Source organism: Acomys russatus, chromosome 32 (assembly GCF_903995435.1).
Source record: "Acomys russatus chromosome 32, mAcoRus1.1, whole genome shotgun sequence".
Lineage (NCBI taxonomy): Eukaryota > Metazoa > Chordata > Mammalia > Rodentia > Muridae > Acomys > Acomys russatus.
Genome location: NC_067168.1, coordinates 44,776,284 through 44,916,352, shown reverse-complemented (window position 1 = coordinate 44,916,352; position 140,069 = coordinate 44,776,284). Strand labels below are relative to the sequence as shown.

The 140,069-nt window shown below is 50.1% G+C and overlaps 6 protein-coding genes across 12 annotated transcripts in view; 2 read left to right on the top strand and 4 right to left on the bottom strand.

Annotated features, from left to right (window-relative positions):
* Exog (exo/endonuclease G) overlaps nt 1-13,583 on the bottom strand; it is a 22,135-nt gene extending 8,552 nt beyond the window's left edge. Inside the window, exons 1-5 of one of the 2 annotated variants that reach the window (XM_051140518.1) lie at nt 13,421-13,583; nt 11,398-11,547; nt 8,137-8,276; nt 6,935-7,011; nt 4,568-4,682 (exon numbers count right to left, since the gene is read on the bottom strand). In XM_051140518.1, coding sequence (XP_050996475.1) covers nt 4,568-4,682; nt 6,935-7,011; nt 8,137-8,276; nt 11,398-11,547; nt 13,421-13,583 — 645 coding nt within the window. Of the gene's footprint in view, nt 1-4,567; nt 4,683-6,934; nt 7,012-8,081; nt 8,277-11,397; nt 11,548-13,420 lie in introns of those variants that run through there. The other variant, XM_051140519.1, reaches the window with a different exon arrangement.
* An 11,536-nt stretch (nt 13,584-25,119) lies between these two features.
* Acvr2b (activin A receptor type 2B) lies at nt 25,120-52,086 on the bottom strand. 3 transcript variants are annotated; one of them, XM_051140303.1, is made up of 11 exons: nt 51,989-52,086; nt 31,085-31,292; nt 30,687-30,796; nt 30,412-30,563; nt 30,178-30,321; nt 28,859-29,002; nt 28,483-28,631; nt 27,619-27,733; nt 26,240-26,378; nt 26,027-26,157; nt 25,120-25,625 (listed from the first exon to the last, which is right to left on the bottom strand). In XM_051140303.1, the coding sequence occupies exons 1-11, from the start codon at nt 52,038-52,040 to the stop codon at nt 25,431-25,433; spliced, it is 1,539 nt and encodes a 512-aa protein (XP_050996260.1). In that variant the 5' UTR covers nt 52,041-52,086; the 3' UTR covers nt 25,120-25,430. The 3 variants fall into 3 exon arrangements, with proteins under 3 accessions (XP_050996260.1, XP_050996259.1, XP_050996258.1); XM_051140302.1 differs by lacking the exon at nt 51,989-52,086 and adding an exon at nt 45,966-46,571 and having other exon boundaries at nt 30,412-30,539; XM_051140301.1 differs by lacking the exon at nt 51,989-52,086 and adding an exon at nt 45,966-46,570.
* Nucleotides 52,087-60,980: 8,894 nt separating this feature from the next.
* Nucleotides 60,981-94,851, bottom strand: Xylb (xylulokinase). Of its 3 annotated transcripts, XM_051140522.1 has the most exons (19): nt 94,724-94,851; nt 93,368-93,450; nt 90,750-90,819; nt 87,703-87,783; nt 85,946-86,032; nt 85,310-85,438; nt 84,316-84,381; nt 82,610-82,682; nt 80,379-80,497; nt 77,441-77,522; nt 74,848-74,888; nt 74,225-74,340; nt 73,311-73,426; nt 72,640-72,713; nt 70,307-70,403; nt 66,870-66,928; nt 64,514-64,601; nt 62,054-62,148; nt 60,981-61,149 (listed from the first exon to the last, which is right to left on the bottom strand). In XM_051140522.1, the coding sequence occupies exons 1-19, from the start codon at nt 94,823-94,825 to the stop codon at nt 61,072-61,074; spliced, it is 1,656 nt and encodes a 551-aa protein (XP_050996479.1). In that variant the 5' UTR covers nt 94,826-94,851; the 3' UTR covers nt 60,981-61,071. The 3 variants fall into 3 exon arrangements, with proteins under 3 accessions (XP_050996479.1, XP_050996480.1, XP_050996481.1); XM_051140523.1 differs by lacking the exon at nt 87,703-87,783; XM_051140524.1 differs by lacking the exon at nt 90,750-90,819 and having other exon boundaries at nt 94,724-94,755.
* A 7,812-nt stretch (nt 94,852-102,663) lies between these two features.
* Nucleotides 102,664-112,645, bottom strand: LOC127183926 (3-ketoacyl-CoA thiolase B, peroxisomal). Its single transcript, XM_051140056.1, has 12 exons — nt 112,448-112,645; nt 112,215-112,308; nt 110,785-110,842; nt 108,924-109,003; nt 108,451-108,493; nt 106,200-106,298; nt 105,251-105,331; nt 104,192-104,382; nt 103,870-104,049; nt 103,546-103,601; nt 103,289-103,434; nt 102,664-102,998 (listed from the first exon to the last, which is right to left on the bottom strand). Exons 1-12 carry the CDS (start codon nt 112,616-112,618, stop codon nt 102,923-102,925), a joined length of 1,275 nt encoding a protein of 424 aa, XP_050996013.1. The 5' UTR covers nt 112,619-112,645; the 3' UTR covers nt 102,664-102,922.
* A 373-nt stretch (nt 112,646-113,018) lies between these two features.
* On the top strand, nt 113,019-117,065 carry Myd88 (MYD88 innate immune signal transduction adaptor). Of its 2 annotated transcripts, XM_051140058.1 has the most exons (6): nt 113,019-113,287; nt 114,167-114,424; nt 115,100-115,234; nt 115,624-115,804; nt 115,970-116,061; nt 116,308-117,065. In XM_051140058.1, exons 2-6 carry the CDS (start codon nt 114,256-114,258, stop codon nt 116,460-116,462), a joined length of 732 nt encoding a protein of 243 aa, XP_050996015.1. In that variant the 5' UTR covers nt 113,019-113,287; nt 114,167-114,255; the 3' UTR covers nt 116,463-117,065. The 2 variants fall into 2 exon arrangements, with proteins under 2 accessions (XP_050996015.1, XP_050996014.1); XM_051140057.1 differs by lacking the exon at nt 113,019-113,287 and having other exon boundaries at nt 113,696-114,424.
* Nucleotides 117,066-131,270: 14,205 nt separating this feature from the next.
* The window catches only part of Oxsr1 (oxidative stress responsive kinase 1), an 81,805-nt gene continuing 73,006 nt past the window's right edge, over nt 131,271-140,069 (top strand). Inside the window, exon 1 of the mRNA XM_051140771.1 lies at nt 131,271-131,650. Coding sequence (XP_050996728.1) covers nt 131,581-131,650 — 70 coding nt within the window. The 5' untranslated portion in view covers nt 131,271-131,580. The remainder of the gene's footprint in view (nt 131,651-140,069) is intronic.

Here is a 140,069-nt window from a genome sequence, read left to right as displayed (position 1 = left end):
TTACTAATATCACCAACTAAAATACAAGTGACAGACATACTGTCATATGGAGCCTTTGCTCACACCTCTGCTGTAGACGAAACAAAGTCCATGACGGACAGAAACCGGAGTTGTGCAAAGGTACAAGTTATATATGAACAGGCATTTCCTAGATAAAATAACAGTTAGTAATGACAAGTCAAAGTTTTAAAATGTGGCACAGCCCTCTTTAATGAGACGAAATGATCAGTAGAAAGCAGGGGTGACACCTGTCATCCCAGCACTGAGGGGCTAGAGCAGAGGGCATGCTATGTGAGGCCAGCCTGGGCTACATGCTGAGGCTATGATGTCTGCGGCCAGCCTGGGCTACATGCTGAGGCTATGATGTCTGCGGCCAGCCTGGGCTACATGCTGAGGCTATGATGTTTGCGGCCAGCCTGGGCTACATGCTGAGGCTATGATGTTTGCGGCCAGCCTGGGCTACATGCTGAGGCTTTGATGTTTGAGGCAAGCCTGGGCTACATGCTGAGGTTCTACCTCAAAAACAAAAAGGCCCCTGAGATGACTTGTTGACATAAAGGTGACTGCCATGCTAGCCTGCTGACTCAAGCTCATTGCCAGGACCCATATAAAGGTGGAAGGCCTGGGTCCACATGCACACGCGCTAGGCACTTCACCATGTACACACAGGGCACACACAAAAGGAGGAACGCAGCAGAGAATATTGTTTGGGAAATGGCACTCACAGGTGCACACCTCCCTCCCACATGGCAGGCCTTTGTGGAAAACTGAACTAAAGCTCTGCTGCTGTAAACATCAGTAGGCCCTATAAATCAAGATGCAAGGGATATGCGCTCAGAAGCCCAGAAAGGACAAGTAAGGCTTTTAGGATAAAACAAAAGTCAGCACCATCACTCAAAGCACACCCTCTGAAAGCTAACCTTGACTGACATGATCACTGTGAGGAGAGCTGACGGGTCTCTAGAAACTCTTCCTCATCACCGTGAGGAGAGCTGACAGGTCTCTAGAAACTCTTCCTCATCACCGTGAGGAGAGCTGACGGGTCTCTAGAAACTCTTCCTCATCAGCGTGAGGAGAGCTGATGGGTCTCTAGAAACTCTTCCTCATCAGCGTGAGGAGAGGTGACGGGTCTCTAGAAACTCTTCCTTATCAGCGTGAGGAGAGCTGACGGGTCTCTAGAAACTCTTCCTCATCAGCGTGAGGAGAGCTGACGGGTCTCTAGAAACTCCTCATCAGCGTGAGGAGAGCTGACGGGTCTCTAGAAACTCTTCGGCTGCCTCAACACCTAGAACATCATCCGTGTTGTGTCACTGAGATCATCACATGCTCCAGTTAATGAACACTGAGACCAGAGACACAGCATCTTTATGTTTTTTTTTCCTCAATTCTGAACTTAGAACAGACTTGGTGAGTACTTCAAGAACTCCATCACTCAGCTACTCCAGCAATCGTTAACACTTTGCCTAATTTCTTTATCATTCTCTTTCCTGTGTCCCTAAACTTACTTAAGTCACAGGCCCATCGCTTGATCCCACAGGCCGTACTGAGAACAGAGACACTCACTCACACAGTCACAGGCCAATTACTAAAAATCAGGAAACTGAGTCAATCATCTGGTCTCCAGACTGCGGCTGTAGCCAAGGTCCCCACACTGCTCTCAGCATCCTTGCTCTCTGCCTTGAAGGTTTTGTTTTCCTGTGTTTTAGTACACTCTCCCCTGGGCTCTGCCACACAGTGCAATTGCATGTTATGCACTTTTGCAGAAGGGGCAGAAATGCCGACTATCAGTAATTGCCATCACTAAGGATATGGACACTGGTCATCTGGTTGGGAAGGTAAAGTTTTTTGATCATTAAATGGCTTACGGGGGTAAGTGGCACCCTGTTCCTCAGAGAACTTTGCCCGCCTACACTTGGGCGTCCACTGGCAGTATCTGCTTAAATCGCTGTGACTGTGACGGCCACAGACTGACTCTTCAGGCTGCCACCCCGACAGCTCCCAGCCGACACCTGTGCGGAATGTGCTGGTAACCAGTATAGTCGCACACCCACGGCGCTCTGACTTAGCCCGCAGGCTTACATACTTAGTCACAGACACAGTGAGTGGGTGCTCCGTCCAGCTCATGCCTTGGGGCGATGTCCATCTCTGAGCTTCCCTCCTGGACTCTGAGGGGAGCCAGGCCCTTCTCTGCAGTGCTGGGGCCATTTTACAAGAGGTGATTTTCAGAAAAAAGAACTTCCTGGGGCTTAAAGCATGTATCATTGCTTCTAAGCCCTCTCTGCACAAAGAAGCAGGACACACATTTTTATAAATTGTAGTTTGGAAAAAGCATATCCAGTAAGAAAAAGAATACATACATTTTCTATGACCAAATTTGACCAACACAGGTAAAAAATAAAACAAAACAAATAAATAAATGAATATGAATAAATAAATGTTTTGTTTACCTTTTATGGTACTGCCTTATGTCTTCTTGATAGGGGTGTTATTGTATTAAGTTTTTGTTTGTTTTTTAAGAAATAATTTAAAGTTGGGAAGGGAGGGACAGGGAGATAGTCCAGAAGGACTTGGGGAAGAATATGATCAAAATATATTTAATTTTAAATTTTTATTTATATAATAAAAAAGAAAAAACTGAGGTGAAAGATTCTGAATTAAGAGTTAAGTTTTCCTTTTATACTGTATGAAATTTTATTACATAGCAAGCTATTTCTATAAATCTCTCAAATTCATAAACACAAGGCAAGTAAAGCTGTAAACCATTTTAGGTTTATGAGTCACCAGTCTTTTTTGGTGGTAAAAGCAAGAGGATTTAGACAAAGCAAAGAATAATTATATTCCCAAATTAAAATAACCAACAGCTTTAAGCACTTTGGTCTGAAGATTACTTTAAAAAAAAAAAAACAAAACAACAACTAAAATTAAATTGAGTTGGTCAGAAAAGAAAACTGAAAACGAATTAGTCTTAAAACTCAAATTCTTCTGCCTTCCTTCACTACGGTTAAGAATGACTGGATTCCCAAGGGTTCTGCTCAAACGACTGCACCAACCAAGGACAATACATGCAGTAAACATCGAACCCCTTCTCAGGTCCAGCCAATGGATGAGACATTCTCCACAGTTGAGTGGAGAGCGGGGACTGACTCGGACATGAACTCTGGTGCCTCATATTTGACCACATCCCCTTGGTGGGGAGGCCTGGTGGCACTCAGAGGAAGGATAAGCAGGCTACCTGGATGAGACTTGACAGCCTATGACCATGTAGAGGGGGAGGGGAATAGGGTGAAAGCGGGAAGGAGGGAGGAACAGGAGGATACAAGGGATGGGATAACAATTTAGTTGTAATCTGAATAGATTAATTAAAAATTTTTAAATGCTAAAAAAAAAAAAAAAAAAAAAAAAGAATGACTGGCTTCCACGAGCCAGGGAACCTGGGAATGCATTAGGCGCCCACCCTGCACGGCACACCCTGTCCAGACCGCAACCAGCGGCATTGCTCTCCAGCTGCTTCCTCAGCCTGCGACCATAGACTCTGGTGGTCTAACCTAACCTGCATTTACTAAACACCTGCTCTATTCCCAAAATTAGTGTCCCTCCGCAGCACGGGCCCCACGGTGCCACTCGTGGCATGATCCTCAGGGTGCCTCTCCACGGAGAGATCCCGACACACTGTTAGAAGAACACTCAACTTTGCTAGTGCACCACTCAGTGGATGCCCAAGAACCCCCCACTAGAGCCTCCCACAGACCCCCACACATACTGGGGCTCCCACAGACCCCCACACATACTGGGGCTCCCACAGACCCCCACACATACTGGGGCTCCCACAGACCCCCCACTAGAGCCTCCCACAGACCCCCCACTAGAGCCTCCCACAGACCCCCCACTAGAGCCTCCCACAGACCCCCCACACATACTGGGGGCTCCCACGGACCCCCCACTAGAGCCTCCCACAGACCCCCCACACACACTGGGGCTCCCATGGACCCCCCACTAGAGCCTCCCACAGACCCCCCACACACACTGGGGCTCCCATGGACCCCCCACACACACTGGGGCTCCCACAGACCCCCCACTAGAGCCTCCCACAGACCCCCCCACACACACTGGGGCTCCCACAGACCCCCCACACTGAAGTCTCCCACAGACCCCCTACACACTGGGGCTCCCACAGAACCCCCCACTGGAGCCTCCCACAGACCCCCCACTGAAGGCCCCCCCACAGACCCCCACACAGAAGCCCCACCCCCACATACCCCAACACTGGAGCCTTCCCTCCCCCTCCACCCCTGTAGCAACTGCAGCCTTCCGAGCCTTCTACATCACTAAAAGCTCCCATACAGTCAGCCCGTTTCCTGCAGTCCAGTGTCTTGAATGTGAAAAAAAGACAGAAAAACTCCTCCTCATAGTTGGATGCTGAGAATCCGAAGTCAACAGCTGTTCTCACTCTTCACTCCGTCCTCTACTCCTACAGTCCTAACAGGCACCCAGGAACCAACGCCGAGGAGATGAAATCAAAAGCAGAGCACGGAATAAGGCCATAAGCGTGAATGTTACAAGCCCCTACCTGGTAACTAACTGTTTTCGTTCCGTCACTTCCAGTGTGAGGTAAGGTTAAAGGTCCTGATACTATCCAAACATCTTCAAACCTCTCCGTCAGCTCACGACAATACATCTCTATTCTGAAAAACAAACCATGTAGGAAACATGTAAGAAAGCAGCAAGCCGCCCAGTCCCTAAGAAAGACACCAAGACATCTCATTTAAGAAGTTAACTTTGGGGCTGGAGAGGCGGCTCAGCAGTTAAGAGCACTGAGTGTTCTTCCAGAGGACCCGGGTTCAACTCCCAGCACCTACATGGTGGCTCACAATTGTTTCTAACTCCAAGATCTGACACCCTTGCATGCATGCAGGAAAAACACCAATGCTCATAAAATAAAATTTTAAAAAAGAAGTTAACTTGGGGCTAGCCACGTGGCACACACCTTTAGTCCTGGCACTGAGACAGAGACAGGAGGATCTGTCTATATTAGAGACCAGTCTTGCCTACACAGAGTTCCAGCAATCTAAGGCTATACAGTGAGACCATGCATCAAAAATCAAACGAACAAGTGAAAATTCCTAAAAATTTCAAACAGTATCAAGACTGTAGCTCTGAACCCTACCCTATGCAGGCTCATCCCATCTGAAGTGCAGCTAAGACTGATCCTGAGACGTTTCTCAGACCACGTCTCCTGCACTTGCCTGTAAAAGTAAAAGCTAAATTGCCATCCCCTAAGTCCAGGCCACTTCTAGAGCGCAGTGTCCTGAAAGGCCTGCTGGGCTCTTGTCGCCAAAGGCTAACAAGACTGGGGTGGTGAAGCCCCTTACTGAGCGTTAACACAATGAACGCATAGGTTGCAGCCATCCCAAGCAGGAACTGTCTCAGGTCTGAGTCATCTACACAGCACAATGGAGGGACAGAGGTGGAGGTTCATGACAGGACTGTCCACTCTTTATACTGCGCCTGGACGCAGCCTACAGCGATGGCCACCACTCCTCTCAGCTTCTCTCCCAGTGCAGATGCCTGTTAGAAGGTGAAGTGTTTCTCCCTACCAGCATCTCCGAGGGGTATACAGTCAGCAAACACATGACGAGGAATGAAAAACCAGCCAGAACCTCAACAAGTTGAAAGGGGAAAGAGCAAGGGGGCCTTTACAAGGCCTGCAGAGGTCTTCGAGTTCAACCTGAACCTTAATTGACCCCAACAGCACAAGACACTCAGGGAATTTGAACACTGTAAAACTGGCACTAAGGAGTCACTGTTAACTTTTTAAGGGCAGTAGTACTACATTTTAAGACAATTCATGTCTCCTAAATTACACATTTATAGAGTCATGTCTTATCATCTGAGCAGGTGGTGGGGCCAGAGATACAGATGAAACAGAGTACAGGCTCACTTCGCGGCTTTTTGTGTGTCTGTACGAGCACATGCGCACACAGATGCAGGTGCCACAGAAGAGGGCGTGGGGTCGCTGGAGCTAGATTTACAGGCAGCTGTGGGCTACCTGGGACAGGTGCTAGGAACCAAACTCCTATCTCCCGGAAAAGCAAGGTGAGCTGCCTCTCCAGCCCCAGAGTCTTTAAAGTACAGGGCCATTTTTTAAATAATTTTTTCTTTAGATTTATCTTTTTATTTTGTGTGTGCGTGTGTTGCCTGAGTGTAAATGCACTACATGAGGGCCTGTAAAGGACCCTGGACCCCCCGGAACTAGCATTACAAACAGCTGTGAGGCACCACATTGGCGCTACAAACTGACCCTGATGCCCGGAGGGGCAGCCAGTGCTCTCCAGGGCTGAAGCCTCTCCAGCTCATTTTTTCTTTCTGGTCTTTTGTTTGGTTGGTTAGGTTTGGGTTTTTTGGTGGTAGGGATGGAAGCCAGGACCTCTGCGCACCTGAAACAAACATCTATCAATGAACTATACCACTAGTTCTACTCTGAACCAAAAATATTATATAGGAAAAGCACATCTGCCTGAAACCACCTCAGTCCGGGCTAGCCTCAGGTGCTTGGTAAGACCACCTGGCGGAAGTGAGCACCGTCAGAAGCAGCAGAAGGCTGAGGTGTCTTCCAGCTTCTACATTACAATGTCGAGCTGTACCACAGCAAAGCTTTCCTCCTGCAGAGCGCAGAAGCACGCCAAGGGATGGTGCGTGCCTGTCACCTCAGAACTCAGGAGGCTGAGGAAGGACAGTCACAGCTGGAGGAGCCTGGGCAGCTGCCTGAGCCTTCCCCACAAAGCTTAGAAACAAAGTGCCTTTCCTGGGCGCACTAGCAGGAATATCAGAGAGGCAGGCTGTCTCCCAAGCACGGCAAGGAGAGCGGCATGGGAAGAGCAGACACTGAAATGGCACCGGCACTCCAGCACTCCCGTCACCCTCCATGCACACCTACCTATTCCAATAGCCAGAATTATTATCAAAATTCTGAGGCACAATATTAGAAAGGTAAAAGGTTTCTGCCATGGCTTCCTGTGAAGGAAAAGGAAACAGTTTGTTATTCTAGAATGTCTTCCCTCTGCAGTTCCACAAGCAGATGAGAGTTAACACAACAGCTCTAACCGACAGACGGTGACTACACTCCACTCACCAGGGCGAGGACCCAACCGCAGCCCAGCCCGTGCCAGGCAACATGCTACCCCCATCTACACCCCCAACCCACTAACATTCATTTAGATAAAAAGAGACAGAAATAAACTATGGCTATGCAAAATAACCACTCCAGGGCCAGTGAGATGGCTCAGCAGGTAAAGTGTTTACCCACGGAAACACATGAAGGTGGCAGGAAAGACCTCTACAAAGGTGTCCTCTGGCTTCCACATATAATCCATGCATGCACACACACAAGATAATCTTAATTTTAAAAAAGGACTACAAGCTGGGTTCAGTGGTACGTGCCTATCATCCCAGCACGTCAGAGATAAAGCAGGGGCATCCTAAGCTACATAACGGGTTTTAGGCCAGCCTGGGCTACATAAGTCTGTCTCCAATAGTAATAATAACAACAGCCGGGCGGTGGCGGCGCACACCTGTAATCCCAGCACTCAGGAGGCAGGTGGGTCACTGAGGCCAGCCTGATCTACAAAAGCGAGTCCAGGACAGTCAAGGCTACACAGAGAAACCCTGTCTCAAAAAAAAGTAAAGTCCAAGATCTGACACTCTCACCCAGATACACATGCAGGAAAAACAGAAATGCATATAAAATAAAATAAATTTGAAAAACCACAAGGCACCAAAAAAAAAAAAAAAATTTTTTTTTTTTTTGGTTTTTCGAGACAGGGTTTCTCTGTGTAGCCTCCTTAGCTGTCCTCGACTCACTTTGTAGACCAGGTTGGCCTTGAACTCATAGAGATCTGCCTGCCTCTGCCTCCCAAGTGCTGGGATTAAAAGTGAAAAAAAAAAAAAGGTGTTTTTTTTTTTTTTAAGTAAAAAGAAGGGAAAAAATGAGTAGCTTGAGCTCCTAGTGGCTTTTCAGCTCCCTTTACATTTAGAATTTAGCTTTCAGAGACAAGCAGACAGACAAGGACATCCTGGAGCCTTACAGTTTGGTCCCAGAACATCAGCCACATAACCCTGTCCTCTCAAAGGTATGCCTACACTGGAAAACTTGTTATTCCCTGCCGGGGCCATGTGTCCTCGTGACCAGCCACTTCCAACATAGTCCTCATTGAGAGCACTGAAGGCTGGAGGGACGCTGGGGTCAGGCTTGAATTTACAGTGTTGTCTGTCCGCATCACCTGAAGAAAAACAGAAAATGATCATCCGTGGGTCCTCTAAGGCAGGCAGTTAGCTAGTGTGGGGAGGTACAGAGTCCAGCAGCTGGTATTCAGGGCCACACATATGGCCTAAACCAGTTCAGAGTTTCACCTGAGGTTGGTAAGGGTTGGTCTAGGACAGGATGCCCCCATACAGTGAAGCCACCTCACATTCGGATTCTGCCCTTTCCAGTTAAAAGAAAACTGCCCTGGACAGAACTCAAGTGAAAGCAGTGAGTAGCAAGGGGCATAGAAAACCTCACTACTGCTGGGCATGGTGGTGCACACCTTTAATCCCAGCACTCGGGAGGCAGAGGCAGGTGGATCGCTGTGAGTTTGAGGCCAGCCTGGTCTACAAAGCAAGTCTAGGACAGCCAAGGCTACACAGAGACACCCTGTCTCAGGGAAGAAGAAGAAGTGGAGGAGGAGGAAGCAGAAAGAAGGGAGGAGGAGGAGAAGAAAGAAGAAGAAAAAGAAGAAAGAAAGAAAGAAAGAAAGAAAGAAAGAAAGAAAGAAAGAAAGAAAACCTCAGTACCAAATAAACCTGTGCTATGAAAGTACCATGGTGTGACTAACTCATAGTGCTCCCACAGCATGCCCAAGATAAAACCAACAAATGGGGCGGGGAGGGAGGCAGCACTTGTCGCCAAGGCCCACTTCTCTCTGAGGAGCCACTGGTGACTGATGGCTGCTAGGAGAAGGAGAGCCAGTTTCTTCAAGAATGCTGCCCCTAGAAGCCACCCACACTCCAGACTGCGCAGGCAGCACTAAGGGGTGGGGCGGGGTAGGGGATAGGGGAGGAACTGAAGGGAAGGGAATGGGGTGAACTTGATCAAAACTCATTATATGCATAATGAAATCATCCAACAATTAAAATATAGACCCTGTGTATTGTGTTTCACAGTTATATTCTGGCAAGTACTGTGCGGAGAAATTTTAATCCAGCAACCAAGTGGAGACAGGAGAATTCCCAGAAGCTTGGAGACAAGCTAACCTGGAGAACAGGGGACCTTGTCTCAGACAAGGCGGGAAAAAAAGGAAACCAACCTCTGCGGCTGTCCTCTGACCTGCACACACACACAGGCCAGTGCAGGTCCACACTCGAGATGCACATGCACATATGCACAAACTCACAAAAAATTATGACCAACTTCCGACTTTCAACTTCCACAATTGTTTTCTCATGAACAAGGACATTCTAAGGTCCCTACTCTGTCGCATTTTGATGTGGTTATTCTTTTCGTATGTATGTTTTTTCAAGACAGGGTATCTCTGTGTGGCTCTGGCTGTCCTGGAACTTGCTCTGTAGACCAGGCTGGCCTTGAACTCAGAGAGTTAGGATTAAAGGTGTGGGCCACTACATCCGGCTTTGCTGATGGGTTTTCTTATGTCTTGGAAAGGTATATGCTCTTCCTAATATCAGCATTTGTTTTGTTTTTTGAGACAGGTTTTCTCTGTCTAGCAGTCCTGACTATCCTGGACTTGCTTTTGTAGACCAGGCTGGCCCTGCCTGCCTCTGCTGGGATCAAAGGCGTGCACCACCACACCGGGCTTAATATCGGCATTTTATTCCTCACAGACAACGTATGTTCTTGATCTTTTTTGGTTTTTTGTTTTTTTGAGACAGGGTTTCTCTGAGTAGCCTTGGCTGTCCTGGACTCACTTTGTAGACCAGGCTGGCCTCGAACTCACAGCCATCCGCCTGCCTCTGCCTCTGCCTCCCGAGTGCTGGGATTAAAGGCATGCGCCACCACTGCCCTGGCTACGTATTTAGCTTCTGAGGCAGGGTCTCACTGTGTAGCCCTGGCTGGCTGAGAACTCCGTTTATAGAGGTGGCTGACCTTGAATTCGCAGACATTCCTGCCTCTTCTAAGATTGAAGCTGGGCATCACCACATCCAGCAGCATGGCTTTTAAAAGACTACCCCACGTACCTTTAATCCTAGAATTCAGGAGGCAGAGGGCAAGCAGATCTCTGGGAGTTCAAGGCCAGCCAGGGCTACATAGTGAGACCTTAAAAACAAAACAAAACTATTCCAATTTACACAAAAAGAACAATTCCCAGAATACCACCTTTCGGTGACAATAAATGCAATAAAATCAGCTATCAGACTGGTAAAGGCTACCAATGCTCATCACAGGGGGAAAGCTAGGAGGCAAGACACCCAATAATGGCAGCGTAAAACTGAGAAAACCTCCTTAGAAACCAATTTGACATTCCCTATCAAGGTCTGGTGATTTAGTCAGAGAATCTTCCGAGTGACGAGGACACACAGAGGGACTTCACAGGCGGCAGGCTCCAGCCTCACTGCACATCACGTTCTCCCCGCTGCTGCTGCTGTACTCTGGCCTTCCAGGGCCCATCCCACCCAAGCCTGGGCAATGCTCATCCACTCTTCAGTCTACTTTTTCAGAGAAGCAAAACCTTCTCTGTGCTGTTCCTAAATTATACTGCCCTTCCCAGCAATCTGTTCTTTCAGAAAGGTTACCAGACATCCTTATCATATGCTCATAATTATTTGGCATGTCAACCTGAGTCCCTAGTTCAAAATGTCACAGGACTAGAGACTATCTATTCTAGTCACAGTTATATCCACCACAGCTTTGTGCCACCAGGCAAACACACTTAGTGTCTTTTTTTTTTTTAATCTGTTAGCTTGGTGTGGTGGCACAAGCCTTTAATCCCAGCACTCAGGAGGTAGAGGCAGGCAGATCTTTGTGAGTTCAAGGTCATCCTGGTCTATAAAGCCGGTCCAGGCCAGCCAGAGCTATTACACAGGGAAAGTCTGTCTCGAAAAACCAAAAAAACAAAACAAAACAAACAAAACAAAACTCAATCTGTTGAGGTGAAGAGGATGCTCACTGCATCAATGTCTGCGATAAAGCCTTGAAGTGTTGACATACAGATGTTCTCAGCCCCTGAAACAGCTGGGTAGGATCTTGGGGCTCCCTGGATACTAGCTGGATCCGTTTAATCAAAGAGCAAACAAACATCATTTTCAATGTGTGCTATGAGGAACAAAAGTCGAAAATATTATCAACAGGCCCTTATTCTAAACTTGGAAACCCTTCCATCAGTATCTGTACTTTCCCCAACCACCTACCTATGATTTTGTCCTTGGATATGTGTTCAAGAACCCATCTGGGCACCCGTTTTGCCTGATCATAAGACAAGGCATGGTTAGTGTAACGCCTCGTCTCTGTGCCAGTCAAAGGGACTCCAAACTGCTCCAAGACAACTTTTTCTGCAGATTCTAAGGAAGAAAGAAAAAAATAAACAACAAAAAAAAAACATTATGAACAAAAACAAGTAATTAGTGACTCATTAAGAACAAAAGATTATAAAGACTACAGTGATCTCTGAAAACATCATGGCTCATAAACTGTCACTACGGGGTCTGTTCCCCAATACTGCATCAAGAAGGGCCTAATCAAATAGACCTCATCTTTGCGGTTACTTTTTAAGTTCAAACAGTTTAGCAAAAGCCCTCCCTTGCTCATGACCCATGGGGTATTCATAACACGTTCAGCTCTAAGGGGGCATGTTTGGTTTGGTGCTGGGGAGTGGGCACAGGGTCTCATTCACAACTGTGAACTCACTGCGGCCTACGCAGGCCTTGAACTTTAGTTCCTCCTGCCGTAGTCTACCACATGCTGAGATTACAGGGACGTGCTACCACACTTGGGCTTAGCTTCTAAAGGCCTGGCTGCAAGTATGCAGGGCGGAGGCACAGTGACAGAGCTATGAATGCACCAGAGGCTGTAGCTTCAATTCCTGGTACCAAAAACAAAAACAAAAAAAAAACCAAGGACCCATTCTTACTAGTTTTCCAGATCTGCCTGCACCACAAACGATATATAAGAAGACTTCAGAAGAAAATCATCATTTTCCTTTTTTTTCTTTTCTTTCTTTCTTTTTTCTCCCCCCCCCCCCTCCCCTTTTGGGTTTTTTGAGACGGAGTTTCTCTGTGTAGCCTTGGCTGTCCTGGACTCACTCTGTAGACGAGGCTGGCCTCGAACTCACAGCGATCCACCTGCCTCTGCCTCCCTGAGTGCTGGGATTAAAGGTGTGCGCCACCACCGCCATCATCATGGTATCTCAAGCTGCAGGTTAAGTATTCATTTTAGTTTTTCAAGAGACCATAACCCCATGAGTGGGTACACCCACCTATTACTCCGACAAGTTTGCTGCCTGGTGGGTCATAGTGAGCACTGGCTCAAAACAAACAAAAACAAACAAACAAAAAAACCCCAACCCACCCAAGCTGTCCCTCACTGACACCTCCCCAGTGTTCTAATACAAGGAAAAGCTGACACCTACAGCGCGGGAAGGCTGGGAAACGGACAGAAACCATGCACGCACTCAACGGTGAGCTGCTTGCAAGCTCCATGCCTTCCCAGAGGCCAAGCGCCTGAGTAGTTCCCTGGCAGGCACAATGGCAAGTATCAAAGAAACAGGGCCTGCTTTCACTCCTCTGACTGAAGACGGGTGCCTTGTTAACTGAAGGATCTACACACTACGAAAACCGGGTGGACAGATAAGTCTTCATGGAGACGCCTTCAAACACACTTGCTGTGGTGGTGGTTAGTGGCGTCAATTTGACGGAATCTAGAAACACCTGAGACAGGCCTTTGGGTTTGCCTGTTGGGGGGCAGGGGTAGTAATCTCGATCGTATTAATTGATGTGGGAACCCCACGCTTAATTGTAGGCGGGGCCATTCCCTGCCTGGGATCCCGCGCTATATATATTGGAGAAAAGGGGGTCGAACAGCAAGCAGCATGCATATCGTCTCTGTTTCCTGATTGTGGAAGCGACGTGGCCAAGCTGCTTCGAGCTCCTTCCCCCCAGCCCGATGGGCTGCACCTCGAACTGGGAGCTAAAAAGGAAGCCCTTCCCTTAAAGTTGCTTTTGTCCGGTTTATCTTGTCACAGCAACAGGAAAAGAAACTAAGACACTTACTGAAGGCCAGTTCTGCACCAGGCACTGTGCTGCACCTAAGGTGGAGAACAAACAAGTCTCAGCTCGACGTGAGCTAAGGATGGAGGGGCGGTGACGTGTGAACCCGCAGAGCGAGGTGAAGAATTTGGGGGAGACCCGGGGCTGGAGGCCGGCCCCGCAGACTCACCGTGCGGCTGCCTCGCCGGCCACGCAGATCCCGCGTCCCGGCGCTGGAGGAACTGCAGCGCCGTCAGCCCTGCTCCCGCGGCGCCCACTACAGCCCCGGCCAAGAAGCCATTCAGAAACTGCCGCGAGCCCCTGAGCCGCGAGGAGAAGCTCTTAGCAGCCATAGCCGCACCCGCCAGCACTTCGCCTCTGCCGCGCTTGCGCACGCCGGGGCTCCCGAGCCAGGCTGGCCCAATCCCGAGCTCGGGAACGAAGCACGCATGCGCGTCTGGAGCCGCCTCCCGGAGGCCTTCGCTGCTCAGGACCTCCTGCGCCCCCTAGTGACCAGCAGGGACAGGCGCCCCTGCGTCCATCCCTGGTCAGACCAGGGCCAGTGACGGATGAGTTGAGGGTTTAATGGTGTGTGTGTGTCCTGTCCTCAGAAGAAAAATGCCTTTAGTCGCCTCTAATAGTGAGTAAACGCGTGCTCGTGATCCACCAAGGGTCTTCTAAGCAGGGATCCAACTCGGTGTGATTCCAAAACCTCTGCTACATTCGATCTGTTTGCGACATCTGGGTTCAACGTCAAAACGTACGCATAACTCTACGTGTTTGTACCTCCTATCGAGTTTCTTGGCAAAACAGTGCTCCACGGTATCCAGGACTCTGGACCAGAGCTCAGAAGTGCAAACCCTGCCAGGGTACACGAGTATGTCAGTCCATCCTGTCTCCTCTTGTCTGTGCGTGTGCCTGGGCCAGCAAGACGCCTCAGCCTGTAAGAGTGTTTGCCACCAAAACGGACAGCCTGAGTTCATCCCTGGATCTCACTCGGCGTAAGGAGAGCGGTGTGACTCTTGAAAGCTCTGCTCTGACCTCCACAGGCATGCACAGCCAGACATAAATACGTCCTGCATAAATAAACAAATCCTTCATAAATTGCAGGATATTTGACCTCATTGTGACCCCAAAGATCGTGAACTGTAAAGACCTGTTTGTAGTTGTGGAGTGGCTCAGCCCTAGCACACACCTTTCATACAAGAGCTAAATAAAGTCAGCCCTAGGTCAAGAGGCGGAGCAAGAAACCAGCTGAGAGGCGTTAAACAGAAAGGAGGGACATTGAGAGAGGGTTATGTAAGACAGCACAGAGAAGAGCTTTTTTGGCTTTCGGCCTTCTTTTGGGATGTAAGCTGAATAGAAAAGTCAGCTGGGTGTTTCTCTGCCTCTCTGAGCTAGCAGGCTTTTACCCCAAAACTGGCTCATGAGTCTTCATTGGTAAAATGGAACGATTGGGCATTTTTAAAAAAAAACAACAAATAAGTAAATGTAATAAAGTTATAAAAGGGTTTGGCAGAGCATCCAAGCACTATGAAAGCTAGCTGAGAAAGGAGTATCTGAGTTTAAGAACAGTCTAGACTACATAGTGATTTCCAAATGAGTCTCAGCTACATAGCAAGACCCTATCTTTTAAAAAGATGCTAAAATCATCATCTTAGACAACAGAACAGAGGCTCATCTCAGGACTAAGGGGACCTAATGCATGCCCTTAGGTACACTGTAAATAGCAGCCACTTTTATGGCACCACTGTATTTGGTCTTAGAACCTAAGACTGGTTGGTGAATTCCACTGATTTTTAAAAAAATATCTATTTTTATTTATTTATTATGTATAGTGTTCTGCCTGCATGCCAGAAGAGGGCACCAGATCACAGTATAGATGGTTGTAAGCCATCATGTGGTTGCTGGGAATTGAACTCAGGACCTTTGGAAGGGCAGCCAGCACCAAGTTCCATGGAAGAACATGTGCAGCGTGGTGGTGGCGCACACCTTTAATTCCAGCACTTGGGAGGCAGAGGCAAGGGATCTCCGTGAGTTCAAGGCCAGCCTGGACTACAGAGGGAATTCCAGGACAGCCAGAGCTGTTATACAGAGAAACCCTGTCTCGAAAAGCAAAAAAAAAAGGAAGAACATGTGTGTTTAATAGATTCCCACTCAAATAAATGGGTCCTCACCTTGCGGCAGGCTCCGGCTTCCAGTTGTTTTTTCTTGTTTGTTTGTTTTGTTTTGTTTTGTTTTTTTACCCACTTGGTTTTTCGAGGCAGGGTTTCCTCTATATAGTCTTGGCTATCTCAGGCTGGCCTTGAACTCAAGAGATCTGCCTGCCTCTGCCTCCCAAGTGCTGGGATCAAAGGCATGCACCAGCCCGGCAAACGCACCTTTTTTTTTTTTTTTTTTTTTTGCAAATGAAAAAGAGAAACCTTATGGTGTTAGACGGTTTCTTTGCTGGGCTGAAAAATAGATCTGGGGGTGAAGCTCATGAAGTCTCAGAATGGAAAACCATACAAGGCACCAACTTAACAGAGCTGGGTGGTGGTGCAGCCTTTAATCCCAACACTTAGGAGGCAGAGGCAGCTGGATCTCTGAGTTCAAGGCCAGCCTGGTCTACCAAGAGAATTCCAGAATAGCCAGGGCTGTTACGCAGAGAACCATGTCTCAAAAAAGCAACCCCCACCCAAAAAAAAAAAAAAAAAAAGTTACAGTACACTGCTATTTTTCCCCTTGAGACAGACACTCACATAGCCCAGGATAGTCTTAAACTTTTAAAGATTTATTTATTATGTATACAGTGCTCTGCCTACTTGTACCCCTGCAGGGCAGAAGAGGGCATCAGATCACATTAAAGATTGTTGTGAGCCATCATGTGGTTGCTGAGAATTGAACTCAGGATCTGTGGAAGTACAGTCAGTGCTCTTAACTGCTGAGCCATCTCTCCAGCCCTTTATGTAGCTGATGGACTTGAATGCATGATCCTTCTGCCTTCACCTCCAGAATGCAGATTACAGGTGAGCACCACTATGCCCAATTTAGTCAATGCTGGGGGTTCTAACCCAGAGCATTCATGCTAGGTAAGCATGCTACTAACTGACCCACAACCGTAGGCAAATCCCATTTCTTAACTGGAAACAATACCTTTCATCTGACCTCAAGGTGCAATTACTCAAGCAGGAGGCCATTTCTAATGACCACCTAAGGAGATTCAGGTATTAAAAGCCTCAGAGAAAGCTGCTTGCTTGAGCTAGGTCAGCTGCCTTTTCTGTTATAGGTCTGATAGACTCTCTAGGAAGTAAACCTGTGATTTGCCAAACTATCGTTTCCAGCCAGGTAAACGACTGAGCAAATTACAGAGCAAATCCCCACCAAGTACAAGTCTGAAGGACTTGCATCCCTATGATTTGAGTTCTCAAGGCTCCGGAAGCCCACCCTCCATACCTTGTCCCAAGACAGGTGGCCACCTCACCCAGCGTCCTCCCACCACAGCCCCTGATAGCCTGATCACCAGTGTTGGCCTCTCTAGGCATCCACACAGACGGCATACAAATACACAGATAAAGATAAAATACAAGTTTTTAAAAAGACAGACAAGGTTATTTTATTTATTATTTTTTATTTTCATATACAAAAAGATAAAACTTGAAATAGTTCTAGACTTTTCCTCCTATTCTGTTGGGGGTGTGGCTGCTCCTTCACATGGGGGGGGGGGGGGGGAGAGGCTACATTCACATCGGTTTGTTTGAGGACCCAGTGCAGAATTCAGCAGCAAAACCCCAACTTAGCAGATCTAACTTCAAACTTGACACTCGTTTCTAAAATTACCACAGAAAAAAGGAGCAAAGATCCACTGCAAATGAATGAGCTATGATACAACGTTCTTCCTAAAATGTTTGCATTTTGCAACTGTAGTTACACGGATGTCTGCTTCAGGCCATTGAAGAAGGTGTGTGTGTGTGTATGTGCGTGTGTGTGCGTGTGTGTGTGTGTAATATATATAAATCAGCACACTTTTCAAATCCAGACAGGGCAACGGCAACAAGCTTAACTCTGTGTGTGTGTGTATATATATATATATATATATATTTTTTTTTTAAAGACATGATACTTTAGTATAACTTTTGTTAATTCAGTAGTACAAGCTATTTTCTGTTCTACAAAATGTTTATTTTATAGCTACGCGGGTGAAAAAGTGTTCTACTACATTTACACCTCACATACTCTGGCGTACAAACAGTACTTAATCGAATCTGAGCCCAAAACTAGAAAGTCTTTCATCTTAGCCCTTCGGAGAGCTCCCTCACTTCTACAGCTGGAAAGCATAGACTTTGCAATGACTCGTCATTTTAAACTGTGAGAAACAGATGAACCCAAACTTTTAATTACAATTCATATATACAAGTTAGATAACACAGCTCAGTGACTCTTAGCTGCGCATCCTAGGGGGCAGCACACATGTCTCCACTATCTTAGACAAGTCTTAAGGTTTTTCTTCCAAATAATGTACAAATTTAGAAGTAGCTGGTAAAACTGATATAGAAGATGGTAAATAAAAAGCGACATTTTCTGTTGGTTCCAAAATCGTCCCTGCAAAATTCCGTGCTCTGCTGTTCAACTCACTGGCTACCATGCGCCCGAAGCTCTTCTTCCCAGGAATCGACATCAAATTCGATGCAAGTTAATTTTACAGTACTGCATAACATCATACTCAGATTCAGTGACAAATGTGGAAGATATTAACAGGTGAAAAGTTTGGCCTTTGACGTCACCACCGGGGTCGTGTGAGGTTCATAAGCAGGTTCTCTTGTACAGTTGAAAAAATGGCATCGTGTGGATTTGTAGCATGGAACTGAAGTCTAGAGGTAAGTTTCTAATCTGTAGTAACCCTCTCCTTTCACTCTCGAGTACCATTCAACTTTCTTTGCATTTTTACAGAATTCTGGGGGGAAAAAATAAGGGGGAGCAATTGTACCCTTGCTGGTGGGCCTAGTATTTCAAATGAGATCTCCCGCCCACATCACAACTGCCTGCTCCCACACAGCCTCCAGCAACTACTCTTTCCTACTCCAGGCTCTGCAGAAGTAGACAAACTTTCAGTGGTCGTGCTTTTTCCTTATAGAGAAATTATTTGGCTAAACTCATACATTTACTCATGGCAGTGCTCTGGGAAAACCCCACTTGGGCTAAAGCACGCACCAGAGCCGAGGTCAATGGTCCTCTAAGCCAGGCAGACACCAAACACCCAGAGGGCTGAGTTGAACAAAACCCACCAGGAACACGCTGACCTTGGTGTCCCATGGTCAGCGGGACTGCACGAGAGCTCAGAGCAGGCAACTCACAGCTGAGTTATCGCTTTTCATCTCAGCCTGCCACTGATGCCCCAGAGACAAAAATTCAGATGTGGTGACAGCTGGTTAGTTAAGCTTTTTGAACTGGTAAAAAAAGGCTCTTTAAAAATATATATATATATTTATTTAAAATACATCAAAATGACAAGCAGCCATATCCCACAAGGCCTAACTCCACAGCAATGTATACTATAGACATCTTCCCAGAATGCACTGTGGCAGTGGATGGGGGCTTCTATCCTGCTGTTTGAAGGAATGTTCTATGTCTGAGCTCCGGCAACTGGAAATGTATTATGAAGAGCTCATCTTTGGAGCTGATTTGTGAGACCAGCCATTTAGGTGTCTTTGCCTATTCAGACACGTGAGAATACTGAATAAGACAGAATGCACAGGACACAGGAAGCACCTTTCGGATGACACTCCCAACCAGTCCCACCACAGTGCCAGGACAGGCCTGCCAGAGCCCCTGGTTCCATCCTCGGGAAGAGTTTGCCCGCACTCAGCAGGCCTCCTGCATGTGTGGTAGGATTTCGCAGGATCAAGAGGGCCCGGATAGTGACACTGTCCAACATGAGGTAACTGGATCACACAAGCGCATCCAGAAATTGGGGCTGGAAAAAGGGAGACAGGGAAGGGGTGAAGTCTAGAAAAGACAAGTAGAAAAAAAGCTTACAGCAGTTGCTTTTGAGGAGTGGGTGACAAAAACAAAGGCACAACAGAATTACATTCCAAGACAGGCGGCTGGAGAGCACAGAAGTAAGTGTTCTTTTACGGGAAACAGAAGTTGGGGGCAGCTGGATGTGGAACTACGCAGCATTCTGAGCCAGGATGAACAGAGACAGCTGGTTTGAGATGACACACTAAGAAGCCCTTAGCAGAACTGCCCCGCCCAGTGTAGTTCCTATAAGCAGCAGGCTAGAGCCAGCAGGCAGGGCGCAGGGACCAGGCCTTCAGCTGGACCCCAGAACTGGCCATCGTGGGCTACAAGATTGACCTGAATTCTCCCCCAGCCCACCCCAGGCAAGGTCCCACCCACGCAGCCTTACACTCACTCCCCAAAATCAATTGGTGAGAGAAGGGTGCTGTGGCCTTTACAGAAACCCCTTACAGGCATTTGAAGGAATCCCTGCTGTGGGGCTCGGGTCCTGAACTTCCTCCCTTGGTTCCTGATTGACTCAACAGAGCAGAAAGCAGCCTCCAAGAGGGCCTGGACCAAACACGCCCAACAACTCTCCACTCAGTTCCACCGATGGCCCTGGTGGCCCCACTTCCAAAGAATCACTCAGTTTGGTCCTAGATAGTTCTAGTTAGAGGAACTCAAAGCCACCAATCCCCGTTTCAGTATTTTCTGTACCCAAATCTTTCTCTAGACACGACTTCTGTCCTACCGCTTCCTAACCCACTCACGTGACAACCTCCTATGGAAGGAGCTGACAAACTTTCAACCTCAGAAGCCTTTGCTCAGCAGAAATCAAACCCACTATGGAACTGCCTCCCCTCGCCCAGCCACTGTCTTCACCACAGGCAGGGAGCAGGACAGAGATGTCACTGCCCTGTGAGTGGAGCTGGAGCCAAAGGGGACCCACAAACCAACTCCAGGTTGCCAGTGTATTCAGGAAGCCATGCAAGCCCTAAGCTAAACTCCCAGCACTCGCCTCCAGTGTGCACACAATCCTGAAAGTAAAGCTCATTGGCTTGGATCACAGAAGCATCGTCACTCCACCTAACTAGTTTATAAAAATAATCTGTGGTATAAAACAATCTCCACACAGTGTGGAGGCAATCTGTCAAGAGATATAACTAAATATATGTGTAAGCTATAGACTTCTTAAAGTAAAATTTCAAGTGGCGTCTGCTACGTAACCTCCTCTTTATTTACAACGCTATCTAACAACGCTGATGCAAAGTGATCAGGATCAGGGAACGGCCCGTGCAGCGAGGATGGCTGCTCCCAGACTGGAGGCAGCATTTGTTTATTCACAAAAAAACTCACCTTCACTTGCCCAAAAAACTAATGGGTCACACTTTTCCCAACTATAAACTCAAAAACACAAAGTCTACAAATGAACCCAGGAACTGTCATCTGCCGGTGTCCAGAGCACCCCGTTTATATGGTACCACATATGTCCACGTGGCTGCATACACTAACCCAGCCTAGACAGCTTGCAGACACTGGCCTGGAGAACGAGAGGCCAGTAAGGGCACAATGGACCACACTGGCATTTTGGGGATCGTGTATTGTAATTCTTGAGGAAAATCATCACCAGGGGCCACTGTGAATCGGGAGAAACAGCACTGGTTTGGGCACTAACTGAGCACCACAAATTCAATCTTGCTTTCTTCACACCTGGAAGATGCTGGCATGAAAATGCTACAATTTGGTTGCAGGGTGAGGGGTGGGAGGGCACGCCAACATTCCTGATCTCAATTCAAATTGTCAGCCCAACAATAATTTATAGTAACCACAGCTAAGTCCAAGTAGCAATACCCCACAGCCCACCTAAGAACTTGGGTATATTTATTGACAGTTTATGGACCTTTTGCACCTTTTTTTTTTTTTTTTTTTAAACGTAATCAACTAGTTGACTCCCAAAGGAGTATTTTAAACACCATTTTCCTTTTTCTATAAAACTAAGTATCTCCAAACATTTTCCTAAACCTCTTAAAGGTCCGGGGTACATTCACAGGAGGACTGCTGGCTACAAACCAACTACCCAGACCCACGCATGAAGAAGTAGGCACCTGATCTTGAATGCGTGGAAGGCTGAGCATCCAGACTGTAAAGCACTCATCAGATGACTCACTGGGCCTACCATGCTGGCTGCAATTTAACATCACCACCAGGCCAAGCAAGGAAGCTGCTTCGTACTTCTCAATTTAGCCTTTACAGACAGCCAAGGACGGAGGAGGAGAATTCATGTCACACAAGCGGAGAGAAAGGGACACCGTGACACCATCCCTTTCTGGCTGTTTCCCCAGTTAGTGAGTGGATGGGTAGAGGGCACGCTGCACTTCTGGGACAGGCGTCATCTACAGTCCTGAAATGAGGACCAGGCTGTCACCAAAAGCCAAAAAGATGACGTAGCCGATGCTACAGCTCAAGGTGGGAGAAGTGGAAAAGTGCTCTCTGATCTGGGTATAGAGAGTGACCCGAGTCCTCAAGAACAATGGCAGGAATCCAACTTACAGTGCAGTGTGCTTTTACTGTGTTACTTATTTAGGGGAAACAAACAGGGCCTTCTCCTATCCACCAGTACACACCAGGAGCGTCACACACCGTGTGTGTGAGTGAGAGAGCCATGCAGCCCTCCAGCTCTTGATGGGACAGTCACTTCTTTACCTCAGTGGCTGAGCATAGGAACCACACCATGACACTGTGTTTCTGGCTTTCCGAGCCAGAAGGCCCATGGCCACCTTTAAACATATATTAGGCCAGCTACCAAGAAAAACCCTTCACACAAGCCCTAGGGCAGAGTAGCAAGTCAAGGTGAGGGTGTCGTCCAGGGAGGACAGGGCAGAGTGAAAGGATCACACACTGTCCTAGAAGCTCAAGCCTTGTCAGGAAGGTCAGTCCAGCAAGCCTCATAGCCCAGTGATGAGAACAAGAGCTGCCCTTCGCTGTGGGTGTGTGAGCAGAAGGCTCAGCACTCCCTTGCATCTGGTGGCCATGGTACCAGGCCAGCCCATGCTCGCCCAGATGCTAATGACTGTTCACAGCCTTCCTTGCCATCCCAAACCATGACTCATCAACTCTGTCTTCACTTGCTTAGTCCCTTCTCTGACTTATTCACAGAAATCTCCCAGCAACAGATGACTGCCTGCTATTGCGGGTATTTTCAACCAGAACCTTCCTCTGCCAAGGCCCATTGCCACAGGAGCCTGTTTGGACCACAACACGCAGTGGAGGAAGGAGAAAGCACCTCTAGCTATTTCTCTGCCCTGACTTGTCTCATCCTTTCCATACACAGGGACTTCCTAGTCTTCCAAAAAGCTTAGGGGAGAGGGGACTAGAAAGAAAATGACAAGAAATCTGAGGGAAAGTGCAAGGCAAAGGTCCCAGGACTCAACTGGGCACAAGAAGAAAAAAGAACAAGGTCCACCCAAATTTCCAGGCCACACCCTAGGATATCACCCACCTTGCAGCTATAAGCAACTGGGTGTGTTACCTGAAGGCAAGAAGCAGTCCATGGCCCCTGTTCACAGACAGCGCCTCCCAGCGTTTCCCTTGTCCTGGTCACAGCAAACAGGAACCACTTCTTGAGACTCCATTCTGACCAGAAGGTCTGACAAGGACACTGCTGTGGCTGGACACAGGTCAGCAAAGAGGAAGGCCGCCTCAGAAAAGGTGTCAGGCCTGCCCCACTGCATTTGTGTCCTGCCTGGGACGTCCCACACCAGAGCTTAGCCAGGCCAGGATGCTTCCTACAACCAAGCCAGCACACAAGAGAAAAGCCACCCAAGGTCCGAAAGACCACATGGAAAAGCTAGGTTTATGTTTGGCACAGCATGTGACTGGTGACTGGGTCACCCCTACATCAAAGTAGCTACATTTCTTAGTGGTTGGTTTGTTAAGGGTCAAAAATAGAGGTGTCCCCACTGCCTGAGGAGAAAGCTAAAGAAGTAGATATGGCACTTCTCAATAAATATTTAAAGCTTCTTAAAGAAATAAGTGGAGAAGAAAAGCAACTGCTGTAAGACTTCTTTTGCCAGTGAAAAGCATTCTGAGAGGAAAAAAAAAAAAAAAACCACAGCACAAAAATCAAATGGGGGAAAAAGGGACACACATAGCTTACAGAGACAGAGTATATGTCCCCCTAACTACTTAGCCAACCCACACTGACCCATGGAAATAGCGACTACAGTCTAAGAGGGAAGCCAGCTGGCCTTCCTCAGCACCCTGTGCACAAACACCCACGATGAAGAACAAGCCCAGGGCTGCCCCAGGCACCACACATAACATGCTGAGGGGAGCAGCTGCACAGCTGTGAGCTGTACCCTCCCAAATTTCACAGCACGGTTACAGAATCCACCTGCTGCCGCAGGAATTAAATCAAGTAAAGTTACCTAGCATGGGTCTGAGGGCTGTGGCATTGCCAGGTTAAAGTGGGGTGTTATTCTGAGTTCTACCCAGTGGCCTTGTGGAACAACGCCTGACCTCTAAGCAATCTGGGAGGAAGCGGCCTACCCTCACGATCAAGAGATGTGCTGTTTAAATAATACAGTCTAAACCAGAGTGATGAACGGCCAGATTCGGCCCAGACAGCCGGCCTACAGCTGACGACAAGTATTTACAAGGGAGCTTTTATCAAACAAAAATGGTAGGACTGACTAGAAGACACAACCTTTTTTTCTTTTTCTCTATTTCTTTTAAACTTCCTTGTCATAAAAGCCAACTTACATTAAAATATACTTCCTACAAGACAACACAACTAACAAAATATATAATTAATAAAACATACACAAGTAGAAAATTCTGAGGTATTTCTGGTCTGAGGTGGTCTGTGGTCGTGAAGTTACTTCTTTTACTTTTTAAAATTTAAACCTCGGAAGCCACACAGCAAAGCATGTGTATGTATGTGGATGTGTGTGTTCTGTCTGAAAAAAAAAAATTTAGCATGTTTCATAAATTAAAAACAAAAAAATCCAATGTCGAAACAGCAGCATTAGGAACATTCACCGCCTGGAGCAAGGTTACGGCGTAATAGAAACAGTTTTAGAATATGCACCACTTTAAAGGGTCTGGAGAAAGCCGTGTCCATGAGCCTCAGAAAGAAGTTGGTAATGCCACTGCACAGGGCCAAGTCAGAACTGCAGATGGGCAAGACCCCCACCCAGGGATCCTCTGGCCCGCCCACGCTGTGTAGGGGGTGCCCTGGGGTTTCCCCCAAACTGCTAAGAGGAGGTTCAGAATCTTCCCCATGAGAGATCTGCAGCAGCACACCTCATGAGGAGTGTCTACTAAACCACCACGCCCTCACCACGCCCTCACACAGGAGCAAAGCAGTGTTTCCTCCTGCGGCCAAGCCCAAGTTACTGGGAAGAGACTGGGCAGGAGGGGCAAGCTGGCCCCTGCTCTTGGACTTTCTCCAGACCCTGTGCTTGCTAATATTACTGCTCGGCCCCCACAAGGTCCTTGCCCTCAATCCCTTGTTACCTGAGAAAGTAGCCTCCATAGCCAAGGGTGTTGCTCCAAATGTGCCCAAGTCCAGTGTAGCTCTGTTCCTACCCAGAACCATTCCCCCCCCTCCCAACTTCAGTCTAAACCGTCCTCCTCATCTCAGTCCCCTCGGCTGGGTCAGGATGGCACCCGTTAGATCCATGAAGACACATCTGCCGTTCCTTAAGCTCACTGCCTGAAAAGGGAGAAACACAAAACGCAGGGGTGGGGGAGCCCTCTCCTGAGGGAGGCTATGTCCACATAACAGTCTTCAGAGGCTCCTCAAGTAGAGAATTGCAGCATTGAGTTTCCTAAGACAGGAGACGGGTTTCTTTGTGGTACAGATTCTGAGACGACAAAGAATGCGCGGGGGAGGGGGGGGGGGAGTCCCAAAGGGCAGGAGTGGCTGAGGCTCTTCAGCAGGGCGCTGGCTCTGCGTTTACAGCTCAGCACCTCAACGCCTGCTGACATGTCCGCTGTTTGCGATACAGTAGAACAATATGCTGGTAAAAACTCATCCGATCCAAAAATAATATTATTAATAATAATTATAATAATTATAATAATAATAAAAGTCACGGTAAAATAGCAGCTGCATTTTATGTGTTTGTTGGTTTTATGGGATTTCCAAAACAAAACACAACTTCTTTCCTTTTTTTCTTCAGATCCACTGAGTCTGAAGAGACGCTTGTGTCCTGGGCTTAGATGCTGGACTCTTTAGGGAGCAGGTCCACATTGGTGACAGAGGTCACCAGAGAGACTAGACAGTCCGAGGTAGTGCCGTTGACCGACCTCCTGATCAGGGACACCCGCTCCTCCACGCATCCTGCGGAAAGGCGAGCCTCTGCATCGTGGTCCCAGCACTCCTCAATGGTCACACAGAGCTGCGCCAGGCCCTGCAGAGCAGTGGGAGGGAGGGAAGGACCCTGTGAGGGCTACTCAGCGAGGGCAGCAAGGGATGCTGTGTCAGAGGCCCAGGCAGAGCCTATGGCCCATCACAGCCATGGCAGGTAACCGCAGGCCCTGACTCCCTGCCCTCTATTGGTCACCCACTGAGTCAGCCTCCCTCACAACCCCAGGGACTCAGAGCACTGGGACTGAAGTCAAATTACACACAAAGCCCAAACACAAAGCTTTGAGCCACAGCGGGGACAAGGAGGAGGACAGGGCCTCCCTTACTCCCCACAACCTCTGGGATAGCTCCCTGGAGTTCAGGGACAGGGCAGCCTTCCCTCCTTGTCCGTCGGCTTCTGCCAACAAGGCAGGTCCCTTCACACAGCCCTGTAGTCTCCCTCACCGGATGCTTCAGCCAGTGATCCTTAATGGTGGGCCTCATCTTCTTGTGGACAACCACCTCCTGCAACTCCTCCAGGGAAGGGTGTTGGCCAATCTCCTCCTCAAAGGGCAGCATGTACTCGTCGACAGGCCCTGAGAAGTGAGGGCTGACAGGTCACCCAAGGCCCTGCTCCCAGCCCCAACCCAGGGCACCCAGGGCCGCCACCTGACTCACCATCTGCAGCCTTGCAACGGGACACAAGCTCCCACAGCACCAGCCCCATAGCATACATGTCGATGCGCAGGAAGGCGTCTCTCTGGAAGTTGATGGCTCCCTCCAGCACCTCAGGGGCCATGTACCGTCTGGTGCCAACCTACATGAAGACAAAGGAGGCCAGGATCTGTAGAGACCAGCCATACTTCACACACTCAGCCGGGAGGCGCGACCGCACGTGTGGCAGACCAGGTAAGACGAGCCTCTGAGGCAAAGCTCGGCTCCAGCACATCTGAAGCAGAGTTAAGAGTGTATCTGGTGAAAACTGTGAAAGTACCACAAACTGGAGACAACGCTGACAAAACAGCTAGGCAGGTCCCAGACCATCCCAGCAAGCTACTGAGGCTTTGTACTCGGCTGAGATGAATAGCTAAAGCAAAGCTGGGCACTAAGAAGGCTGAGGCAGGAAAAGCAAGAGTTCCAGATCAGCCTGAACTACACAGGGAGGGACCCTCTAACAGACAAGGGGGAGACAAGGAGGTGACTTAGCTACCAAGGTCCCTGTCACCCACATAAATGCACCTGCATGCAACACCAGCACATGGGAGACAGACATGAGGTCCCCAGAGCACGCTGGCTAGACTAGTGAGATCTAGGTTCAAGTGAAAGGCCCAGCCAGCATTAACGAACAAGGTGGTAGGTGATCAAAGAAGATGCCCAGGGGCTTCCTCAGGCGTCCACACACAGACATGCTGCTCACATGGAAACAGGAATACGCATGCCAAATAAACAAGTAAATAAAGCAAAAATCAAAAGGCCAAAACAAAATGGCAAGAAAACATTTAAAAATCCCAAGTGACTCTCCCAGGATGATTTGCTGGCTTAATTTTCACTGCTTTTTCTAGGCATTTGGCTGGAACTCTCTTTGTTTTTATTTTAATCTCACTTAATAATTACAACTGAGGGCAAGCAGTTGTCAAGCGGTAAGGGTGCTTGTGGCCAAGCCAGACAGCCTGAGCTAACACAAGGAACCCACATGCTAGAAAAACAACACTGACTCACTAAAGTTGTCCCTTGACTTAAAATTGAATGCATACACGCGTGCGCGCGCGCGTGTGCACACACATACACACACACACACACAGACAGACACACACACACACAGAGATGCAGACATACTAAATGTATCTTGGAAAAATAAATAATTACAACAGAAAGAGAAAGACTGAAATGCAAGGAAGAGGGGCTAGATTGCTCAGCTGGCTGGAGGAAGCCTCAGCAACCTCCAGGCCTTGGTTTCTCTGCTGGTGAGACAAGAGCCTGGTTCTCTAAGTCGCTGGGTAGTCTGCAGTCACTCCAGCTAAGCCCCAGACCCTCCTCTCACTGCCCAGGCTCCCTACCTGCCCATGGGTGTCCCCTGGAGGCTTCCCTGGCTCAAACCGAACAGCCAGGCCAAAGTCGGCCAGCACAGCAGTGAGATCACTCTTCAGCAGTACATTCTTGCTTTTGAAATCCCTGTGGAAACAAGAGAGTAGCTGGCACACAGCATTAAGACCCGGCCCGCAGGTCGTACCCTGGTGTTGGGCAGACCTTACACCACACCACGTACTAAAGCCAGCCCACAGATCCTCAGAAGGCATGGCACAGTCTTCCTGAGCAGTTTTCAATGTTTGGAATGTGAACAAGAATTCAGAATCAGCTTGCTACAGCTGCAGCGCAGGGCAGCGCAGGAACCAGTGCAGCCAGTCAACTCTACCCGAACTAGAAAAACCAAAACCAAACCAAACAAATGAACAAAAGTATGGTTCAGAGATCCTAAGAGGTCCTAAGACAGTTTCCTGAGCTCTGTGAGGTCAAAACACTTTTGTAAAAATCTATCATTTACCTTTTTTAAGCTCATTGGGGAAGTATAGAGGGGCATTCCCCAGGGAATAGTGGCCAGCTAATGTCATCGTGATGACACATAAAAACACATGTGCCCTGTGCCAGCAAGCACCCAGCAAATATAACTTACAAGGATTGGATTAACAGAGCCCTTCTAAAGATACAAAACGGTCTTGACCAAAATCTGAAAACCTGAAGAGATGGAGCCAGTGCTTCCTCATATGCCCAGGAGAGGGCGCAAGAGCACTGACCTGGGAAGGCCAGGTTTGCTCTCACACCCCACAAGCACCTCCAAGGAAGCAGAGGAACCTTTGGTTTCCAACACCAGCCCTCTGTGCAACTGCAGCCCGTGTGCAGGGAGGGCTCCTGAACCCAAGTACCTGTGGGCAATAGAAGGCTTGTGGCCCTCGCCACGGCACCAGGGCACATCCTCATGCAGGTAGGAGAGGCCTCGTGACATCGTCTCCGCCACATGACACAGTTCATTCCACGTGATGATGTTCCCTTTGAGGTAATCCGTGAGGGAGCCCTAAGAGAAGGAGGCTATGTGCAAAGGCTTCAAATGCAGGACAAAATGCAAGCCAGCCCAGGCCCAGGAGGAGCATCTCACTGCAAGCACACAGTGGGCAGAATGGCAATCCTTGCCAGGGAAGTGACAGCCAGCGGGAGAGGTGCACCTGACACAGGGGCCGTCGCGTCACAAACCTGCTGGGACCTATCTGTCTCATCTTGGGGTCTTCCTGGGGAGCCGCTCACCTTGTCGTGGAAGGCTGTGATGAGCCAGAGCTCCACCTCCAGGTTGGAGCCGCGCTTCTCAGCAGCAATGAACTGCAACAGGTTCTCATGCTTCATGCCCGGCGTGCTGAAGATCTCCCGTTCGCTCTGCCACGACTGCTTGTCCTGAGGCAGGGACGCAGCTCAGCCCGCCACAGCCTGAGCCGCCCCCCCCCACACACACCCACGCACTCTACTCCACCCTCAAGCCCCGGCTTCCCAGGCCAGCAGCAATCTGTCCCTGAGAAGGCTACTGAGCCAGGTGCCCAATATCAGCTTCATCTGCTGAGTATCTGGGGCCACTAACTGCGAGGTGCCGAAAGCCTCTGAGTAGATCATGAAAACCCAGGCACTGAGGAGACGCATGCTCAGTAGGTACAGTGCATGCCAGGCGAGCACACGGACGCAAGTTCAGTTCCCAGCACCTATACAAAAAGTGCTGGAAGCAGGAGGGGCAGAGACAGAGGATCCCTGGGACCTTGCGTGCCAACTAGTCTACCCAATCAGTGAGTTCCAGGATCAGTGAGAGACCTTGTCTCAAAAAACTTTAAAAAGCAGAAGGCTGGAGAGGTGGCTCTGGCTTCTCTTCCTGGGCACCTGGGTTCAATTCCCAACACACACATTGCGGCTCACAACTGTCGGTAACTCCAGCCTCGGGGATCCGACAGTGCCTTGCGGCCTCCACAGGCACCAGGCACGCATGCAGTACACACAGGTGCATACAGGCAAAACACCCATACACGTTTAAAAAAAAAATTTTTTTTTCCAAGATAGGGTTTCTCTGTGTAGACTTGGCTATCCTGAACTCACATTGTGGACGAGGCTGGCCTCAAACTCACAGAAATCCGCTTGCCTCTACCTCCCAGAGTACTGGGATTACAGGCGTGCATCTCTGCGCCCAGCTAAAAATAAATATTTCATTAAAAACAAAAAAAAATTGTCAAAAGTGGAGAGCCAGGCAAGGTGGTACACATCTTTAATTCCAGCGGTTGGGAAGTGGTGGCAGGTGGACCTCCGTGGGTTCAATGCTGAAATCCTGTCTCCAATCAATCAATCAATCAATGAAAACACTCCGTGTCAATCTCTGGCCCCCACACAAAGACTTGTGCATACACAAACCATGTAAACTGCATACACAACACTGAAGTTAACAGCAAAACCCAAACCCAACTTGGGTCACAGTCCGGCACAGCCTGACCCTGACCCTTCTGGTGGACAGACTCTCACTGCTGAGTCAGGAGCCTGAATTGTGCTGTGGGACCACAAGGAGAGAACACGGCCGCGGACCCCCAGGGGCTCACCTGGAGTGGGAAGATCTTCACGGCTACGACGTCATTCATGAGCTGAGCCTTCCAAACGCAGCCAAAGCGACCCCGAGCTTTGATCTCCAGCAACTGTAGCGGCTTCAGGCCCACCAGAGGGGATGGAGGTGGAGGCCCAGGGTCCTGGGAAAGCCAGGGCTTAAAGAAGTCAGCCCAGCCATCCTTCCTTCCTTCCTTCCTGCCCTGCCCTACCCCATGTTGTCACTGTCTTACCTCCTGGATGTCCACATGGCCGTAGGGAGGCTTACGATGTCGATACATCCAGAAGGCCAGCAGGACGATGAGGGAGAGGCCCCCAATGGGCAGCAGCGAGTAGGCCAGCACCGTGAGCAGGGTGGGGGCTGTCGGGGGTGGCTCGTACGTGACTGGGGGACACATGGAGCCCTGTGTCACACAGCCCGCCCACTCCAACACTCCAGCAGGCTCTGCACCCACCCCTCACTGGCTCCCCTGTGCCACATTAGGCCCCTCTTCCCTCTGCCCCTCACCTTCTGGGCCCCCAGGCTCTGGCAAGTGAGTGAAGCGCTCGTTGCAGAAGTTGCCTTCACAGCAGCAGAAGTACACTTGGGGGTTCTCCTCAGTGGCCACACACTCCTGCCTGAAGGCCCAGAGTCCCTGTTACAAACTCCAGGGCAGGGACAGCAAAATTTTCCCAGGCCCCTCCCCACAGACAAAGCAGCTCCAAGAACAACAGCAGGTAGGGTGAACCCACTTCCCCCGAAAAGTGACCCAAGGCTGAGAGGGACGGCTAGGCACAGAGGTGCTGCCTGAGCTAAGGCGAGCAAACACCCCAACAGGGATCCTGGGCACTGCCTAAGAAGATACCCTGAGCTCAGTGGGTGGCGCAAGCTCAGCTGGGACTCAGGCGCGGGATGCCCCAGGGTACCTGTCGTAGCAATTGAAGTCATCTAGCCAGCAGCCCTTCTTCACCAGCTCGATGGTGCCGGAGCTGTTGCGCCAGGAGGCGTAGCAGTGCAGCCGCTTGTCCTGCTCGCCCTCGCAGCGCTCCAGGCCGCTCTGGTTGGTGCGCTCCAACTCCCAGTTGGCGTTGTAGTAGATGCACTCCCGGGTCTCCGCCTCCCCACGCCCAGAACCTGTACCCCGGAGAGGAGAGAGGCTCAGTGCAGCCCAATGACCAGCAAGGAAGGCGCCTGGAGATGACACCAACCACTCTTCTGCCCGACACTGGGCTCCTTGCCACCCACACATCCAACACCTCTTCGGAAGACCAGGCTAGTGTACCTCCATTGCCTGCCCACACCTGCGAAAGCAGGGACTATCCTGTGCTCACTCATTCTCACCGGGAAAACCTACAGGAAAAGGTCACCAAGGCTCACTTTTCTCAGACAGAAGGGCTAAGCTGCGATCACAGATCAACCTTGCAGCAGGTTTTGGCTGCACAACCACAGGCACACCCCAACCTCTCTTACACACTTCTTCTTTCCCATCCCAATGGCCGAACACTCCCATCCACACTCCTTATCGTGGCCTCAGTCACCTACTGGTCTCTCCCATTAACCCTACCAAGAAAGCACGATCCCAACCATTTTACCCACAGAGACCCCATGAACCTTTGGATGTAGGGTGGGAAAGAGTACACAAATGCCAAAGGTGGCCCTGCCCTGTCCCCTCATGGGACAGCCCCACGAGGGGCATGGCATCTACTACCTCCCTGCCGGAGAGAGGTCAGCACAGACTCATCCTTACTGCTCCTCAGTCTGCCGGCACCCACCGGAAAGGTCAGTGGGGACCCAGGGAGGGGGCTTCCACCTGACCTGAGGCTGGCAGGCTGCTGGGTACTGGAGCCACCCTGGGAACACCACCCCACCATGGTAGGAGTCCCAGCCTTAGGCAAGCAGCCAATCTCAAGGCTCCAGGTAGAACCCACAAGTTCAAACTGTTTAAACAATCAGAATGGCAGAACCCAGCCTCAGCTCTGGCCATCCAGGGCCATGACACTTGGCTAGGTGGCTAGGGCTCAAACAGAAGTGTTTACTGTCTTCTCCCAACCAGGACCTCACAGAAATGCACACGTGTGGCCCTGTCAGGACCTTATTCAAGCATAGGGCTTAAGTTTGTAGGCGACAAAGCCTGAGCAAGAGCCAGGATCCAGGGTGGCACCTACAGCGCCCACACGCCCCTGGCTACGTGTGGCAGTAGCTGGTACTTGAGCTAAGTGAAGCGCCCCGTCCCAGAGTACACAGCCGCTTTGTACCCTTCGCCCCACCCCAAGTCCCATGCATTGCAGCAGCCATGTTAGAAGGGAGCACCAGAGACATCCAAAGGTGTAGGAGAACTCGACAACCCCCACCAGTGAAAGCATGGGCACCTAGAACAGGTGTATGACACGCACAAGGTTTCGTGGCCTCAGCCATTGCTTCCTAGATGCCCAGCTCGCTCCACAAGCCTGGAGAGCCGTGCCCCCCCCCCACACACACACACCAGCTGCCAAGTGCTGGGATAGGTTCGCAGAGGGCTGTGGGTAAAGTGTTTAGAGAGTTCAAAAGGAGGGGCAGGAAGGGGACGGGCTTCCATACGAAGCTGCTCTAGAGCTGAGGGTGGCGCCTACAGCTTCCTAGGCTTGCCTCTGCCTCAGGCCTACAGCTCCAGCTCAGACTCAACCCTTGTTCAGGGTCAGAAGTCACAAGGGGAACAGCAAACCGAGCATGGGCCTGAGGCTGGCCCAGTGCCGCTCCAGGCCACTGTGATGCAGAAGCCCCTCCAGCTCTGCCACGGAGACCCTAGGTGAGAAGCCTAGAAGTCCACAAGAAAGCTCCACATGGAAGACCCAGGGTGTCAACTAAGCAACTGACCAGACCTGCCCCCCAGCGAACCCTGCTGAGCAGCTTTGAGCTGGCCAGACTCCAACTCCTGCTGCTGCCTCACAGCTGTGTGCCTGGGGCAAGTCACCTAACCACTCTCTTGAGACGTGATTGACAGCACCTGCCTCCCAGGGCCACGCCATCCTTCCAGGCCAGGTCTCACACCAAGCTGGCCTGTAAGCTTCGAATCCCTGTGATGTTCTACCCCTCCCACACCACACCCAGGCTCCTGCCAGCTGGAGACCCAGGGGGCCTCCTGTTTCTTCTCCCCTCCCTGGCTCCGTTTCTTCACACTCTCACACAGGCTATTTATAGTCCATGGCAAACCTCCAACCACAAGGCCACCTAGCCTTTTAATAGATGAGGGCCTTCCGCCCACAGCCCATGAACCAGGTCAGGAGTCTCCCCAACTAGTCTGCTCGTCCATCCCAACAAGAGCCCTAACCAAAGCTGTATGCCCACCCACGCCCAGCCATGGCCAAGGGTGGCGAGGGACGGGGAACCTAAAGAAGAGAAAGGTGGGCAAGGCTAGAGCATCACACACACGCACACGCATGGTACATGCGCATGAACCCAGCAATAGCACAGTGGAGAGGGAAGAACCCTCCAGTACCTACAGCGTATCTGGCATCCTTCATGCCGGGGCTGGAGATTTGACTCAATGGTTCCTGCAGACAAAAGACTTTGGTTGCCAGCATCCACATGGTGTCTCACCTGTAACTCTAGTTCCAGGGGACACAATGCCCTCTTCCATGGGCACTGTATACACAGGGTGCACGTGCACATGCATTCAAAATACCAATACCCATAAAATAAAAATAAATCAGTTTTTTTTTTTTTCAAATCCTTACTCTAAAGAAGCAAACCGTTTAAATTTTGCTTTTTGACCTCATCTGTATTTATTTGTCATCCAGGCTGACACCCGCGCGGCACACCCCTTGCACCACTGAACAAGACACGGGAGCCCTGAGAGAGCCACCTCACAGATGACAGAGTGAAGCACGGAGGTGCACGCTCTCTGCAGGCCGCTCCCTGAAATTCCACGCTGCGGAGCCGTGGGCCTGCCCAGTGTGACGTCACCCAGGCTGGGCATGACAGTTATGTACAGCTGGGATGTAAGCAAAGCCATCGTGAACCCTCTTTAACTTTTGTGGTATTTCCTCTGCAAATACCTGGTCCTGGAACCAGCGGGTCAAAGCAACTTTGAGTCAGTATCTACCGCCAAACCCTTCTCCAATATAGCTGAACCAGCTTCTCAGAGCAGCCCAGAGTCACGACCTCATCCATGCTGCCCAGGGAACATCTATCCCTCTCCCTCTCCCTCTCCCAGGTCCTGAACCCCTGAAGCAGTGTGACCAGTGGGTTACACTGAGAGTGCTTACTCTGTGGGAACTCAGATGCCACAAATGTTTTGTTTGGGCTTTGCTTCTTTGTTTTTTTAGGAGACAATCTTGTTCCATAGCCCTGGCCAGCCTCAAGTTTGTGATGCCCTGATCTCAGCCTCCTTGGTTTAGTTCTGTGTCACCACACCCAGACTTGTGTTGGAAATTTAACCGTGGATGCAGCCAGGTTGGGTGGGTGGGGATGGGGGGCTCGCTTTAAGGGATGAACGGGTCATGAGGGCCCTTACTTCATGAAAGGCTCCATATCACATCAGAGACTTGTTTTGCTATCATGGAAGTGAGTTATACACAGCCCCTCCTCTCACCCAGCCTGCCTCCATGTGATTCCGTCCACTGAGTGAAACTAAGGCGCCTCCCTCAATGTTAGAGCCACTCCCGGATTTACCAGCCTCCTTACTCCTTAACTGCTCATCATGCAGCCTGTGGGACCCTTTACAGCAGCAGCAGTAATGGACTAAAACCCCTGCCTTAGCTACTTCTCTCATCACTGTGGCCAAACACCTGACCACACCTAACTTAGAAGAGAAGGGCGTTGTTTGGTCTCACAGGTCCTCACAGCAGGGAGACAGTGGCGAAACAGGAAGCCAATCCTCACCTGTTGGTCATCCCTCCTCGGTCCAACCTCTCTGGAAATACCCAGACACATCCCGATGTGTTTCTTTTGGGGAGGCAGGGGCATGGGGGTTCGAGTCAGGATTTCTCTGTGTAGCCTTGGCTGTCCTGGACTTGCTTTGTAGACCAGGCTGGCCTAGAACTCACAGTAATCCATCTGCCTCTGCCTCCTGAGTGCTGGGATTAAAGGCATGCGCCACCACGCCCATCCCTAGGTTGTTTCTTGACCCAGTCTAGCTAACAGGGGACATTAGCTATCAGCTACCCGCCCCTTTCATGTTCTCCAAGTTTGTGTCACTTGCTAATTCCTTCTGATCTCATCTCCACCTCACCATCTCTTCCTTTCACTAGGTCTAATCTGTGTCTCTTCTATTCATTCATTTACTCTCACTCACTCACTCACTCATTTGACAGGGTGTCTCTGTGTAATCGCGCTGGTTGTCCTCGAACTCATAGAGATCTACCTGCCTCTGCCTCCCGAGTACTGGAATTAAAGGCGTGCGCCACCACGCCTGGCTGTTTTTCTTTTTTAAGACAGGGTTTCCTCTCTGCAGACTTGGCTGTTCTGGTACTCCCTATGCAGTCCAGGCTGTCCTGGAACTCACGGAGATCCCTTTGCCTCTGCCTGTCAAGAACAGTACCAGGCTTGCAAAGTACTTAAGAAACCCAGGGTCTGAAGTCCAGCACTGAGAAAAGAAAAAGGGAAATAACACCACCACCACCCCTAAAGACAGACAGACAGACACAGACACACACACAGTGCCAGGAATGGAACCAGGTCCTCTGGAAGAGACAGACATGCCCCTACCCGCCAATCCCACGGCCATCACCATCCTGGGTCAATTCTGAGCTTCTGTTCTTTGGATAGCTCCAAATCCCCCTCTAACTTTTTTTTTTTAATTCTCTTTTATTATTATTTTTGTTGTGGTTTTGGTTTTGGTTTTTCAAGACAGGGTTTCAGGTCCTGGAATTTGCTCTGTAGACCAGGCTGACCTCGAACTCTGCCCGAGTACAGGAATTAAAGGCCTGTGAGTTGTGTGCGTGAGCGCAGGTGAGTACGTGTAGTGACCTTCAAGGCCACAGGCACTGGACGCTCCAGAGCTGGGTCACAGGTGATTATGAGCCGTGGTGCTGGGAGCGCACGTCTGCCGTCCACAAGGGCAGAGTGTGTGGTGCTGGGAGCGCACGTCCGCCGTTGACAAGGGCTGAGTGTGTGGTGCTGGGAGCGCACGTCTGCCGCCCACAAGGGCTGAGTGAGCTCTTAGCTAGAGCTGTCTCTCCAACACTGACTTCATGTTGTTTGTTTCTGATGACTTTCACTCATGGCAGATTTCTTTTTTTTCCTCAGATTTTGAGTTTTCGGTGTTGAGCTTATGTCCTGAGGGGCCTTTCCTGTGAAAATACCACCTTCCAGAGAGAAATGACCATTTTGGTTCTGCCAAGCCCCACACCAATATGGAACAGCTTTACTTTCTTGACTTGAGTTTCTCAGAGCAGGATGATGTGAGCTTCTAGCTTCCAGATGGTGCCTGTAGTTACAAATCCTGCCTGCTCCTCCCTCTCTTCATCCTAGGCTGACACAATTCCACCATCTAGTTGACTTCCTTGCCAGCCATAGGCTGCATGTTTTGACTAAAGGCAGGATGCCAAGGAAGCCTTAGGACAGACAGGAGGGCCTAAGCTCAACTCCATCTACTGAAGCTGCCTGTATCTCTAAATTATGGAAATGGTCAAGAACGAGCAGTGTGTGTGTGTGTGTGTGTGTGTGTGTGTGTGTAACAGTATATACCCTATGTATAGGTCCCATGGAGGTCAGCAGTGGTATCAGATCTCCACACGAGTTTAAAGCCACCAGATGTGGGTGCTGGGGACAGAACTCAGGTCCTCTGGAAAAGCCAGAAGCTGCCAACCCCTGGACCATGTCTGCAGCTGTGACTGGTAGAGGCCCGCCTCTGGTTGGTTTCTAGTATCTTCCTGCTTTTCCCCCTCTGTCCCTGCACACACAGCTATCTGGCTGCACTGTGAAAGTTAGCTCACTACACTTTTCTTAGCATTTCGTGGGGTCTTTCAGCTCATTTGTCCACTATAAATGCCACAGAGAGTCCAAGAGCACTTTCCAAAGTGACAGGAGGAAGCCAGGGCATCTCATGTCACCTCTAGACCAGAGTATAAACAAGTCCCTGGCACCACCAGTCCACGATCCAGGGTGTGGCCCAGGACCTCCTGCCGGCCCTGTGATTCCTAAAGAAGACTGGAGAGTGTCCTGATTCCTCTGCACAAGGAAGTTGTCTACAGCCTAAAGGAATAAAAGAGCCTAACAGAAAGGAAGATCCAGAGGTGGAGAGCAGACAGCGAAGCAAAGCAGGAACTGAGCACACAGCAGCCCTCACCTGGCCATGAACAGCTGGGCAGCATGACCCATACACAGAAGCACCCAAGACTTGGCACTCTACGGCACCACATGTCACAGTAACAATGGAGTTAAAAGACAGAAGGTAGGCTGGCTGGCGCAGTCAGGCCTCAGATACTCTCATCACCTGTGGCTGGAGGCTGCTTTGCCCCAACCCCACAGAGCCAAGCTGATTCCTGGAGGTATGAAACAGACTCTGGGCAGAAGGAGCAGGCCACCTCAGGCCTGAGTCACACTGAAAACGAAGGAGGAGGGGCATAGCGAACACAGGCTCTCTCCTCTCAGAAGCTTGCAGGACCCAGCCTACCTTCCATCCCCAACCCCACCCCACCTCACCCCACCCCAGACTGTGAAGACCCTCCTCAGCAGAATCTAATTGGCTCCAAAACTCCCTAACCAGGTCTCCCTACCTGGCCAGCTCCACCTACAGGCTCAGAGTGGTCAATGAGCATTCAAACCCATCTTTAACATGACAGGCTAAAGACGGGCAGGAGAAGACGATGGGCAGCAACAGTTTAAGAACATTTACCCCCAGAGAGAAAGCAAACACCAATATACCCATAAAAAGTAGAACAGACAGCTGTGTGTGTGTGTGTGTGTGTGTGTGTGTGTGCGCGCACACACACACACACACACACACACACAACTATCTAGTAAGAAAGAAACTGATTAAAAAGCTAACTGGCTGGTGCACCCCCCAGCACTCAGGAGGCAGAGGCAGGTGGATCTTTGTGAGTTCAAGGGTAGCCAAGGCTACAAGGAGAACTGTCTTGAAAACACAAACCAAAATAAAACAAAAAAGCTGCCTGGCTTTTACCTCCCAACAAACAGTACTTGCAAGCTAGACTACAATGGGACAGTGCTTTCCACTCACAAGTCCATGTCCAGTTAACCGTCAATGAACAGGCTACAGGAGAGGAAAACAAGGTTACAAGGTTCTACCTCCCAGGCCTAGGGAGATGGCTCAATGGTTACATCACCCACGTGGTGACTCACAACCATCTGGAAACATAAAATAAATATCTTTTTTTTAAAAACCATAATCTACCTTTATCTTCCCTTTATCAAAATGTACTGGCACCTGGGGTGCAGTGGCACACACCTTTATTCCTGAAGCAGACTCAGCCAGATCTCTATGAGTTCTAGGCCAGCCTGGTCTACAGAATGAATCCCAGGACAAGCAGGGCTACACAGGAACCCTCTGTATATCCCCGTCTCTAAACAAACAAATACTACAAAGAGCTGGAGAGAGGGCTTGGACTTTAAGAGCATGTAGTGCTCTTAGAAAGGACTCAAGCATGCATGCGCATGCATACATACACATACACACAATTTAACATAAAATGTATTTTTAAAAATGTACTAGGGGGTAGATGCCACCAAAATCAGAAATTAAAAAAAAAAAAAACTTCACGTTCCAAACAGAGTCATGATGCATGGCATGCTCTGGGTTGGGTAACAAGTCAGGCTAGGATGAAAATCAGCCAACTGGTCAACCCTCTAGCTGACCCTGGAACTACACAGGAATGGGAGACTCCACAACCCAACAAGCCCCAAGGAACTGGGCAGGGATTTTAGCAGCTACTCACCACAGAATTCAACCAATAGAATCAGCTGTTGCAGCAAACACTACCACCAGCAGCAGCAGCAGCAAAATCAGTGTCTTTGAGAATCTATATTCTCTGTAGCTGTCACTCACAATACTCTGACACAGGCCAACAAATTTTAAAATAAGTATAGCATCCCTGTTTTTAAGAGAAAGCACAATAAATGTAGACCAGCCCTAAGACAAATATATGCTGGAATTAGCAGAGTTTAAGGCACAAAGGAAACTATATCTGGGACCGGGAATAACAAGGCTCAGCTAGGAGAGAACGGGCTAGCCCTGGTCTGCAAATCTTGACTCTTCTTAGCTTGATGCCTTCAACCAGAGATGCTGTGTTTTCTCTGGCCAGTTCCAGGTGCCTTCAGCAAAAGGATTGGCACTAGTTTGCAGAAGAAGAAAGCTGTGTATCGACTTTTTACCCAGCTCTAGACATTTCTTCAGGACCACAATGTACCCCAAAGCAAGGTCATGCCTATACAGGTAGAAAACAGCCTGGATTCCAAGCTTTTTCTTCCCTCTCTGAGTGTTTCAGACACTTATCAATGTCTGGGTATGCTTTCCCAGCCCTCGGGCCTCGGAAGCTCTACCCTACCTTCCACCACGCCAGTGCTTGCCAGCTCCGCCCTGAACACGTGGCTTTCTCTCTTCCTCTCGTCACTGGTCCCAGCAGTTGCGGAGATTTATAGCTTGCATTCCCTCAAACAGTAGTAAAACTGCCTTAGGACTTCATGTGGGAGGGAGGGTGAGTGGGAGGGAGAAGGCAGAGAGGAGACAGAAAGTCATAGAGTCCACCAACTTACACAAAACAGCCCATGCTCTACAAGAGCAGAGACCAGCTGGATGGTGGTAGTGCACACCTTTAGTCCCAGCACTTAGGAGGCACAGGCAGGTAGATCTCTGTGAGGCCAGCCTGGTCTATAGAGAGTCCAGGATAGCCAAGGCTACACAGAGAAACCCTGTCTTGGGGGGGGGGGGAGGACAGAGACCATAAGACAAAGCCCCCAAAAAGTAGCTTCCAGCTGAGCTTAGCAGCTCCAGCCTTTACTTCCAAGCACAAAGCAGAGGCAGGGAAATTTCTGGGAGTTCAAGGCCAGGCTGCTCTATATAGAGTTCCAGGCCAGCCAGGGATAGAGCTACTCTGTCTCAAACAACAACAAAACAAATAGGTAAGTAGAAGAGGTCAGGAAGGATCTTTTTATGAGGAAACTCTGAGTGTGCTCACAGAGAAAAGGCCACAGTGGCAGACAGGCATCTGTAAGCAAGAGGGAACATCTCTCCCATCAAGCCTGTCCTCATCTTACTTGAGTGAGTGTACAGTGCTGTGTGATTTTCTACTACGTTCCCTGTGCAGACAAAGGCACAAATAGCGTCATGTCATCAGGTGGATGTGAGAGAGCCAACTGGGTCATTAGCAATGCATACTAGAAACACTGCCACAAGTCCAGTGTCATCAAGTACAAGAGCAGGGCCTCACAGCTGGGCTTAAGTCAGGACGGCTGAATAAAAGCACCAGGGAGGACCAAGGCTTTGGAAATCACAACATCCCAGACTGCCTTCCCCTCCGTTACAGGTAGTCACGGCAGAGGGCTATATAAGGGAACCAGACACAGACAGAAATTCCTGAGCGCCACCACCACCCCATCATGAGGTCTTTATTACCATGTTGTAATCAGAACCCTGCAGCATTTTGTCAACACACTGTGCTCCGAGGCAGTGCCACAGTCCCTAAAGAGGGCAGAAGTGGCACATAGCATATTAAGTGGCATACACATGCACACATGGCTGTCACAAACTCATGTCCACACATCCCAGCTAGACTACTGTCATGTCCTCTGTTAGCACTGTGACCGTGGCACCAAACAGGAAGCAGCCTAGGTGCTGGCATCCTCACCAGGTATGGCTACTTCAACCTCTGTGGCCAAGCTCTTCCCAGGGTTGAGGCTAAAGTCTAGAACGCCAGAAACCCAAACACTACCACAGAGGGTCAACTGCTACTTTACCTATCTTCTGCCACCACCTGCCATTCTCAGTACTTGTTAAAATGCAAAATATGTACTTCCTGTGTCCCAGGGTTATTCTTTTTTTTTTTTTTTTATTTTTTTTAATTTTAATTTATGTGCATTGCTGTGAGGGTGTCAGATCTTGGAGTTACAGACAGTTGGGAGCTGCCATGTGGGTGCTGGGAATTGAACCCAGGTCCTTTGGAAGAGCAGGCAGTGAGTGCTCTTAACCACTGAGCCATCTCTCCAGCCCCCCCAGGGTTATTCTTGTCCTCGTCTACATATGTGACATACAAGCAGAAAGCCCAGCAATAGGAGGCCAGATAAACATAGTCTGTACCTACACTTGAAAATTTTGCATGGCAATTAAAAAGAGTAAACCAGGCATGATGGTGCACGACTCTAATCCCAGCACTAGGGAGGCAGAGGCAGGTGGATCTCTGTGAGTTCCAGGCCAGCCTGGTCTACAGAGTGAGTTCCAGGACAGCCAAGGTTACATAGAGAAATCCCGTTTCAAATAACGGAGAAAGGAAATAAAAAGTCAGTCAATCATGAGGATGCAGTTCCTGCCCTACCTAGTAAAACACCAACAAGGTCTTGGTAAATATGTGTATTAGAAAGCTTGCTGAAAGTGACACAGTGAGCAAGATGGATCCGCACACAAAAACCTCTCACAGGAGTGAATATGGTCACATGACTATAGCAAACAAAGCTAGTTTACACTGCTGGAGTCAAGGAAGTAGCTGGCTGGCTACCACTGGGGGATGAGTGCAGCACCAGAGTGAGCAGGGGGCTCGGGAGCACATCTGGGCCCTGCCTGGAGCCCTGAGATCCGCTGAGTCCGGAGGGGAGTTCTGGGAGACTCGGTCTTGCAATTGTCTAATTCTTGATCTGGATGCTGACCATTCTGGTCATTCTGGATGCATTCAAAGTCGTGAACACATGACACTTTTCCTCTTTATGTTTTTCTTTCTTTCTTTTGTTCTTTTTTATTGTTTTATTTTGGTTTTTCAAGACAGGGATTGAATCTCTATGTAGCCTTGGCTGTCCTAGACTCACTTCGTAGACCAGGCTTGGCTCAGAACTCCCAGAGATGCACCTGCCTCTGCCTCCCGAGTTAGAAAAAATTTTTAAATCACTATTTTATTTTATGTGTAGCATCTTGCCTGAATCTATGTCTGTGCATGCCTGGGCCCATGGATGTCAAAAGACATCACAGCCCCCTAGAAGTGGACTCCACAGGTGGCTGTGAGGCACCATGTGGATACCAGCACTCAAGTCCGGGTCCTTTAAATGTAGTCAGTGTTCTTACCTACTGAGCCATCTCCCCTAAAAGCGCCCACTCCCCACACCCCCATTTTTAATTTTTGTAATGTGGACCAAATCCAGAGCCCTGCACATGCTAAGCACTTTATACACCCCATGCCACATGGACCAGGTTATGTTCCATACTTCACCAGTTTCCTGTACATACCTTATACCTCAACTGTGACATACTGCAACCCTGACACCAGTCTACTGAAAAAAAGAGGGTGCCTATGTGACGTTTAGCAGGCAGAGACGCTTACTGTTAAACCTGGCATCCTGTCTGATCCCAGGGACTCATGAGACAAGAAGAGCCGATCCCCACAAGCTGACCACATGGGTGCCATGGCACCTCCCCACACACTAGACATCTTTATTGACAATGTAAACAAACAAGTAAATATCAAAACTCTTTTTGTAAGTATCGCCTGTAGTTGCCCTGTGGAGGGGAAAGAACACTTATGTAAGATTTACCTGAGAGATGTGAGAACATAGCTCAGCTGGGAGAGCATTTACCAGCATTCACGAAGCCCTTGGCTTCATCCCCCAAGCTACAGAGGGAGGGATGGGCCTTGGCATGTAAGAGGCTTCCCACTCTTGAGCTCCGTTCCCAGCACCCACATCAGGCAGCTCACAACCACCTGTATCTCCAAGTAAGGGGAGCTGACGTCCTCTCTGGCCTCTGTGGGCAAAGCATGTTCATGGTGCACACACACACATGTACATGCACACAAATAAATAGCTATTGGGGGGGGGAGTGGCTTGCTCAGGAGACCGTGGGTTTTTGTTTTCTGATCTGTTTGTTTTTGAGGCAGTTTCCATAGCCCAGGTTGACCTTGAACACTCCATCCTCCTGCCTCTCCCAAGAGCTGGAATTACAGGCACGCACTACCACACCCCACTTAAGAGCCTGCTTGTACCTACTAACAGCTGAATTTCTACAACTGAACATGTTTATGTTACTTGAATGGCTATAAACTTAACAAAAATTAAAAAGAGGGAAAGAAAGTAGAGTCATCTCATTTGCAAAGTGGCTAACCTACACTCCTGGCACACTTAGGTAATCAAGTTTATTCCTTCTCAAGTCTTTGATGGAACTGAAGACCAAGTAGCTTAGTTTTACAATTAAGCTTAGTTTTTTAGGGGTGAAGATGTTTTTAGGTCTAGATAGATGTTTTAAGTTGATAATGACAAGATGTGATGGAGATTGATTTGCATTCAGAATTTTAGACGCACCAAGATAGGAAAGATGTTTTCTTCAAGGCTGTCAAATACAAATAGTCAAAACACTAAGAATGTAACATTTATATAATCCCTGATTGTGTCGTGGTTCTTCTTCTATAGATAGTCTATTGTATATGTGTGTAATAATACAAATGCATATGTAAAAAATAAAAACTGGGGCTGGAGAGATGGCTCAGAGGTTAAAAGCACTGCCTGCTCTTCCAAAGGTCCTGAGTTCAATTCCCAACAACCACATGTTGGCTCACAACCATCTATACTGTGACCTAGTGCCCTCTTCTAGTGTGCAGGTATGCAGGCAGAGCACTGTATATATAATAAATAAATATTTTTTTAAAACTGTTTAATTAATAAAAATAATAATAAAATAAAATCTGGGGGAAATAAAAAGGAAAGTAGAGCTGATGTGAGCCCTGCTCCATAGTAGTTACGCAGGAGACCTCTGGGTAAGGGAAGGTTCAGGAACAAAGGTTTTCTGCTTAGAGCAAACAAGCTTAGACCCACTCTCAGGCAGTGCTCACTCACCTTTCTCAACTAACCCTGTGTCCCTGTAGTTTCTAAGCCACTGGGTAGATGAACCTTGACCCACATGTTCTGTGCAGAGAATAGATCTCCCAAGAGGCCTGGGCCACAGACAAGGCTCCTACTGAACCCATTTCAGATTCACATATAAAGGAAACCCCCCAAATACGCAAAAGAGATGTTTCCTAACCCTTGGTTGCCAGCCCAGGGCTATGAGAACTTTCTTTTTTGTTTTTTAGTTTTTGTTATTATTGTTGTTGTTTGGTTTGGGTTTTGTTTTTGTTTTTTTCAATACAGGATTTCTCTATGAGATCTTAGCTATCCTGGACTCACTTTGCAGACCAGGCTGGTCTGGAACTCACTGCGATCTGCCTCCCTGAGTGCTGGGATCAAAGGTGTGCGTCACCACACTCAGCTCCTCTTGAGAACTTTCTAAATCAACGAACAGGTAACACTTCTTGGAGGTAGATGGTAAAGAGAGTTGACAGTAACACCGGACATTAGACAGCACTGTCTCCATACTTGGAAACACTGTGTGACACTGCATGACCAGAAAAGAAAAAGCCAGCCTGGCAGGGACAGTGCAGACAGCTCCCAAGTCAGCCTTCTGCTCTCTCACTGGTCAGCCCTCCCTCAACACAGATGGACAGGCAACAGCTGGTCTGCTCACAGCCTCCCAAACACTCAGCCACAAACACGGAGAAGCAGCCTCCTCCACCTTCCAGCCAAGGGCTTGGGTTTCCAACAGCCTTCCTTTTCCTCCCCAGAACTAATTTTAGCCTCCTTGGTTCTCAAAGGTAGAACCGAAATAGTCCGCTGAGGAACACATTTACAAACAAGAGCATTGGCTTTGCCTCACAAAACACCTCAGCTGTAACCCAGAAACAAGCCAGGGAGGAGAAGCCCATTGTCCAGGAGGCCAGACCCCTCCAGAACATTCCCCACAGACTTGCCCAGTGGAACAAGCTTTCTCTCCAACATCAGCTTCCCAGAGTCACGTGTCCACGAATGAAAACACCAGGCTGAGCTGCCAGTCCGAGAGTCTGAAAAAAGGCACATGTGTGTGCATCGCACAACAGAGGGGCTATCCAAGGCCAGAAGCCTCAATTAGTCCCATGCCAGGAGGCACCCCCCACAACCCCTGGCCCTGAAACAACCCCAGCGGGCCTTAGGTGATGGTTTCTGGCCCCCGCCATTGTCATAAATGGAAGTATTCTGCCCACCTTAAGGACAACCTGAAGACAGCAATATGTCCCAACCCGACTACCTGGGTGCCCAGAGGCAGCACCAGCAGGCATGCAAGAAGCAAGAACGGCTGGACCTAGGGCTCAGCTGTAAGTCTGGCTGACAATGAGATTTTAAAAAGCCCAGTATAAGGGGTGGCTCACCCAGAGCAAAAACTAGTGATGGCGTGGGAGGAGGGAGCCAGACCCAAGGATTCTAGGAAAATAATCACATCATCATGAGGAAAAAAGTGTGTGTGTGGGGGGGGGGGCCTAGGAAGTCTCCTCTCACTCAGCACACACTTCACAGGATGATATAGGGCCCTTGAGAAGGCTCATATCCACCCTGATGCCCCACCAGTAAGCAGCTCTGAGCACAGCAAGCCAACTTACTGAGTGGGGCCAGAAAGAAGTGGCCCCCAACAATCCTCGGGGTAACTCGCATGAAAAGGAGCATAAACGCAGTCCAGCCACAAGGAGCTGCCTGCCAGCAGAGGCCAACAAACAGGCCTCTGTGAAAGTCCACCGTGTCTGTCACAGGCTACAGCACTACATCTTTCTTAGGCAAGGCTTGCCCACCACACATACCTCCCAAGCCCTGTGGGAAGAGACAGGCCCATACCTTTGGGGTGAGGCTGCCCCCCTGCCCTGGCATCCTGGGCCTGGAACTTCCAGGCCCACAGCCGCCGCGGCTCCTCGGAGCGCCACAGGGCAGGCCCACTGGGGGGATAGGGCATACCAGAATCCTGCTATAACCCCCGGGCTCGGCAGATAGGTACAGCCTGGGCTTGCCCAGATCCCAGGTGAGCAGAGAGGGGGGTGCCGGGCAGGCGGAGCCCCAGCAACAGGCACTTCCTGACATTCTGCGGGAGGGAGAGGCACGAGTGCCAGGCTCAAGGCAAAGGCCAGAGCAGGTGGGCGGGTGCAGGCGGGCAGGCTGCCCGGCCACCCACAACGGGCCGCCTCCCTGAAACCCTAACCACTTCTGGGAAAACTCAAGGACGCCAGGATTCTCCTCAGAGGCAGCTGGTCCACTGGAACCATTGATTCTGAACCAAACGCCCCACACTCCAACAGGTTCAGCGAGCAGGAATCATCTAAGCTCCCAGGGAGGAGAACCCAGCTCCCTACCCAACTCCTGAGGGAGAAAGACGGATGAGCACTCCATAACCACTACCCCCGTCTCCCACACAATCCACCCCAATAAAGGCTGAACGTTCTAGACCGCCGGTTCTCAGCCTACTCAAGTATGATTGTGACCCTACCGCTTAGCAATGCCAGGAGTCGTTTTCACTCACCATCCTTAGAGATAGCTAAGCACCTGCTCCGACACTACCATAACCACTCCTCCCCACACAAATAGAGAATCTACAGATAAAAAATGCCAGTGGTGTCAAAGTTTGGGAAGCCCTGTTCTAGAGAAACCCACGGAGCCAGGACCCTAAGCCAGGACTGTTTATTCACACTGTCTCCTAAAGTGTGGTCTAGGGGGCTAGGGTGATGAGTCAGCTGATACAGCCTATGCCACACACGCATAAGGAGCAGAGTTCTGATAGTCAGCACCCCATTAAAAAACCAGGCCATACGGTAAGCATCTGCTAGTCCCAGGGTCAGCGAGACCTGTCTCAAAAATGAGGCGGAGGCCAGTGAGATGCGGAGCCTTCATTCCCAGGACCCACTGTGGAGAGAATCATCTCCCAAGAGTTGTCCTCTAACTGCCACAAATGCAGTGAGCTTGGGCACATGCCCACAGACTAAAACAAACTTATTCTTTTTTTTGAGACAGGGTTTCTCTGCCCTGGACTTGCTTTGTAGACGAACCTAGCCTTGAACTCAGAGACCCACCACCTATCTCTGCCTCCCGAGTGCTGGGGTTAAAGGAGTGTGCCACCACGCCAGACAACAAAATGCTAAGAAAGAAAGGAAGAAAGAAAGAAAGAAAGAAAGAAAGAAAGAAAGAAAGAAAACGGGGTAGACAGTAATTGTGAAAGACATTTGATAGTGACCCCTGGACTCAACGTGCACCCACATGCACAGGCATACCCACACAGAAACACAGGGGCCATGAATGAACATGAATGGTCCTGAGTGATCCAGCTTTGCTCTTATTCCTTAGCCCACTGGACCTCAAGCCATGGTTACAGGTTAGTTAGTACCTGGCTCTGAACTCAGGCCTGACATCTTGTGTATCCCATCTGCACCACTGACCTCCCAGGTAGGGGGGCTACATACATAGACACTCAGAGAGATGGTTTCCTGGGCAGGGACGAAACCATGGAAACGGGAGCGATGGGCAGAATCACAAGTACAAGAAGAAAAGGCAAGGACGCGTCCACAGACCGAACAGGGTAAAGAAGGGGTAACCAAGAGGAATAAGTCCAATGTGCCTCCTGAGGGCGGGCGGGCTGCCCCAAGGGAGAGCTGGCTGCAGGGCACACACAATATGCACCAGTGCCCACGCGGGCATTTATTTATATATTTTCTGGAGTTCTGTTTTCTTAGATTCTCAGAGCAGCACAGCAAAAGACAACGGGGGGCCTTCCGCTGGGCTCCCACCAAAGGAAGGACCTTAGTCCAGACACCTGGAGGATTCTGGGTGCCAGCAATAGCAGCAGAGGGACACACCACAAAAGTCTGCCTAAGTAGGACACAGTCGAAGGGTTCTGTCTAGGTCTTAAGTCTTCACTCACCTGTAGTCTGGGAGGATGGGCAAGGGTTGCAGCTGCTCTGTGAGAGCCTCTGAGAGCTGAGGAGGGCACCTACTCATTCCGAGGGCACAGCCACCAGCAGGCAGACAGCCTGGGATGACCAGTGGATAGAGAACAGAGGACATCCTCTCTAGGGAAAGATTTTCATGATTCTGCACGCCTTGGCCTCTCCCATGGCAATCGCCCAGAAGACTAAAGGTTACTCTCTCATACGCACCCTCATCCAGAGGAAATGAACAAGAAACATCCTGTGTCATCGGTCAGCCAATGAGGACACTTGGGGCAGTGAGGACCTGTTAAGACCATTCTCAGCCGGGCAGTGGTGGTGCACGTCTTTAATCCCAGCACTCAGGGAAGCAGAGGCAGGCAGATCTCTGTGAGTTCCAGTCTAGCCTGGTCTATAAAGAGAGTCCAGAACAGGACAACAAAGGCTACACAGAGAAAAAAAAAAGGTCATTCTCAGTCCTGGCTGCACCCCACCCTAAAAAGACCTATGCTCTGAGCCCAAAAAAACAGAAACAGATGTCGGAGAATAGAATGCAGAGTCGTCCACTGCATTGCAAGGGTCAAACACCAGCCTCCCAAGGACATACTGGGCCAGGATCAGATCTAGAAAGACTTCCAGATGTGTCCTCAGTTACAGCGTCAGTCGGCCTTTCTTTCTTGGCCTATGCTGTACAAAATGGCGGCTCTCCAAACATGACTAGAGAGCTTAAAGTATGCAAAGTTGGAATCCAGATGTTCTGTATTTTCAGGGGAGGGGTTGGTTTTTCAAGACAGGATTTCTCTATGTTATCTTGACTGTCCTGGACTAACTTTGTAGACCAGGCTGGCCTCGAACTCACAGCGATCCGCCTGCCTCTGCCTCCCGAGTGCTGGGATTAAAGGCGTGCGCCACCATGCCTGGCTTGGAGTGTTCTGTAAAGGGTAAGATACATGCCTTTTTTGTTTGGCTTTTTGTTTGTTTGTTTCTCAAGACAGGGTTTCTTTGTGTACCCCTGGCTGTTCTGGACTCACTTTGTGGAGCAGGCTGGCCTCAAACTCACAGCGATCTGCCTGCCTCTGCCTCCCAAGTGCTGGGATTAAAGGCGTGCGCCACCAGGCCCAGCTTACATACCATTTCTTTTGTTGTTTTGTTTTTTCTTAAGGACAGTTAAAATTGTTTTCATGTCTCAGGCAGAAAAGAGCAGTGGTGGACAGTCAAGGCTACACAGAGAGACCCTATCTAAAAAAAAAAAATTTTTTTTCATGTCATTAGCTGTTTTAATAGTAAGTATATGTTGAAATGACCAATCTTTGTTAGCTTAATTCTACCCAACCATGAAAATGAGTAAGTCTCCACAGCCAAATTCATACGGCAGGGCCCTAGGCACCAATAATCAGTAAAAGTCTTTGGAAGTGGGACCTCTGGGAAGCAATGACGGCTGGGTTGGACTGGGAGGCTAGGATCCTTACTGCAGATCAGCTCTCCTAGGACAGGACAGACCACCCCAGCACCCTGGCCTGGTTTCTAGAGTCATGTGAAAATAAGTACTGATTTTTAAATGTGTATATTTAAACATATACTAACTATAGCCAGGCAGTGGTAGCTCACACCTTTAATCCTAGCACTTGGGAAGAGGAGGCGGATGGATCTCTATGAGTTCGAGGCCAGCCTAATTTACAGAGTGAGTTCAGGACAGTAGGGGCTACCCAGAGAGATCCTGTTTCGAGGGGGCGGGAATACACACACACACACACACACACACACACACACACACACACACACTAAATATATGGCTATCTTAACTTTATCCCAGAGTGTTTGTCTGCAGGTATGTCTGCACCACATGCATGCCTGATGTTCTCAGAGCCCAGAGAGCATGGGACCCTCTTGGAAGTGGAGTTCCAGGTGACTTTGAGTCACCACGTGAGTATCAGGACTAGAAGCAGTGTCCTTGGCAAGAGCAGCGAGCACTCTTAAGCACTGGGCTACCTATCTCTCCAGCCCCAACACCACTGTTGGAATCACCCTGCCCTGTGGGATTAGAACAGGCAGAGCACACTGAGACGCAACTGCTTCTCTTTCCTTTACTAACTGTTCGAAGTTGTAGTACAGGTGCCTTCTTTTTACCACAGGGCTAAGTAATTCTGAACACCAAGCCAGAAGAAACACGAAGGGACTAGCTGTGAAACCGGAGGCACAAGAGGGCCAGCTCTACCCCAGCCCGAAGTTTTCCTCCTCCGGTTCCTCAAAAGACAGAGCAGCCGCCACCACAGGAACCCTCAAGTGACCACCTTCCCCAAGGGCAGGACCACAGGCGTTGAGTCAGAACAGATGCTTCAGTCACTCGGCTTTGCATCTGCCAAACAGTGCAAGGAGTGAGCAGACACTACCCTGCCCCAAGATGGGAAGTGACTGCTGAGGCCAAAGTGGGACAGTGAAGTACAGATTTCTAGTCTGAGGCATACTGACCTGAGAGGATACTTTCAACAAGCCTGGACTTTAAAGACACAAGATATGAGGCCAGGAGTAGAAATCCAGGCAGTCAAGAGACAGCTAGGGGGCCACTGTGTGCCCCTAGATCAGCCCTCTGCTGTCCTCCCCGGAGCACACCAACATTTTCGGATCACTTCTGAGCCCTTGTTCGTGGGAAGAAAAAGTCTCAAGAGCAACTTCAGGGAGTGGCAGAAAAACACTGAGTGTTCAACCTGGGTACCACTTTGCCTCTACTGCTCAGGTCGCAAAGAAGTGGGTTCAGCCTTCTGGTTCGTGCACTCATGCACGCTCCACCTCACCCAGGGGTGAGAAAAAACTCTCCGGATGGGAATTAACTGCTAAACCTCACTACCTTGCAACAGAGGGGGGAAAATTGAAAGTGGGAGATACTAGGGAGAGGGCGCAAAGGGGTGCCCACCCCCGCAGCTGCACTGGGGGATCCCAGCCCTTCCCCTGCACTCCGGGCCCCGCCTCTCGCGGGTTTCCCAGACTCCGCGCTGCTGCCACCTCGGGCCGCAGGGGACCCGAGCTGCATGTGTAATGGGGGTTGGGAACAAAGACGCGCAGGACCCAGAGCCCCGGCCACCGAGACCCAGCCGTTCCAATCACCACGATCTTTTCTCTGGAGTCTTACTGCCCGATTGTCCACGTTTCCCAAGACTGCTCCAAACCTGTCCTGGAGCTCGTACAGACTTGGGCACGCTTCAGCTCATCGATCGGGACAGCGGTGCCTGGGCTTTAGGGGCAATAGAGCTTTCCCAACATAACTTCGCGCGTACACACCCACAGGTCCTAGTCCCCAAGCAGACGCGCACCAGCTGCTATTCACAGCCAGCAGCCGCCTGCGGGCTGAGAGCGGGTCACTCACGCCAGCCACGTGCTGGCCAGAGCGACCTGAGACCTGTTGGTTCGCCACCTCAACCGCCTATCCGCTCTCAGTTGTCCAAAACAAAAGCGGTCCCACTAGGGCGCATCTGCGGCCCGCTGCAAGGAAAGCGGGCGCAGGTAGGAGCCACTAGCTGTAGGATCGCGACGCAGAGTGGCAGGACAGGGTGCAGAGGACTCCGGGCGAGCTGTGGAAAGCCGTCCACTTCGCTTTGCGACACCTATGGCTCTCAGAGGCGCGCAGCCTCAACCCAGCGCCCCGATTAGATGCTCGCCCTGCCTGGCCGCCTTCCCCACGCTCAGATTTTCCTCGCTGTCCCTGGGGTCCGCGCGCCCGTGGAATCTGAACCCCGACTCTGACGCTCCAGGTTCTCCCATCACCTAGCCCCTCTGCGAGCCAGAATCGCGTATGAGGACGGAACCCGCGAGCTGTTTCTACGAACGCGAGCAGAGCGCCCCGCGCGACCCCGATCCCAAGCAGGTGGCGCGGCGCCGAGGCCGCGGGGCCACCCTTTGTTGGTAAACACCGCGCGCCCTGGGTCCTCGCACCCCCACGACACGCCGGGTCCTTACCGGCGCACAGCGATCCCCAGAGAAGGGCGAGGGCCGCCCAGGGCGCCGTCATGTTCCGCGGCGCCGCCCCGCGGACACCCGGAGCCCGCGGGCAGGGCCGCGCTGCGCTCCCGGGGCGCGCAGGGCCCGGCGGCGGCTGCGCTCTGCTTCCCGCTCCTTCTCTGGGTCTCGCGTCCAGGCGCGCGCGCTTCTGCGCTTCGGTTCCCAGGCAGCGTGCGGAGATGGGGGTTCAGGGCCGCTGCGGGCGCCGCGCAGTGCGGCCCGGGCTATGGGGCAACACGGGGGCCGGGGGGCGGCGGCGGGACGCGGGCCAGGGCGCGCCCGACGCGGGCATGGCGCAACGGGGCTGGGCCCGGGCCCCGGGCGCAGGGGCCGAGTCCGGAGGGGCCATGAACGGGGGGGGGGGTGGGGGAGGGGAGCTGAACCGAGTCCAAAATGGCTCCTGAGCGGTGGCCACGGAGCCGAGCCAGCGGGGAAACCCGGATGTTGGATACAAAGAGGCGGGCGAGCTGGGCGGGGAGGGGGAGGGGAGGCGGGCCCTCCGGCCGCGTGGTCCGCGCCCCCCTTGGGGGCGGGGCCGGAGAGGAACAACAACACCGAGGCTCCGCCCCCAGCCCGCGCCCTCTGGAGACCGCGCTTGCAGCACCACCTGGCTCTAGGGCCAACCTAGGCGGGATCCCAAGCTGGTGGGATCCGGCTGGGGACAACTTGACTGATGCCTGCCCCAAGCTACGGAGACCATGCTGCGTGATGCAAGCTCCTCTGAGACCCCTGAGTCATTAGGTAGCTCCTGGACCCCATAGACTGGACACCTCTGTCCTCCAGCTCCCGTGCATCTTTATTTATGGATGAATTAATTGGCAGGAAAAAAAAAAAGCTGAGGTCTGAATTGACAGCCATCCCCCACGATGCACAGTTAATTCCAAGCAGAGGACCCACAGAGCAGCTGCCGGTGGGAAAGAACTGTTGGCCACCTGAAGGGCCCTCAGCAGTCCCACATCCTTCATCTTACCGTCAACACTCCTCCCACCCACTTAAAGATCCTTACACACACACACACACACACACACACACACACACACACACACACACACACACACCAGGTTCCTCCATTTCAAATTCCATACTCCTTATTATGCAACCAGAGCTTGTGAGAATAACCGGCCTCCCAGCTAGACTGGGAGAGCTAGTCCATCGCTCAGGGAAGAGGCCATGGAGTCCTCGGCAAGAGCAGTGAGGCTGGAGGTGACATCCACCAGCCTGGGTCATGTCATGTGTCTGAGCCTCAGTTTTCCCATTTGAAAGTGACGGTGTTAAACTCCTCCAAGGTTTGTGTAGCATTTCTTACTGTTGCGGCTCTGTTTTGGAGCCAGGGATTCTAAGCCTCCCAAGTAAGCTGAGACCACAGGTTTGCACTACGCATGTCTGACCACCCTTGCTCTTTTTCTTCTCCTTATGTAACCCCAGATGGCTTCAAGCTCTCCATCTTTCTGTGGCTATTTATTTATTTATTTGTTTATTTATTTATTTATTTATTTGGGGTCTGTGTGTTTGCATGTATGTCTGTATGTATGTATGTATGTATGTGCTCAGTGCGCATGCCCAGTGCCCTAGCAGGTTAGAAGGTATCAGATACCCAGGCAACGAGGTTAGGAACCTAACTTGAGTCCTCTACGAGCGCAACAAGTGCTCATAACCCCTGAGCCTCCTCTCCAGTCCCATGGCGTGTTAATATTATTTTTATCAGCCGGACACCGTGGCGCACGCCTGTAATCCCAGCACTCGGGAGGCAGAGGCAGGCTGATCACTGTGAGTTTGAGGCCAGCCTGATCTGAAAAGCGAGTCTAGGACAGCCAAGGCTACACAGAGAAACCTTATCTTGAGAAAAAGAAAGTTATTAATGTCATCATCATTATTATTGGTGTTGGTATTTTTGAGACATGATTTTATGATGTGGCCCTGGCTGTCCTGGAACTAACTATGTACATACAACAGGCTGACTTCAGACTTGCATGGATATGCTTGCCTCTGCCTCCCGAGGGTTGGGATTAAAGATAAGTGCCACCACCCACCCACATCTGATTTATTTTATTTTATTTTTTATTTTTGGTTTTTCAAGACAGGGTTTCTCTGTCCTGGCTGTCCCAGACTCACTTTGTAGACCAGGCTGGCCTCTAATTTACAGAGATCTGCCTGCCTCTGCCTCCCTGAATGCTGGGTTTACAGGACTGCACCACCTGTTTTGTTTTGTTTTGTTTTTAATAAGGTGATCGCTGGCAGGGCTGGTGTAGCACACCTTTAATCCCAATACTTAGGAGGCAGAGGCAGGTGGATCTGTGTGAGTTTGAGGCCAGGCTGGTCTACAGAGTGAGTACAGGACAGCCAGGGCTACACAGAGAAAAAAAAGCAGTTACCATCTCTCGAATGCTATCTTTTGTTTGTTTGCTTGTTTTGGTTTTGGTTTTTCAAGGCAGGGTTTCTCTTTGTAGCCCTGGCTGTCCTGGAACTCTCTTTGTAGACCAGGCTGGTCTCGAACTCACAGCGACCCATCTGCCTCCCAAATACTGGGATTAAAGGCATTTTGCCTCCACAGCACACCACGACACATGTGCATCCATTCTCACACACAAAATAAAACAACTTTTTTGATACATAGTCTCATCATGTAGCTCTGGCTGGCTTGGAATTTACAGTGTAGACCGGGATGGCCTTGAACACACAGATTTGCCTGCCTCTGCTTCCCGAGTACTGGAATTTTAAAGTGTGCCGCCATACCTGACTCAATTAACTTTATTCTCTCATTGTTATCAGCGTTCCATATTATATGCTATATTTCCACTCATTGCTTTAATTATATGCCATATATTCCATTGTTAATCACATTTGGGGATATGGATTTTTTATTTAAAGATTTGTTTATGGAGGCTGGAGAGATGGCTCAGAGGCTAAGAGCACGGCCTGCTCTTCCAGAGGTCCTGAGTTCAATTCCCAGCAACCACATGGTGGCTCACAACCATCTATAATGTGATCTAATGCCCTCTTCTGTCATGCAGGCAGAGCACTGTATACATAATAAATAAATAAATGAGTAAGTCTTAAAATAAATAAAGATTTGTTTATTTGTAGTGTGGTACGTGCAGATCCCTGGAGCTGGAATTGCAGCTACAAACCTATTAGCCATGACTAACAAGCCATCGCTCATGTGACTTTGTTCTTGTTTTGTCTTGTTCTGTTCCGTTTTGTTTGAGACAGAGACAGAATCTCGCATATGTAGACCAGGCTGGCCTCGAACTCACGGAGATCCACCTGCCTCTGTCTCCCGAGTGCTGGGATTAAAGGTGTGCGCCACGACGTGGGCTGGGGTCACACTCAGGTTACCAGGCTTGGCGGCATGTACCTTTGCCTGCCCAGCCGTCCTGCCCACTCTACATGATAACGTTTTACGAATGAGAATAGATCTATTTCTGTTTCAGTATGGCATGTTTACGTGGGGATGACCAGTTGGTAGCATGCTTACCTCACAGCGTGAGTTTGATCTCCAGGACCCATATTAAAAGCCAGGCTATGGCTTGTCTGTGAAATCCCAGTGACGTCCGGATGGGACGTTGGAGACTAGTGGATCTCTGAAAACTGAATGCCCAGTGTCTGTCTCAAACAGCAAGTAGAAGGCGAGTGAGAAATGTCATCCAAGTTAGTCCTGAGCCGGGCGTGGTGGCGCACGCCTATAATCCCAGCACTCGGAAGGCAGAGGCAGGTGGATGTCTGCCTCTGTGAGGTCAAGGCCAGCCTGGTCTACAAATCAAATCCAGGACATCCAGGGATACACAGAGAAACCCTGTCTTGGGGGGGGGGGGAAAGTTAGTCCTGACCTCCAGCCTCCACCTGTACATGCACATGCACACACACACACACACACACACACACACACACACACACACAGCCAAAGTAGAGCATTCAATGTTAATAACCTCCATGTAGTTTTGTCTCTTTAGCCTCAAATAAAAGAGTGGTAATCTAAAACTGTTATTTCCCGCTGTGTGTTCTCCCTGCTGCTGTTGCCCAAAGCCACACACACTGACAAGACACAGCTAATGGGAAGGAAAAGTACACAGGACTTTGACACAGGCGGAGGATTCCAGAACGTTATTTCAAGCTGACAAACCAAATAGCTGGGCCTGTCGCACGGGGCGACTAGCATGTCCCTGCTGTGAAGGGAGGCCGTCAGCACTCTGGCGTCCCCTCTCTCAGCCTCTCACGTCAGGAGCTCTGCCCTCCGTGAGGTGGATCTTGCGGTTTCTGCTCTCTGTGGGTTTTGTGTTTGGACTGTTGCTGCCCACTCCGTGCCTCAGTGTTTCTGAGTCACTACCTTTGTGCGGTCTCCTCTAAACGCTCGGTTGTCCACTGTTTGGAAACTTGTTTTCTCTTATTGGCGGACTGAGGGCTCTCACATTTGCTGACTGGACTCGTGCTGGGACTTCTGTTTATCGTGTGCCCAGAGCTACAGCCACCACCTTACTTGTTATGTGATCTATTGCCTTTTCTATAAACATTGAGGGAGATTTGTGTTTCTAAATGTTATTGTGTGCATATGAGGGAATCTATGTACCAGGCACCTGTGTGGAGATGAGAGGACAACATGTGAGAGTCAGTGCTCTCCTTCTGTCATCTGGGTCCCCAGGCATGGCGCTCAGGCGCTAGAGCCTGACAGCAAACTCCTTTACTTGTTCACCCTTCTCCCTAGTGCTAAGATTTGCATTTTTTTCTTGCTTTTTAAAAGCATTACCAGAGCCGGGCGTGGTGGCGCACGCCTTTAATCCCAGCACTCGGGAGGCAGAAGCAGGCGGATCGCTGTGAGTTCGAGGCCAGCCTGGTCTACAAAGTGAGTCCAGGATGGCCAAGGCTACACAGAGAAACCCTGTCTCGAAAAACAAAACAAACAAACAAAAAAGCATTACCAATTATATAGATTTTAATACTAACATCTTTAATAGTACTGAGTAGTTTTGTTGCTCAGTTCTCCTTTTTCATTACTTAAGCCTCAAGTGTTCGCTTTGCAATTTTAAATGTTTTCGACGCCTCGAAATTGTGTGTGCAACAGTGAACTTTTTGTTCTTTCCTTTTCTCCTGTCCTAGTTGGCTTCAGCTGTCAATCTGACACAGTCTAGAGTCATCGGAGGGACGCTCAAGTGAGGAGCTGCCCAGATCAGATTGGCTTGTGGCTATGTCTGTGGGAGACCGTCTTGATTGACGGTTGATGTGGGTGGGACTGGCCTAACGTGGGCAGCACCATTCCTAGGCCTGTGTGCCGGAGCTGAGCTGGAGTCTGTGATGGGGCCAGTAAGTAGCCTTCCTCACAGCTCCTGCCCTGACTTCCCTCAGGGAGACTGTGACCTGGAAGGACAAATGAAATTAACCCTTTACTCCACTAAGTTGCCTTTGATCGTGGTGTTTATTACAGCAACAGAGAGCAAATGAGGGCATCTCCCCTTTTCCTATGCTTGCTCATAACTGCCTAAGAGGGCCACTTGACATTCGTCCATGTCAGCACCCGTGTCCCCACTCAGGCTCCCACATCATCTTTTGGTAGGGTGGCAGCTGTCTTTAGAATGCCAAGAAGCTACTGCATCCTTGACACTTGGATAGTTTAGCTAGGTATAGACCTGAGCCTACTTCAGTTACACAGCACAAGTGTGAAGGTCAAAGGACAACTAACTGGAGTTGGCTCTCTCCTTCCACCACATGGGGTCTGGAGCTTGAACTCAGTCTCGTAAGTCTTGGCAGCAAACCCCTTCACCCACTGAGCCATCTCACTAGTCCTTGTTTTTGTTTTTGTTTTTTCACTCTTTGATAATGTTCCAGGGAGCCTGTGTAGTCAGTGACCTCTCCTACTAGTCTTGCTGTGGAGTCTGGTGTGGCCTGTGGCCTGTGGCCTGACCAAGATGCTTCAAAGCCTTGGTAAGAATGTCTAGGTCAGCTGGGTGAGGTGGTGCACCCCTGTAGTCCCAGCACTCAGGGAGGCAGAGGCAGGTAGATCACTGTGAGTTTGAGGCCAGCCTGGTCTACAGGACCAGGATAGCCAAGGTTACACAGAGAAATCCTGTCTCAAAAACAAAACAAGGGAGCTGGAAAGATGGCTCAGCGGTTAAGAGCACTGTCTGCTCTTTGAGAGGTCCTAAGTTCAAGTCCCAGAAGTAGATGGTGTCTCGCAAACATCTATACTAGGATCTGATGCCCTCTTCTGGCCTGCGGGTGTACATGCAAACAGAGCACTGTATACATAATGAAATAAATCTCTAAAAAACAAAACAATTCTGGGTCCATGAAACCCTACTATACCCAGGTTTCCTGGGATGGGATTTGGGTAAGAATGGGACCTTCATCCTCTATAAAACAAGGAACGATGATAAAAGCAGTAACACTTTAAGTCTCCAGGCCTTCACCTGCCCTTAGCCATCATTAACCACTCTCTGACTCCACTGAAGCTGAATCATGTTGAATTATGCTGAATCATAAGCTGGGAATAGGGAACATCAGCATATACTTGTCAGAGGTGCACTATGAAAAGGAAAATTTTGTTCCATTGCTACCTCCCTCTGGAGAAATCTGACGCCAGCCTGGCCTTTTCTTCTGTAAGAGGCCACATCTCCTGGCCTTGACTTTTTTACATCCAACACACAAAGTGTGATTTGTTACACAGTATATGTTGTAACATTGCGTTTTTATTGGAGGGAGGGAAGGTTTGAGACAGGCTCTGTTAGCCTTGGCTGTCCTGGACTTGCTTTGTAGACCAGTCTGGCCTTGAACTCACAGAGAACTGCCTGCCTCTGCCTCCCGAGTGCCACTATGTTCTGCTTGAGTTTTGTTTTTTTAACCTTTATTTTTATTTTATATGTATGGCTGTTTTCCTGGTTGTATGTCTGTGCATCACATGGAGTATGAAAGAGGCCACAGGATCCCTTGGGACTAGAGTTACAGGTGGTTGTAAGCTGCTGTGTGGGTGCCAGGAATCACCCGGGCCGTCTGGAAGAGCAGCCAGTGTGCATTTAACCTCAGCCATCTCTGCAGCAACCCCGCTCCCCTGCCACCTCAGTTTGTTTTACATTCTAAGAAAAGCCATTTGATGTTGGGTCAGTGGTACACACATCTCAAAATACTGCTAGAACACATCTAAATTACAAGGTAGAGCTTCAGGGCAGTTTTATTAAGCTGGCAGTACACCTCAGTGAGAGAGGTGTCTTCAAAGTCACAGGTTCAAGCCCCAGCACTGCTGGAGAGAGGGGAAATCAAGGAGGTGGAAGGAGAGAGCAATTACAGGTATTTTCAAATTTTTGTTTTTATTCTGGGTAGTTTTGTCACCTATGGTCTTTTTTCATCCATAATTGTATTTATTTAAGACCTATGTTGAAATGTCATCCCAGTTTGCTGTTTTGTGGTCCCAGATGCCTTTGCTGTTGGTCAGTAGTGTAAAATCTCTACAACAAGCCACATCCCAGTGGCTGCTTCCTTCTCATCCTGTGTTTGCTGTGATCAGGACGGCCGCTTGCTGCTTCTCTCCCACTCCTACACAGAGCCCTCCCTTACAAGTGGCTTCATGTTGAGATACAGCCCTCTTCCAGTCTCCTTTTGATTTCCCAGCAGTCCCTGCTCCGACCCATCAGTCTCACACCTGTCTGCAACACCTTGCCGCTGTGCCAGATCCAGTGGTCTGGTTTACGAGTCCTGCGTTCAACACAGTCTGTGGCAGAGGAATGCTCTAGGGGGTGAAGGAGTGAGGTCACGGGAAATTGGAGCCAGCATCTGTTCAAATATAGGAGGACATGTGGAAGTAAAGGGCATAAAGTGTGCCGTGTGAAAAGGAAATCTAGGCTGGGGATGTGGCGCAGCAGGTACAGTTTGCCTAGAAGCCTGAGGCCAAGGGCTAGGTCCCCCGATATTGCATAAACCAGGTGTGGTGGCACATACTTGGGAGATGGTAGCCAGAAGATGAGAAGTTTAAGGTCACGTACAGCTGCAAAGAAAGTGTGAGGGTAGCCTGGGCTACAGGAGACCCAAAAGAGAAAGAAAAGATATGGGGCATGGTGGCGCACACCTTTAACCCCAGCCAGCACTCGGGAGGCAGAGGCAGGTGGATCGCTGCGAGTTTGAGGCCAGCCTGGTCTACAAAGTGAGTTCAGGGCAGTCAAGGCCACACAGAAGAACCCTGGCTCAGGAGACAAAACAAGCAAACCATTCTCATAGAGAAACACACAATTTTGTCATCATGTGAACTACAATGAAACAGGGAAGAACCCTAAAGCGTTTAGCCTGGGAGATGGTCCAGCCAGGTCACCTGGTGAACCCGTCAGGCAGCCTCTGGACAGATGTGGGATGAGGCTCCAGAAGGATACTCAGCAGGCTGGTGAGGGGCATCTGCAGAGGGAACTGGAACCAGCAGCTGGGAGCGTGACAGGTGGGAGAAAAGTGGACAGCTGGGAGGGTGACAGGTGGGGGGAGAGAAGAGGCTTAAAGTCTGTTTGAAGGGAAGATGGAGGGAGTGGTCCCAGTGTGAAGTAGATGACAGTGAGGATGAAGAGGGGTGGTCAGAGTCAGGGAGGAGGCTGTCTCCCTATTTTGCATTTGGTCCTCAAAGAAAGCTTGTGTGTGCCTTTGAAAGGGGACCATGGAGCCAGATGCGGTGGCGCACGCCTTTTATCCCAGCGCTCGGGAGGCAGAGAGGCAGGTGGATCGCTGTGAGTTCCAGGCCAGCCTGGTCTACAGAGTGAGTCCAGGACAGCCAAGGCTACACACAAAGAAATCCTGTCTCAAATAACCAAAATAAAAATAAAAGGGAACATGACTGTCTTTGGTGGCCATATCCTACACTCTGAAATGGAAGACAGAAAAGAAGAAATCGCTTCCCCAGCCCAGGACATGCAGCCCACATGTCTCCAGGGAGTGATGGACAGCTTCAGGATGGACAGAGCAGGGCAGGAGTGCTCCACTGAGCCAGCACAGGCCGGCCCTGCTCAGATCAAGCAATAGGACGAGTGCCACTGGGAAGTCACATCAGGTGGGAGGCAGCAGGGTGCCTGGGCTCGCAGGATTCATTCCAGAGGCCCCCGGGCCTGAGACAGGATTCTCTGTTCAAGTTCAGAGTACCGAGGGAGAAGAGCTTCATAGACCTGGAGGAGCAGAAAGCGCAGGTTAAAATGGGGAAGGGGAAATGACTCTTACCTCTGCCTACAGCTTGCAACTTTATTTTATTTTTTTAAGGATTTATTTATTTTATGTACATGAGTGCTCTATCTGCATGTACACCTGCATGCCAGAAGAGGGCATCAGACCCCATTTTATATGGTTGTGAGCCGCCATGTGGTGCTGGGAGTGGAACTCAGGACCTCCCAGAAGAGCAGGCAGTGCTCTTATCCACTGAGCTATCTCTCCAGCCCCAGCTTGCAATTTAAAACATGTAAATTCTGGAGCTGGAAGGTGGCCCAGGGTTTAGAGCACCGGCTGCCCTTCTAGGGAACCCCGGTTTGAGTTCCAGCACCCACATGATGACTGGCTATGTTCTGTAACTGCAGTTCTACTGGATCCGACACCTTCTTCTGACCTCCTCAGGTACCAGGCACACACATGACACATAAACATACATGTAGACCAACCACTCGTACACATAAAAATTTAAAAACTTAAACATATATATTTACAAAAACCTTGTGCAAAACGAATGTGGATTATGATGTCATAATTTCTCTAAGCAGTTATGTGTTAAAAGATGATGGTTAGATACATTAGACTTAGTGAAGTATGTTGAAAAACGAGATGTTGGGTAGATGGTGCAGTGGTTAAGTGTATGCATTGCTCTTGTAGAGCGCCCCAGGCTCAGCTCTCAGTACCCTTGGCTTCTTCATGTGCCAAGGATGTGACTCAGTAGTTGGCTGCACGCTCCATATGGGTGAGAGCCCAAGTACTGTGGAGGTGGAGTAAGGTTTCCTCCAGGTTAAATACAGAGGAGAAAGAAAAACTTACCTTTTTAGAGAAAAGAAGACCCAAATTCTAAGAGAAAATCTCACGGCTTCTCACCTGGGAAGCGCCTGGGCTGGGGGTGGCAGCCAGGCTTGGATGTGGGGCTGATTTCACAATTTCTGAGAAGGCCACACCTGTCCCTCCTGCAAGGCCTAGAGGGGAAAGGTCATCTCACATTTGTGCACATGGCGGATAGGAGGAACCATGGTGGTGATAAAACACCGTCAACCAGACAGGCAGCATGGTGGCAGGGACCTCCTCAGCATGCACAAAACCCAGCCTTTAGCCCAGAACAAGAACACCCAAGTGTTTAACCTGGAGTCGCCCAGCTCAGAGGAATTATTAAAACAACAAAATTCAGCAAAATTGCTGAAAATAATAGATATTGAAGAATGGCAAATTCAAGGCCCACCTGGAATCTGAGTGAGTTCAAAGTCAACCTGGGCAACTTAGTGAGAAAGACCTCATCTCAAAACAAAGAATATATGAGGGATGGCGGGAGGCAGGTGCTGTGAGGGAGGGGGGAGGCAGGTGCTGTGAGGGAGGGAGGAGGCAGGTGCTGTGAGGGAGGAGGGAGGCAGGTGCTGTGAGGGATGGGAGGGAGGCAGGTGCTGTGAGGGAGGGGGGAGGCAGGTGCTGTGAGGAAGGGGGGAGGCAGGTGCTGTGAGGGAGGGGGAGACAGGTGCTGTGAGGAAGGGGGGAGGCAAGGGCTGTGAGGGATGGGGGGAGGCAAGGGCTGTGAGGAATGGGGGGAGGCAAGGGCTGTGAGGAATGGGGGGAGGCGGGTGCTGTGAGGGATGGGGGGAGGCGGGTGCTGTGAGGGATGGGGGGAGGCAAGGACTGTGAGGAATGGGGGGAGGCAAGGGCTGTGAGGAATGGGGGGAGGCGGGTGCTGTGAGGGATGGGGGGAGGCGGGTGCTGTGAGGGATGGGGGGAGGCAAGTGCTGTGAGGGATGGGGGAGGCAAGTGCTGTGAGGGATGGGGGGAGGCGGGTGCTGTGAGGGATGGGGGGAGGCAAGTGCTGTGAGGGAGGGGGGAGGCGGGTGCTGTGAGGGAGGGGGGAGGCGGGTGCTGTGAGGGAGGGGGGAGGCGGGTGCTGTGAGGGAGGGGGGAGGCGGGTGCTGTGAGGGAGGGGGGAGGCGGGTGCTGTGAGGGAGGGGGGAGGCGGGTGCTGTGAGGGAGGGGGGAGGCCGGTGCTGTGAGGGAGGATGGAGGCCGGTGCTGTGAGGGAGGGGGGAGGCCGGTGCTGTGAGGGAGGGGGGAGGCCGGTGCTGTGAGGGAGGGGGAAGGCAGGTACTGTGAGGGAGGGGGGAGGCAGGTGCTGTGAGGGAGGGGGGAGGCAGGTGCTGTGAGGGAGGGGGGAGGCAGGTGCTGTGAGGGAGGGGGGAGGCAGGTGCTGTGAGGGAGGGGGGAGGCAGGTGCTGTGAGGGAGGGGGAGGCAGGTGCTGTGAGGGAGGGGGAGGCAGGTGCTGTGAGGGAGGGGGGAGGCAGGTGCTGTGAGGGAGGGGGGAGGCAGGTGCTGTGAGGGAGGGGAGAGGCAGGTGCTGTGAGGAAGGGGGGAGGCAGATGCTGTGAGGGAGGGGGGAGGCAGGTGCTGTGAGGGAGAGGAGAGGCATGTCCTGTGAGGGAGGGGGAAGCAGGTGCTGTGAGGGAGGCAGGAGGCAGGTGCTGGTGATACAGCCCACAAAGCACAGATGAGAACACGGTCTTGGGTTCAATCCCCAGTATGGGGCTAAGGAGTAAAACTTTGCAAGTTCCGTGGTGGCGCATGCCTTTAATCCCAGCACTCAGGAGGCAGAGGCAGGCAGATTGCTGTGAGTTCAAGGCCAGCCTGGTCTACAAAGTGAGTCTAGGACAGCCAAGACTACACAGAGAAACCCTGTCTCAAAAAAACAAACAAACACAAACCACACACACACACAAAAAGAAACTCTGGAAGTTGTGTGAGGTGATGGAGAGAGAGGGCAAAGGGTTCGTTATTAGGAGAACTGCATTTTCACCGTTCTTTTTTTCAATATCAAAGTTTAAGTGGATGTGTTGAGAAGTGAAAAGTAAACAGGAAAAGGATGGAGTCCTGGTGCACTTGCCGGCAAGAAGTTCCCCAGCAGGCAGATGACAGGTGCAACAGGCGAGGCCTCACTCTGAAGTTTCAGGGAGACAGTCACAGAGCCAGGCCCCCAGGAGCTGTCCACGGTTCTGGACTTCCTGGCTCTGAGGCTCTCTCACCACTGCCTCATCGTCTTGCTCTTCAGGATTTCACTCACAGACTCCGCCTTCCTCTCCAGGAGGCCCACACCCATGTGCATGCCCTGTGGCCTTTTCTGGACAGGCTTCATGCAGTCTCAATTCTTCCTCCCTTTCTCCGCACTGACTAGAGCATACAAGACAAAGGGTTCGGCTAACACTGCTGAGACTCCAGTGACCCTCCCGCTGGGAATGCATCCTCTTCTCACTCTTCTCAGCCCAGTGGTGCCTAAACACTTCTCTGAGACAGCTGGTCCCCATCCATCGACCTACCATGGAAAGCTCGATACGCAGAGCCCACGCAGGCTGAGCTCGTGGTGTCTATGACATACACAGGGGCCCCGAAAACATCTGCCAGCACCTGAGGACACAGACGTTGGAGTAGGTGAGTTGTGACTCAGAGAGATCACTGAGAACCTTCTCGGCTCTGCCCTCGTGTCTTCTGGTGCCTTCCATTCAACCACAGCTGCCTTAAGTGCACTTAGGCGCGTGGAGCTGGTGATGACAGGGTGACCTAAAGGGAGATGCTAGAGAAGGGCGACAGTCCTCAGGCTGTCTCTGCACCATTAAAAGACAAGATCCTACCGTAGAGCTCTTGCCAGCCTGAAATCTGCTATATAACCAAGCTATCCTCAAATCATCATCTTCTTGCTTTGGCCTCCAGAGTGCAGGGTTCACAGGTAGCACGACCATGCCCTGTGCTTTTTCTTTTAAGATGGGGTCATACTGTATAGCCCTGGCTAGCACAGCACTATTTAGAGCAGGCTGGCCCAGAACTCACTGATCTACCTGCTGCTGCCTCCTGAGCACAGGGATTAGAAGTGTGCACCATCACCTTCAGTCCCCTGTACTTTTGTGTGTGGGGGGGGGCGTCGAAAGGAGTCCTCATGTGTATGTGTACAGGTACATGTGGAGGTCAGAGGTCAACATCAGCTGTCTTCTTCAGTCACTTTACCTTACTGATTCAGAGCCTTTAATGTGGCCTCCAGCTCACAAATTGGCTAGGGTGGCTGGCCAACACGCCCAGAGACCCTCTGTAAGCCTCAAGGTGTGCAAGCAGCTAGGCCCTGCTGCCCAGACTTCTCTAATGGCTGAGGGAAAATGGCCTGGCCCTGGCCTACAGGAAGAAAAAAAAAAAAAGCCCAAGATCAGGCCACAAAATCCCACCAATCCCTGAGTTTGCCCCAAAACCAGTCTCCCAAATGCCTGGGAATCTTTCCCCTCACAGCTGTAACACTTACCCCATCTTGTCTGTTTCCACTTCCCCAGTGTTGGGATCATACACAACTAAGACTGACTCTTGTTTTTTGTTTGTTTCTTTGTTCAAGACAGAGTTTCTCTGTGTAGCGTTGGTTGGTCTGGACTCTCTTTGTAGACCAGGCTGCCCTCAAACTCACAGAGATCGCCTACCTCTGCCTCCCCAGTGCTGGGATTAATGGAAAGACTAACCTTTTATGTAGCAGTTTGAACTCAGGTCCTCATGTCTACATGGCAAGCACTTTACCAACTGAGCCATGCCCCAACCTTTTACCTGTTTTTGTTGTTGCTGTTTTGTTTTTTCGTTTATTTCTTTAGTTTTTTTAGACAGGGTTACTCTATATAATAGCCCTGGCTGTCCAGGAACTCTCTTTGCAGACCAGGTCAGCCTCGAACTCACAGAGATCTGGCTGCCTCTGCCTCCCGAGTGCTGGGATTAACGGCGTGCGCCACCCCGCCTGGCTGTTGTTTTGTTTTGTGTCAACTAGACACAAGCTAGAGTTATTGGAAAGAGAGAACCATGGTTGAGAAAATGCCTCCATAAAGTTAGCCTGTAGACAGCCTGTGGGGACATTTTCTTAATCAGTGACTGATGTGGGTGGAGCCACTGCTGGGCAGGTGGTCCAGGGTTCAGTAAGAAAGCAGGATGAGGAAGAGTGGTAAGCCAGTGAGTAGCACCCACTCATGGCCTCTGCTTCAGTTCCTGTGCACAGGATCCCACCCTCACATCCGTCAGTGATGGACTTACGAGCTGTTAGGTGAAACAAACCATTTTCTCCCCAAGATGCTTTTGCTCACAGGGTTTTATCACAGCAATATAAACCCTAAGTTTGTTTGTTTAGTTATTTTCAGTGCTTGGAATCAAGTAAGTGCCACAAGACAAATATACAGTGAGCTGAAAAGATGGCTCATTCTGTAGAGTGCTTGCTTTACGTGCACAAGCACCTCAAGTTAAACCCTGAAGTTAAACCCCCAGAATCCATGTAAAAAAGTTCAACTGTGCAGCACGTACTTGTAACTCCAGTCCTGGGAAATCAAGTCAGCCCTTGGGGCTCCCTAGCCAGCCTTTCTAGTCAACCCCTGGGGCTCGCTGGCCAGCCTTTCTAGTCAAGTCCTGAGGATTGTGGGCCAGCCTTTCTACAAACCCTGGAGATTGCTGGCCAGCCTTCCTACTCAAGCCCTGGGGCTCGCTGGCCAGCCTTTCTAGTCAAGCCCTGGAGCTTGCTGGCCAGCCATTCTAGTGAACTCTGTGAGCCTTGGCGTCAGTGAAAGACTCCATTCCCCAAAATGAGGGGGAGAGTAAATAAGGAAGCCAACTCGTTCCTAGATGCATGACAAGGAAGACGCTGTGGTGCAGGGCCACCACACATACCTGCAAGATGTCCTTATTGTGAGATGCTCCGCCTGTGGCCAGAATCTTCGTCTTGGGCACTGTGAGAAACAGAATTGAAGTGGTTGCAGCAGTTCTCCCAAGGCAGAAGGGGCTGTCCCTCAGCCAAGGATGGCCTGTGGTGAGTCTGTGGTCCCTGCTGCTCTTCCAGGGCTATGCAGAGACTCAAAGCTTGGCTTGTCCAAGAAAGACTCCTCATGTGTTAATTTGCCTGGGAATCTACAGTCCCTCTCCCTTTACTAAGAATTTAGAACAGAACTTGGGGTTTGGGGTGTAGCTCAGTTGGCCAAGCGCTTGCCTAGCAAACACAAGGCACTGAGTTCAGCCACCAGCAACTCACTTTTCTCCATCATTCCATACCCCCCCAAAAAAAGAAAAAAATCTCCCAACAAATCAATAATAGATTTTCTTCAATTGGTAAGGGCCTCATATCCAAACCTGACAAAAAACTATGGTGGGGTTACTGTCAAGCTGTCGTCATCGTCATCGTCATCATCTTGCTCTTTAGAAAGGATTTATTTCATTTTATGTGTGTGGGTCTGTGCATGTGAATGTACATACGGGAGCCTGTGGAGGCCAGAAGAGGGTGCTGGGTCCCCTGGGTCTGGAGTTACGTTTGAATGGTGGGAACTGAACTCATGGAAGGTGTTTTTGTTTTTTTTTTGTTTTTTGTTTGTTTGTTTGTTTTTTGGTTTTTTTTTTTTTTTTCTTTTTTTGAGACAGGGTTTCTCTGTGTAGCCTTGGCTGTCCTGGACTTGCTTTGTAGACCAGGCTGGTCTCGAACTCACAGTGATCCGCCTGCCTCTGCCTCCCGGGTGCTGAGATTAAAGGCGTGCGCCACCATGCCCAGCTTATGGCAAGCATTCTTAACTACTGAGCCATCTCTCCTTCACAACCCTTTGACAGGGACTGAGGAAGGATTTCACATAGCCCAGGCTAGCCTCCAAACTCTCTATGTAGTAGAAGATGACCCAGAACTCTTGATTTACTAGAGCTCACCTCCTAAGCACTAGGACTACAAGGATATGCCACCAAGCCCAACCCAGCCCAACAACAGTCTTTTTCACACGTATTTGTTTACTTATGCATGTGTGTCTATTCTTGAAATCCCCTTTTTATTCTTAGACACTATTAACACTAAATGTGATGACAACAGACCAAGTACAAAACATGAGACGGGCCAGGCAGCAGTGGCACATGCCTTTAATCCCAGCACTCGGGAGGTGGAGGCAGGTGGATCGCTGTTAGTTTGAGGCTAGCCTGGACTACAAAGTGGAGTCCAGGACAGCCAAGGCTACACAGAGAAACCCTGTCTCAAAAAAAAAAAGGGGGGGGGAGGTCCCCCTCAGTCATAGACCTAGGGGAAGGGAATAGGATGAAAGCATGAGGGAGGGAGGTACAGGAAGATACAAATGATAGGATAACAATTGAATTAATAATTTTTTTTTAAGTTAAAAAAAAAAAAAACCCTGAGACAGCTGATCCACCCAACAAGCAGGAGAAGCACACGTCCATGTGGGCACCTTGCTGTCTGCAAGCACATGTATTTAAGACATCTTGTTTGACAGTTGGAGATATAGCTGAGGTGTAGCATCCCTGCCTATCAGGCACGAGGTCCTGGATTCCGTTGGCAGAGTTATTAAAAAAATAAAAAGTAAAAGGGCTGGAAAGATGGGTCAGAGGTTAATAGCACTGGCTGCTCTTGCAGAGGAGCCTGGTTTGTTCCACAGCACCTGCATGGCAGCTCACAACTGTCTGTAACTCCAGTCCCGGGGCTGTCAATCCCTTCCCCTGGGCACTGCAGGCACCAAGCATACAACAAAGACATCTATACGGTTAAAAGATTCACACACATAAAATGAATTTTTGTTTTGTTTTGGTGTTTGTTCGTTTGGTTGTTTTTTCAAGACAGGGTTTCTGTGTAGCCTTGGCTGTCCTGGACTCTCTTTGTAGACCAGGCTGGCCTCGAACTCACAGAGATCTGCCTGCCTCTGCCTCCCGAGTGCTGGGAGTAAAGGCGTGCGCCACCAGTGCCTGGCTTATAAAAAATTTTTTAGGGGGCTGGAGAGATGGCTCAGAGGTTAACAGCACCGGCTGCTCTTCCAAAGGTCTTGAGTTCAATTCCCAGCAACCACATGATGGGCCACAACCATCTATAATGAGATCCTATGCTCTCTTCTGGCATGCAGGTATTACATGCTGGCAGAACACTGTATACATAATATAATATATAAATCTTTAAAAAACATTTTTATTTTATTATTTTTTTTAAAGATTTATTTATTTATTATCATGTATACAGTGCTCTGCTTGCATGTACTCCTGCAAGCCAGAAGAGGGTGCCATATCACATTACAGATAGTTATGAGCCACCATGTGGTTGCTGGGAATTGAACTCAGGACCTTTGGAAGAGCAGGCGGCACTCTTAACCACTGAGCCATCTCTCCAGCCCCTAAAAAACATTTTTAAAGACAAAAAAAAATAATAATAATAATAAATAAAACGAATCTGCTGAGAGATGGCTCAATGACTGAGGCGCCTGGTGGCAAGCTTGACATCCTTCATTCAGTCCCCAGAGCTCACGTGGTAGAAAGGGTGACTGACTGATCCTACTTGTGCTAAATCGTATGTGCCTGCCCCCGTACACAAATAATAAAGACTGAAAAACAAAAAAACAAAACAAAACAAAAAACAAAAAAAAAAAGGAGCTCCCCCTAAAACCAGGGGGTCTTGTTTGAGAGGAACCCTGCAGCGCTTGCAAGGCAGGATCGAGTCTGCTTTTCAGCTTGCTAACAGGACACATGTCCTTATGCTCTCTGTGCAGCCCGGGCTGTGCTGGAACTCACGCTGGAAGCCCCCTTAGAGCTCTCACAGAACTCATGAGGGATGTGGTGACCACAGGAGCGACATGCAGAGCGACGCTCCATAACAGCATGAAGTCCTTGGGACACATAGCCCTCAGAGCCCTGCCTCTGAGACCCCACTGTGGTTGGCTAACCGGTGGGCCGCAGGCCATGAGCTCCAGAGCTGTTTTGTTGTTCCCCTCCTGCATGGCCCCCAACACCCTAGAGCACGGCCGTTCCACCCACATGTTCATGTCCCGGGGCTTCAGAGCTCAGGACACTTATCTGCAGCTAGGACACAGCAAGACCTCTCCTGATGCCTACAGTTCATGACTAGAGAGATCAGGTAAGGAGCAGCAGAGCTGAGAAGCAGGCCACTTGGCCTCTGCACCTGGGCCTGCTCATAGGCACCTGGATCACTTTCTCACCCCACCCAGGACCAAGTCCACTCACCTTCTCCCCCACAGCACCCTGTAATGTAAGATCCTTAGTAGGCACGGTCTCTGAGCCTCTGTCTCCCGCCCCACCCCACCACCTACCCCCACCCACCCCTACCCAGCTGGCCGCTCACTTACTGACTCGGTAGCCTAGGCCTTCTGCATGAATCCTCTTAGCCATGAACTGTCCTTCAATCAGCGCTCGAATCTCCACATCCCCAGGGAATGCTGAGACCTGTCTCCAGAAAATAGGCACAGTGCAAAGGGCTCTGGGTGCCCACGTGCGTGTCTGCATGCATGCAGAAGTGATCTTACTTTAACCACCAATTTTGCCTGTTGAATCTTCTCCCACACGCACACCTCACCTGTGGGCCCCTCTGAGGAGTCAGCGACATCACACCGCTGCCTCAGGCAGCCAAGGGTTCAAGGTCTGACTCTGACACTTCCCCCTCGACCTTGACTATCCAGTGGATCTTCCTGCCTTGTCCTTTTTCCTACGCCAGGGCTGCAATGGCGGCACCTGATTTTTAAGATCACCATGATCAAACTAGATGGAGAAAGCCTAGGATACAGAGTCGATGTGTGATACGTGAGAGCCACGAGCTTATCCTGAGTGTTCACAATGACACCTGTGGGACATGATGACAGCTCTGACAGGAGTCATCCCCAGCCTGGAGCCCGCTTCTCCAGCCCCTCAGACCAAGAAGTAAACCTGCCACTCTCTCTGACTGGTCTTGCAGAGGACCTGGGTTCAGTTCCCAGTACCCACATGGCTGCTCACAACCATCTATAATTCCAGTTCCAGAGAATCCAGTGTCCTCTTTTGGCCTCTGAGGTCAACACACACACACACACACACACACTCCGCATACATCCATGCAAGCAAACACGAAACCTCTACCAAGTGGGGGAATGAATGAAGAACCGTCCTTTTACTTTGATAAGCTTAGGCCTGAGGTATGTGAGAGCAGGCATCTGTACCCTTTCTATATAAACAGAAACTGGACTTAACCACAACCCCAGGACCAGGATGAATTTTCTATATTTTTTGTTTGTTGTTTGTTTTTTTTTAAAGATTTATTTATTAATTATTTATACAGTACTCTGCCTGCATGTATGCCTGCCCCATCACAAGAAGGCACCAGATCTCATTACAGATGCTTGTGAGCCACCATATGGTTGCTGGGAATTGAACTTGGGACCTTTGGAAGAGTAGACAGTGTTCTTAACCCCTGAGCCATCTCAGCAAGCCTGTTGTTTGTTTGAGACAAGGACTCTCTACATAGGCAGGCTGTCCTGGAACTCACTATGTAGACCAAACTATTCTGGAACTCATAGAGATCCCCCTGACTCAGCCTCCCCAGTGCTGAGGTTAGAGGCATGGGCCACCAAGCCCAGCAAACTCTCTGCATTGTATCCAAAGCACTCCACTTCACGTGTCATGCCTGATTTACACCCATATCCAACTGACTACAGAACAACCAGTGTCTCACAGAAGTTACCCCAACATCCACTGGGGTCCTCCAGCTCCAACCCCCAAAACTGTGGGGCCACTTCACAGTACCTACCAGAAAATCAATTCTGAACAGGGAATCTCCTAGAAGGGGTAGCCTAGAAATCAAAGAAATGTGGCTTCTAGCCAAGGTCTGGGTTAGCGCCTCCTCCAGCACCTGTAACCTTGTGACACTGGGCAGGTCCTTAAGGCTGGGCCTCAGCTACCCATCTGTAAAAAGGGCTAGTCACACCTACTTCACAGAGTTGCTTAGAGAAAGAGGATAAAACTAAGATTACAAACACGACGCCTGGAGCCTAACAGTGCTCAATAGATATTGCTGTCTCTCCCACAGGCTCTTCCCAAGGGCTGCTGGGAAGTGGAGGCTACAGCTACCAAGGCTGTACCAAGGCTACGGCTGCCCTGTGACGTCAGTCTGGGAGCAGACTAGTTCATGAGTGCTCTGGTCCCCTGTATTACTCCTTAGGTGAGGGACAGGGTTTGTCTAAGACCCTGCTGAGACCCCGCCTCCAGGATGCACCCCTGCACATCTGTAGATGAGAGAGGAATGAACCCCTAAAAGCAGAATGGTCTGCTGGCCAGCTGTTAATTAGAGCGCTCAACGACACTCAGTGTAGTTCTAAAGCCAATGGCATATGCGGCTGGGGAGATGTGGGGGGGGGGGGGGGAGGGGCAGAGTGTGAGCAGGAGGACCTGGGTTTGGAGCCTTAGAACCCACAGAAACACTAGGTGGGCGTGGCAGCTTACCAGCAATTCCAGCCTCTGAGGGTGGAGACGGAGAAATCCCTGAGCAAACTCTGGGTTAGAGAGCCTAGCACAGAGAGCAAGGTGAAAGAACAGCCCAGGAAGACTCCCAGTGTCAATCTTGGGCTGCCACATGCATGCACACTGGCAACACACATGCAAACACACATGCACACAGGCCACACAAATATACACACAAGGAAGACGTAAGTACCTCAATGTTTTCTGCATTAAACCTATGATGCCCGATAATTTCAGGGGTGATCTCCATTACATCAAAATAAAAACCTGAAGCGAAACCAGGAAGGGATTAGCTGTCAGCAGTCCAGAGCAAAGAACAGTTTCTCAGAAGACCTCAGAAAGGACAAAGCAAAGTTATGTCACCTGTGCCTCACGCCTCCTCCCATCCCCTAGAGGAGCCTGGGATATCCTTGGCCTTCTCTCTCCCACACGACAGGCCTAGGCCATTCTCTGTGGCAACTCTTGCTATTTCCACCTGGCAGCTCAGCTGAAGAAACAGCCGCCACACTAACCCTGAGCACCAAGCGAGACGTGCTCTGGGAGACACATTCTATCTTCCACAGAACATGGCCTGGTACTGCCTTCAGTCTGGGACAGAAAGCTGCTTCTGAGAAGCAGCAGGGAGTGGTAGATCCAGGGATGCCACGTCTGAAGCTGTCACCAGGGGCTTTGAAAGCACAGACAATAACTAGAGTCTGACCTTTCATCAAGGGTCATGGAGCAACAGCCAAGAGGAGCCTCGCGACGCCACCCACCCTCCAAACCTGGGGGCCCACAACAGCTCATGAGGCTACACGTGCAGACAGAAAGGATACCCCCGACTTCTCCACGCCTCCAGCTCACGGCGCTCCAAGCCCAGCCTACCCAGGTTTCCATTGTTCCCCATCTCCGTGGACTGCAGGGCCTTCGAGAACTTATTCCAGGAACCGGAAGCAGACTCATCTCGGATCTTTTCTCTTATGAGGGAGCCATTTTTAAAGCTGCAGAAACACACACAGTATGAGGCCTGAGCTCCCAGGTTTTGGGGTGCTAAGGTTGAAACCCAGGTGCCTTGCACTCTAGGCAAGGATTCTACCACCAAGCTTTCCTCCCACACTGGACCCAGGCGTGCTGGTCTCCAGGTAGAGGGGTCTCCAGGTCAGGCTAGACCACAACCTATGGGTGGAGCACAGCAGGCACCCGGAAGGGCAAGCATCTGAGGCTCTCCTGGGGTTCCATGGGTGTCCTGGGAGGTGCTGGGGTCACACTTATCTTGGGTTCTGTTTGTGCTGGGGATTGCCACAGGGGAGCCCACTCAGCTGACACCTTGTACCAACTCTCCAGTGATGCTGTGGACTAGCCCAAGCAGATCTGAATATTCCCCGGGACCTCCTGATGCTTACAGCTCAGAAGCCTTCTAAGCCAGGTAGCCTCCAGTAGGTACCAAAGGCCTGTGGTCAGGACAGGGGACACAGCTCCTGGGAGAGCCCTCAGGAAGCAAGCTGCCCCCCACACCATCTGCTGAGCGTCAAGTTAGATACGTCAGAGCACCCTGAACGAAAAACCAGCGTCACAGAGGACCACGCTGGAGGCGGAGTTTGTGCTCAGGCTTAGGAGACTATAAGTCTTGGGCTCTTCCTCAGGTGGTTCTGCCGTCAAGCAAGAACTTGTGTGGCCCCTGCGGTCTTGGCTACCCATGAAGCAATTTAGTAGAGTGACTTGGGGTGTCTGGTTGTGCCCGACCTGTCTGCACCTCCTTACCCCCCACCCCCGCCCCGACAGAGAGATTCCAGGATTACCAAAGAAGTGCCATGTAGTGGTGCACATCCACTGGGTTGCAGAAGATGTGGCCTTCCAAGGCAGGCATGGGCTCTTGGAGCCAGAGAAACAAGGTGTCGCTGGTGCCCAGGCTGACCTGAAGAGAGCAGAGGGTGAGGTGCCTAGGGCTTGCCTACAAAAGCTCCCTCTCTGCCAGTGATGCACTCCGCATTCTGCCCCTCCCCCCTTCACTCAATCACTTCATACTGCAGGTGACAAGCTCCACCTCCTCACAGACTTTTTTTTTTTTTTTTTTTTTTTTGACTCTCCTCATTCCACATGAGTTAAAGGTCTGCTCCCTAGATAAGCTCTCATGGACACCATTACTGACTTTCTAGAACTTTCCCAAATGGCATCCCCCGTAGAAGTAGAAAGCCACAGATTAAATCTTGCTATGCACCGGAGAGCTCACAGCACCCTGGCCCATGTCTAACCCTCTGCCACTGTGCCTAGCAGACTAGTCACTGTCAAGCAGATGGAGGTCATGCTTGACATCCGCAAAGGGCAATGACCTTCTGAGGAAAGACAGTGGGCGCCACACAGCTGAGGCTCAGCAGTCTGGTCCCCAGGACAAAGTCTGTAGGCCTGATGAGTGTCACCTTACCGCAATGTCACCTTCCTCCAGCCTCATGCCTGCCAGTGATGCTGAGGAGAGAAGAGAAACCTCTGGTTAGCAGGAGTCACATGGGTGCCACAGACCCAACTGTAGTGACCACCTAGACAGTGGCACAGATGTCTTAACCCACAGTTCAGCAAGCTGAGAGTTCAAGGAGCCAAAAAGGTGACAGAGGTCAAAGGGTGGGCTCCTCCAGCAAAGGCCCCTGAAGTCTTTTCCCTCAGGGATATAAGCTCAGCGCCACTGCCAGGTACTTCGAAAAGTCCAGACAACAGCCGAGCGGTGGTGGCGCACGCCTTTAATCCCAGCACTCGGGAGGCAGAGGCAGGTGGATCTCTGTGAGTTCGAGGCCAGCCTGGTCTACAAAGCAAGTCCAAGATAGCCAAGGCTACACAGAGAAACCCTGTCCCGGGGGGGGGGGGGAAAGCCTAGACAACCAAAGAAAGTAGGCCAAGGCATCAATACATACATGACAAGCAAGACGAAGGTAAGACAGGAGTCACCCGGGACCAAGGAGAAGCTGAGGTCATGCCAGGGGCTCTCAAACACAGCATTCCCAGCAGCAACCCTTCGCTGTCCTCTTTGCTGACACACCCCCACCACTGAAGAGGACCTGGCACACAGCTGGCGCTCCCTAAGTGTTGACTTAACCAACAGAGCAGAGGAGAGATGCAACAGAAACAGACACCCTCAAACTCGGCCAGTGGGGTGTGCTTCCAGGCTGTGCGCAGCTCCCTCCATAGGAGGGGAAGGAGGGGCAGGGCAGCTGACGCCCCAACACCAGGACAGCAGGTTGACCAGATGGATGAAGGCTCATGTATGAGCAAAGGAAGAAGTTGACAAGGAGAACCCTCCAGTATTAACTGTCCTTCTTTGGTTTTTCGAGACAGAGTCTCTCTGTGTAGCCTTAGCTGTCCTGGACTCACTTTGTAAACCAGGCTGGCCTCGAACTCACAGCGATCCGCCTGCCTCTGCCTCCCGAGTGCTGGGATTAAAGGCGTGCACCACCACGCCCAGCTCTTAACTGTCCTTTGAAGGCTCACTAGGAAAAGGGTCGATTTCCCTGTGGGTCCAGATATACCACACGGCACACTCCTCAGTGTGGCCCATCTGGGCTTTCTCGAGAGACCAGAGGCCTTGAGCATCCCTGACAGAAGGCAAAGTGGAAGGTGCCACAAGAAGCAAAGCGAAACGTATTTATAGCTCAGCAGTGTCCTGAAGGAAGGGCTGGAGGGCTGGGATGGTAGCTGGAACAGAAGGGAGGTGGGGATGGGAGATAACCACCTTCTCTCCACCCACCAACCTTCACCAAGACAGCCCAGGCTGGAGCCGGTGCCCAAGCAGCCTTTGAGGGTGGTGAAGCCAGGCTGGGGTTGAGACAAAGAGCCAGAACTCACAGGGAAAGGAGAGCCCCACAGAAGGCAGCATGGAGAAGCTGGACTGTGGGTTGGGCATGGTGGAATCTGCAAAAAACCCAGCGTGGAGGAGATGGAGACCTCATAGATTTTTGAGGCTCTACAACCAGGTTAGCGAGAAACCCTACTTAAAAAAAGAAAGGCAGAGCCAGGCGTGGTGGTACACGCCTTTAATCCCAGCACTCAGGAGGCAGAGGCAGGCAGATTTCTGTGAGTTCGAGGCCAGCCTGGTCTACAAAGAAAATCCAGGACAGTCAGGGATACACACAGAAACCCTGTATCGAAAACCAAAAACAAACAAACAAAAAGGGTAGGCAGCACATGAGGAATGACAGCTGAAGTTACCCTGCATCCACCCACACGTGACCACACACCCGCACACACAAGTGCACCTGCACACACACATGTACACACAGAGTGACATGACCAAGAGGATGGAATGGAATTCTTTACAAGTCCAGTAAGAATTCGGTGTGATGGCTCACATCTGTATTCCCTGTACCCAGGAGGCTGGGGCAAGGAGACCAATGAACATGTGGGGTCAGCCTGGGCTATGTAGTAACATCTAGGCCTTCAGAGACAGCAAGACCCCATTTCAGTGTGTGTGTGTGTGTGTGTGTGTGTGAGTGTGTGTGTGTGAGAGAGTGTGTGTGTGTGTGTGTGTGTGTGTGTGTGTGTGTGTGTGTGTGAGAGAGTGTGTGTGTGTGTGTGAGAGTGTGTGTGTGAGAGAGTGTGTGTGTGTGTGTGTGTGTGTGTGAGTGTGTGTGTGAGAGAGTGTGTGTGTGTGTGTGTGTGTGTGTGTGTGTGTGTGTGTGTGTGTGTGTGTGTGTGTGAGAGTGTGTGAGTGTGTGTGTGTGTGTGTGTGTGTGAGAGTGTGTGTGTGAGAGAGTGTGTGTGTGAGTGTGTGTGTGAGAGTGTGTGTGTGAGAGAGTGTGTGTGTGTGTGTGAGTGTGTGAGTGTGTGTGAGAGTGTGTGTGTGTGGTGTGTGTGTGTGTGTGTGTGTGTTGAGAGTGTGTGAGTGTGTGTGTGTGTGTGTGTGTGTGTGTGTGTGTGTGTGTGTGTGTGTGTGTGTGTGCAGCATGTATATGTGCAAAGGGAGGAAGTCAGCAACCCTGCTGGTCCACTTGTAGAGCAACCTGTCCTGCACTGGTTGATCCAGCACTCACCTGGATTGTCCCCTGTGAAGGCCACCACTTTACATCCTGGAGAGAATCCATAGCGCTGGACATAGTAAGAAGAAATGGCTCCCTGGGGAGAGAGAACACCTTTATTTTCTGAGGCGGCCACAGCCTGCTCAGCACAGCCATGTAGGTAACTCAGGAGACTCCTGTGAAGAGTGAGTCTTCCACACCTGGGGCCACCAGGATGCTGAGGGCGTCTGTGGCAGAGCCTGGATGCCATCATCCTTCTAAGGAAGGGGCTCGGGACAGGTTTGGAACCACAGGCCTGAGGTCACCTCGAGCACTTGCTGCTGTAGCAGGGGACCTAGGCTCAGTTCCCAGAACCCGCACACAAAATAAATAAATCTTTAACATTTAAACCAGGCATGGTGGTGTGCATGTACTCAGCACTCAGCCAGCTTGAAATAACAGAAACTGTCTCAAAACAATAATAAATAATAATAATTAAAAACAGTAACAGCAGCAGCTCGGCAGTGGTGGCACACGCCTTTGACACCAGCACTTGACCCCTAGGAGAATAAATGTCCTAACCTCAGAAGCCAGTGTGTGATGGAGCCATACACAGGTTAACTTGGAGGAGTCACCAAGGAGCCCAAGTGCACTGTCCCACTGGGCATCCCAAAGGCAACGGAGGCTGAAGCCACAAAGGAGGCTTACAAGCTGGGGTTGGTCTTAAGAACTGTCTTCCTGGGGAAAAGCAGGGAGTGGTGAGTCACCCGCAGGCTCCCGAGCTCGCTCTGATGGTGGCTGTCCTCCACACTCATGGGACACAACATGAGTCAGGAAGTCCCAGTATAAAAGTTTGGTTCCAGCAAGGGTGACACCTGCATGAAGCCATGGCGACTTCTCATCATCATTTGATGCATGGTCAACAAGTGAAAATGTTTTTCAGAACCAGTTCTTTCCTGTTCCTCCAACACTTGCTTCAGAGAAGACGCCTGAGAGGCATGCTTGGTGTTAGGTAAGCAAAGCCTATGTCTTAGACAAAGCCTTGGTCTCAATTTCACGTGAAACAAAAGGCCACGGTGGCAGTAACACCCCAAGGCGTTGGTGTACATACAGAAAAACCAAAAATAAAAGCAAAATTCCCACAATTCAACAGTCAGGCCCAACCAGTGACCTGGGCCTTGAACCTGAGTGGCTGTCCTAGACTTGCTTTGTAGACCAAGCTGGCCTTGAATTCACAGCAATCCACTTGCCTCTGCCGCCCAAGTGCTGGGATTAAAGGCGAGCACCACCATGCCTGGCTTTGGTCTCCGATATCTTTTTTTTTTTTTTTTTTTTTTTTAAGGGAATGGAAGTTTTTTTGTTTTTGTTTTTTAAGGATTTATTTATTATTATGTATATAGTGCTCTGCTTGCATGTACTCCTGCTAGCCAGAAGAGGGTGCCATATCACATTACAGATAGTTATGAGCCACCATGTGGTTGCTGGGAATTGAACTGAGGACCTTTGGAAGAGCAGGCGGCGCTCCTAACCACTGAGCCATCGCTCCAGCCCCCGCCCCTGATATCTTACGGACAACTGAAGCTTAACTTTTTGGTTATTTGTTTTTTGAGATAGGGTCCCACGGTGTGGCTCTAGCTCAGACCTTGCTCTGTAGACCAGGCTGGCCTCAAACTCACAGAAATCCGCCTGCCTCTGCCTCCCAAGTGCTGGGATTAAAGGTGTACGCCACCATGTCTGGCAAGGGTGGTGGTTTTCATGACAAGGCTTCTCTGTATAGCCTTGACTGTCCTGGACTCACTTTGTAGACCAGGCTGGCCTTGAACTCACAGTGATCCACTTGCCTATGACTCCCTGATGAAATGTAATTCTTTTTTTTTTTTCTCTTAAATTTTCTTTAAATATTTATTATGTATACAATGTTGTATCTCTATGTACAACTGCACGCCAGAAGAGGGCACCAGATCTCATCAGATGGTTGTGAGCCACCATGTGGTTGCTGGGAATTGAACTCAGGATCTCTGGAAGAACAGTCAGTGCTCTTAACCTCTGAGCCATCTCTCCAGTCCCATGGAGTGTAATTCTTAATGAGCACTGCATGTTATAAATGCCCCCGTCTCCAGTAAAACAACGTATGCTGTAATATCTGCTACCCAACAAGGTAACTTGGCATCCACTTGTCCACACAATGGGAAGAGGGCAACCAGCTAACTCCCCCTTGGCTGCTGAAAATGAGCCCTCACCCACTTTTAGTCTCTACAACCAACAGAGCTGGCCAACCAGAGCACACTTGGGTGTGCCTAGCCCATAACCATTGCAAACGGGTGGCACTACACTCATGGTCAAGTGCCCAACCACTATCTGAAACCCTCGCAAATTCCTCTATCTCATGCAACGCACAGGACTTTGTATATAGTATTATCTCCAGATGAGGAAACTGGACACCAATAAAACAGAGGCAGACTTAGCTACATATGGTGGCACACACTTTTAATCCCAGCACTGGGAAGCAGAGACAGGTGGATTCCTTTGACTTCTAGGCCAGCCTAGACTACCCAACAAGTTCCAGGCCACCTAGCGCTGTATAGGGACACTGCCTCAAAACAAGAGTGATAAACCCTACGCAGGCAGGTCTGAGTAGTCAGGTTTAGTCTCAGTTGGTGTGACCCCAGGTCCTGGTCTCAGGCTGTGTGACTGTGTGCCTGCCTGCTGCAAGTTTCCATGCTACAGCCAGAATCCAGCACTCTGTGCTTTTAACCCTTAGGTGTGCAGAACCCAGAAATCCTCAGATAGTTTGGGAATCTAGCCAGGGAGCCAAGCACTGCCTTGTACAAGCTCTGTATCAGATATTCAGATATCCTGACTAATGTCAAATGCTAAGTGTGTGTGTGTGTGTATATGTGTGTGTCCGTCTGTCTGTCTGTCTACCAGCACAGCTGGCATCCACAACAGAGTCACTACTGGAAAGAACACTTACCACAACTGAGCATGAAGGGACTGGTGAGCCGAGCTTTTCCTCCAAATGGGGGGCACAGGCATCAAGGCAAGCTTGGGACCAGACTTTTTCCTGGATATGCAACAAGTTCATTCCAGAACCTAAGGAAGGAAGGAAACAAACAAACAAAAAAAAACCATCTGGCAGGGTGGGAGGGGCTCTTGTGGAGATGGGCAAAACTAGCTTATGATGGTAGTTTCTATATGTTTAAATTTTATTCTTTTTATTTATATAAACAATTTTTTAAAAAAAGATTTATTATTTATTCAGCATTCTGCCTGCATGTACACCTCCACATAAAAGAGGGCACCAGATCTCATTATAGATGGTTGTGAGCCACCATGTGGTTGCTGGGAATTGAACTCAGGACGTCTGGAAGAGTAGGCAGTGCTCTTAACCTCTGAGCCATCTCTCCAGCCCTATTTTTCATTTTTAATAGTGTGCTTATGTGTCTGAATGTGGTTCTGTGCACATGACGGCAGGTGCCTAGAGATCTCAGAAGAGGGTGTCAGATTCTCCCGCGGTTCTGGCCTCTGCAAGACCAGCACATGCTCTTAACCGATCTGCCATCTCTCCAAAAAGGGACCGGAGCTGCACACTTGTTCCCACGTCATGATACAAGGAGGCCTCCCTAGCTGGCAGTCAGGTTCAAGTGCCTGTGAGTGGGGAGAGGGTTAAAGAAAAAAAAAAAAAGGGAAAAAAGTCCGGTGTGGTGGCGCACGCCTTTAATCCCAGCACTCAGGAGGCAGAGGCAGGCAGATCGCTGGGAGTTTGAGGCCAGCCTGGTCTACAAAGTGAGTCCAGGACAGCCAAGGCTACACAGAGAAACCCTGTCACATCTTGAAAACCAAACCTCTCTTTGCTTTCTTAAGATGGGGTCTCATTTCCTAGGCTGGCTCCCCAAGGGTAGCATAACAGACATACACCAATACGCCAAGTTTTACATGATGCTAGGAACTGCCCAGGGCTTCGTGCCTTCTAGGCAAGCATTCTACCAACCGAGCTACATCCCAGCCCCCAAATTAACTTCCTGTCCTTATATATCGCCCGGTCTCAGGTATTTTATTATACAAATAGGAAATGGACTAAATTATCCACACTCATCTGTGAGTTCTTCCAGCAACTTCCTCCCAGATTCCCCTCCCTCCTGACATCACTTCTATCTTATCAGAGTTTTGATACCAAAAGCTCCCAATTCTCAGTGGGGCACGGTGGCATACACTTGTAACCAAAGCACCTCAGGAGACAGAGGCAGGAGGATTGCTATGAGTTTGAAGCCAGCCTGGACTACACAGTGAGTCCAAGACTAGTCTGGGTCATCCAGCAAAATCCTGCCTCTACGAACTAAAACCAGAGGGTAGGGAGTTGGCCCAGTGACCAAAACTGTTCTTGTATGAGCTTCAGTCTCTGGCGCCTACATCAGTTGGCCCGCAGCTCCAGAGCTCCAAGGCCTCCAGCCTCCATGGGCAACACACACACACACTTAAACAAATGTATTTTTTAAAACCCTAAAACAAAAACAAAACAAAATCCAAAATGCAGAGTATCTTGTCCCAGATATTAGAAGGTAGAGAGAGGCAAGAAGGTCAGTTCAAGGTAGTCCACAGCTTCACTGTGTAAGTTTAAAGCCAAGGCTAAAAGAGACTGTATCTCACAGAAGAAAATTAGGCTGAATAATAAACAAACACATTTCATAATAAGTTTGCCAAGAATGAGCAAAACAATGAGACGCTTGTTGAAGCTAGGTTCCAAGATGGTCCCTGATGGCCTTTGCCTCTGGAACTCGCACCTAGCAAGGAGCCCCAAACCTGTCCCACATTGGTCCCTGTGATCAGAACGATGAAACTGTATGGATGACTCTGTCACATCCACGATCAGCAAGGAACAACCCCTCGGACCTTTCTCCCTCTGCTCCACCCGCGCCCCTGCAGGCCCCTCCTCTCAGCATCCCTCCCTTCAGCAACTCTGGGACCTTGGAAACCTCCTGCCAAAGGTCACGTCAAGGCTGTAAAGCAGATCCCCAGTCCCTGTGATGCCTGCAGCCCTGGCTGCTGGTCTGCCTGCTACCTTGTCAGCGATCTTGAACCAGGACCACCCAGTCCAGCTATGATGAGGGCTGCCCACCCAGCACCCACCCATGCTGGATGAGGTGCCCACAGACCCCAAGGCCACCCTGCATGTGAACAAGTGTCATTGCATGTCCTCAGGCTTACCATCACTGTAGTCAATGGGCGAATAGCCACCCAGAAACAGCGAGGCAGCAAAGCTACTGACCAAGGAAATTCTCTGGAAAAAAAGGAGACAGGGTGAGTGAGGATTCACTTCTATACACCCTAAGCTACAGAGCACTACACACACACACACACACACACACACACACTCTCTCTCTCTCTCTCTCTCTCTCTCTCACTCAGGCATACACAACAGAGGCACAAACCCACTCAGGCACACACACACACATATATGTGTGCACACCCACCCACCCACACCATGAGGAGTTAGAATGGAAGCTGAAATCTCAGCAGGCAGTGATGGAGACAGAGCATCCATTCAGAAGCAGCCTGAGTTCTGAGCAGTGCTGGTTTAAGGCAACAAAACCATCATGGTTGAAGGACGGCGAAACCCCAGGCCCTGTGAACACACCGCACCTAAAGAGGCCAGTTTTCCATCTGGAATCCATTCAGACACCCTCAGCTCACCACTCTACTTTGTGTCTTTGACATTCAGTCACAGGAAGTGGGTGTGTGGCCACAGAACACAGAACGAGCCAAGACCCTCAAGGCTACCACCAGTTTAAAGACAAACTGTCTGCCCCTTCCCCCCGCCCCCCCCAAGAAGCCACAATCCCCATCCTGTCCCCAAGAGAATCACTGATGGCCTGGATCTTTCTAAAGCCATGTTCACGCCAAGGGCTCCTCGACTCAGGGGAGAGCTGCCACCTCTAGTCCCCACTGGCTTTGCTGCCCCGCTGTTCCTGGGTGGCTATTTGCCCATTGACTACAGTGATGGTAAGCCCCCACGCACTGCACACACATAATTTAAGGAGGGTTTTCATTCTTCAGTGGCTAATGGTGCACAGTAACCTGAAGCCTGGAATCATTAAAAACTAACGCGCAGCCAGGTGTGTGGAATAGTCCGGGAATCTCAGCACTTGAGGCAGAGGCAGGAGTTGGAAGCCAACCTCATCTACATAGTGAGTTCAAAGCTAAACTGGGTGACACAGCAAAACCTGCCTTAAAAACCATAATCAAGCCAGATGTGGCGGTACATGCCTTTAATCCCAGCACTCGGGAGGCAGAGGCAGGTGGATCTCTGTGAGTTTGAGACCAGCCTGGTCTACAGAGTGAGTCTAGGACAGCCAGGGCTCCACAAAGAAACCCTTGCTTTGGGGGGGGGAAAAAGCCATAATCAAAACAAAACAGAAAATGCTGCATGTGTGTGCTGCACACCTGTAATTCTAGCACTTGGGAGGTGGAGGCAGAAAGATCAGGAGTTCAAGGTCATCCTCAGCTGCAGAGAGTTTGAAAACAATCTGGGCTACATAAGACTCTGTCTCAAAATAAAACAAAGTTAAAGTTTTCAAAGAAAATGTTTCTAGGCCGGGCTCAGTGGTGCACACCTGTAACCAGCCAGCCAGCCCAGAGCTCAGTAAGAACAAAAAAGGGTGAGCTTATTAAGCAGTAGTCTCAAAAGCTGAAAACATTCGAGGCCCAGGTCAGACCACACAGAGGCTAGAAGATTCCAGGACTAGGCCTAGGTGAGCAGCCAGGCAGTAAGCCTCGGAGACAAACAACTGAAGCAGGCAAACAGAAGTTCCTTTTACATTAGGCAACGCATATCATGTAAGATGTGTTTGCATTCAGGTGAGTGTGACAAAAAGGATTTAACTAGTTTTGATGGAACACGAAGGCTCACCCACCTCGGAGTGTGAGTAGGCCTCAGGGTTCTGCTGGAAGAGCTTCGATATCTGGTTCCCTGTGAAACGCTGGGGAAACAGAAGAGCACAGATTCTTCCAGATGCTGCACAGAATAATTGTAAAGTGAGGTCGGCACAGCATGGCAGGGATTCGGTGCTGAATGCGAACAGCTTCAAACAAAGCCCAAATCCAGAAACGCCTGTTACCAGCTGACCACTGAGACGGTGCATTTTAGCCTTTGAATCCTGAATGTTCTTAGTAATGAGCTCTTAGAAGTAGGCAGTCCCGCTGCCACCATGAACAAGGCAGTGACCTCAGCTTCCTGGGAGGGTTTCTAATGGTCAATCAGCTCTGTGCGAAGCCCTATGGTCACTGCCCTTAGGGGCTGGAGAGATGGCTCAGTGGGTAAGAGCACTGGCTGCTCTTCCAAAGGAACCTACGGATATCAGGAGATGGCATGGATCACAACAAACTTGGAGCTGTCATGTAGGAACCGAACCCAGGTCCTCTGCAAGAGTGACCAGTTCTCTTAGCCACAGAGTCCCCTTCCAGATCCATGAGAACCAGAAGCCGGGGTGGAGGCACGTGTATGCCTTCCTCCCATAAAGAAAATGTATGTGTGTGTATGTGAGTGTCCACACGGATGGCCAAAGAGGCCAGAAGAGGGTGTCTAATACCCTGGAGTGGGGGGTTACATGAGGTTACAGACCATGCGTCTGAGGCAGCACAACCCTCCTCCCACACAGAGGCTCCAGTCAGAGGTGTAGCCATGTTCATACCCCAGCCCTAGCCTGGACTATATGTAAGGACACGGTGGCCTCTGCAGGCACCAGGCATGCATGTCTCTGTTGAATACAGAGACAGGATGCCTGGATCAGAACCCAGGGCTAGCTCACTCCAAGCCAGCTTCAGCACTTCAGATGATCTTGGCCCTGAGGCTGGGTACCCACTCTCTCCTCCCAGAGCCCTAACCCTCCATGCTGGCATGTTACCTACCTCATAGGCCCGGGACCCTGTGAGGCAGCTGAGAGCCCGGGCCCCACCCACGGCAGCCTCTAGCTGGCGGCACTGGGCTGTGGTACTGGAATCCATCCATACTGGGCAGTCGCTGATGGAAAAGCAGGCCTGGAAAGAACAGTGGAGGTTCAGGCTTCCCTTCCACCACGGACTACAGGCAACCCAGGGCTGATAGTCACACTGCCCATCATAAACCCTCTGTGGGGGCCAGAAAGCCTGAGCTTGGATGATCTCCTCTGCTGAGGGCATCTGGGCAAGTCAGGCTGCAAGAGATAGGCAGCGTCGGGCAACAGGGGCACCAAAGTGCAGGTTTAGCTGAGGCTTTGAAAACACAGGAAGAAAAGGGTATTGGAGACCCACTTCCCAGCATCACCAAGGAGCCCACAGCTGTTCAGTGAAGGAAAGAATTCACTAATGAGGGGTCACGGGCACCCCTGGAGAACCCCAAGGAGACTTCAGCTGGGAGGGGGCTGGGCAGAGTGTGCTCACTGAGCTACTGTCAATGCTACCTTCACATTCAGGCCAATGGTGAGAAGCCCCAGACTGCAGGGCTCACGGGACACAGGGGTTCCTCCGCCTGCTTTGCAATTTATTATATTTATTAAACATCTTCACCTGCAGCTGCTGATGTAACGGGAGAGCCGGTGACAGGTTTGACAGCGTCAGGCTGGCTCCAGCCTTCCAGTAAACGCTTCCGTGTTGCTGTTGAGGGAATGCAAGCACACGTTCATGTCCCATGCCCTGGAGTCACAAGCTACTACAGACGCAGACCCCAGATCTCAAGCCAAAAAGACAGTCACCAAGCCTGTCTCTGCCACCTCTCTTTGTCACACAGCTCAGTGACGTGGCATCCTGGTCAGCAGATGCCTTTGTGATACTAGGTTTTCACGTTCGTAATATGAGCGAGAACCCCATCCTATCACCTCAAAACTTGCAGGAAAGGTTCTAGAATCACTGGACTGCACTTCGGTATCTTTTACCAAACTGCACTAATATTTCAAATATCACCTACAGTATTAGTATTACTTGAAGTTGATTCCTGCCATTTATTCACTTAACAAACACAGTAGGCACCAAGATCATCGCAGGCACAAAATTCCTGACCCAGATATCCAGGACAATGACTTGAGTGAGTGAACACACCTCCAAAGACACACACACACACACACAGAAAAAAACATAAAACTGTTCATTGTTAGGCTCACTTCTTATTGCTTTTCCTTCCAGGAACTAGAAAGGAATTTTGGTGCCACCAAATCACCATAATAAATCCATATTAATGCTTCCTCCATCCCTTTATGGGATCCGTACATAGCTCCTGTTTTCCCATGTGTCTGTCTGTTGAGTACTGGGGAGTGAATGTGCACCACCACTGAATTCTATCCCTAGCCACCTGCTTATCTTGAGACAGGGTCTCACTCACCTCCCCAGCCTAACTGCAAGCTCGCCCTGTAGTGCAGGTAAGCACGGAACTTGCCGTCTTTCACCTCAGCCTAGGAATTAGCTAGGATTACAGGCCTACACCATCAAGCCTAGTTAAATGTGGTGTTTTATATCACAGAAACCTCTCAGATTCTTGTGCAAGAAGGCTAGCCATGCACTTGGGAGGCAGAGGCAGATAGATCTCTGAGTTTGAGGCCAGCCTGGTCTACAAAGCGAGTCCAGAACAGCCAAGGCTACACAGAGAAACTCTGTCTCAAAAACAAAACAAAACACAAAACAAGAAGGCCAGCCATACAGCCCCTAAGGTGAAAGAGCTAGAGGTATTGTTACTACCAGAGAAATGCATACTCAAGTTCAAGGCCAGCCTTGTCTACAGAGCAAGCTCTAGGACAGCTAGGGATATACAGATAACCTGGTCTCAAAAAAACTAAAAAAGAGCAGGGCGTGGTGGTGCACGCCTTTAATCCCAGAGCTCGGGAGGCAGAGGCAGGTGGATCGCTGTGAATTAGAGGCCAGCCTGGTCTACAAAGCGACTCCAGGACGGCCAAGGCTGGCCTAGGCTAACACAGAGAAACTCTGTCTTGAAAAAACCAAAACCCAGGGCTGGAGAGGTGGCTCAGGGGATAAGAGCACTGACTGTTCGAGAGGTCCTGAGTTCAATTCCTGAAACCACATGGTGTCTCACAACCATCTATAATGCAATCTGGTGCCCTCTTCTGGCCTGCAGGTGTACATGCCGACAGAACACTGTATACATAATGAATACATTTTTTTAAAAATCCCAAAACAAAACAAACTAAAAAAAGAAGGAAGGAAGGAAGGAAGGAAGGAAGGCTGGCTCGCTCAGTCCATGGAGAGCCATCAGCTCAGCACCCATCCACTGCTGAGATAACTGAGTTCCCAGGGCTATGGAGCTGCTGTTGACAAACCTGGCCTGCTCCAGATAAGGCTAGAACTTGAGAGAAGTCAAAGCCGGAAGCCTTCATCTTCTCCAGGATCAGGTCCAGAGCCTGAGAGGAAGAGCAGAATCAGCCATGACTCAATGGAACCACTGAGTCCTCGAGCCACAAGCCTGAGCACAGCATGCCAAGGGCCCTGCAGAGAGGAGGGTCTCCATGCAGGAGCTGAAAGTGTCAGCACAGCTGGTTAAACAAGCAGGCAGCAAAACAAAGTGTCAACTTGGCATAACACATGCTTTTGTGTTTGTCTGCTTTAAGCATTTATTTTTATTTATGTGCCTGTGTACATGTCTATGTGAGTGTATGCCCCATGTGTACAGGTGCCTGTGTATGTGTCTATGTGAGTGTATGCTCCATGTGTGCAGGTGCCTCTGTGTGTCTATGTGAGTATATGCCCCATGTGTGCAGGTGCCTGTGTATGTGTCTATGTGAGTGTATGTACCATGTGTGCAGGTGCCTATGTGAGTGTATGTACCATGTGTGCAGGTGCCTGTGTACATGTCTCTGTGAGGGTATGCCCCATGTGTGCAGGTGCCTGTGTGTCTATGTGAGTGTATGCCCCACATGTGCAGGTGCCTGTGTACATGTCTATGTGAGTGTATGCCCCATGTGTACAGGTGCCTGTGTATGTGTCTATGTGAGTGTATGCACCATGTGTGCAGGTGCCTCTGTGTGTCTATGTGAGTGTATGCACCATGTGTGCAGGTGCCTCTGTGTGTCTATGTGAGTGTATGCCCCACGTGTGCAGGTGCCTGAGGAGGCCAGGAGAGGTCATCAGAGCCCTGGAGCAGCCTGACGTGGGTGCTGGGAGCTAAACTCAGGTCCCACAGGAGAGCAGCAGCAGGAACTCTTAAGCACTGAGTCATCTCTTCAGCTCACTGTGGTGTTTTTAAGAGAAGGTCTCATGTAGTCCAGGCTGACCCCAACTCATGATGTAACCAAGTTTGGGGGTCCCTGAAGGTATCCAGGCAGGGAAGTGAACCGAGAAAAAAGGGAAGAATGAAAACCTGGTGCAGGTTAACTTCAAACCAGGATCGGACTTCGGGGAGTCTAACAGCAGGTGGTTTACTGCCAACATATTTAAGTCCATTGTAATCTGGAATAAAAAAGTCTCCTTGTGTGTAATACAATCCCCAGTGCACAAGGAAGCATTATTACATGGAAATTCAACCCAGGGTAATTGTCACTTCTCCCAAGAAGACGGGTTCTAGAAATACATTAGGTATACTAACAAAAGGCCTGAAGGTCTGGCCTGGTCTCCGTCATACAGACAGCACAGAGGTCATCTGGGCCATTAGCCACCTCGGTCCTGACTCAAGGTGCATGGGGGAGCCTCTGGCTATAGAAGTCATTTGAATTACTAGCCAACTCCGGCCCTGGTTGTAGGAGCTTGATATGGCCTGGCCCAGCAGATAGCACAGATCACCAGGCTACTAATCAATTCCAGTTCTCAGCTTTCTGGGTGGAAGAACAGGTTTTTCATATTTCCCACTGGAAAGACAATGCTGTGTGCTTAATGTTCCTGGAGACCTGTGGCTCCCAACAAGTAAGGATGACCTTGAACTCCTGACCTTTCTGCCTTCATCTCTGAAGAGCTGGGATTCCAGGATTTGGACCATGCCTACTCTGGCTAAGTAAATGTTAAAGAAATGAAAGCATGCCAAGCTTAATGGGGCAGGCCTTTAATCCCAGCACTCGGGAGGCAGAGGCAGGCGGATCTCCATGAGTTTGAGGCCAGCCTGGTCTACAGAGCGAGTTCCAGGACAGCCAAGGCTCACAGAGAAACACTGTCTCAAAAAACAGAAAAACCAAAATGAAAACACAAAACAAGAAAATAGAAACCATAACCCCGTTAATCCTCAGGATTTCCGTCTCCGCCTGGCGTCTCCTAAGCACTAGGGAAGAAACAAAGCACACAGCTCAAGTTGCTTGTTTCTCTTTTACTTGCATTTCTGCTCTCTGTAGTACCACAGAGAAAGGCAAGCCAGGCAGAGGCTGCATCAGGAGCGTCATCTGCCTGGACAGACTCCGTACACAGGAGCCTGAGACTAGAGGACTGAGTGGAGCCAGTGTCTGTGCTTACTCTATTTTTAAAACAGAAATAATAGCCGGGCGTGGTGGCGCATGCCTTTAATCCCAGCACTCGGGAGGCAGTGGCAGGCAGATCCCTGTGAGTTTAAGGCCAGCCTGGTCTACAAAGTGAGTCCAGGATAGCCAAGGCTACACAGAGAAACCCTGTCTCAGGAAAAGAAAAAAAACACAAGAAAAAAGGAGAGATGAGTCAGCCATTAAGATCACTGGCTGCTCTTCCAGAGGTCCTGAGTTCAATTCCAGACACCCACATGGCAGCTCACAAGTGTCTGTAACTCCACTTCCAGAGGACCTGCCACCCTCTCACAGGCATACATGCAGGTAGAACAGCAATGCAAAAAATAGTAAATTATTAAAAATAAGTAAATAAACAGTGGTGGCGCACAACTTTAATCCCAGTACTTGGGAGGCAGAGCAGGTGGATCTCTGTGAGTTCGAGGTCAACCTGGTCTACAAAGAAAGTCCAGGACAGCCAAGGCCACACACAGAGAAAGCCTGTCTTGAAAAAGCAAAACAAACATAATAAATAAAGCTTCAATGGCAAGACTTACTAACTTTTGTGGCTCTGGTACCAGGGACTCCTTTGTGAGTTGTCTCAGACAGGTACAAGTACCAGTTAAGGCTGACCTGCCCCGGAACCACTTTGACTTCCTCTAATCCTAGAGTTAAACAGTCTCTCTTTGTTTTGTTTTGTTTTTGTTTTTTCGAGACAGGGTTTCTCTGTGTAGCCTTGACCTAGACTCGCTTTGTAGACCAGACTGGCCTTGAACTCACAGAGATCCACCTACCTCTGCCTCCCTAGTGCTCGGATTAAAGGTATGCGCCACCATGCCTGCGAGTTACATAGTCTCCATGTGGGGCCACTGTGGGGCCAGCAGTGGCCCAGGCTGGATACAGGAGAGGCAGAGGAGCCTCTCTATGCTTACCTGGACCCACATCAGGACCGGAGAGGTGACCGTCAGCCTGTCCTTGTGTACATGGACACCGCCCTGAGTTCTGCAGGGAGAACAGGTATGTGGGATGGAGCCCTGAGCAGGCTAAGCTCTGAGGAGCTGGCCCCTGGTGGTAGAGGCCTCCAGGTGAAGGACAATACCCCTTGAAGGCATGGAGCCTTTTTTCACATGAAACGGGACAGGTCTTTTTTTTTAAAGTTTTCATTTTGTCTATATGGGTGTTTTGCCTACATATATGTCTATACCACGTGGGTGGGTGTGTGTGTTAATCTTGGAGGTTAGAAGAGGTCATAAAATTTCCCCCCTGGAACCGGAGTTATAGATGTTGTGAGCCACTATGTGAGTGCTGGGAACTGAACCCAAGTCCTCTGGAAGAGCAGCCAGTGCTCTTAACTGCTGGGCCGTCTCTCCAGCTCTTAAGGAAAACAGTTCATAAAAGGCAGATTCTCAAAAGAGAAAGCCTTGCCCAGAAAGCAGGAGTGAGCCTCAGAACTGAAAAGTGGTTTCCCCCCCACACACACACCCATGAGTCTTTCACTGTAGCTCAGGCTGTCCTGGAACGCAATCCTGCTTGCTGAGGTCGCAGGTGCACACCACACCCCCCTTGAACAGGTGACCTGATATAAGAGAAGCTGACGGTGTGTCTAGCTTCGTGATACACTGAACGGGTGCGGTGGACAAAGCCCTCTTTGATGCCCAGGACAAAAAGAAAAATGAGTAAATTTCTTACAAAGGAGCAGCCAGCCAGGTGTGGTGGTACACGCCTGCTCCACTTGGGGAGGGAGAAACAGGCAGATCTCTGTGAGTTCGAGGCCAGCCTGGTTTACAAAGAAAGTCCAGGACAGCCAAGGCTACACAGAGAATGCTGTCTTGAAAAAACAACAGAATGAAACAAAAAGCCAGCCAAGTGTGGTGGCACACTCCTGTAATCCCTACACTCAGGAGGGGGACAAGAGGACTACAAAGTGGGGGCCAGCCTGGGCTACAAAGTGAGCCTTTGTCTCAAAAAAAACCAAAAAACAAAAACAAAAAAACCCAGATGAGGTGGTTGTAATCTCAGAATTTAGGAAGTAAGGCAGGAGGATTAGGAGGTTAAGATTATTTTCAGCAGCCGGGCATGGTGGTGCACACCTTTAATCCCAGCACTCGGGAGGCAGAGGCAGGTGGATCGCTGTGAGTTTGAGGCCAGCCTGGTCTACAAAGCGAGTCCAGGACAGGCAAGGCTACACAGAGAGACCCTGTCTCGAAAAAAACAAAACAAGATTATTTTCAGCTACAGCTACACAGCGAAGGACAGCAGGTTACCGAGAAGAGACTTGATACCCTATGAGCATATACAGGGGGAGGTAATCTCCCTCAGGAACAGTCATAGGGGAGGGGAATAAGAGAAAAATGGGAGGGAGGGAAGAATGGGAGGACACAAGGGATGGGATAAACATTGAGATGTAACAAGAATAAATTAATAATAAAATAAATAAATAAATAAAAAATAAAATTTAAAAAAAAAAAAAAGAGAGACCCTGTTCCAAAAAGAGGTAGGGGGCCAGGGGCTGGGGGGCCGGGGGGGGGGGGGGGGAGCAGATACACACAGATGCACATGCCACGTGCCAAAAGGGCTCTTGAGAAAAGGTGGCTGACAGATGTGACCACTGGACTTTGGATGTGAACATTTGTCTTTATAACTTCTCCAGTCTGTGGTACTCTTCCTTCTTTCTGAGTCAGCTTCTCTGTGTGGCCCTGGCTGTCCTAGAACTCACTCTGTAGACCAGGCTGGCCTCGAACTCAGAGATCTGCCTGCCGCTGCCTCCCGAGATTAGAGGCGTGCGCCACCACGGCCCAGTTTTGTGGTGCTCTTTCCTTAGTAACAGAAGATGGCCAAGTACAACCATGAAAATCTACACCCTGCACAGTGTAGAAAACAGATCTCAAGTCTGTGAGTGAATGAGTGAATTGAACTGGGAAAGAGTAGGGGAGAAATCACTCTGCGTACAGAAAGAAAAGAGTCTCAGTGACTGAAGAGATAAAGCTCAGGGGTTAAGAACACTGGCCGCGGGCCGAGTGTGGTGGCGCACGCCTTTAATCCCAGCACTCGGGAAGCAGAGGCAGGCAGATCACTGTGAGTTCGAGGCCAGCCTGGTCTACAAAAGTGAGTCCAGGACAGCCAAGGCTATCACAGAGCAACTCTGTCTCAAAAACAAACAAACAAACAAACAAAACAAAAAACAAACAAACAAAAAACCCAAAACACTGGCTGTTCTCTCAGAGGACCTAGGTTCGATTCCCGGCACTCTACGGCCACTCCCAATGTCTGTAAATTCCAGTTATAGGGGATCTGATGTCCTCTTCTGGCCTCCTCAGGCACCAGGCAAGCATGTGGTGCACAGACAGACATGTAAGCAAACACCCAATCACATAAAGTGATGATAACGATGATGGTGATGATGATGGTGATGACAGAGGATGCTCATGGTCTACATAGACCACCCCTCTCTTGCTGGGTTAAATCAGAACAGTACAGCTGATAAACGCAGATGGTTTAGGGAGGATTCTCACACTGCCCGCCCACCCACAGATGCGCATCAGGCACATACCCAAATTCAGGAAGGTCTCTGTCAAAATGCACACTGTCCTCATAGAAGACGCTCAGCTCTGTGTCGATAGCAACGACTTTAACCTGGAAGACATTTATGAAAATGGTATACAGAATTTTCTCAGCCTCTACTGTGCCCAAGGGGCTTCTAATGTCTGTCAGGGTTCAGCTACTGTGCATCACTGTAACCATAACAACGTAAGTTTCATGGGCACATTCTCAAAGATGAAGAAGAAGAAGAAGAAGAAGAAGAAGAAGAAGAAGAAGAAGAAGAAGAAGAAGAAGAAGAAGAAGAAGAAGAAGAAGTCAGGCCCTTTAATATCAGCACTCGGGAGGCAGAGGCAGGCGGATCGTTGTGAGTTTGAAGCCAGCCTGGTCTACAAAGTGAGTCCAGGACAGCCAAGGCTACACAGAGAAACCCTATCCTGTCCCCCAACAGTGGAGGCCATGGTTCTGAACCTGGCAAAGATGCTTGTCTCCAGGGTTGTCCCCCAGAGCCATGACCCCATCAAGCCATATACAACACCCTCAACGAAGCCATTCCAAGCTCAGGGACGATGGGGAAACAGGTGTAAAGGCACATGGTGTCTTTCTGTGGCTCTCTGAGACCGAGGGGTGTTCCTTCCCCTTGGGGACCTGCGAGTTCTGCCTCTCTTCACCCCTCTGAGTGGGTTTCACAGCCACTGTACTTATTCCCCAAGGACGGATGTTGAAACATCACGGGGTGTCCCGTGCTTACTTGGAAGCAAATTTTAATTCTACTCAGCTATCTGCTGGCAACACCAACCTCTGACCAGTAGTCCTGGAATTACAGACCCTAGCATGCTGGTGCCAGCCAAAAGAGGTCACGGGGTAGGGGACAGGCAAAGTCCACTTGCATACTATGCCTCCTTCACTTTTAAAAAGTAAAGGTGCCTGGCGTGATGGCACCCTCCCTTAAACTCTGCACTTAGGAGGCAAAGGCAGGTGGATGGATCTCTGTTGAGTTCGAGGCCAGCTTGGTCTACACAGTGAGCCCAGGCCAGCCAAAGTTACATAGTGAGGCCCTGTCTCAAAATATAAAATAAAATAATAAATAACTAAATACTTAAAAATAAAGTAGAGGTGCTCGGCTGTGACCCGGGTCTAGGTTATGCATGCGCGCGCACCTTTGCCAGCCTGTGGGCTCTGTTGTTTTCGCTGAGTGTCCCGGGTCTCTGCCATGCGAAACCCGAAACCCGCGTGGACCCCTCGAGTCACTTTCCCTGCTACGTGTCCACGGGGCTCCGCGGGGAGGCACCCGCGGTTTCCGGAAGGACGCGTGTCGCTGGCAGGGCATCGCCAGGCTCCCACTCCGCGCACCGCGCCCCCCGCGTACCTGCTGCGTGCTGAAGTCCCAGCCCAGGCAACAGCGGCGGCCCGCGCGCTCCGCCATGGTCCTGGGGGTCCCCGCTGCCCGTCGGTGCGTCCGTACTTCCATGTGTCCCGCGGCGGGGAGACTGTGGCCGCGCTCGCTCCGCTCTGACGCCCAGAGACGCCAGGGCCCGCCCCCGCCACGCCCAGCAGGACTCTGGACCGGAGTCACGAGTCAGGACTACACTCTGGCGCCGCCTGCAGGAGGTCGCGAGTAGGACTGCGTCTGGCTGGGGTACTTGATGGTCGCTACCGGTGCAGGTCCCTCAGGGTTCACACCACCTACACGTGACCGCGCAACACTCCCCCCCCAATCACGCACAGCACACAAACACAGGCACACACACCACACGCGTGCGCACACATCACATACACATGTACACACACCACGCGCACACAAGCACACACACATACACACCACACACGCACACAAACACAGGCACACACGCATTCGCGCACACACTCACACACAGCACACACCACACACACATGTACACACACCACTCGCGCGCGCGCGCGCACACACACACACTGGCTTTCCTTGAAGACATGTGGGACACAAGTTGGAACTCTGGGGCGACTGGTTCTTGCAGGTCCTTCAGATGGTCCTAGGCCTGGAGAATCCTCTGGAATTGCTCTTGAGTAGTGGAGTAGCTGTCCACCCCACAGTAGTAACTTAAAACTAACAAGAAAATGGGTTCTGAGGTGGTAAGACCTGGGCTTTGACAGGCCTTGGCCACACCAGCACATCTGGTGGTTCCCTGAATGTGACACATCTCCCCTCTGGATTTAAAAAAATCAGTTCTCTTGAGCTTTGTCTGGCCTCAAAAATTCCTTCTGCCCAGATTGTCCTTGAACTGTCAAAGCCTCCCAGTACAGGCCCATGACAGCAAATCTGTTTTAAGACAAGGTCTCATAAACCCCAGGCTGGCATTGAACCCCTGGTCATCCTGCCCCATGTAGGCTCAATTTTCTTAACCAATATATTTTATTAACAACTTAGTGACCGAGCATACGTCACTTATAACCCAACTAATCAAAACAATAGGAAATGAGGATTAATGGACACAATAACAAAACCTTAAGGATATCAGTTCTGAGGAACAATTCTCCCGGTGTGAGCCGCAGGATTTCTTCTGCTGGAACCTGGGGTAACCAGAACCCAGAACCTCAGCAGGAGCCGGAGCCCGGAAGCCTTTCCTCGAGTGGTTCTCTCTAGGAGTCTTGAAGTGCAGCAATGAACAGCTAACTCTATCCCAAATCTCCAAAACGCCCCGTCTCCAGTTCTGGGCTCATTTATATATCTCCTCCCAGAGTCTGGTCACGGGATCTTTTCAGCTGGCAACAGTTAAGCTCCTGCACGAGGCGGTTGCTCTTCTAGTGAATTAACCTCACCTGTTCTCTCACGAGACCATTCCGATCCCGCACTTGGAATCCTAAAAAACAAGTTTATCTCTCCTTCAGCCCCACTTTCCCAAATGCTGGGATTGCAGGTCTAGGCCACCCTTCCCAGTCTGAATTTATCTTTTATTGTTACCCGTGGGTCAGCAGATAACCTGGGGTGAGCTCAGTTGGGGTGCCTCTGCTCCACGTGACTCTTGTCCTCCCCCTGAACCCAGTAGGCTCACTGTACACCTGTCTGAGACCATCAGAAAATGGCTTGGTCTATGAGGCCAGGAAAGGCGTGCGTGCACAGTGGGATAAAGATGGGCCAAGGGCCCCCGGCATGGTGGCTCAGGCCTTTGCATTTTGGAGGCAGGGGAAGCCAGAACTCGGTGAGTTCAAGGCTAACCTACTCTACATAGAGAGTTCCAGGACAGCCAGTCTCCAAAAAAAAAGGGGAAGGGTTGGCAATGATGAAATCCACAAAAAGCCACTGCCAGATGGAGAGGGATTTCATAGTGTTTGTTTGTTTGCTTGCTTTTCAAGACAGGGTTTCTCTGTGTAGCCTTGGCTGTCCTGAACTTTGTAGTCCAGGCTGGCCTCGAAATCACAGCGATCCGCCTGCCTCTGCCTCCGGAGTGCTGGGATTAAAGGTGTGACGAGATTGGGAGTGAGTTAGATGTGGGGCCAGGCAGAGGCTGGTCAAAGAGAATTATGAAGAAAACATGCAACACACACAGGAATCATGACAGGTAGATGGTAGAAGCCTTTAGAAGAACCTTCTGGAAGGTGGGCATTTTGGCAGTTACATGCCACCAAGAAGTTGAACAGCAAAAAGACAGATCCTAAAAATTCAAAAAGAGCCAGTGGGATCCCTAAGGATCTTAGTGTGTGTGTGTGTGTGTGTGTGTGTGTGTGTGTGTTGTTATAACCAGTGTCATGGCCTAAACAGCAAACCATGTTTCTCATAGTTCTCCAGGCTGAGAAGGATAAGGCCATAGTGCTGATGGTCAGTCAGCTCCTGGTGAGGGCTCTTTCCCAGATGTGCAAATGGTGGCCTCTGTGCCCATGTCCCCAGAAAAGGGGGGAAAACCCTTGCTGTCAAGGGGTCCAGGGAAGAAGGCACATCTCCACTCTGGCATGCACAGTAGTCTGAGCGCCCCCAATCTCTTAGTTACCTCACCTCAGGCCAAGCTGAAACACCTGGCTCTGACCCAGAAAAGATTCTCACTACCAACCAATATAAAGCAGACTCTGACTTAACTTCGGTTTTTGTTTCGCACTTATTTAGTGTGCATGATGGCATGTGCGTGATGGCATGTGCGTAACAGTCAAGGGACAATGTGGGGTAACAGGTTTTCTCCTTCAACCCTGTGGGCTCTGGGGATCAAACTCAGGCTGTAAGGATTGCCAACAAGGGCACACCTTACCCACTGAGCCATCTTGATGGCATAAAACCTTTGACCCAAAATTTGTCCTGCTTATCAGAAGTGTAGGGATTAAGATGGAGCAAAGCCAGTATAGCTTTGATCTCAGCCGGGCAGTGGTGGCACACACCTTTAATCCCAGCACTTGGGGAGGGGAAGCAGATGCAGGCAGATCTCTGTGAGTTGAAGGTCAGCCTGGTCTATTTACAAAGCAAGTCCAGGACAGCCAAGGCTACACAGAGAAACCCTGTCTCAAAAAAACCAAACAACAAACAAACAAAGAAGAAGAAAAGAGAAAGAAAGAAAGAGAAAGAAAGATGGGGCAGAGATTGAGGGAATGGCAAATCAATGGCTGACCTAACTTGAGCCCCACCCCACGAGAGAGAGCCAACCCAACACTATATCACTGTTAATGACACTCTGCAATGCATGCAGACAGGAGCCTAGCATGTCCGTCCTCCGAGAGGCTTCAACCAGCAGATGCAGAGACCTACAGCCAAACAATAAGCAGAGCTCAGGGAGTCCTGCGGAAGAGTGGGAGGAAAGACTGAGGGAGCCTGAGGGGTCAAGGACAACACAAGAAGACCTACAGGGTAAACTGACCTGGGCCCATGGCGCCTCACAAAGACTGAACCACCAACCAAAGAGCTTACATGGGCTGGATCTAGACCTCCTACACTTATGAAGCAGATGTGCAGCTTGGTCAACATGTGGGTCCCCTAACATGGGAGTAGGGATTGTCTCTGACTCTGTTGCCTGCCTTTGGATCCCTTTCCCCTGGCTGGGCTGTCTCATCTGGCCTCAGTGGGAGAGGATGTGCTTAGTCCTGCTGCGACTTGAGGTGCCAGGGTAGGTTGGTACCCATGGGGGCCTCCCCTTCTCTGAGGAGGCCGGGAGGGGTGTGAGGGTGGGACTGGGAGGAGAGGAGGGAGGGAGCTGGATCAGGCTGTAAAGTGACTAAATAAATTAATTTTTTAAAAAGAAATTTTAATACAGACTTTAAGCACAAAGGCGGAGAGAAAGGCCCTACGGAAGATGGCTGGAGAGATGGCCCTGTGACTAAGAGCACTTACTGCTCTTGCAAAGGAGCTGGGTTTGACTCTCAGGATTAGCCTGAGCAATTTAGTGATCTCTGTCTGAAAGTAAAATGAGGTCTGGGAGTGTAGCTCAGCAGTAGAGTGCTTGCCTAGCAGGGACAAGGCTATGGACTCAACCCCCAGTATTGGGAAGCAAAAAGCAAAAACAGAGAAACCACCAGAAATTATGGACTGAATTAGATAAGTCAATTATAATTCAGATTAAATAATTTATGTATCTGTAATTTATAACATATTTATATGCAGGAGATTTCATCTTGGGATATATTAGAAATTAAATCTATGTTTGGTCTATTGTGACTCAGAAGAAATAAAGTTGGTCTTGAGGCCAGTGGGAAGCTGTTACGACTGAAGAGGGTATTTTGACTAACCATCCCTATGTGGGCAAGCATCTCACAATTCCTGTACTAGCTGGAATGTGGGTCTGGTTAAATAAGTAGCTTGTGTGGCTGACATTAAGATTTTTAAAGAGCTGAGTTGGCGTTTACAGCTGGAGAAAAGCTTGATGGACTTTGATGTTTAAGCAAACAGCTCTGCAGGGGGCTGTGCTCATCGTCCCCAAAGGGGACATGCCTGTGCGTGTGTTTGTACTCTCTTTAGAAGCAAATTTGGTTTAGGAAAATTAAACGTTATCTTCTTTCTGATTTTACAGTGTTTACCCCCTGGGGTCTCCCTGCCTAGTTTCCTCCATCTGTGAGCATTCGAAGCTAGTACATCTACACACATGAAGCAAAAGTCTGGAAATACATACCCCTGTGCTATCAATGAAAATTATCGAGATTCAGAAACTGGTGGTTAAGGAGTGACTTTTACTTTTGGGAGGAGATGATTCTTCAGACCAGGCTGTCTTAGAATTATGCAGATCTCAAACTCACAGTGATCTTGCCTCAGCCTCCCAAGTGCTGGGATTATAATCTAATTGATCAGAACTTTTCTTTTTTTGGTTTGGTTTTTTGAGACAGGGTTTCTCTGTGTCCCCTTGGCTGTCCTGGGCTCACTTTGTAGACCACGCTGGTTTTGAACTCACAGCGATCCACCTGCCTCTGCTTTTCCGGTGCTGGGATTAAAGGTGTGCGCCATCACACCAGGATTTGGTCAGAACTTTTCAAGGAAATACTCGTTATAAAAAAGAATGAGAGAGACGCGCCTGCAGTCCAGAGGTGGGTGTTCTAGGCAGTGATATGAGCGAACGCAGATCCTCTGCAAAAGCCAGATGCACTTTTAACTACTGAGCCATCTCTCCAGCCCCCATCAGAACTTTTACATCATTCTCTTTATGAGACAGAATCTCTTTTTTCCTTTTATTGAAAATAGAGTTTTTTCTCAAATAATATATCCTGATTATACTGTCCCCTCCCTCACTTCTCCGAGCTCCTCCCCCACCTTCCTGCCCACCTGGACCTACACACTTTCTGTGTCTCATTAGAAAACAAACAGGTTGCTAAAGACAGTGGTAAAATATAATAATAAAAATTAACACATCAGGCTCCACTTGGCACTGTGGACGGAAAAGCTGCCTTGGATGTCCCGTTTCAGATCCCTAGCAGGCCCCTCGTGTCCTCAGGATAGAAGCTGTCTCTCCTCAGCCCAGATCATGCTAAGTGAGAAGGGCATTTTCCTTTCTCTGTCCCCTCTGGCCTCCTAAGGGCAGGGAAGGCTTCTGCCCTGACCAGGTGTTGTGGGGGAGCAGGTGTGTGTGGACCAAATACACCAGGTGGGGGCACTGCTGAGCCGAGTGCTTGGCAGCTGGGCTTGTCAAGCTGGACCGACTGCCCCACAGAGGGATAGAAAAGGAAATTCCTGGATCTGCAGTAGCCATAAGCAGAAAAGCAAGGGTCAGTTTCAGATGGAGGCCACTTACTGGCCACCAACAACCTGGGTGACACTGTCCCCCACCTGCTGTCCTACTAGAAGCACCGGGAATACCAGATTCTGTCGGAGTGCCAACCAAACCGCTCAGGCAAGTTGGAGGCTTCCCTACCTTCCAGGGAGGAGGATAGCGCCTGGCTGGGCTGTTCCCAGTCCTGCCTTGCCTGAGGGAGGGCTGGAGGGTGTGAGGTCAGCCATGTTCCACTGAGCCTGTGTCTAGCATACTAAAGGGAAACTACCTGGACAGATGGGGGGGGGGCGTAGGAGGTGGCCTGATGGGTGGGGACAGTGAGAGGGATGTGCTGCTCTAGGCCTACGGAGCTCCAGAGTGAAGTCACAGGCCAGTATGGAGCTAAGTTAGTCAGAGTGCCTGGCTTGGACCACGGGCATTGAAGGGCAGGTCTGAGGAAATGCCAGAGACTAGAATTAGAGGCAGAACAGGCTAGCAGGATCCTGCAGCCTGGGCAGCAGCGGAGGCAAAAGGGGTGGGGGGGGGGGAAGGAGGGTAACCATGGCAACACTGGAGGGTGTTTTGAGGACCATTGGGGTGCCAGAAGTCAGAGAAACTGCCTGATGGTCCAGGGCTTAAGGAGCCAAAGGCCAAGCCTGGAGCCCCAGCTGTGGAGCTCAGTCTTCCAAGCTGTTGGCTTCCTGAACACTCAGCAGCTGGGGTTCAAGACACCCACACAAGATGGGCACGTTAGCATTCCACAGTGGAGGGCAAAGAGAGGTCCGGAGGTGGCAGCCCTTTCTTGAGGATATTAACCAGCTCTAGGGAGCGGAGTAGTAAGTTTTCTTCAGTGATGTGACCAACCATAGGCTGCCCATGCTCCTGTAAGGAGACCCAGATACTCTCTGGTTCATTAAGTGGGAATTGAGTGGAATCAATGTCAATCTGTTGTTGGCTCTTTATCTGGAGGAAGAGACGTTCGTTCTTATCTCCTTAGGAAATGATCACATGGTGGTGTAGGCATAAGGTTATTGTGTAGTTTGTTTTTTTTAAATATTTATTTATTATTATGTATATGCGCTCTGCCTGCAGGCCAGAAGAGGGTATCAGATCACATTACTGATGGTTGTGTACCACCGTGAGGTTGCTGGGAATTGAACTCAGGACCTTAATCTCTGAGCCATCTCTCCAGCCCAGTTATTGTGTAGTTTAAATGCTGATTTTTGACTCAGGAAACAGAGGCAGGTGGATTTCTGTGAGTTCAAGGCAAGCCTGATCAAAAAAGGGAGGCTAGGACAGCCAGGGCTGAGAATTTACTGTCTAAATGTTGTGTAAAATCTGCTCCCCAGTTGTCACCCTGATATGTCAAACAGCTTATAGCCAATCGATGAGCAGGAGAGAGGACAGGGCTGGACTTCCTGCCAGCCAGGGAAGGAAAAGTTAGGAGGGGAAGTGGAGGGTAGGGGTGGGGGTGGGGGTGGGGGTGCGGGGACTCAGCCACAGGCAGAGGTGTAAGAGGGATGGAAAGATTCAGCTGGAGCGAAGAACAAATTAAAAAGCAAGAAACGTGGGGATTTGGGCAAAGATGGAGTCAGGATAACATAGAGGGTTAAGAACAGACTTAAACTGTTCAACACTGTGTCACGAAGCTTTATAAACAAATATGAAAGAGTCTCAGTTATTTGTGTGATAGCTGGGTTAAGAGAGAAAGTAAGAGCAACAAACACAGTTTTATAAAAATAACTTCATTGTGACAGCTCCATAGACGGGAGAAGGTCATGTGACTTGCCAACCTATAGGAGCAGAGCACTGAGTTCGGTGGGAGGCTATCCCTGCCACCTACTCCCAGGAGCAGCGGGCTATGCTGGGCTGCAGCTGAAGGCCCAGGCTCTCAGGACGGCATGCCTCCCTACATGGTGCCCCCAGCCTCAGCCCCAGCTGAAGAATTCAACAAGGCCCAGGGCTGGAGAGCCGAGCAGGGACTGCAGTTAAAGGCTGGATACCTCCTGGGAGGTCTCTTCTAGGCCAATGCTGTCAGCTGAGGTCCTATCTGACAGATAGCCAGAGCTAGCAAACAGCTGTGTCTCACTGGGGAGACTATGGCTCTTAACCATTATGTAGAACTCACAAAAACCCAGGAGGTAAAAGCTGACCCCTGAAGGAAATGACAGCCACCAAATGGGACAACACATATTTACTACATCCATCTCTCAGAGGTACAAATGACCTTGCAACCCGGGTGACCCACGCTCACTTTGGCATAGCTTGGGGCACTTGACTGGGCTGTCCCACCTCTTTGTGTCACCAGTGATTACGCCTTCTGAATTAAAGTGCTATGATTCGCCCCTCCAGTGCCGGGTGTCCCACGCAGATGGCTTCTGTAGCGTCCCTCTGGTCACCACGGTAGGACTCTCTGGGTAGTGCCCGCAGCCAGGGCTTCAGTTCCCAGGGTACTCAAAGACAGCAGCGGCTCCCATCCCAGTCCCGATGCACATGGATACCACTCCATAAGCCCTGGGGAAGAGAATCTGCATTGGCTGGGCAGAGCCAGACGCCAACCCGTGTCCCCACCAGGCAGAGCTGCAGCAACAAGGGCTGTGGCAGAGTCAAAGTCAGTAGAGCAGATCTGTGGGGACTGAGCCCCACACAGACGCACGCCCAGGCACCAGACACCCTCCACAGGTTATGCTGCCTCTTAAGCAAGCCTTCAGAACCACAAGTGTGTGTGCTCGCCTCCCCAAGGCCCAGCTATCAGACACCTCAGCTCAGACACCCCCACAGCACCCCACGAGGAGCAGCCTTACCGTTTCCCACGGCGCTTCAGCTCATTGAGCAGTGTGACGACCTGCCTTGCTCCAGTGCAGCCCAGGGGGTGGCCCAGGGCTATCGCACCCCCCAGGGGGTTCACCTTCTCGGCGGGAATCCCCAGCTTCTCCACACAGTAGAGGGCCTGGAAGGAGACAGAGCAGTAGGCGGAGTCTCGGCCTAGCCTGCACCCCTGACTCTCTTATCCCACCAGGCATCACTCGTCCACCTGGGCAATACCGAGACACAGACTCACCTGGCTGGCAAAGGCCTCATTGATCTCAAAGACATCTATGTCGTTCACAGTCAGTCCTGCGGGTGAGGGACAGACCAGAGCTGACAATGACCACTGGGCTGGACTTTGGGCCTCCCCAGGACCCCATCCCAACTACAGACCCCAAGAGTCTAGTGTTTGTATTCTAGGGACAAGTGAGTGAGTCCCAGCTGTAGGGTAGGAGGCCCTTGGGTGTGGGGCACTAGCCTGCCTCACCCACAGCACCCACAGGGTCAAGCCCAGCACCCAAGTCTCAGGTACAGGTATTGAGGGATCCAAGCCCAGGGTGAGAAGGAGCCGCCTCACCTGCTTTCTGCAAGGCCGCAGGGATGGCATAGGCAGGTCCGATGCCCATGATGTCAGGGGGGACGCCGACCACGGCATAGGACCTCAGGACCCCAAGGATGGGGAGGCCCAATTCTTCAGCCTTGGACCTCCGGGCCAGCAGGACAGCAGCTGCTCCGTCGCTCACCTGACTGGAGTTCCCTAGGGAAGAGAGAGTGGGACAAGGAGGCATCAGGCCTAGCTGAGGAGAGCCAGCCCCCCACCATCACCTTCCCAGGGGTCCCGGTCAGCTCCAGGGTGGAACAGGTCACCTCGGTCAGCTCTAGTCCCGGCCCACGCTCACCAGCCGTGGTAGAGCCTCCATCCTTGAAGGCAGGCTTCAGCTTAGCCAGGCCCTCCATGGAGGTGCTGGGACGGACACCCTCATCCTGGGTCACGGTGATGGTTTTCTTGTTGCCCTGGTCGTCAAGGACGGTGGTTGTCACGGGCACGATCTCAGCACGGAAACTTCCCCGGCTCTGGGCTCTTGCCGCCCTGCCAGCACCACGGGACAGTAAGACACAGGCACGTCTGGGATCCCTTCCTGCCACTCCCTGGCCTTGGCCAACTCAGAAGAACATGTGCTCAGGGCCCGAAGGCTGGGAGCACAGCGGCCTTTGAGGAGTACTGCCTGGAAGGAGTCCCTCAGGACCCTCACCACGCCTGAGGATGCACAGACACTCTTCTTCATCTGCCCCACAGCTCTAGATCGTGTCTAATTCCCACCTCAAAGGGGAGGAGGAAGTTTGAAGATGTTGGTCCACCTGTATAATGGGCACAGCTAACTTTGGGGAGTCAGTTCTCTGCTTCCTCCTTTCGGGAGGCAATGTTTCGTTTCTGATGTTACGCTGAGTCCTTCAAATAGCTGGACAAGCTTCTAGCTGCTTGCCTTGTCTCTGCTAAGGGCTCCACTTGAGGAGGCCATCTGGACCAGACACCATGCATTTCTTGGTTGTCTCCTCTTTGTTTGTTTTTGTTTTGTTTTCAAACTCTCTTTGTAGACCAGGCTGGCCTTGAACTCACAGAGTCTCTGCCTCCCCAGTGCTAGGATTAAAGGCGTGCACCACCATCTTGTCTCCTTCTTGTACAGCTGGGCTGGCCAACCTAGGCTGCCCAGAGAGCAGAGGCTTTGTATTTCTCTGATGGCAGCTCAGCTTTCCCTGAGATCACCTCCCCAGTCTCAGGCCTATTCAATCATTTGGGAAGGCAGAGCCCTTGCCCAGTCCATCACGGTGCTGTCCACGGCCACCTCCCAGCCAGAGATATGAAGTTTGTCCCTTGGCAAAGCTCTACCTGAAAGTACGAGGGTGGCCCTGTGATCCACTCTCAACCCCTACCAATAGCCCACCCCACTCGCACTCACTTCTGCTGGGATGCCAGCGCGAAGGCATCCTGCTTCTGCCGTGAAATGCCAAACCGCTCAGCCACGTTCTCCGAGGTTATCCTAGCGCAGAGACAAGAAAGCAGGCGGTCGTGGGTCTGCTGGCCTGAGGGCCAGGGCCACACTGAAGGCCTGTGTGTGCAGCTCCGGGCATCCAGGTCTGAGACAGAGCTTCCAGTCCACACCCCAGGGACTCCTGGCTCATCGTGGATACTGAGCAACCACGTGATGGATGCTCAAAGACTCGCAGTTCAAAGACACCCTCTTGCAGGGCAGAGCTGCGTGAATGTGGGACCTACAAAAGGAACTGTCCCAGGGGAGCTGCTTCAGCCCATAACACAAGGGCAGGAGGGATGCTGGGGGTACACTCTGGCCGCTGTTTCTCCAAAGGCTTCCAAGCTACTCTTAGAAACACAGGCTGTAGACCAAGCTGGGTAGTCTAGAGTTCTCACGTGGCCAGCCTCCCAGAATTACTAGCCCCTGGACACACTGAGGAGAGCTCAGAAACACGGCTGCAAGCAGAGCTCACATACTGCACGTCACAGGCTCGAAGCCTCCCCTGCAAGTATAGGAATCCAAGCTCCTGGCGTCCTCAACTGTTGAGGCTTCCACGCCTTTGGGGACTGCCACCACCGCCTTCCCTAAGACACAGCCTCTCAGACAGGAGGATGCAGGATGAGCTACATTTGGGGAACTTATAGAATCGGAGAGGAATGTGTGTGTGTGCGTGTGTGTGTTGGGGGGCTGTGTCAGAAAACGGAAGTCAGAGGCGGCAGCATCCTCATACCCAGTTCCTATGGAGCATATGACACCCAGAGGAAGAAGACAAGGCTAAGTCCTGCAAGCCACAGAGAAGAAAATTCCCTGGTATCTGACAAAGGGCAGGCAGAGCAGCGAGTGGGCAAACACACAGTTTCCTGTGAACACTCACCCCATAGGAATCAGGCAGTCTTTGGCTTTCTCATTCTCCAGCAGGCGAGAAGAAATATTCCCAGGGTTCCCTCTGTCAGACAGGGTCATGGACTCCACCCTGAGGAGAAGGAGCGAACTCTAGCTCTAGTAGGAAGCCCCAGGGGTGGCCAGCTGAGTGGCGAGTGCTAGGAAACAAATAGGCAGGAGTTCTCGGGGAGTGTGCTGAGCTGTCTAGGAAGCCTGAGAAAGGTAGATGGCCCTTGAGGTAGGTGGAGGTTACAGGGCAGCCGAGCCCTCTCTTCTTCAAGCCCAGCACTGGGCAGGCACTGTACCAGACACGCTGCCAGGACCAAGGCCCCACTGCTCAGTATTGATGCAGGAAACTGACCCCCCCTCCCAGGGCATATGCCCAGAGTTAGGCCAGCTTTCAGCAACTACAGATGCAAAGGGAGAACAGAGAAATTCCTTTTTAAATGAGTATAAAGTTAATGTCAATCAAAGAGAGACCTGATTGGGATAGATGAGGAGGAAGGACAGGTAGCTGGTCAGAAAGGGTGTGTCGGAGCTGGGGAGATGGCTCAGCAGTTAAGAGCACTGCCTGCTCTTCCAAAGGTCCTGAGTTCAATTCCTAGCAACCACATGGTGGCTCACAACCATCTATAATGAGATCTGGTGCCCTCTTCTGGCCTGCAGGCATACATGCAGACAACACATTGTATGCATAATAAATAAATAAATCTCTTAAAAAAAAAAAAAAAAGACCAGGCGGTGGTGGCACACGCTTTTAATCCCAGCACTTGGGAGGCAGAGACAGGTGAATCACTGTGAGTTCGAGGCCAGCCTGGTCTATAAAGTGAATGTAGGACAGTCAAGGCTACACAGAAAAACCCTGTCTTGAAATACCAAAAAAAATAAAAAAATAAATAAATAATAAAAATAAGTAAATAAATAAAAAGAAAAAGAAAAAGGAAGAAAAGAAAAGAAAGGGTATGGGTGTGTGTTAGAAAGTCAAGCTTCTTCAAGATGATAGCAGATGGCCTTGACTGGGTGTTTTTTTCTATCTCTAGCACTAGCTTGAACTTTTTTCAAGCATAAAGCCCTTCAAACAGACCCCATGGTGTTAGCTGAAGTAGGTGTCCCCTTCTAAAGATGAAGACAGTCAGGTTTGAGTGGTGAGAAATTTGTCCATGGTTGTCCAACCTGCACCACCACTGGGCAGCCTGGCCTCAGAGATGACCCTCAGTGAGAAGCCCCTGGGCAGGCTGCACTCTCAGAGGCTGGAGGATGGTCAGGTTGTGACGCAGGCATCCTTTAGACCCACTCGCTTTGTTTCCAACACTCAAACTGACTGGGACTAGACTCCCCCCGAGGGAGGCCTCATGGAGGCTCCGCCCTTTCCCATAAGCCATCATGTGTGTGGCCCTCATTATGGCAAACAGGAGGAACAGAGATATGCAGGCTGGCTGTGAACCTTGCTCACCACAGTCCCCGTTTGTGCACTTTGGCTGTCCTCCTACTGACACAAAGGGCAGGACAACCCAGTGCGGGCAACCAGGGCCTGAGCACAGTCCAGCGGTGCTTCCTATCAAAAGCTGTCCAACAGAACCCGGGGCTGCCAGCTCGGAAGCCTGTCAAGGCCTCCCGTAGCAGCTTCAGACACCCCCAAGTGCTAGGCCCTAGCACCCTGGACCGCAATCTAGAGGGGTGACAGTGAACAGATATCCAGCAACCTGTCCCTCAGAACCCAGATGCACCCAGGTGCCAGTCTGGTGACAATAGAATGGCTAGACGAGTAAACTGTCCCCGGCCTTAGTTAGGATGGCTTCTAACCTAAGACCTTCTTGTCTCAGTCTCGCCTCACTAGCTGGGATGGACAGGTGTGCGTCACTGTGCTGTGCTCTATGTGTCTCTGGGTTTAGGGAACCTAATCTGATATTCCTTTCTCAATGGGCATAGAGAATACGCGAGCGCCATTGAAGGCACTCCCAAGTATAGTGCTTTCTTCTCAACATTCTTATGTACATCTTCCACCCTGGCAGACTCCCAGGGTGCTTTGGGACCAACTCCCCTTCCTGCTGGTGGTAAGACTAGACAGTTCCTGAGCAGCCCAGTGCTTGGGCCACTCCTGGACACATTTCTGGGAGCCCAGCCTCCTCAGCTGTCTTAGTGGGCGGGAGAACCCTGAAATCATGGCTCCTCAGAGCCGAGGAGAGGAAAATTAGTTTGATTATTGCATTGGTTAATAAGGTCTGGCAGGAAGGCGATCTTACCCACAGGCCATGCCAATGTCATAAGACCCATTTCTGATGCCACCTGCAACAAAAGCAGCACTTCATAACCATCATCGGTCAGGGCGGCCCTTCCCTGCAGCAGCACAGCCCGCTCCCTCCCTGCTCTTGGGGTCCAGTCAACAAAGCCTCACAGAAGACCCGGGAGCACCCAAAAAGGCTGGGGAGTGTGACAATGGGTGTTCCTCCACTCCTCCTGCCTAGGGTCGTGAGGGTCAGGGACCAAAGTCAAAGCCTGGTAGTGGTGGCGCACGCCTTTAGTCCCAGCACTCAGGAGACAGAGGCAGGTGGATCTCTGAGTTCAAGGCCAGCCTGGTCTACTGATCAAGTTCCAGGACAGCCAGGGCCAAACAGAGAAACCTTGTCTCAAAACAACAAAAAACCAAGACAAAACAAGAAAAAAACTGAGGTCAAGATCAGGGCATGCTCACAGGCACCCGGCAGTCACAACTTACCAGCGATGTTGGCCACTGCCTGAAGCCCCGACGAGCACTGTCTGTTGACCGTAGACAACGGTACCGTCTCTGGAATGCCACTGAAACAGAAGTAGAGATGGCAGCCGGCCCTGAACATGCCACAATCTCATGGAAAGCAGGGCCCATGAGGCTCTAGGGCCCTGTTATGGCCCATAGCAGTGTGTACAGACCAGAGGGCTAACAGCTGGCCTTGCCCCAACTAGGGTAGATGTAGGCAAAGGAAGGGTCAACTACCAGGCAAATAAGGCTTCCCAATCACAGGCTTCCTTGTGATTCTAAACTTGGGCAGGAAAGCTTCCTTGGGTCACAGGCAGTCTTCCTCTCCTTCTTAAGGCTTGAGGAAGAAAAGAGACTGGCCACCCGCCCAAGAGCTAGGCCTCATGGGCAGGCTTCCAACCAGCCCTGCCCCTCGGCCTTCCTGGCACTCACACTCTGTGGGCCCTGCTTGCATTCTCTAAGGATGAAGAGTACTTCTGGCATGTTCGCTCTTATGTCCTTGGTCCTCAGTGTTCTTTGGGCTTTGTCAGCTGGCTCAGCTCTGGAAGCTACCCAGGGTGCCCCTCCTGATAAGATAACCTGCCCTGGCCAACAGTACAAAACCTTGGCCCTCCTGAGGCAACCTCAGGAAGTCCCTTGAGATCCTGGCTGACTCTGCTGTGCATCAGGCTTAGAGATCCTCAGGCCAGGCTCTTAGTGATGACGTCTAAGGCTTGACGTACCCTTAGTTCCACGCTACCCTCTGCTCTAGCTGCTTTCCCTAAATCACCAAGCTCTCGCCAAGCAACTACTGAGCACAAGGCACTGTGCCAAGGAGGCTAAGCTACGACAAGCCTGGGCCCCATAGGATACCCAGCCAACACACAGAAGATCAATCCACTGCCGGAGATGGCGATAACGAGGCCAGATGGCGAAGTCACAGTGCAGGGGGAACACAGCATCCCGCTGGACAAGGTCACTCATCTGACACCTGAGAGCCAGGTCTCCAGAGGTGTGTGGGCAGGGAATGGCCAGAGCAAGAAGAACATGGAGAGATAGCAACCTCTATGGGGACGGAATAGGCAGCAGCAGGCATAGAGGAGGCAGCGAGTCAAACCTAGGATGCACATAAGAGACAAGACTGGACACTTACAGGGGATGGAGGCTAACTCTGACCCTCTCCTAGTCTTTTCTTTTTTTTTTTTTTTTTTTCCCAAGACAGAGTCTCTCTGTTAGCCTTGGCTGTCCTGGACTTGCTTTGTAGACCAGACTGGCCTTGAACTCACAACGATCCGCCTGCCTCCCGAGTGCTAGGATTAAAAGCATATGCCGCCACATCCAGCCCCTTTCCTAGTCTCTAGGTTCTGTTTTTTTTCCCTGTTCTGCCCTTGGCCACTGTTGTTATCATTTCTCTTTCTCTTCCGTGTGGCAGGAAGGACTCAGGGAGGTTGGTCTTCAGTTTACACGTGGGAGTAAGTGAACCCCTGTACCCCCGACTGGAAGGGCTTCTCCCGGCTCTCCCGCCCCATTCCCACCCTCAAGCTTCTGATAATAGACTGAGCCCAGAGTTCTCAAGTAGCAATGGAAGCAAAGTCACCGATCAGCTTGGTTAAGCGATTATCTGACATGTGAGGACAGAGTCCACGCTTCCAACGGGTAAACAAGTTGTCCTTAGGAAACATCAGGCTGCCTTTGCTCCAGTCCCAAAGCCCTGGGTATGCTGGTTCTGGGCCAAGCACCTCACCCTTCAAAGTAGGAGAATAGTTGGGTCCAAAGATTGAGGTTGATTTGATATCTAATGTCCAACCTGATAGCACAGACTGGTTGACGATGCTAGAATCCCCACCAGGGGCAGAAGCGTTACCTCAGAAATTGGGCGATGCGTGCCATGACGGCCCCAGCTCCCGGCTGAAGCACATTGCCTGTAAACAGAAAGCTTATTTAGTACCAAATAGTGTTCTGCACTCAGGTTCAACCATGAGTTCCAGAGAGGAGACATTCCAGATCTTTCTTTGGAATCACTTCAGGATTTCCTTAGGCTCATTTGACGCTGTAGAAACTCAGAGTCTGGTGAATTAGGGAGCCAGCTACCCAACTGCCCAGGCGCCACCAGCATGCTTACCAGGGCACACTCCTCTAAGGCCGGGCGTGGCCTGCTTGCCTGGTAAGAGGGAGTCTCTAGGGTAAGAGGCACACAATGCAAAGCCTGAAAGCTGAGGGAAATGAGTCTGCAACTGTCACCTCCCCAAGTGTTCTCCTCCAAGCCCTGCATCAGTACAGGGGGAAGGAACAGGCTGGTACCTCCAGACAAAACCATGTCCTACACTACATTGTTCTAGGGCTGGAGAGTTGGCTCACAGGTTATGTGCACTGTCTGCTCTTCCAGAGGTCCTGAGTTCAATTCCCAGCAACCACAGGGTGCCTCACAACCATCTATAATGAGATCTGTTGCCCTCTTCTGGCCTGCAGGCGCACATGCAGACAAAACATTGTATGCATAATAAATAAATAAATCTTTTTTTTTTAAAGTATACATTAAGTATACATTATTATGTATACATTATTATGTTCAGGGAAAGCAGGGGTTAGAGTAGGGGGTGAACTCGTCTGTACCTGTAACCTGGGAGCATAGGTAGGGGCCCCTGCTCTCCCACCTCCTGGACTTCTGGGCTTTAGAGCAACGGTTCTCAACTGTCAAAATGCTGTGACCTTTAATACAGTTCCTCGTATTGTGGTGACCCCTCCCAACTATATAATCATTTTCTTTTTCAGCCGGGTGCAATGGCGTATGCCTGTAATCCCAGCAGAGGCAGAGGCAGGTGCACTTCTATGTGCTCGAGGCCAGCCTGGTTTACAAAGCGAGTCCAAGACAGCCAAGGCTACACAGAGAAACCCTGTCTCAAAAAACAAAACAAAACAAAACAAAAATCATTTTTCATTGCTACCTCATAACTATAATTTCGCTACTGTTATGAATCATAATGTAACCATCTTTCGATGGTCTTAGGTGAACTCTGTAAAAAGGTCGTTTGACCCTCAAAAAGATCGCAACCCACAGGTTGAAAACCGCTGCTTTGAACCATCTACCACAGGGTACTCCTGCTTTCCGCCTCCGTTCAGTTGGCCTACGGATGTGCCTGGAATGGTGCACCAGCTGGTTGTCAAAGAACCATCCCACTGAAATCGGTGCAGACAATCGTCTTGCTCAGTGAACCCAGGTCCCCAGTGAGAAAGAAAGGCTCCAGGAGAAGGAGGGCGGGGAGGGCCCAGTGCTGGCCCAGCAGGTGAGCTCACCCACGGAGATGTCTCCCAGCTGCTCAGGCCTGAGGTTCACGTCCTGGAGAACCGCGGTCAACACTGCCGACAGAAGCTCGTCCGGGGTGGTATCCTGTAGGACGAGGCGCAGCAGCGGTGAGCCCAGCTCCCGCATCCTCATCCGGGGACTCTGCGGTCCCCGGACCCCAAAGAGCAGGATCCCACCCGCGCTGGCTGCCTTCTGCGCCCCTCGCCCGCAGGAGGAGCCTCACCTTGAAGCCACCGCGGCCCGCGCGGCCGATGGGGGTGCGCCGTCCGTGCACCACCACCACGTCGGAGGCCGAAGCCTGCGGGAAGCCAGCGGCGCAGGGAGCGGCTTGTAGCGCGGAGCTGGACTCGGGCCGGCCAGCCAAGTGGCCCAGCACTACCTGCAGCCGATGCATCGCGGAGGTGGGTCTCGGTCGGCCTGGGATCTGGGTGCGGAACAGAACGAATAAAAACAGGCGCAGGCGCAGGCGCAGGCGCAGGCGCAGGACCGCCCTCTATCTCCTGAGGCCTGAATAGTGGAGGCTGTGGTCTTTAAAGGGGCCACCTACTCCTAGACAGATCCAACTAGATTGAGGGGATTTGCGTAAGGGCGGCCCAGCCACCCACCCCTCGCCCCAGAGCCCCGCCCAAGACTCATCCTAAATTGCCCTTTCCACTAAAAGCCCCGCCCGCCAATCCTACGGAGGCCAATCACGATATGCACTCTTAAGCCTCACCCAGGAAGGCAAGCTGGAAACTTTAGTTTGTGCAACCTTTTGCAGACACTAAAAGGAGCCGCAGCAAACTTTTGGTTTCCTGAGATGAACTCAGCCTCAAGGGAGCCCCTCCCCCTGAGCTCAGCGCGCAGGAGCGTGGAAGGCGAAAAGGCGAAGCCCGGCCCTCCGCCGTTTGCTTGTGTGAGCCCTGGAGAGCACGTTGGAAAGAAAATTTGCTCTGTTCGGCCCGGGGTCCCAAAAGTCTGGACTGAGGACTTAGATAATGTTGAGGCAACAAGTTTGTCCCCGACGGGGTTGGACTGTCACAGAAAACAAAGCAATATTGGGTGAAGAACCGATTTTACCAAGGTGCTGAGAAGCAGACAGGTTCTAACTGTAGCGTGTCCCACAGGTCTTAAGCCTGTTTTAGTTAGGTGTGTTTGGATGATGTTATTAGTGCCCATATACCCCTAGGAATTCTACTGAGCCGGGCGGGTGGGGGTGGGTGGAGACCCTCTGTCGAAGATTGACACCTAAGTAGATAAAGTGAACTCATGAAAACAAGCCTCCCTCCGTCTAGACTGAATTCCCAACGTTAAAGAGTAAGGTGGTGGGTCTGCGTGTTCTCTGCAGAGCCCTGGAAGGTCGTGCTGACTCCAAAGGACAGGATACTCTAAATGCCAATTTGCTGGCATGGTCGTGGCCTTCCCCTTTAAAAAACAGAGGCACCATCTTGCCCCACACGGCTAAAGGTAGAGCTAAAGGTAGATCGAGCCTTCGCGTTGCTTCTTCCGAAGCCAGCGTGCTCCTGTCACCAGAATATGGAAAGACGGTAACTCCTTCTAGTCCTAAGCAAGGCTGAATCAACTCACCACGCATAGTCACCACTACCAGATTGCCCAGGACAGGTCGGTGGGCCAAGACAGATGTCAGAGGCATTTTTCTAGGTTTTTACACCTTCAAGAGGAGATGAGAAAAGGTTAGAAACAAGAGTCGGGTGACTCCGAGGGCAGTGGCGGGACATTCCAACTAAGCTCTTGTGGTCTGGGCTCCAGACTCTAGCAAAGGGCGGAGCTTCTCGGAAAGCGAAAAGAAGGAGGGCCTGCCAGGAGCCTTAGGGGAAGTAGGAAGCGCAACAGGCGAGCGCATCGATCGCACCCGGGCCCGGGTGACTCGCTATGTCTGCGGGAAGCCCTCGCGCGGGACCCGTGTCCCTGGACTCCTCCAAATCCTCCCTACCCTTGGCAGCGCTCAACGTGGGAGTGCGGCGCCGCCTCTCGCTGTTCTTAAACGTACGCACGCTGGTGGCGGCCGACTGGACCTCGCTGGCGGAGGAGATGGGCTTCGAATACTTGGAGATCCGAGAGCTGGAGACTCGCCCTGACCCCACCCGCAGTTTGTTGGATGCCTGGCAGGGGCGCCCTGGCGCGACGGTCGGCCGGCTGCTAGAGATGCTGGCCTTATTGGGACGAGAGGATATACTGAACGACCTGGGGCCCCTCATCGGTGAGGAAGCTTGTTTTCTGGCCTTGTGCCAAGGGTCATGGAGGCTGGCCTTGGCTTGCCTATTTTTTGCGGTGTGCTGGGGAGTAAGTGAGAGGCAGTCGAATTTTCTGTCAATATTCAGGACAGCATAGGGATTGGGAGAGGGCTCAAGAACCCTAAGATAGGGAATTATGTGGAATGAGCCTAGGCAAAGACTTTCAGTTGGGGGGCTGGAGCGATGGCTCAGTGGTTAAGAGCACTGACTGTTCTTCCAGAGGTCATGAGTTCAATTCCCAGCAACCACATGGTGGCTCATACACGTCTCATGTCCTCCTCTGGCCTGCAGATGTACATGTATATATAATAAATAAATCTCTTTTTAAAAAGACCTTCAGTTGGTCCAGAAGTCAATATCTGCTTCTCTGGGGGTATCTCAATTGTGTCAGGAGCAATGGGACAAGTGAGGGACTAAAGCGCCCTCTGTCTCAGTGCAACACCCCTGCCTACACTTAGGTACACCTTGCCAGATGAGGGTCACCATGTGTCAGTTTGCCAGAGCTATAGAGCAGTCCATGACACCAGTGGCTAGAAAAGGCCCAGAGCCCAAGTAAGGCCAGAGAACAAAGACAGGATTCTGAGTGTGTACAGCAGCCTGGGGCAACGGCGAGCCTTCTTTACCCTGTGTCTTCTCCACAGAGGAGAACTGCCAGAAATACATCCATAGTCAGCAGAAACAAGAGTCTGAGAAGCCCGTACAGGTGGCCAGAGTGGAAAGCAGTGTCCCACAAACAAAGGAGCTGGAAGGCATCACCACTCTTGATGACCCTTTGGGTAAGGGCCCCTGTTGTTCCCCTGGATAGAATAGGTGGGCCACACCCCCCAGAACATGTGGTGTGCAGACCATGGACCTCGGAAGCGGATGGATGGGCCTGCGACCTTGGGCAAGTCACCCATTCTTTTTCAGCTTTGGTTTCCCCATTCCAAGAAGTGGGGACAATAGCAGTCCTATTCCAGAGTGGTTCTGAGACTGTCATGTCATGCCTCCATCATAGTTTAATCCAGTGTTGTTCTGGGAGGGAGCTGTCTTTTCACTGGTGGAAAGGGCATGTGGGTGACATCACTCTGGGATTGGGTGCAGTGCCAGTTTCCCTTGATGGAAGACTCTAGGCTGGGCTCCTTCCCACAGAAGGCCAACTGCTTCTCTCGTCCCCCATCCTCAGGACAAACGCCAGAGCTTTTTGATGCTTTCATCTGCTACTGCCCCAGTGATATTGAGTTTGTGCAGGAGATCATCCGGCAACTAGAACAGACAGACTACCGGCTGAAGTTGTGCGTGTCTGACCGTGACGTCCTGCCAGGCACTTGTGTCTGGTCCATTGCCAGTGAGCTCATTGAGAAAAGGTCGGTCAGGTATCTAAGGGGGTAGGTGGGTGAGTGTGTGAAACCCAGAGGTTCAGATGCTGCAACTCTCCTGCCAGCTGGGCTCTGTCTAGCCTGGGTAATGTGGTCCTTCTTAAGGCTGTCCTCTGGAGGTATGGTGCCTGAACTCTGCACTCTCCCACTTAGGTGTCGCCGGATGGTGGTGGTTGTTTCTGATGATTACCTACAGAGCAAGGAATGTGACTTCCAGACCAAGTTTGCTCTCAGCCTCTCTCCAGGTGAGTTTACACCTGCTTTGGTCAGATTGGGGAGGGGAGGTATTGTTTTAAGATGCCAGACCAAGAATGCAAGACCAAAGCAAGGCAGATATCTGAGAGGATGTGCCTGTGCACTTCTTTATGTAGTGGCTATGTACCATGAATACCTAGCTGGTGGAGAGCTGGTGCCAGCCCTTGCTGTAAGGCTGGGTCTGCCCCACCATAGGGCATAGGCCTGGTCCCAATACCACACCCTTTGGTCTCCAGGTGTCCAGCAGAAGCGACTGATTCCCATCAAATACAAGGCGATGAAGAAGGACTTCCCCAGTATCCTGCGGTTCATCACTATCTGTGACTATACCAACCCTTGCACCAAGTCCTGGTTCTGGACCCGCCTTGCCAAGGCTTTGTCCCTGCCCTGAAGATGGCCCTGGGAGCCCTAGGTCTGTCAGTCTGTCCGTGCTCTTCTGCTTGCCACCTCTGACATTGTAGGAGGGAACTTGTGGTCCACTCATCTCCAGACATCTACAGTAGCCAGGCATCATCTGGACCCCATCCCTCTGGTCTGGACTGGAACTAGTGACCGCCAGTGACATCATTACTTGCCTGCTGTCAGGCAGCACAGTGATGATCAGGGTTGGTTGAGTCTAAGTGGAGGACCAGCTGGGCTACATCTCAGCCATCTTTGGCCTCAGTGTCTCCACCTGAGAAACAGGCTATGGAGATCAGGCAGGGGACACGGTAAGGGACTGCTCTGGCTCTCCTGGGAGAGACACTCTGTGCTGAAGGAGAACTGGCTATAGGACCACACAGTGGCTGTTAAAAGGACCACAGGCTTACCAGGACAGCGGCTTTCTTCCACCTGTCTGCCTTAACTCCCTTTCCTCCTCCCACAGGCCAGAGGGGAAGATGAGCTGACTAGGAGCCATCTTGACTCCCCTTAGTCTCAGCCCATGTCCAGAGGTGAGTGTCCTGAGCAACTGGACTGCCTCTCACTCCCACCCGCCCACGCCTGTGCACACATCTCATTTCTGCCTTGCTTGAGGTAGGATCCTGTCCTCTGACATGTCTATCACGCATGAGCTGGACCACCAGGGCCATACAGGAGCCCTCCTCCCTGGCTCACAAACACAAAGACTTTCTACCAACTCTCTGTACCTCGATGACCTACTTTGTTAACTAGCAGCAACCACACAAAATACTCTGCACCCAGTGCTCGGAGAGACGTGGCCCCATATAGTCTTGTTCATGTAGATATGTGTACGTACACACATGCTCCCTCCCACACACACGGGCATCTGCATACTTGTGTTTCCTTTGGGACAGCTCCCTAGAATGGCTGAGTGGAAGAGTTCCACCATCAAGGGGGCCTGGACCCCTTTGGCACAGGTAGTAGCATGTGCCTCTAATTCCAGCAGTCAGGAGGTAGGGGCAGGAGAATCAGGTGGTCAGGGCTATCCTTGGCTACAGACCTAGTTCAAGGTCAGTTTGAATTACATGAGATGCTATTTCCCTCCCCCAAAAAGAAGAAAAAGATGGAGACATGGTTGATTTCTTCTCTCTCTTCTCCAATCATTGTAAGCAAAGTCTAGAAAGGCCCCAACCATGACAGCCTTTGGGCCTTTAGCAAATTGAAGATTAAAAAAAAAAAAAGAAGAAGAAGCTCTTTGGCTCTACAGTACACATCAGCTGCAGGCTCAGCTGTTTTCTCTCCCAGCAAGGTGGTTTGCATATTCCTCAGGCTCTCACTCACAGAGGCAATGCTTGGTCCCTCTCAAGGCACACCCCAGCGTCCTGAATCCAGAAGAAAATGGGCCTCCCCTCAGTGTCTGGGGGAGGAATCAATGGAGGCCTGTTTGCACGACCTTGCGAAGTGCTTCAGTGCTTGATGTTGGACATTTTAAAGCAACCAGGAGAAAGTGTCTTCTATGCCTGTTTCTTAGGTTTTATGAGAACTTCAATGAGATAGGTGGAAGAAAGGTTCATGTTTGTCGTTTGTACTTCTGTGCTTGAAATTGACAATAAAAAGTACTCTGTTTTGAGACAGTGTACTTGTTTTTTTTTGTTTCTTTGGTTGGTTTTTTGAGACAGGGTTTCTCTGTGTAGCCTTGGCTGTCCTGGACTCACCTTGTAGACTAGGGTGGCCCCGAACTCACAGCAATCCACCTGCCTCTGCCTCCTGAGTGCTGGGATTAAAGGCGTGCGCTACCACCGCTCAGCCCAAGAAAGTGTCCTTGTAACTGTATGTGTGGAAGTGGCTATGTCTTTCTCATGTAAGAGAAGCTGCTCTGTAATGTGGTGTTCCCTGGGGCTTCCAGATGGCTGAGCCCCGGCCTCATGGGCACCAAGAGGAGCCAAAGCTATCATCATCAGCTCCAGAAGCCTGCTTCCTCTCACCAGCCTGAGGCTGTCCTAGGTTAGACCGTGTTCTAGAAGCCTGCTTCCTCCCATCAGCCTGAGGCTGTCCTAGGTTAGACCGTGTTCTAGAAGCCTGCTTCCTCCCACCAGCCTGAGGCTTTCCTAGGTTAGACCATGTTCTAGGCCCTGGCCTGCTATTTGTCTGCAATGCCAGGGGTTGAACCCAGGGTCCATGTTAGGCAAATTATCATCTGAGATATATTCTCAGATCATGATTATGATGTCACCCATATCCGGTGATTGGATGACAGGCGCTGCACACATACAATACTGATGTCACTTTTGTGGTCCTCATTTTTGAGGAGATTGTGTGAAGAGTCTAAGAACTCTGATTACCTTCCCAACTTCATGAAGATCTGTAATTATCTCAAGATAGAAGTGTTAGAGCTGGGTGAGATGGCGTGCCTATAGTCCCAGCTATGTGGGAGACTGAGGCAGGAGTCTTAGGCCCCACAGTTTAGGAAACAGCGAGATTCTGTCAAGACAAGTTTTTTTTGTGTGTGTTTTGTGTTTTGTGTTTTGTTTTTTGTTTTTCAAGACAGGGTTTCTTGGTATAGCCTTGGCTGTTCTGGACTCACTTTGTAGACCAGGCTGGTCTCGAACTCACAACAATTTGCCTCCCTCTGTCTCTGGAGTGCTGGGATTAAAGGCATATACCATCACGCCCAAGGCACTTCAGAAACTTGATTTTTGAGTCCCAGGCAGAATAGAAAGGCCAGTCATGCTCTGTTCCAAAGGAAAGTAGACTCCAGTAGAAGAATCACGACGCAAATGCCGCAGAGTCACAACAACTTGGGAACCTGACGGTAGAGCCCTGGGCAGTGGGTACAGGGTGGCTAGACCAAAGGCAGTGTACCCTACATGCCCTGGAGCCAGGGCTCTGGGATGCGGTGGATGGGATGGCAAAAGCCCTCCATTAAGAGAAGCAGTAAGAGAAAGACCTTAGCGGCTGAGGCAAGTGAGAGGCACATGTAAGATGGGGAATGGAAAGGTCAGAAAAGGTCAGCAGAGATGACTGGAGCGGTGGACCTCGGGCTGCCGCGCGGCCCTGGCTTGGGTCTAGGCAGGAAGGAGTGCTAGACTGAAGGACATAGGGAGGAACAGGATCCTGGCTGCCTGTAAGGTGGATTACGTGAGTGGAAAGGCAGGGTTGCAATGTCTGCCTCAGGGAGCTGCTTGAAAGATGAGAAAGGAAACGGTGGTGAGCTTGCAGGAGTTGACTCTGTGGTCTTCATACTTCCTCTTTCCTTGGATCAAGCCCGACTGGCCTCATTCTAGTGTACCCCATGTTTGCAGCACATCTCAACCTCGAGCACCCACATTTCCATTGCTCAATTGCTATATGTGGCTGGTTGCCCCTACACTGAGCTGCTCTGGAAGCCGGCTGCGGAAGAGCATGGTCCCTGAGCCAACAGCAACAGCATCACCTCCCCTGTTAGACATGAGGCCTCTCTTTGACGGGGGAAGTACTGGAAATACAATTTATTAGAATTTCAGTGCTATTTTTTTAAGTCATTTATTTATTTTTTGGTTTTTCTAGACAGGGTCTCTCTGTGTTAGCCTTGGCTGTCCTGGACTCGCTTTGTAGACCAGGCTGGCCTCGAACTCACAGAGCTCTGCCTGCCTCTGCCTCCTGAGTGCTGGGATTAAAGGTGTACGCCACCACACCCAGCTGCTTTTTAATTTTTAAAGAGACTTTTATTTTATGTGTATCCGTGTTTTGTCGTGTGTATTCATATACACCTCATGCATGCCTGGTGTCCACAGAGGTTGGGAGATGGCGTTGAAACCCTTGGAACTGGAGTTATAGATGGTTGTGAGGCGCCATGTGGGTGCTGGGAACTGAGCATGGGTCCTCCCCAAGAGCAACAAGTACTCTTAATCACTGAGCCAACTCCCCCTCCCCCAGGCAGGATTTCTCTGTGTTAGCCTTGGCTGTCCTGGACTCGCTTTGTAGACCAGGCTGGCCTCAAATTCACAGAGATCCACCTGCCTCTGCCTCTCCAAATTCTGGGATTACAAGTGTGCACCGCTGTGCCTGGCTTGAGCCAAGTTTTTAAATTTTTTAAAATTTGTATTTATTTAATCACTTTACAACCTAATCCCAGCCTCCTCCTTCCTCTCCTACCAGTGCCACTCTCAAGCTCCCAGACACCCTCCTCCACACACCCCTCTCTCTTTCTTCTCAGAGAAGGAGAGGCCCCTAAGGGGAACCAATTCACTGTCACACCTCAAGTCACAGCAGAACTAAGTGCATCCTCTCCCACCGAGGCCAAACAAGGCAGCCCAGGTAGGGGAAAGGGATCCAAAGGCAGGCAGCAGAGTCAGAGATGGTCCCTGCTCCCATTGTTGGGGGACACACATGCTGAGCATGATGCACATCTGCCACATACGTGTAGGGGGTGTAGGGTGTAGGTCCAGCACTTTGGTTGCAGTCCCTGTGAGCCCCCACACTGAGCCAACTTTACAGCATAGAACTCCAGAACTTGAGTGTCCTTATGTATGTACTCAGGAATGGTAGAGCTGGGTAGCTGTACTTCTAGTTTTGTTTTGTTTTGTTTTTTGCTTGCTTGTTTGTTTGTTTTGAGGAATCTCTATATTAATTCCCATAGCGGCTGCACCACTTTACACTCATGCCTGTGCCCTATGTACATGCATTTTTCATGCAGGCGAGAAGAGGGCATCAGATCCCCTGGAACTGGAGTTTACAAGTGATCCACCATGTGAGTGCTGGAAATTGAACCCCAAGTCCTCTGGAAGAGCAGCCAGTGCTCTTACCTGCCCCTGATTGTCTCTTTCTGTTGAGTCCAGAACCCAAGACTATGGAATGGTGCTGTCTAGATTCAGGGTGGGTCTTCCCATCTCCAATAAACCTCTCTGGAAATACCCTTAAAGGTACACATACATGGCCAGGCATGGTGGCGCACGCATTTAATTTCAGCACTCAGGAGGCAGAGGCAGGTGGATCACTGTGAGTTCAAGGCCAGACTGGTCTATGAAGTTAGTCCAGGACAGCTGAGGCTACACAGAGAAATCCTGTCTCAAAAAACAAAACAAAATAAAACAAAAAGTACCCCCACAGGGTTTTCTTCCAGGGGAGTTTAAGTCCCACCAATGTGTCACTCAGGACACCACATGTGCTAAAGAGAAAGGTCTGATGGGTTGGTTCTAGATGGGAACCTGAGAGGTCTTAGGTCTTTTTATCTTATTTTAGTGTATGTATGTGCAATGATTTGAATGAGAAAGAACACACACACACACACACACACAGCATATATATTTGAATTCTTGGTTCCTAGTTAGTAAAACTGTTTGGGAAGAATCAGGAGATGGGGCCTTGTTGAAGGAGGTGTGTCACTGGGGACAGACTTTGAGGTTTCAAAAGCCCCTCCCAGAAAGCCCTCTCCTTCTGCCTCAGGCCTGTAGGTCAGGATGCAATCTCCCAGCTACTGCTCCAGCACCACATCTGCCTGCCTGCTGCCCTGTTGGTCCTGGACTCACCCTCTGCAACTCTAAGCAAGCCCTAATAAACCCTTTCTCCTATTCTTTGTTTTGGCTGTGGTGTTTCTTCACAGCAATAGAAAAGGTAGCCAAGACAGGCTATCCTTGTTTGTGTTCATGCGTATATACATTTGTCCGGGAACATGTGTGTGTCAAGGCCAGAGGTCAATGTCAGACATTTTCCTCCGTAGAATCCCACCTTATTTTTTGAGCCAGGCTTTCTCATTGAACAAGTTTGACTAGACTGGCTGGCCAGCGGGCCCAGGATTTCTTTTCATCTTAAAGAAAAAAAAAAAAAAAAAAAAAGCCATGGGAGGGGATGGTTCAACAGCACCCACACAGTGGCTCACAAGCATCTGCAACTCCGGTTCCAGGAGATCCAATACTTATTTCTGGCCTTTGTGAGTACCAGGTACACACATGGTGAACAGAAATACATGTAGCCAAAATCCTCAGATACACACAAAATAAAAAATGATTTCAATTTTTTTATTGGAAAAAAAAAACCCAGTGATTTCACCTGTTTGTTTCATGACTGTGGACACATTATTACTGGCTGTTTCACTTCACACTTATGGTTTCCCCACCGTGTGAGACTGGACCCTCAAGGGGTGAGCTGAAACAAGCCCTTCCTGCTGGGGCATGTGGCTCAGTGGCCGAGTACTTGACTGACCAGTGTTGCCTTTTTTTTTTTTTTTTTTTTTGGTTTTTTGAGACAGGGTCTCTTGGTGTAGCCTTGGCTGTCCTGGACTCACTTTGTAGACCAGGCTGGCCTTGAACTCACATCGATCCTCCTGCCTCTGCCTCCCGAGTGCTGGGATTGCAGGCGTGCACAGTAGCCGCCCAGAGACTGACCAGCATTCTTGAGGCCCTATGTTCATTCTCAGATATGAGTGTGGGGTGAATGGAGACAGGATTCTCTTTTTCTTTTCTTTCCTTCCTTCCTTCCTTCCTTTCTCTTGTTTGTTTGTTTGAGATAGGTTTCTCTATGTTGCTCTAGCTAGCCTGGATTCACTTTGTAGACCAGCCTACCTCTGCCTCCCAAGTGCTGGGATTAAAGGTGTGCACCACTACGCCCAGCCAGGATTCCCTCTGTCAAGTAATGCCTTAGGCTTCTCAGTGATTTGAGAAGCTCTGACCTCTACTTCAGATTGAACACTCTTCTTCAGACTGTGTTATGACTCCCCTCAACACTAGCTCCTGCCTTTGAGTACATGACTCAGCCCAGAGTCAAGGAAGCCTTTGGGAGACCCCAGGGAGCTGAGTGGAAAAGGCTGAGCTCTGGGGCCATGCTGGAGCATGGGACCTGTAAAACGAGGGCAAGGTGATGGCAGCACCTGGGAGCCCTGCATCAAGTCTTGCTGTTAGCAGTCTCAGACACATTTAACCAAGTCAAGGCTGTGTGCAAACCATGGTGCATTTTCTCTGTATCTCTTCCCCTTGACCTCCATGACCCTGGCTTTCTGGCTTGCTGATGGCCAGCACCAGGAGATTCAGAAGTAGGAGACTGTAGGGGTGTTTACATAAGCCTTGGCTGTCCTGTCGAGGGACTGCTGGTGACTGGTGCTTACAAAGACCACACCACCTTCTGGTAGCCTTCCCTGAACCTGCCCTTCCACTGCTAGTCGTCCTCATCCCATAATCATTTGGGGTTTCTCCAGAGTAGCCAGCTTGGAAGGGCTGCACCAGGCTCTTGGCCTTCCCTTTGTCCTGCCTATGCCTGGGCAAGCAGCTCCCTTGCCAAACTATTCCCAAGTCATCTACTTTGATGGTGTCATTTATTCCCAATTGGTATACTTGATGCAGTAATTGGTATTGGGAATGACCTTAAGATGGGATTCTGGAACTAAGAATCATACGATCCATTGGAAAGTGATAGCCTGGCAATTCACAGCAAGCAGTGTCATCAAAGAAACTAAAGATCATACTAGAGATACCGGTTGGTGGGCAAGCCAGCCAGTGTGAGCACCAGGGCTACCTGGTATACTGACCCATCAGGTTGGACTGGCACCTCAGGCTCTCATTGTGCAATGGAAGTGTTATACGCTGAGCTTAGGCAAAGGCACAGTGAACTCTTCTTACCCACAATCCCACTGCCTATGTCTCTACCTATGCCTTTAAAGGAACACACTTTCTCAGTTAGTGGAGGGAAAGATAGCACAGGTTTCATTCAGAAAGGAGTCTGTCTAGTGGCCAAGAGTAACAGCTGTTGCTCCCAGCCTTACATGGAGTGGCTTGAGAAACCACCGGTGATGTTTGAGTCCAACGGACAGCATTGCTGCAGGTCTATCCGAGGTCCAGATCTGGCTTCACTTGTGGCTAGCAATTAATGGGTATGCCAGGTGATCAGGAATTTTGAAAGGACAGACTTAAAGATCGGTGACAAGGAGGGAAAGGGGAAAAGGTCTGTAGCTGGATTGTTCCCAATGTCCCACAGGAATGCACATCCAGTGGCATTTCTGGGGGCACTCTCAGATATCAGGAGAGAAAGTCAGAAAGCTCCTCCTGGAGACATCAGTTGGCCTCAGCCCCAGATGTGCTGGCATCAGCTGATAGGTCCAGTTACGACGAGATCAGAATTGCAGGGAAAGGGCCCGTGGTGGCATTATAACATAGATTTCTCTCTACTTAAAGAAGTAGACACTTAGCTGGGTGTGATGGTGCACACATTTAATCCCAGCACTCTGGAGACAGAGGCAGGCGGATTGCTGTGAGTTCGAGGCCAGCCTGGACTACAAAGTGAGTCTAGGACAGCCAAGGCTACACAGAGAAATCCTGTCTTGGACCCCCCCTAAACAAAACCAAACTAAACCAAACAATCACCCCCCCCCAAAAAAAACCCCAAACAAACATAAGAAGTAGACATTTAGTGAGAAAAAGGGGAGCTGGAGAGATGGCTCAGTGGCTTAGAGCGCTTACTGTTCTGAGGAGGATCCAGGTTTGACTTCCAGCAAACACCTGATGGCCGAATCCTCTATAACTCCAGCTCCGGGGGATTTAATGCCCTCCTGTAGCCTCTGTGGGCATCAGGTCTGCGCATGATGCACAAACACACCCTCAGGCTTTTAGACACCCACACACAGAAGATAAATCCTTAAGAAGAAAACAAATGATAAGATAGATTTTGGTAGGTTGTAGGAAGGAAAGGCATGTAATGATCTGATGAGGAAGAATTTGGAAAGAGTAAGGGTAACTTCAAGGACAGTTGTTTTAGCGAGATGGTGTGATGGGACTTGAACCCTGAAGTGAGTCTGAAGCATGCAGGGAAGAGCCCCTCACAGCTCTCCCACAGAGGGGTGAGAAAATGTGAAGGCTGAGGGGAGCGAGTCAGAGCAGGAGAAGAACGAGAAGGAAGGCTCCCGTGGGTCTCACGGACAGACTTTCTTGCACAAGCCTAGCCTTGAGCTTGCTGGGTAGCCAACAACTTTGAACGCCAGGTTGTCCTGCCTCTACCTCCCAGCGCAGGCCTTAGAGGGCTGTACTGGCAGGTTTTAGATCAACTTGACACCTGCTAGTCATCAGACAGGAAGGAGCCTAGTTGAGGAAAGACCTCAGCCCAGCCCCCTGTGGGTGGGGCCATCTCTGGGCTGGTGGTCATGGGTCCTTTAAGGAAGCAGGCTGAGCAAGCCATGATAAGCCAGGCAGTAAGCAGCACCCTCCGTGGCCTCTGCATCAGCTCCTGCCTCCAGGGTCCAGCCCGGCTTGAGCTCCTGCCCTGACTTCCTTCAGTAATGGACTATGGTGTGGAAAATTGAGCCACATAAACCCTTCCCTCCCCAGCTTGCTTTTTGGTCATGGTGTTTCATCCCAGCAATAGAAACCCTAAGACAGGGGCTGAGTCGAGGTGCTTAGGCTCGTCTATTTGCTTTGTGCTGTGGTTACTTTGTTTCTACCTGCAGAGTCATCTAAGCTACTTTTCCATGGCCACAGTATATTTCCGCTGCTATACAGTACCCACTACCTTAGTCTTTTCATACTTTGCTTGTGTGGTTTCCTTTACTTCCTCATTCTTTTAAATGTCCCTGTGGGTGTTCTTGGGTATGCTACTTAAAATATATGCACAAGAGTTGGTTTTGGCTGTAGACTGGACAGCGGAGTGCAGGGTTCGGAGCAGAAGCGTGGTTTTTACTTTGCCAGGATGCATCAACTCACATTCCAATTAGCGGAGGATGAGAGTTTCTGCTGTTTAGCATTTCTGCCAGCATTTAGTGTTCTCTCATTTAAAATTCTTTAGCTGGGCTGGATAGATGGCTCAAGGGTCAAGAGCACTGGCTGCTCTTCCAGAGGTCCTGAGTTCAATTCCCAGCAACCACATGGTGGCTCACAACCATCTATAATGAGATCTGGTGCCCTTTTGTGGAGTGCAGGCACACATGCAGGTAAAATACTGTATAAAAACAAAACAAAACAAAAACATAAAAATGGTCAAAAAGCAGCCAGGCATGGTGGCACATGTCTATAATTCCAGTACCTGGGAGGCAGAGGCACGCAGATCTCTGTGAGTTCAAGGCCAGCCTGGTCTACAAAGCAAGTCCAGGACAGCCAGCACTGTTACCCTGAAAAACCCTGTGTCAAAAAATGAAGGGGGGGAAAAAAAGGTAAAAAAGCAACTTGGGGTTTATTTGCTTTACAGAGTACAGTTTATTATGAAGAGAAGCCAAAGTAGGGACTCAAGACAGGAATCTGGGGGTAGGAACTGAAGCAGAGGCCATGGAATGACACCACAATTAATGTCATAATGAGCTTTGTTTTACTATCTCTCTCCTGAGATGGTCTCATGCAGCCCCGGTTGGCCATGAATTCACTAACGCAGCCTTGTTCTTCTGCCTCCACTTCCCAAACTCTGGGATTACAAGAATTTGTTAGCATGTTCAGCCTTGAAGTAGGTTTTTTTTGTTTTGTTTTGTTTCCAAGACAAGGTCTCTCTGTGTCGCCTTGGCTGTCCTGGACTCTCTTTGTAGACCAGGCTGGCCTCGAACTCACAGCGATGTGCCTGCCTCTGCCTCCTGAGTGCTGGGATTAAAGGCGTGCGCTACCACTGCCCAGCTTGGAAGTAGGTTTTTATATTTGTTCGTTTTTGAGTAGAACAGGTTGAGGAAAGGGAGAACGAATTCCTGAAAGTAGGAGAGGCACCAAGGATGAATAAACAGCAGGCTTTAAGAAAGACCTAGTAAGGGCTGGAGAGATGGCTCAGAGGTTAAGAGCACTGTTTTGCTTTTCCAGACGTCCTGAGTTCAAATCCCAGCAACCACATGATGGCTCATAATCACAGAGAATGAGATCTCCTGCCCTCTTCTGGCGAGCAGGTGTACATGCAGGCAAACACTGTATACATAATAAATAAATCTTAAAAAAAAAAAAAAAAAGACCTAGTAAACCTATCATAGATACTGTTTGAAATGTTGACAGCACCTAGTAACTGGCCACCTCAACCACATATTTCCCATTTTTCACTTAATTAGCCTGAGCTAATTAAGCTGCTGTGGTGCAAGCTTGTAGGAACCGGCCACGCCTCTCCAGCTCAGAGCCTAGTTTGATGCCCAGACTCCACTTTAGGCATGGACTGGCTACTTGTTCCTTACAATCACCTTCACACCCACCATGTGTGCCCTAAGTGTCTGTCACTTTGGTCATTCGTGATCTGAATTCACCAAGATGTCAGTTTCTCACTGGGCTCAGGGTTCTTAGCGTATGTACATCCCTCCCATCACAGTTCACGTGGTAACACTCTGACCTAACATGCTTCTGCAGGGTGTTAAGCCAAACACACAGCAGAAAGCACACCCAAGTGGGGTATGGTTGTCGTCTCTTGTCCTGATAAGGGATGACATCACATTTCATTTGACACGTATGACGGACTCGATAGAGGGATAGATTTCAGTAGTCTGTAACTCGCCTTGGTACTGATAGGCAAGTGAAAAAACCAGCTCATCACAGAGACATAACATTGTATTAAAAAAAAAAATACTCAAAGCCGGGCATGGTGGTACATGCCTTTAATCCCAGCATTCGGGAGGCAGAGACAGGTAGATCTCTCTGAGTTCAAGTCCAGCCTGGTCTACAAAGTGAGTCCAGGACAGCCAAGGCTACACAGAGAAACCCTGTCTTGGAAAACCACAAAACAGAACTATATCTATCTTTATCTGTCGACCTACCTACCTATCTACTCAGAGGGGTGGGGCTACAGCCCAGTGGTTCAGGATGAAGTCATAGGTTTGATCCCTGGTATTGCCAGAAAGGAAAACAGTGGTTCAGATTCCTCACAGGGGTTGCCCACTAATTTCTACACTTCAAAAGCAGTTTTTTTTTTTAAATTTAAAAAGCCTATAAAACTTGAATTATGATAGCTACATAACTACCAGCTGATTACCCAAGACATCACTGGTCTTGAAATACATCTTTTCCTATGTGTCCTGCAGGTGCTAATGGCAAAACTCCAGGCAGGCAGCTGCACAAGTGAAAAAGCATGTATAGGCCTTCACATCTGGTTTCTCGGTCCAGTGACACACGGTGGCAGGTCCTTGGGCCTGATGCAGAGTCTGCCTTCTGACAGCATTGGTACATCAGGCACTGGGGCTGGGGAGAGGTAAGGGGCAGTTATCACTGAGGGGATCAAGAGTTCCTGGTTAACAGCTCACCTTTCTTCCCGCTCCTCCCCTTGTGGTCCTGAGACCTGGCCTTCAGGAATGCTAGGCTGGCAAGAACTCGACCATAGCCAGGCATGGTGGCGCACGCCTTTAATCCAGCGCTCAGGAGGCAGAGGAAGCCGGATCTCTGAGTTCTGAGTTTGAGGCCAGACTGGTCTACAAAATGAGTCCAGGACAGCCAAGGCACACAGAGAAACCCTGTGTCGAAAAACCAAACCAAACCAAACCAATGTGGGAAAAACAAGGATTCTCCTCTTGAGTAAAATATACTATACTTTCAAGAACCAGGGTAGGATTTGGTGGATGCTGGATACAAGGGACAGGGTTCCAAAATCACTCTACATTTCCTTCTCTCTCTTCCCCTAGATGGTTATCAAGTGGGCTAAAACCATCATTTTATTAAAAGTACTTATTTTAAGCACACTTTATATAGCTGGCCCCCTAACTATTTGCTATCACAGTACACTTTTCCCATATGGCACTTTATGACTTATAATTGCTTAACTAGTAATTTACTTAAGCTCTCTGCTGTTCACTACAAAAACTGTATACTTCACCAAAAAAAAAAAAAAAAAAAAAAAAAAAAAAAAGGAACTAAACACACTGTTGAGACACTGCTCCAGTGCTCACAAGGAAGATACTGAGGCTGAAGCTTGCGCTTGTGGCCTCAAATACTCAATCCTTGCTTCCTTGCTCTTTAAAATCATGGTACTGTAACCTCTATCAGCCCAGAGAGGGAAAGTCAGGGACTGGGGAAACAGAGCAGATCTATTATGGCGGTTTCCTCTTCTACTAATCCATTAAGGCGATGTGTGAGGAGGTAAACGAGAGCACATTAATGAGTGTCAAGTGGCGTAATCTAACAATAATTTAGACCCGTTATCTTGACATTTCACCTCGAGACTGGTAGTTCCTTTACTTGGGGGAAGGGGGAAAAGCGAGGAGGCAGTCCTGAATTCTACACCAAAGGAAATGAGAGAAAATTGTAAAGTCTGTCCGTGGTCCACACAGCCCAGTAATTCCAGATTATCTTTGATTTATTGTTCTTTTTGTTGGTACAAACGTTGACAGTTCTAATCCTTCCCCAGCTCCTCCTTCGAGTAGGTAAAAAGGTATCACATGTGTTGCGCTTCCGCCCGGGAAAGCAGCTGAGGAGCCTTTACAACCAAGGCGGACCTAGCCAGCCTCCAGGTTCTCCCAGAATCCCTCAATCCCTCTAGCCTGACCTTTCCAGTCCAGAGGCAGGGTTTCCTCCTCCCCCTTTCGTTATATGATCAGATTTTCCTTCCTCTCTCCACATGGCGACTTCCTGGCCCCGATCTTTGGGACACTGAACACTCCGAGAGATGCTCCCAATAAGCCTGCATTCATATACTTTAACTTGTCTTGAACTGACTCATTTCACCCCGGTAAAAATGATAACCCAGCAACATGCAGTAAATGTGCAAATACTAATGCCGGAAACGGATTTCTACAGCAAGACCTTGCACCTTTGCTGAGACTGGACTATCCATTCTCTGTTTGTTGAAGTCACCTTAGTCCTGTAACGTCTGTTCCAAATGGTACCTCGTCCTGAGGTGTTCTACAAGTCCTATCAACCGGATATGCTCAGTGGACTTTCTACTCGAGAGTTCAGCAGTGTTGCCAGTGCTCGGCAGGGTCTGCACTGACAGTGTTCCGCGGAGACTATCCCCATGGACCCCATCCAGGTTGATGTTTTGTGTGTGTGTGTGTGTGTTTTTTTTTTTTTCTCCTTCCTATTTTACTAAAACGCTATCTTCTAAGGTCGAGAAAACTTAACTTTCTGTAATGTTGACAAAAGACAGAGCCCTTGAAATGACCCCAAGCCGCGTGACAAAACCTCACCTAACAGTCAAGGCGGTGCTGGGCAGAGCCAACTAACCAAGGTCCGGGAGGCAGGTGCTAATTGGCTCTCTAGACTCGACGCTGAGGAGACAAAAAACTCGCTTCCGCCCGGATCCTGGAGGCGGCGCTGAGTACTTCCGCCTCAGGAAAAAAAAAATGTCATCACCAGCGGAGCTTCCGGTTCCATTCTGGAGCCGCGCCCCCCAAGACCTTTTATCCTATTTGGCCGTCGTCCACGCACCCAACCCAGCCTGGGCTTCTCCACACCCTGGGGAGCGGTTTGCACGTTGTAAGGGCGTAAAGGTGACGCGTGACGTCACCTCAGAGCACAGCGTCCTCCAAGGTTATAGCGCTCCGGCAGAAGCCCGAGTCAAGCTCCCGGAGGCGGGACTAACGTGTGACTGATGTCCACACGTACCAGTTGCCCTTCTCATACTTCCTCAAACCAACCAGTGAATGGGAAGAGGCCACGGTAACGTCAGTCAGACGCTGCAGGAAGCTCCGCTCCCTCCGCTTGGCACTCAGTGGCCGCCATGCTTGGTGTGGCTACTCGTTCTGAGGATGTTTTCTTTCTTTTGGCTTTCAGGTGCCCTCAGCGATCTACGTAATGAGCGTTTCCTTCCCTCTGTCAACTTCCACTCTCTCCGGCTCCTTCCTCGCTTGCTGCTTGTGCAGCCACACCTAAGATGGCGGCTGGAGGCAGCCGGCCGAGGCCAGGGTTCCCCGGCGTGATGACGTCAGCGCGCTGCGCGTCAGCAGGTGGAGGGAGAAGGGAAAGTTTGGCCGGTGCTTGGGGTTCGGGTGGAGGGCGGGACGGAGGGGCAGGGCCGAGGAGAAGCTTGTGTCGCGGTGCCGTGGAGGCTGAGGCCCGCTCGTGGGCTGGGCCGGGGACTGCGGGACGCGGAGCCACAGGAGGCGAGGTCGGCCTCAGCTTGCGCGCCCCTGCTTCGGAGCCGCGCGCGCTTGACCCGCGCGTCCCGGCGTCGTGCGCCCCAAGACTGGGCCGAGCGACTCGTGGGGGGCGGCGGCTGGGCGTGGGGAGGCGCGCGGCGAGTGGAACGGAGAGCCCGGAGCGTGAGGGATTGCGGAGCCAGGCGCTGCGGCCGTCATGTCCGAAGACTCGAGCGCCCTGCCCTGGTCCATCAACAGGGACGACTACGAGCTGCAGGAGGTGATCGGTGAGAGCCGAGGGGCGACGCGCGGGGACTCTGGGCCCGAGCCTTGCAGGGGCACTGGTGCGAGGCGTGCGCACAGGGTGGGGCTCCCTCGGTTGGGAGAGGCGTACCTGAGAACAGATGTGTCCTGTGCAGAAAGAGCCGTGTGGATGGGCCTGGTCGAGGCGGCACTGGGGGTTCGGGGGCAGAGCCGTCCGTGTTTCGGATCGTGGGCTATATGGGCACGTACGTCCATTCCTGCCTCTGCGCGACGACCCTTTCTAGTGTACACGAAGTACTAGTGGGCAGGGGTGGGGCTGAGGGGAGCTGCAGGTGCCCGGTGCAGAGCAGGTTAGACGCAGCTCCGACTCCTTATAACTGACTTCTCTGGTCGGGGAGGCAGATGTTAACTGAAAAGAGTGAAAAAGCTGTGAGGGTCTCAGTAGGTGGCAGGAAGGGAGTGAGCCAGATGACTCATGAGTTAGGTGATTTCAGGGAAAATTGTTTTTCTGAGGTCAAGACCTGTAAATTGAGTCGAGGGAAGATTGCCGTCTCGGCACCGCCCCCCCTCGCCCCCCACGATGGGTAAAGAAATGTAAAGACTCTGAGGAGAAAGTGCCTGATAAGTTTTAGGACCAGAAAGAGGGCACAGGTAGATCTCAGGGGCCTTTGAAGCTATGGTAAAGATTTTGGAGTTTTAAATGTCCTTGGAGGGCTTCAACTAGGGACCATGGTGTGATCTGTAAATCTGGTTTCCGTGTGTTCAGTGGACCTGAATAGGGTCGGACGTCAAACATGGATTGTCATTCCGAGGTATGTACTGCGTGACGAGGTGGTTGTTGAGGGGCCAGGGATGAGGGGAGGATTTGTAGCACAGCAGTAACCCAGGGACTGCAGAAATGAAACGGAGCCAGCCGGGCAGTGGTGGCACATGCCTTCAGTCCCAGCACTCGGGAGGCAGAGGCAGGTGGATCTCTGAGTTCCAGGCCAGCCTGCTCTACGTAGAGTGAGTTTCAGGATGGTCAAAGCTAAACACAAACTCTGCCTCACCTTAGTTAAACAAAGGCTTAATCAGCTGACATGAGCAGATCCCTGAGTGTTGGAAGAAGATAGATGGTCTACACTGCCAGCATCCTGCCTTAAAATTAGTTTTATAATAGAGACCAGTTGAAGACCCCATAGCTTCCTTAAAGGTGCCATTGTTTATTGCACTGTTAAAAAAAAAAAGCAACCCACCAATTTTCTTAGAGAGAGAGAGAGAGAGAGAGAGAGAGAGAGAGAGAGAGAGTGTGTGTTTGCATGCTCAACAGTAGCTTCCCGCCTTATTTTTTGACCAGTCTCGTTAGTTGACCTGGAACTCACCATTTGGCTAGGCTGACTCTAGAGTCTTGTCTCTGCCTCCCAGAACCAGGAATTCAGGCTCTTCACAGGATCGCTGGGCCTGACACTGTACATGGTGCTGGGGATCCAAACTCGCTCAGCAAGCACTTTACGCTGAGCTATCTCTCCAGCCTCTATATATAGATATATAATATATTATATATCTATACACACACGTATATGTGTTTTATACTTTATTGGCCTCCTGATTTCCAACAACATGGGCTAAGTTTTATCTAAAAGATATCCGCTGGCCAACGAGAAGACTCAGTAGGAAAAGGAGGTTGTTGCCAACCTGAGGATCTGAGTTCCACTCCTCGGACCCTCTTGGTGGAAGGAGAAGCATGTAGTGACGTTGTGCCCCCCCCCCCCCATAGAAGCTGAATAGCGCATGGAGGATGCTGATGTTTAAGGCACTTCATAGGTCCGCCTTGCTGCGTGTTGGCTCTTTGATGTGCACTAGTTGAACTAGGTACATCTCTTTCTCTTGTGCAGACTCTCCTGATTGGTTGTTTTCTTGGGACTTTAATGAAGGGTTTACATTCCAGGATAATGTCAGGAAAGAAGAGGGTCTGTTACTGTTATGGAAGAGTGACATTGCTTTTCTCTCTGGTGGATGTATGTCCTTCCGAGTTCTCCACAGCCTAATGAGGGTGAAAGGAGTGCTTATAGTTGTCATCCTTGATGCTTTTGCTGTGTGCTGTGAACTATCAGATTTGGAAGGGCTGTAGAGCTTTAGTGACATTAATTTTGCATACTCAGCTATGGAGCAGGATGTCTGAGTGGGCAATAAGAAGGGAGTCTGTCAGTTGTTTGAGCGGATTCTCACCCCAGTCATAGAGTGATCCACAGTTCATCATAGGCTAAGAATGCCAGTGTGATTTGGTCATCTTTTAAAAATCCTGATGGCTGGAGAGATAGCTTAGCAGTTAAAAGCATTTACTACTCTTCCGAGGACCTGAGTTTGGGTCCCAGCTCCTGTGTCAGGTGGCTTACAGCTACCTGTAATAGAAGCTCCAGATCTGATGGCCTCTCCTGGCTGTAGGCACCACCCACATCTACAAGACATTTGAATACACAGACACACATGTAAATAAAAAAGAAAATAAATCTTAAGCTTACTTAAAATTTCTGACTTAATACCGTGAATTTCAGTCATTATAACATTATGTGATTTTTTTTCCCCTCTTAGTCCTTTTACTGAATAACTGTCACATCATCCAGCTTTAGAATATTTTCATCATCCCAATGAGATTCTTTTGTTTCCTGGTCCCAGTCCCAGGCAACCACAATTTATTTTTGCCTATAGGTTTGTCTTTTGTAGAACTTTACTTAAGTAGGATCATATAATAATGGCCCTTTGGTGCTCGTCTTCCGTCACATAGTACACCATTCTGACTTCCCTGAAAACGTTTGTGGAGGTATAATTTACGTCCCATAGAATTAATCTGATTAAAGTGTACAGATCAGTAATATTTTAGGAAATTTGCAGAGTTGCTCAGCCACACCACAGTCCAGTTTTAGAGCATTTCTCTCATTCCAAAGCGATGCCTCATATGTCCATCTGCAGCGACTCCCTGCTCCGCCCCAGCCCCAGGCAGCCAAAACTTAACTTTCTGCCTCTATAACTTTTCCCTCCAGATGCTTCATATGAGAGTAACCTATAATGTGTATTTCTTGGTGTTTGTTGTCTCTTCCTTTGTATATTTGCTGAGGCTCACCCACGTCCTGCAGCATGTAGTAACAGTTATACATAGTTCCTTTTGGTTGGATCCCAGTTGGTGTCCAATGGACTGTTCCTGTTCCTCGAGTGTTTAGAATAAAGCTATTAGTATTTGTAGCAAGTCTTATTTGGAAAATGTTCTATTTTCCTTGTACAAATCCAGGAGTAGAATTGCAGGGTAAGTTAACTTTTCTCTATAAACTATCAAAATGGTTTTTCATTCTATTCCTTTGTATGAGAATTTCCATTTCTGTATAACTTAGCAATTTGCAGTTTGTCTTTTTTGTATGTGTGCTCAGGGGAGCAAGCCCAGGGCCTCACACACGCTAGACGTGTGCTTTGCTGCTGAAGGACATGGCTAGCCCTGTCTCTCTGGTTACAGCTGTTCTTGTGGGCATGGGGTGCTATCTGACTGCACTTCTCCAAGGACTAATGATGGTGAAGATCTTGTGCCTGCTTATTACACTTCATGCACATATCTTTAGTTCTTTTACTTGCGTTGTACTTAGGGACTTTTCTGAGGCAAGGTTCCTCCTGGAGCCCAGGCTAGTCTCAGATTGGTGGCAGCTTTCTTTCTTTCTTTCTTCCTTCCTTTCTTTCTTTCCCCCTTGCCCTTCCTTTCTTCCTTCCTCCCTCTCATCCTTCCTTCCTTTCCTTTTCCGTCTGTCTGTCTGTCTTTTTTGTCTGAGACAGGGTCTGACCATGTAGCCTTGGCTGTCCTGGAGCTCCCTATATAGAGCAGTTTGGCCTCAAACTCACAGATCTTCCTGCCTCTGCCTTCCAAGTGCTAGGATTAAAGGTGTGTGCTACCACGCCTGGCTGGGGGGGTCGGGGATTTTTTTTTTTTTTCCTTTTTGAGACAGGGTTTCTCCGTGTAGCCTTGGCTGTCCTGGTCTCTCTTTGTAGACCAGGCTGGCCTGGAACTTACAGCGATCCACGTGCCTCTGCCTCATGAGTGCTGGGATCAAAGGCGTGTGCCACCACCACCTGGCTATGGGGGTCGATTTTTCAAGACAGGGTTTCTCTGTGTGATAGCCCTGGCTATCCTAGACTCACATTGTAGACCAGGCTGTCCTTGAACTCATAGTGAGATCCACCTGCCTCTGCCTTCTCAATGCTGGGATTAAAGGCCTACCCCCAGCTTTTTTTTTTTTTAAACATTGTAACTGTAGCTACTACATTTAAGTCTCTGATATGTTTTGAGATTTTTGTATGATGAGAGAGAAGTAAACTACCTTGTTTTGTACTTAAAGACACTGAGACATAGAAGATGAGAGAACAACTTTAAAGAGTCATCTCTCCTACCATGTTGGTTCTGGAGCCCAGACTCTGGTCATCAGGCACCTTGACCCTTTGAGCCCTCTCACTGGCCCCTTGTTCTCCTTTATGGTAACACAAAGGAGCATGCTCAACATACAGGTTGGAATTCAAAAGACTTCCTTTTAAACACTTTTATCATCTTAAAGATATTTTGACAAGCTTTAAATTTCCTATGTGATTATTTGTAAAAGATGTTAGTATCCTTACAGTTAATCATTTTACTAACTTTGAACTCATTTCTGGTTTAGATTACATAGACATTTTCAGCATGTCATGGCTGGAGAAATGGCTCAGCAGTTCAGAGCACTTGCTGTTATTTCAGAGGACCCAGGTTCAATTCCCAGAACCGATGTTTGGTAGCTCACGACTGCCTGTAATTCCAGCTACAGGGGATTTGACACCTTATTTTGGCTTCTGTTAGTGTGTGTGCACACAAGTAAAAATAGAATGTTTAAAAAAAGAATTCCAGCACGGTTATACTATATTTGATATGTGTAGAAGCAGTTTTAAAAGTAAGGAATTTGCAGTTAGACTAAGCTTGTCTTTACCGCTTAATGGCTTTGTGATTGTGGGTACATTTCATGCAGTTTGCTTTTTTGTTTGTTTGTTTTGTTTTTTGAGACAGAGTTTCTGTATGTGTAGCCTTGGCTGTCCTAGACTTGCTTTGTAGACCAGGCTAGCCTCAAACTCACAGAAATCCACCTGCCTCTGCCTCCCGAGTGCTGGGATTACAGGCGTGTGTCACTTCACTTGGCTCATGCAGTTGGTTTTAATGTCCAGTGTTTTGATGCTAGTAGTGCCTGTCATGGGGACTTGGATTGAGAGCAGTTGCTTGTGCATCTGTTTAGTGTGTATTAAATGTTCTCTAAAGTAGTGGTTATTGTCTAATTCCTTTATCCGTCTTTCTTTTTTTTTTTTTGGTGACAGGGTCTATATAGCCCTGGTTGTCTAGGAACTATAGACCAGACTACCTCAAACCCAGAGATCAGCCTGCCTCTGCCTCCCCAGAGCTGTGTTAAAAGGCTTGCACCACCATGCTTGGCCCCTTTGTCTGATATTTCCCAGATCCTGATATTGCTGTGAAACATGAAATTCTATGTGATTTCAAGTCTTTTAAAAGTTTATTTGTGTGTGGGAGGGCACTTGGTGGTCTATGTAGCTCTGTGTGTATGTTGTGTGCACCCTTTGAGGGCAGGCCAGAGGTGGACATTGAATGTCTTTTGTGGCTGCCCACTCGGTCTTGTTTCTTCACCCCTACCCTCCACCCTGTTCTGGTTACAGACACAGGCTCTGACCTACGTAGGGGCTGTTATCTGGACGCAAGTCTTCATGTCTGCATATTAGTCACTTTACCCACTGAGCCATTTCTCCAGTCCCATGATTTGAGTTGAAAAATTGTAATAAATATTTTGAATCTGTTTATCAGCTTACGGGAACATCTCTGCATGCCCCTTACCCTTATTTCAGTTTTCATTCACGTTTTGGTAGATTAGGGGTTTATGCTGGACATGGCAATATACCTGTATAAGGCTCTGCACCGTGGTATTTTTAACACTACATTATGGTGGGAGAGACAGAAACCAGCCTGGCAGAAACCACCTTGTCAAGAAAGGACTGTGCCATGTGACTGTTGTCATATGTGACAGTCTCAGTTAATAATAACTGGTTACTTCAGGCGAGGCTTAAAACTGGAAAACCCTAGACTAGTTTTGAGATTTCATTTTGGTTGATGTGATTTGCCAGCTTTGACAAAGGCAACTCTCTAGCTTTATTCTTTACTTTCTCCTCACTATTTTAACATTTATGAGTTTTTCGCTAGCTATACATTTGAACCTTTAACTTGTGATTTCCAAGTGCAGGTTCTAGAGTGTCCCTCTGTAACTGTGGAAGACTTGATGTTCTGTCTGACCTGATGTTTTCTGCTTAGTTGGGTGGGAAAGCCAACTGACATTTTCAGTGAGGCTGTTGTTAGATCCTCAACTTCATTGGACCAGAGATTGCCTCTGTCTGCAGGTGTCATAAAACAAACACCAGGGCTTTAATACTTTAGTACTTCCCTCCTCTGTATAGAAGACTAAAGTTTTCAGACCATCATAACTTAGCCTGTGACTCTCATTCTCATGATGGTGTGATGGGTGGTAGATGAGTCCGCACCCTTCCAAAGAGCTCTTCCTGCTGGATACCTTACTTGGTGACTTCTTCTGTTGGCTTGAACTGTGATTTGGTCATTGCAGAAGGGAGTGAGGAATGACTCTTTTAATTGGGTAGCACATTGTTATTTCAGTAAAACAGAAAGTTGTGAATAAAGCTAGCGTGTTGTTTTTGTCAAAACTAGAGTTCTCTTGATAAAGACTTAAGTAGTTAATTAAATTAAATAGTTAAATGGCTAAAGAGGACATTGAAAGTAAATAACTTAGCCTAGGAGCGGTGAGCAGTTAGTAAACACGGGTGTCCACTGTAAGAGTAAATAACTTAGCCTAGGAACGGTGAGCAGTTAGTAAGCACGGGTGTCCACTGTAAGAGGGGATTACCTACTAGTTCAGAGCAAAGTTCAGGTCTTCAAGTCCTGCTTTGCCTTGCACTAACGGGGTGATCTGTCTTTTGGAAATTTTTATTTATATTATTTTATGTGTACATGTTTTGTCTGTGTGTATGTATGTGTGCCATGTGTGCCTAGTGACCGAGGAGACTATAAGAGTGTGTCAGACCCCTTGGAATTGGAGTTACAGATAGCTGTGAGTTCTTTGGTTTTTCAAGACGGGGTTTCTCTGTGTAGCCGTGGCTGTCCTGGACTCTCTTTGTAGACCAGGCTGGCCTCGAACTCACAGTGATCCACCTGCCTCTGCCTCCTGAGTTCTGGGATCAACGGCGTGTGCCACCTTGCCTGGCTTAGCTGTGAACTCTTAACCTCTGGGCTGTGAACTCTTAACCTCTGGGCAATCTCTCCAGCCGATGACTTAAGTCTTAGCTTGGCTTACCCTGTTGTGTTTGCATTATTTTGTGAGGGTAGTGATAGCTGACAGATGGAATTGTTGTAATGATTAGATGGAAAAATGATATTAAAGAAATGACTCAGCATAGCAAGTGCTCATTTAATGTCAGCTTTCATGATGATGATGATGGGGTAGCACCGTAAAGATTCGGCGATTCTTGTGTTCTGTCTTAAGTGAGGAATTCCTTTCCTTGAATATTCTATTATTCGATTAATTTGCTCAAGTATTTATATGTACCAGGCACTGGTCTGGGTTCAGAGGTAAAGCAAACACAGAAATTCTTCCTCTCCTGGAGTTAGTGGTGACCCTGCTGTAATGAAAAGGGAAAAGATTGGAGGTTGCTAGAGATAGAAGTGAGGGTCCAGGTTTAAATAGGTCAGGGAAAGTGTCACCTAGAAGGTGACATTGAGGAAAGTTCTGAGAGACATGAAACAGTCATTGGTGTGCTTATTGTAGAGAGTTTGTTCTAGGCAGGAACTGAGCAAGACTCTGAATAGAAGCCTGCCACTGTGACTGAAGAGGTCGGGAAGTAACACGGGCGAAGGGCTTCTAAAGACAGTGTGGTAGGGATGTAAGGCCTTGGCCATCAGCGTCTAAGTCACTGTAACAGTTTAGCCTTGTTTATTTGTGTGTGTGTGTGTGTGTGTGTGTGTGTGTGTGTGTGTGTGTGTGTGTGCGTGTGTGCGCGCGCGCATTCATGGGCAGTAGAGGACAGCTGGTGCAGATTAGTTCTCTTGCTCCACTGTGGTGGCTTGGATGAGAACAGTCCCCACAGGCTCATATACTTGAGTACTTGGTCCTCAGTTCGTGGAACTGTTTGGAAGGACTAGGTGTGGCCTCACTGGAGGAGGTGTGCTACTGGGAGCAAGCTTTGAGGGTTCAGAAGACTCCTGAGATTCCCAGTTCTCTCTCTCTGTGTCTTGGCTGTGGATCAAGATGGGAGTGCTCAGCTGTTCCTTCACTCCACCATTATGGACTATCTAAGCCTTTGCAACTGTAAACCAAGTTAAGCACTTCTTTGTGTAAG

Coding starts and splice junctions, on each gene's coding strand:
- Acvr2b (XM_051140301.1), bottom strand. CDS start 46,080: ATGCCCTATCCCCCCAGTGGGCCTGCCCTGTGGCGCTCCGAGGAGCCG. Junction 30,564..30,686: donor AGAGCCTGGGGGCCCAGAAG/GTGAGGGGCAGA, acceptor TGTGTCCCCCAG/TCACGTACGAGCCACCCCCG. Junction 29,003..30,177: donor TGAAGATCTTCCCACTCCAG/GTGAGCCCCTGG, acceptor TCCCTGCCTCAG/GACAAGCAGTCGTGGCAGAG.
- Xylb (XM_051140522.1), bottom strand. CDS start 94,825: ATGGAAGTACGGACGCACCGACGGGCAGCGGGGACCCCCAGGACCATG. Junction 85,439..85,945: donor CGTTACATCAGCAGCTGCAG/GTGAAGATGTTT, acceptor TGTTCTTTCCAG/GCCTGCTTTTCCATCAGCGA. Junction 70,404..72,639: donor TTAATGCAGAAAACATTGAG/GTACTTACGTCT, acceptor TTCTGGAGACAG/GTCTCAGCATTCCCTGGGGA.
- LOC127183926 (XM_051140056.1), bottom strand. CDS start 112,618: ATGCATCGGCTGCAGGTAGTGCTGGGCCACTTGGCTGGCCGGCCCGAG. Junction 112,309..112,447: donor CGGGCCGCGGTGGCTTCAAG/GTGAGGCTCCTC, acceptor CTCGTCCTACAG/GATACCACCCCGGACGAGCT. Junction 104,383..105,250: donor GCGCTGGCATCCCAGCAGAA/GTGAGTGCGAGT, acceptor TGGTGCTGGCAG/GGCGGCAAGAGCCCAGAGCC.
- Myd88 (XM_051140057.1), top strand. CDS start 114,097: ATGTCTGCGGGAAGCCCTCGCGCGGGACCCGTGTCCCTGGACTCCTCC. Junction 115,805..115,969: donor AGTGAGCTCATTGAGAAAAG/GTCGGTCAGGTA, acceptor TCTCCCACTTAG/GTGTCGCCGGATGGTGGTGG. Junction 116,062..116,307: donor TGCTCTCAGCCTCTCTCCAG/GTGAGTTTACAC, acceptor TTTGGTCTCCAG/GTGTCCAGCAGAAGCGACTG.